The sequence below is a fragment of the Pseudopodoces humilis genome, chromosome 12, assembly GCF_049639895.1.
Source record: "Pseudopodoces humilis isolate 2021_Gansu_Grassland_sample_001 chromosome 12, ASM4963989v1, whole genome shotgun sequence".
NCBI classification, from domain to species: domain Eukaryota; kingdom Metazoa; phylum Chordata; class Aves; order Passeriformes; family Paridae; genus Pseudopodoces; species Pseudopodoces humilis.
This window is the reverse complement of record NC_142211.1, coordinates 5,737,442-5,869,937: the sequence shown is the minus strand read 5'-3', so window position 1 is coordinate 5,869,937 and position 132,496 is coordinate 5,737,442. Positions and strand designations below refer to the sequence as shown.

Below are 132,496 nucleotides of genomic sequence, written 5' to 3'. Positions count from 1 at the left end.
GGTCAAGGGAAAGACCCAAGATTTGATAAAAGAGCAAGTGATAAGAAAAAAGATAAAACCAACACAGAAACCTAAACCTAACTTAACCTCACGTCAGGACCTGTATGCAAGGCTCAAACAGCAATTAAAAGGGGAAATAGATATCTCAAGACTAGGGAAAAACCTGTTTGTGGATTTAGGGGAGAGGATAAGTAAAGAACTTAACATAACGAACTGCTGGGTCTGTGGAGGAGCCTTGATGACGGAGGAATGGCCATGGAAAGGTAGTAGCATAGGCCCGGTGGAACTCCTTAAGTGGAACCGGACCAATATAAGAGGGGGGACTCGACCAGAAGGATGGATTCTAAGTTCAACAGTGATAGGGGAAGAATGTTTATGGCGAACTGGTAAGGAATTTATTAAAGAAATAGGGAAAACTCCCTGTAAAAGGTATAAGGTTAGTAATGGAACTTGTACATGGTGGATCCCAGAGGAGCCAACTCTGTATTGGACTCAAGGAAAAGTAAAAGAAAAGAATTGTGTGTATGATAATCGAACCAGACTCTTCAGATGTAATGGTAAAGGGAAAAATCCTTACTCTGGAATCCCGGAAATATCTAAATTTTGGGAAAATATAAATCAACAGAAAAATGACTATTGGAAGGCACCAGATGGCTTATTTTGGATATGTGAGAAAAGTGCATACCCAAAGCTCCCTTCGCAATGGAAGGGGAGTTGTACTCTGACGAAACAGAAATCAGTTGGGGCTGTTAGTTTTGGAGGTCCTAAAAAGAAATAAAAGAGAATGGTTTTGAGCACCTCAAAAATGGGGAGATGAGAAATGGCCCCTGAACGCATATTGGAAACATTCTTGGGCACAGGATGGAAGTTGGGGATATCGAACCCCAATTTTTGCATTATGAAACTCCAAGCTGTTGTAGAAATCATAACCAATAAAACAGCTGGGGCTATGGAACTAATAGCCAGTCAGAGATGAAAAGCGAGAGCTGCAATATATCAGAGTAAGGTGGCTTTAGACTATTTATTAGCTAAAAGAAGGGGTGTTCTGTGAAAAAATTAATACGTAAGATTGTTGTTTTCAATGACAATAAAAATGCCATTCTAGATATCGCCAAAGATACCAGAAAAATGGCCCATGCGCCGGTTCAAAAATGAAAATCAGTAATGACCACTAATTGATGGGATAATGTATTGGGGATAGAGTAGTAGAAGAAGCTAAGCTTCTTCCCCTTGTAGCAGTGCTACAGCTGGTTTAATAGTTCTTCTTTGTTTAATCCCCTGTTTAATTTGGCTGATCACCAATATAGTTCAAAGCATAGCAAATGCCTATAGACCTGAAATTAGCTACATCTAGAATGGCAAAAACAAAAACAAAAAAAATCATAGTATTAAGAAAACTAAATAATGTGAAAAATCTGTTGGAAGAAGCTAAATTGATTTGTGAATAAATGAACGAGTGCTAGAAGCTAGAAAACAAGAATTATTGCTCAAGCCAAATGATTTATAAAAAAAAGAAGAGGAGGGGTTTGTTATAAATTTGTATTGTGATATTGGCTTTCACAGATAAATATTATATGTTAAATACTTTTTAGCTATGTATGTACTTTTTTCTTGCTAACAAGTCTTAAGCTTAAAAGAATTTCCTAGGTACAAGGCAAGGAAACCCCAGAGGGCAAGGACAGTGGGGCCCAAGCTCTTATCAAGAGAACAATAGAGGCCAAACTGTTATCAGCGGAAGATATGAAACCCAGCTGTCCTCAGGGGAAGGATGACGGCCCCGGACTGTTATCTGCCCTGACCATTTGCAAAATGAAAGGAAACCAAACTCCAGAATAATGCTGACCAGCAAGAATAATGATGACCAGCAAAAAATATATGCTGACCAGCAGAAAATAAAACTGTGAAGAGCATGATCCAAGAAGGCGGAACCAGGGAGGGGACATGCTTGAATATGCATTAACCCCTCACAGCAAGGAGGGGATAAAAAGGGTACCCCTGAGATACCAGGTGTGTTCCTGGCAAGGCGCCAGGGCACCCGGCCGTTTTAACCCTTTGCTTTATTTCTTTTGTCTCCTACTTGTCTTTTTATTTATATTAAATTCTTTTTATAATTTATTAAGTGAATCTCATTTTTAAGACTAACAAGTCTTAAGCTTAAAAGAATTTCCTAGGTACAAGGCAAGGAAACCCCAGGGGGCAAGGACAGTGGGGCCCAAGCTGTTATCAAGGGAAATGGAGAGCAAACTGTTATCAAAAAGCTGGTACCAGGACGTTGGCGGGGGGGGGGAAGATATGAAGCCCATCTGCTCTCAAAGGAAGGAAGGATGAGGGGCCTGGACTCTTATCAACAAGTGACCATCTGCAGAAAAAAGGAAACCAAAAACTCCAAAATAATGCTGACCAACAAGAATAATGATGACCAGCAAAAAATATATGTTGACCAGCAGAAAATAAAACTTTGAAGAGCATGATCCAAGAAGGCGGAACCGGGGAGGGGACATGCTTGAATATGCATTAACCCCTCACAGCAAGGAGGGGATAAAAAGGGTATCCCTGAGATACCAGGTGTGTTCCTGGCAAGGCGCCAGGGCACCTGGCCATTTTAACCCTTTGCTTTATTTATTTTGTTTCCTAATTGTCTTTTGTTTATATTAAATTCTTTTTATAATTTATTAAGTGACTCTCATTTTTAATAGTATAATGTTAAAATGGCTTTGGTGTGTGAAAAATGAGGTTCACATAATTTTTATAGAATTTAAAAGTTTAATAAAAAAACAATTAGGAGAAAAAAATAAAATATACAGATACGGCCGGGTGTCTCTGCATTCACCTAAGAGAGCACACCTTACTAACAAAGGATTGTCCCTTAAAAACAGAATCCTACTACATATCCATAAATTCTCATACATATTCATACATTCTTCTTAGGATCTTTGGTGTTCTTCTGTTTAGTTTTCTCTTGCCCCCTTCCCAATAGATCAATATTCTTGGCGCCATTGAAATTTACATTCTCTGATACCAGGAATGCAATAAATTCCTCCCCCCAGAGTTCTGGTCACTGCTGTCTTCATCTGGATAAGATAGTTTACAAATGCAGGAGTTCTCTAGCTATTTTTTCCTCAGTCTTTGGGTTATACAAACAAAGACAGTTTTTATTTTAATACTATGCCATAACCTAACATATATGTATTATAGTACTATTTCTAAATTTGATCAATAACAGAAATAAAGAAAACTATATTAATACAACAAAATTTCTCATTCTTATACACATAACATTCATTTTAATATTTGCGAAAAGCCAACAATATAAAATGTATCTATAACAAAACCCCCCTTTTTCTTTTCATGAATCATTTGGCTTGAGCAATATTTCTTGTCTTCTAGCCTTTATTATTTGCTCATTTTTTTCCCAAATTAATCTTGCTTCTTCAAGAGGATCTTCTATGTTGTTCTGTTTCTTTAACACTATAATTTTTTGTGCCGTTCTAGACGTAGTCAAGTTTGGATCTATAGGTATTGTTATCACTTGCATACTCTGAACTACTCTGGTGATTAGCTGAATAAAGCAGGGGATTAAACAAGGAAGAAATATCAAGCCAGTTGTAGCACACAAAAGGAAGAAGCCTAACTTTTTCCACCATTCTATTCCCAATATATTATCCCACCAACTGCTTTTTAGTATTGGGTCCCATTTTTGAACTGGTACATGTGCTATTTTTCTGATATCATTGACTATATCCAGAACGGCATCCCCGTTGTCATCTATTTTTAAACAACAATCTGATGTATTAAATTTCCCACAAACAGCTCCTTCTTCAGCTAACAAATAGTCTAAAACCAACCTATTCTGATATATTGCAGCTCTGGCTAGACGTTGCTGAGTGGATATTAATTCTATTACCCGAGCAGTTTTATTTGTTATTACTTCTACAACTGCCTGGACTCTTATGATGCGATTTAGCATATAAATTTGGGTTCGGTATCCCCAACTCCCATCTTGTGCCCAGGTGGCTGGCCCATAGGTTTCCAATATGCGCTCAGGGGGCCATTCTTCATCTCCCCATTTTTGAAATCCTCCAATCTCCTCCCTTTTGCTTCTTTTTAGGTCCTCATATACTGGCACTCCTAGTTTGTCTCCATTTGGTCCTGGCAGAAGAAAAAATCCTGGCTGTATAATTCCCAAAGTACAACTCCCTTTCCATCGTGGGGGTAGTTTTGGGTATGCTCTTTTCCCACATATCCAAAATAAGCCATCTGGTGCTTTCCAAAAATCAATTTTCTGTTGATTTAAGTTCTCCCAGAGTTTGGAGATTTCAGGTATACTAAAGTAAGGATTCTTGCCTGTATCCTTGCATTGAAACAGTTTAGTTTCATTATTATATATGCAATCTCCTTCCTTTGTTTTTCTGGGAGCCCAGTACCAAGTTGATTCATCTGGGATCCACCATGTGGAAATTTCATTACTAACTTTATATCTCTTACAGGGAGTATTTCCTACTTCATTAAGGAAATTCCTCCCCGTGCGCCAGAGACATTCTTCTCCTATCACTGTTGAGCTTAAAATCCACCCTTCAGGACGGTTTTCTCTCTTTGTAATTGTCTGGTTCCATTTTAGGAGTTCAATTGGACCTAAGCTGCTGCCTTTCCATGGCCATTCTTCTGATGTCAAAGCCCCTCCACATACCCAACAGTTAGTGATGTTAAGTTCCTTACTGATTCTCTCTCCCAACTCCACAAACTGTTTTTTTTCCCAGTCTTGAGATATCTATTTCTTTTTCTAATTGTTGTTCCAGTTTTGTATACAAATCTTGAAGTGAAACTGACACAGGATTAGATTGCTGTGCTGGTTTTGCCTTTTTGCTTATCAGTTGTTCTTTTACTAAATCTTGGGTTTTGCTCCCAATAATATATGTAAAACAAATCCATCTCTCCCCTTTTGGACATTCACTTCCTAACCTATTACCACTTGCTCCCAAATTTTCTGTAACCCAATATTTTTTCCCATTATGCATACAGTTACCTAGTTTGGATGGGTTATAACAGTGACTGTTGATACGGGTATGAGTGACAAAAAAGGAATCCCAGTGTCTTTGCATATACAGCTTTCGGTAGCATTTATGGCACTTGTTTGGTGGTATTCCAAAAGAGAAAAGACAAAAAATGAGTGACAAAAAAAGGAGTAACAGAGGTCCGGTATGGCTTGTATTCCCACCTCCCATGCCTATGGGGTTGCTACCCATAGCAGGTATATAGTATCTTCTTGGTGGCGACTACAGTGGCCAACCCGGTCTTGCCCTCTATTTCCTTATCAACTCCTTTTTGTCAGTTTCCAGGCAAATAGCTTTTGGCACTTCCTCTTTTTTAATTTCTCAGCAAATCCTTTCTGACACCTTTTAACAGTAGTTTCCCACCGTTTCTTAGGTATTTCCCACTCAACAGGCACTAGTAATTTCCCATCTACAAAGCAAAAGTTATCATTTAAGTTATTCTTAATAGATTTGGTACACAACACTTTCTGCAATGAGAGGCTTAACTTTGTGAACTACAATACTTATTTTTTCTCTAATTTAAGTACTTATATTTAATCCAGCTAACATGTCTCATATTAGGATGATTTAGACAAGGTATATGATGTGGCACTGATGGAAGTTGTGATTTTCTCTCCTCCTTTATACACATCACAGGCAAAAGCAAAAATATATGAGGATTTCCCGACCAAAACAGCCCCAGTCCTCCTGTTTGGGGTGGGAATTTTCCCCCCCCCAAGGTGGATATCGAAGGTGTCCCAGAACTTGTCCAGGCAGGACTTGAAATTACTGACACAGGCTTGGTCTTACTTCTCAGTTAGGCGTGATTCTTAGCTCATCCCTTGGATCATTTGGATTGTTTCAGTTCATTACTGTCTGATCTCTGCTTAAGAGTCCATTTGGTATCACTCTGTTTGGGTGTTATAGTCCAGTCTTATTGGTGTGAATCCAACTTCACTCTTTGGTCCAGATTGCAGCCTCGCTGCCTTAGTTATCAGTAGTATCTGAAAGGGATTTCTTAGCAACACAGGGAAAGTGAAAATCACATAAACAAAATTTAACAGTAAACATAGGAGCTAATTTCTTTCTGTGAGTTCAAATTAGTTAAACAAGAAAGGCTAGGTTAGTTTTGACTTCAAATCCTTTTAGCTCTTTTTTAAAATCTCTGACTTCTGAGAAAGTCAAAGGGGCATTTACAAATCTCATATTTCCCCCTCCCATTGGGACTTCTCGTAATGGGAATAAACTAGTAGCCTTTCTGTATTGTTTTGGGGAGGAGTCAGGGGAAACCCGCTTTTGAACTAAGCTTGCTGTATTTTGAAATGGTACCTCTCCGTTAAGGGAGAAATTCTTTAGGACCGCTGCGTCCATGGCAGAGGTTGATGGGATGGTGAAGGCAGGGATCCGTCCCGCCGCTGAGTCCTCCAAGGGGGGGCCATAGGCAGGAACTGTTACCGGAACCACCGAGAGAGCCGAGTCTCTCGGCGGAAACCAAACCGGGGCGTGGGCAGTCTGCACGTGTCTCCTGGCGGCAGGAGCAGCGGTGCCCAGCGCAGCCGGCACGGACACAGCCACCGGGGCCGGGACGGCCGGGGCAGCTGCGGGAGAAGTGGCCGGGGATGGGACAGCGGGGGTGCCCAGTGCGGGCAAAGGAGCCGGGGCAGATGGAACCCCCGGCAGGGCCGGCGGGGCGGCCGCGAGCCACGCGGCTGCACCCGGGGCAGGCGGGACCCCCAGCGGGACATCTGCAGCAGGCGGGGGGCCAAGCAGGAGAGGAGGGGGTAACACTTCTAAAGGGTCCCAGCTTTTCTCTTTCCTTTTTTCTTGTTTTGTCTTTGAGATTTCTGATATTTCTAGAATTTTTACTCTCTCAGAGTTTGTGTCCCTCATCCAGCATGCTGCATATTCTTTCTCCTCTGCATTAAACGGTTCTTTTGAATTTACAAATACGTTTAAAGCCTGACAAATCCAAGTTTCAAAAGAACCATATCTAGGCCAACAAACGTGGTCAGATCTTACTTCCTTGTTTGCCCATTCGATCATGCAAAAATTAATCATCTTTATCCTTTTTCCTTGTACTTGGGGTAATATCCCAATTAGCTAACATAACTCCCAAAGGGCTATCTTGGGGTATTTCTTCTAGCAATTTCTTTTTACCTTTGTTTTTCCCCAAACCCGACTTACTGGTTTTCTGCCCCATTTTTATTTTTTTTTTAATCAATTTATTTCTACCAACCTAAGCACTACCTTCTTACCCACCTCTTCCCAGGCACCAAAACCCCTTTTTCTTAACAATACAATATTATACAGTACCATACAACACAATAAACTTTCCCCCCCAAAAAAATAAAATTAAACATAGATTCAACAACATTTTCCTTCCTCCATTTCCACCCGCTCTTTTTATTTCTTTGTCTCTTCTCTGCTCGTCCTGAAATCTTAAACTTTAAACCAGAAAAAAAACCAAAACAGCTCACTATCACAAATGCTTACTCACAATCTCAAAAAAAATTGTCTTGGGGCTTAACAAAACAAAAGCTATAACTACAGGGTGCCCCCCCCATTCCTTCTTAACTGCGACTAACACCAGCACCACTCTGCATTCTACTTGCACATCTGGCTTTAGAAAGAGCTCTCTGATAGTCTCACACCAGTCCTTAACCCCTCACCACAACACAAACAACCTAATACAGTCCACTTCCTTCCAAAGAAACTAAAATCAACTATTTAAAATAACAATTACACATTTATTTACTCACATTCACTCACATCTGTTTTACTCACTCACTCATTTTTACTCAAAGCTAAACAATAAAATACTTTTTATTTTCAAGTTACTGATATCTTCCCATGGGTATTATAAGGCCTTGGATGTTTTAGGTTTCTTTGCTGTACCCCTCAATCCAGCACTGTTAACCCCGGATGCTCTTGGGTGTACCTCTTAATCCAGCAAAGTGTTTGAGATCCCCGCTTTTATCCCGTTTTCCCAGTGGATTGTGCCAGGAAAACCTTGGGCTCCCTTTCCCGAGGGGCTAACCCCTCCCCTGAGACCCAGTCCCAGTAACCCCGGGGTATCTTGCAACCCCCGCTCCCCCAAAGATTACTTACAATCCGTTTTCTTCTCTGGGTCTTCGTGCACAAGAATTATGGAGCAAATGCCGTGGTTTAGGGAGCCTTTTCCCTTTTCTTTGCTTTATTTCTTCTCCTTCTTGTCTTCGGGGTATTTACCTGCAGCCACTACTGACTGACACCAGGGGAAACGGAGCGGGTCTCCTGAACTCAGCAGGGTGCATGCTTTTTCCCACTCAGGATCCCTCGGTGGTCTCCAGAGGCGAGGTATTTATCCCGGCAACGAGCCCCCAATTGTGAAAAATGAGGTTCACATAATTTTTATAGAATTTAAAAGTTTAATAAAAAAACAATTAGGAGAAAAAAATAAAGTCTACAGATACGGCCGGGTGTCTCTGCATTCAGCTAAGAGAGCACCCCTTACTAACAAAGGATTGTCCCTTAAAAACAGAACTCTACTACATATCCATAAATTCTCATACATATTCATAGATTCTTCTTAGGATCTTTGGTGTTCTTCTGTTTAGTTTTCTCTTGCCCCCTTCCCAATAGATCAATCTTCTTGGCGCCATTGAGATTTACATTCTCTGATACCAGGAATGCAATAAATTCCTCCCCCCAGAGCTCTCGTCACTGCTCTCTTCATCTGGATAAGATAGTTTACAAATGCAGGAGTTCTCTAGCTATTTTTTTTTCTTCAGTCTTTGGGTTATACAAACAAAAGCAGTTTTTATTTTAATACTATGCCATAACTTAACATATATGTATTATACTACTATTTCTAAATTTGATCAATAACAGAAATAAAGAAAACTATATTAATACAACAAAATTTCTCATTCTTATACACATAACATTCATTTTAATATTTGCGAAAAGCCAACAATATAAAATGTATCTATAACAGGTGTAATAGTTGATATATGTATGTTTGAACTGTCTGCTTAGTTAGGATTACATTCAATGAAGAGATGATGGGGACCCTGTTGATTATCAACACGCACCGTCTGTGGAGAGATGGAGCCAAGGCCCAAATTAAAAGGTGATAAGAAAAGAATTAAAACCACAAGCCAAGAAATACACATGCTCTAAAAAGGTGGACCCAAGGAGTGGCCATGCTAAAAAGTTCCTGGAAAATGTAAACTAGTTAATAGAAAATTTTGAATATGCATCAAGGTCTATGAATATGTATCAAGTTGATGCAATAGAAATGGTATATAAAGGGTGTTTTCAAAACACTAGGTGTGCTCTTGGCAGAATGCCAAGCACCCGGCCATTTTAACCCTTTGCTTTATTGTCTTTGTCTCCTATCGTCTTTTTTTTATTAAAGCTTTTAAAATTTGCCATAACAGTGGGATATGTGGATAGAAAAACTCTATAACTTGCAGAGTAGTTATACGAGTAGGTATGAATTTATTCAGCGCTGAGGTGCATGGGGGATATCTCCTCCGAAAGCATGCACACTTTTGAGATTTGGCTTTCTCTTTATATCCTTTGCAAACTAGGGTTACACAATACGACTAATACATATTCATTTCCTAACCCCGCCTGTCCTTGCTTCATATTAAAATTAGCTCCACGCTCCTTAGTGGCTGCGTACTGCTCATTTTTGGTCAGTTCGGTGGTCGTCTGGGGAGGGGTCTTTGGGATGAGGTCAGCAATTTTCTCCTTAGCCAATCTTTTCACCTTGTCTTCTCACGCATGCTCCTTTTAGTCTTTTTACCACCTTTTGGACTTTGATACAGTTCCTTCCAGCTCAGGGGTCCAAAGAATCCCCTTATCCTGTGGTGCCTTTGTCCTTGCATCCTGTTTGTGTATTCTAGCTCTTTATCTTATCTTGCAGTCTGGCTCCTTTCCCTGCTCTTGTGGAGCAGTGTATGGTTGTTTTTTTTTTGTCAGCCCCCCCCCCCCCCCCCCCCTTTCTGGTCAAGCATTTCTTTATGCTTAATTCCTAATTCTTAATTTCTCTGTTTCAAGTGAACATTGTTTTTCACCTGGAGGTTGATGTTATTTGTTGGCAGTGCATAGCTAAAGCTACCTAAGAAATCAGAGCAGCAGGGTTACAGCCCCCAGCAGCCTCATGCAGGGCAGGTTTTGTCTTGAGTGGAGATTTCATTAGCACCCTGAGTGTTCCTGCTTATGCTGATACTGCCAATATTGCTTGCACCACTGGTGCTGATGCTCTTGCAAAGGAAGATTTTACATATTTGGTGAGAAGTATCTTGCAAAGTAGTTTTAAAAAAGAATCATGAATTCGTGACTATGTAGCTCTACTTCTACCTTAATCTGTCTCTTATTTCTCCTAATATGATAAATTCTTCTAAGGTAGTATGTGATGTGTGAACAAAGGGGTTCACTTAATAAATTATAAAAAGTTTAATATAAACAAAAAGACAATTAGGAGACAAAGAAAATAAAGCAAAGGGTTAAAACGGTTGGGTGCCCTGGCGAGTTGCCAGGAACACACCTGATATCTTTGGAACATGATCCTTTTTATCCCCTCCTGCTGTGAGGGTTTAATGCATATTCAAACTTTTCTAAGAAGCATTTTGCATGGTTATGCCCTGAACTTGCCTTTTTAGAGCATGCTCTGTACGGTTTTTATTTTTGCTGATCATCATTTTATTTGAGCTTGATTTCGTTTCTCTGCAAGCAGTCAGTGCTGATAACAGTCTGGGCCCCTCATCCTGCCGCTGATGACAGCTGGGCTTCATGTCCTTCCGCTGTCAACGGCCTGCAACGGCCTGGTCCCGGCTGCTGTTAGCAGCCTGGTCTCCATGTCCTGCTGCTGATAACAGTCTGGGCTCCATTGTCTTTCCGCTGATAACAGCCTGGGCCCCACTGTCTTTGCCCTCTGGGGTTTTCTTGCTTTGTACAGAGGGACACCACGAAATTCCTTTACGCCTAAAACTTGCTTTCAAGAGAAAAAGTACAGACATAGCCAAAAAGCATTTAACATATAATATTCATCTTAATACTTGTGAAAGCCAGTATCACAATATGGATTTATAACAGATGTCTGTGTTTTCTAAGTCAATGTATATGATTTGGATGGTGATGCAGGTAGATGTGTGCACATATTTCTATACTACCAACCCTATGACTGCCAGAAGCAGTGGCTGTGGAGGATCAGGATGCTCCAAGGGTGCCTCTGTTGTATGATGCATGTTTAACACTTGGATTTTCCCAGGCATTTGTAGGTCCAGATCAGAAATTAGGAACTATACTGAACTGATTGCTGCCATGTTTTCAAATTGCAGAGCACTATCTGCAATATATTGTGCAGTTGTGCAACATATATACCCCAGGGATGCAAAGCTAAATACCCTGATTAAGAAACATCAGAAAGATGTTTAATGTAGGCATTACAATGTCGCCCTAATGGCACGTCACCTTCCCCAACCCAGTCCCCAGGTCTCTGATCTCAGGGAGTGAAGAGGCAGGATCACCAGGATCAGTGTTGTAGGAAGAAGGAGCGTTGGACAAGAGATCGGGGAGAGCAGGTTCACTGCCTCTCCCGAGCTCAGCCCTCTTCGTCGCCCGGCCCCTGTGCCAGGGAAAGACGTTTCTTTCTTCTTGTTTCCTTCAGCTTCCTCCTCAGCTCTTTTCCTTTGGTGAGTCGCTCCGACTACTGTGCTTACTTTATACACTCAGCCACTGGCGAACCCCCACCCTCCGCTCCCCTTAGGGCTTGAGGGTAGGGGATGGAGAGGACTGGGCCTCAGTCGCTCTGCGCCGCTCTCAGTTGTTCTGGCTGTGGCGGAAAGAGGAAGTGACGCCACATGCAGAGCCCTGCGGCCTCCGGTGACATTCTCTCTGGCGCTGGGGGGCGTGGAGTGGCGTCCGCGCGGCTGAGACCCAGTTCCTTCTGGCTGCCCATGCCCCAGCTCCTACCCCCCAAGTGGAGGCTAGGAGGGGCCTTGCGGTGTCCAGGTGAGTGGGGCCGGTGCGGCTGGGGTTCGCCCAACTCCACGCTCCTGTAGGGCCGGGCCGCCTTGCCTCAGCCGCAGGGGCGTCGGAACCGTTGCCGTTAGCCCGGTTGCGCGTGGGCGGGAGACGGCGAGGCGCCTCGGGAGAGGCGGATACTGGCCTCGCACTCCCCTCACCCTCCCCCGGGGCTGGCAGAGGCGGGAGGGTACACTTCAGGGGCCCGGTCCCATCGGGGTCGGGAAGGCCCGCGTTGTGTATCATCAGCTTCGGCCGTGGGCTTTTCAGGGAAACGTGGGAGTCTGTTGGGAGCTTTCAGTACTGACCGCCTTGGTAATAGTGATCTCCATCACGGCCCGACCCGGCCCAGTACTTCCTTGCCTGGAATCAGAGGATGAAAGCCTCACCACAGCTTCTGGAAGCAACTTTGACCACTTAGTCTTTCCTGGGAAATCTGTAAAGTGCCGTGAGATCATGTTAGCTGTTTGGAGAAAAACCCTTTGAAAAACAAGGGGTGTAAACTGCTTAAATTTTATGCTTCTCTATTTTTTTTTCTTCTTTGTTTACTTTGTGGGAAGCTATATTTTATGAGGAAAAAAGTTCCAAATTGTTCGTTGCTTATCTAGCCTGAATTCTCCTTGAGCTCCTAATATCTAGGTTGCAGTTGTGGCTTTGAGCAATAGAGTCATACGTGGAGAATGTAAAATTTAACTGTGCTACTTTTTTCTTTTTAGAAGGAAAAAGTCTGAGGAGACTTGGAATAATTTAACTATTACCCCAATTCCAATATTAAAACTTTATTTGCCTTTATTTTTAATTGTATTTTTGTATGTTTGTTAATAGCAGAACAAGGCAACTTGTCTTAAAGTTTGTAGGTACCTTTGTGAAACCATAGCTAATAATTTAGTTAAACAAGGTCTTGGTTGTAACTAGTTACACACTTTAAACCAGCACAAAATACCTAACTGTTTCAAAGGCTGGAAAAAAAATCTTATCTATAGAGATTCTATGGCATAAGTCAGTCCTGTTTGGTATTATGGTTTGTTTTTCGGTTTTTTTTTTTTTTCACTGTCAGGTAATTCTAGCTTTTAAAAATGAATGAACCTTTGAGCATATCTTTAAAAATGTAAAATTTCTCTTAATTCCCACTCCCAAAGATTTTATTTGATTTTAAGTCTCTTCTGGTACTTGTCAAGACCATAAGACCAAATAATAGTTTCACTTATAGGTAAGGGCTAGCCTATTTTCAGTTTTCAAGCTAAAGTTTTAAGTCCAAACAGTAATAGCTCTCCCCTTAGAACAGCAAACAAACATTAAGTTTAAAATGTTTCTCTTAAAGTATCCTATGTTGCTTAAGTCTATTAAAAATGTAATGTTTGACCTTGAGATGGAAACTCAGTATGGTACTCTTTTGAGGTCTTCATCTTATGGTTCTCCTGCCTTAGTTAACACCTGTAATGACCATTTCTATGATATAAGACCTGAAAGTCAGGCAGTCACAACAGTGCATCTTCTGTTACCCTGGAAGAGGGTAACATCGTTTTTGCAGAGCAAATAGGTTTGTAACAAGCTCTAAGGAGTCATTAAGTTACTTTATGTGTTTTCTAAGCCCAAATATCTTGCCCCCCCCCCCCCTTTATGTATGATACCAAAACAGTGAGACGAAGTGTGGAAAACTCAGTTGTCTGACAGCAATAATTTTTAAGCATAATTTTCTAAATATTTCTTACCTCTGGTGATCTAGCATAGTTTCATCCTGGTAAAAGAAGCTCCAAAGGGGGTGATTATGTGGCTGCTAAAGGCTAATAAAATAGTGCTTTTTGTGGTTCATACATACCAGTAACACTGGTATTTTGTGTAGGGAATTAGGAGGAGGGACTGGTGGGATAATGGAAGATAGTACGTGAGTTTGGGCAGCTGGTATTTATGCCCAAATATGAGGATAAGAATTCTGACTAATTTTTAAGCACTTTATTTTTTAATTATATTGTGTCAACTATTTCTGTTTGCTCTTTAGCCTAATTGCTGGTTGACATGAAGAGGTGCAATGAGATTCCTGAGAAATCAGGAAGAGGAAAGTGACTGTAGTCTTATGCATTCAAGCGTATGATGTGTACTGCAGTACAGCCTGGGCATTTATGCTTTTTCTTGATAAGTGCATGCAATCTGCCTGCCTGGTAGAAATTAAAGTGCACAAACAACCTGGGAAATGAGTGGATGCATTAAACTGGGTACTGTGAAGGGAGGAGAAAAGGTAAGGAACCTGATGCAAACCACAAGGCAGTTGAGAAAGGTCGATAGAGTGATCACAACACACAGAAACTAAGCCCTGCTCTAACTGATAAAAGAGAAATAGGAAGGATGTTTGTGTGCATTTCATAAATGAGCAGATCACACTGGCAGCTGACAGTGTAGAGGAGGTGGGGATTAATCAGGTAAAATAAGATTGAATTACCAAGAGTAAATAATGGAGAATCATGAGGGGCTTTGAACACTAAATATTAGGGAGATAAGTGGATACAACTTGATCTTGTTATAATGTGAGACCAAGTTATATATACCGAGATCTCATTGATATAAGTTGGTCTTGTGAGTGAACTGGTGACTGGTGGCCATCTTGACCCCAGTGACCACAAAACAATCAAATTTAAAATCTGTTGCCAGAAGGAAAAGTGCCAGCAAAACCTCAACCCTGGATGTGAGGAGAGCAGACTTAAGGTTGCTCAGGGAACTAGTGAGTAAGGTCCCCTGGGAAAACACTTTTGCAAGTGCTGGCGTCCATCAGTGCCGGTCACTTTTTAAACATTACCTCCTATAAGGGCACAGGAGCAGGCAATTCCTAAGTGTCAGAAGTCCAGCAGGCAAGTCAAAAAGCTAGCTTGACTGAACAGGGACCTTCTTCTGGAGCTAAGGCAAAAGAAAAAATACTTGTATTTTGTAACATGCAGGTCGTGGGTGGGGAGATGAAAACTCCACAACTCGTGATCCAGATGCTCACGAGACAAACAGCCTCCTTTATTGTTCAGAACCCAAATACTCAATTCAAAAACTCCCAGGCTTGATATCTATTGGCTGAGATCTCTCTCCCCACCCAGCTTCCTGGCCAGTGGTGTGCTTACTTCTCAGCTTGGATGGGTCTGGCTGAGGGTCCCCTGTAACTTATCCAGGGACATGTTCAGGCATGAACTAGGCTAGCTGAATTGGATTTGTGTTATGGTCAGATTTACTTTGTCCAGTCCAGGCCAGCTGTACTGTGACAATACTGTGACAGTATTTGAACACTCAGGCTAGCATTTTTGTTTCAATGTATATAGATTGTGGATTTGATGTTACAGTGAGAATTATGCAGCATCCTGCACAATGCTCTTCTGCTTTGATGCTTAAAAATTTAATGTAAATGAGCAGAAAAAGCCAGACTTCAATTGGATAAGTGGTTTTTCTGGCTATGTTTCTGCTCTACTGTCTTGTTTCATGGTGCTTGGTCATTAGCATTTCAAGACTTATTTAAGAGAAGGCAGATTTCACTTCCATTCATCCAAAATGGGTAGAGGCCAAAAGACTCTCAGTAGCAGAGCTGGAAATAACTGCCAGACTTTATAATATGAGCTGTCTGCATGATGAAGCAATTACCATTTCAATAATTTGTTTTCCATTGGAAATAATTGCATTTTCATTATATCAGTTTGAGGTTGGTGCTCTTTGTACTGTTACTGTGTAATAGTACTGTCAAACTTTCTGAAATAAAAAGAAGCAACTTGACATGATAGCCAGGTGAGGTTAAGACAGTGCTGTTCTCTTGTATTGAGGCTTTCTTATCAGCTGGTAATTCTTCTGACTCTTAAGCACACTCTCCCAATTCTTGCTGTCTTGGAATGCCAGATCTGGCCAGAGGCAGTTCTAAGTAAACTGGCAAAAAAAAAAAAAAAATTAGGGGAAAAATGTTGGTAAAGAGTAGGTCCGGAAGCTGTTTATGAATTCCGTGTACTTGTGGCTGGAAATAAATGTAAGATAAGGGGAGTTTAGAGGCTGTCTCCTAATGAAGTTGAATAAAATGCTGGTAGCCTGAGGCCTCCTCATGTTTAATAAGATGTCTTTTAGAAATGAAGTTGTCATTGTGGGAAATAATGGGCTTATGGGTAGCAGTGCCCATGAGCTGAATTACTGATAAATACAATTTGAGTTGTCAATAGCTGTGGTTCCTCCAGAGCTGGTAACACCTTGTCCTAGGGTGACTTTATGATGCTTGTATCCCCAATTGTCTGTTCTGTTTATGCTAGATATTAAGTTCTGCACCTTTAAGACCAGTTCTGAGAGTGAAGGGGGGGAAAAAGAAGTGTGCAGTTTGTTTGCAGAAACTGCAGTCACTCCATTCCTTCTCCTGGACTGTGTTGTCTGCAGCATGGACAGACAGCGGGAGAGAGCTCTCCTTTTCTTTTTAGTTAGTTTTTAGCTAGCTGAGGCAGAGAAGTTCCCCGTACTGTGGCTTTTCTTTTTCTTGGAACTGTTCACACCTGCTCTGGACTGAAAACCCAGAAAAACACTGTGAGCTTATGCCTGTGGCCCACCAGGGCCTGGGATGCTGCATTCCACCGCTGGAGGGACTGATAAGAGACTGAGCAAGCCAAGCTACACCTCACAGAAAGGACTTTCTGAATTTGCCATCTCTTCAGAACAGCCGGAGGTTTTATTGTTTAATATTATTCAGTTTTTATGCTTGTGAGTACTTTGCTTGCTAAATAAACAGTTTTATTCCACTTTTCTCCAAGGAAATCTTTTCCCAAACCAATTGGGGGAGGGTCTGCTTAAATCTGCTTTCTAGAGGGACCCCATTTGGAGATTTCCTCCCAAATTTGCCCTAAACCAGGACATACCTTTTGATCAGCACTATGCAGAATCTGTGAGGAGTTATAAAAAAATATTTGAGTATTGTTTTTAGAAAGCCTTAAAGGTGAAATTTTATTTTCCATGTTTCAAATTACTGTTATTAATAAGTTATCTTAAAGGCAGTTCACAAGCTTTGGATCTGCTCACTGTGATAAAGAAAATCCAGAAACTGTTGACTAGCATAAAACTAAAGTAGAGAAATACATTGAGTATCTTTCCAGAGTTAATTTCAGAAGACCTCAATAATTAACTGTTGACCTCACCTCAGTTTAAAGTTGGATTGATAACAGACACCTGATTTCCTTCTTTTTTGTTTTACAAGATGTAAATGATTTTTTCTGCTTTTTTAACACATGTAGTGGATTGCACTGTTTGTATGAAACTCATCAAGCTACAGCAATAATAATACTGTTGAATGAATGGAATGGGGTTGAATCAATACTCCAGACTTAATGTTCTTTTTTCTTTTATCTCCCCTTTTTCTGGGGAAGTTGTATATATTGTTTATGTCTCCTGTTGCTAATTATTACTTTTATTCTTAATAAAGCTCTGACAGCTGAGACACTTTTTCCTAAATCAAGACCAATAATGCAAAAAGAATTTTTGGGGTAATTGGTGCTTTTATTTAAGGATAAGTAAGGGGTTTTTTGGTTGGGTTTTTTTTTTTCCCCCCTTTGTTTGTTTGGGGCTTTTTCCTCCTATCAGTACTTGCATGGTACTGCTGAAAACTACCTTTTAATTTTCTTTTGCTCTTCTTGTAGCTGGTAGCTTGGTATGTTCTTACATACTATGATTTAATTTCTGTAGTCAAATATATGCAAAGTCTTCTGTATGTCATGGGAAAGAAATGTCTGTTTCCTGGTCTGTTATCTTCTTGAAGTAGAGGTTGAATTTTTTCACCTCTGCCAACTGGGATTAAATACTGTAGAAAGTATGTGATAGTAAAGGCATTATAAATAATGCATATGCAACTGGCTTTTGGCCTAGTCAATTCTGTTTTTTTTTAAATACAAAAAGTAGCTTTTAATTATTTGTTGAACCAACTTGTGTTTGCTTCATACTATTTTTTCACCTGTTTGTCAAAAGCTTATTCTAAATTAACCCTCTTCTGAATTGTCCTTTTTCTTTACCAGGCTTCCTTCTTCTTCCATTACAGACTATACCACAGTTCCTGTTATTCTTCCAGTGCTCACAGACATTTGTCTATGGCTGTGGTATCATACAAGAATTTTCTCTTTTTAGTTTGTGCTGGTTTCAGCTGGGGTAGAGTTAATTTTCTTCACAGTGGCTGGTATGGGGCTGTGTTTTGTATTTGTGCTGAACACAGGGTTGATAATATAGAGATATTTTTGTTATTGCTGAGCAGGGCTTACACAGAGCCAAAGCCTTTTCTACTTATCGTACTGCCATGCTGGCAAGGGGGCTTGGGGGTGCATGGGAGGCTGGGAGGAGACACAGCTGGGACAGGTGACCCCAACTGACCAAAGGGATATTCCAGACCATATGACATCATGCTCAGTATATAAAATGGGGGGAAGAAGGAGGAAGGGGGGGGAACATTTGGAGTGATGGTGTTTATCTTCCCAAGTGACTTACACGTGATGGGGCCCTGCTTTCCTGTAGATGGCTGAACACCTGCCTGCTCATGGGAAGCAGTGAATTAATTGCTTGTTTTGCTTTGCTTGTGTGCATGGCTTTTGGTTTCCCTATTAAACTGTCTTTATCTCAACCCAGGAGTTTTCTAGCTTTTACCCTTGTGATCTTCTCCCCAGTCCCATGACTGAGAGAGCAACTGTGTGGGACTTGGTTGATATGGCTGACGTGAAACCATGATATTGTTGCATTAGTTTCTTAGGAAAGCTCTACTAAGGAGGAGAATGTTAGGATTTGGTAAAGATATAGACTCAAAGGTTAGGTATCTTGAGCTAGCTGTGCTCTTTGAGTATGGTTCAGGGGTACAGGTGAGCTTTCTTGGTGAGAAGGTAGCATGTTGCTCCCAGTGAAGCTATACTTCTTGTTTACTGAGTCCTGAGACCACTGTCACAAGTGCTTTCTTCTTTAGGAGCACTTTAGGCATGTAAAGATTATGGTATTGATTGTTAGCAATATGGTGGATGCTGAAATCAATTGGTACCTCTTATTACCGGTCAGAAAAGATCAAGGGTTTGGTGGCAAGAGCAGCCCAACAGCAGTTGGTATCTTACTATCAAATTTTCATAAATTGAATGCAACATGACTTTGCCTTTAGTGCATTGATGCCATTTATTTTTCAGTAGTATACCTACTGCAAATCCATGTTGCAATATTTAGATTTTATTCTATGAGCTTAATAATTAAAGAAACAAATAAATAATATTAGCGGCTTGTGAAAAAAGATTAGAAAATGACTTGAGGTGAGGGTTTGGTTGGCTTACAGCTTCTTTCCAGCCTTTCTGTAGAATTTGGGCATGTCACCTGTTCTCTCAGTTGGCCAGACCATATGTCCTGGTTTCAGCAGTGATAAAGTTAATTTCTTCTCAGTAGCTGTTACAATGCCATGTTTTGGATTCAGTATGAGAATGATGTTGATAACACACTGATGTTCTGGTTGTTGCTGAGTAGTGCTTACCCAGGTCAAGGACTTTTCAGTGTCTCGTGCCCTGCCAGTGAGGAGATGCACAAAAAGCTGGTAGGGAACATAGCTGGGACAGGTGGCTCGAACTGGCCAAAGAGAGATTCCACACCATAGAATGTCATGTCCAGTACATAAACTGGGACAGTTACCTGGAAGGGGGGCTAATCGCAGTTTGTGGATGGGGTTTGGCATCAGTCGGTGGTAACTGTACTGTGCATCACTTGTTTTTCATGGGTTTTCTCTTTTTTATTTACCATTATTATTCTTATATTTAACTTTGTTTCAATTACAAAACTTTTCTTATCTCAACCCACAAGTTTTGCTTTGGATTCTCCTCCCAGTTCTACTGGGGTGGGGGGGGGGGATGGTGAGCAACTGGATGCATGGTGCTTAGTTGCCAGCCTGACTTAAACTGCTGCCTTTTTCCCAACTTGGAAATGAAACTCGAGATAATTTTAGTAAGGTAATATAAAAGTGGATCTTTATTTGAAGGCCTTCAGGGGCACTTATGGAAAGATGTCCACAAAAGCCCACCTCCACAGCGGTGAGTACATTTTTATAGGTTTTAGGAAATTAACATAACTGATAAAAAGCACCAATTAGGAGGACAAGTGGTGGTGCAATTCCCCCCCAGGTCAAGCCCCTTCTCTGGAGCCCCCTTCAGCACTAGTTGTACTTTGTCCATGAAAATGTATCTCGAATAGTTGTCCTCAACCTTGGTAGCCAGGAAGAACTAAGCATAGGGGTCTTGTAGCCCCAGGTCTTGGAGCTCTGGAATTTATTTTGTCTTTTTGCTTAGGGAAAGGCCATGGAAAAGTACTGGGAAAACTAGTCACTGATACAATAGGCTACAGAGCTACAAATACATGTGCAAAGAATACAGAGAACATAGAAAAAAACGGCAAAAACCAAAATGGCATCAAAACCACACACCATAAAATGAGCAAGTTACTGCTCCATGCCAGGAAGATAATGATTTAAAGCTAAGACATTAATTGGAATTGAATCAAAGTATTTTAAGCTTTAAAATACCTGAGAGTTGGCTTTGTTTATTTCCTGCGTTTACATGCGTAAAAAGGTCTGATCATAAAAAATTTACAAACTGTAGTGGCTTAATATCTTGTAAGTCATCTTGACCAAATGGCTGTCATAAGTCCATACCACTTCTAGTTCAGTGCCTTGAGCTCTTAGATAGCTGTAAGAGATGGAGAGATGCTGGTGAGTTGCTGTGTGAGCTACAGGAGTGCCCATAAGATAGCCAGGATGGTTGTAGTGTCAGTTAAGTAGGCAACACTGTTACTGGAAAGGAACATTGCAGAGAACCTGACAAAACAGCTGTCTTATCTGCTGAGAGTCAGATGTCAAGGGCTATGCAGTTTTGGTGCTCTGTTTTGCAAGATCAGATGAATCTCCAATGCTCTCCCTTGCTCCAGGCCTGTGGCTGCTGTCTGTTGGGCAAAATGCTCACCTTGCTGTCCTGGACCCTGACTGATCTCATTCAGTCAACTAGCCAAGGTGCACAGCTTTCTTCTGTGAAGTCGAATAACAAAAGGAGTTGATGGGGGCTCACTGCCCCAGCACATTGGCAGTTCTGTCTCTTTACAGTGTCAGTGAACTTTGAGATGAACTTAAGGGCTTCTGTAACTGCAGCCTGTGCCTCATGGCACTCATTTCTGCTTCAATATTTCCAAATAGCAGCAATAACAAGGTACATTTATGCCTGTCCGTGCTGGACTAGCTTTGATATTTTTGAGAGATATTGAGAGACTGCCAGCTATTCACAACCCTTCACAGAAGTAAAAGTGAATGCCATTTATTTCTATCTTTAGTACACCTTTTATAGGGTTCTACAGGGTCTGTGGGCTAAGCAAGTTACTATTGGCTAATACACACAGGTTTACATTTTTTCTCCTGTACACAAGGATATTGTTTTGCTTTACTCTCTCTTCTGCAGGAAAGTTTCAAGGACTTTAGCCTTTAATATCACGACTTATTCCAAAGGCTGGTTTGTGCAGACAGGCCTTTACTAATATATAAAATATTCTCTACAGAGAGACAGCAAAAGACCTTCTCTAATGAATATTGCAGTACTGAGATAGCTTTACTACTTTGATGTTACATTGCAGTTGTCTTGATCTGCTAACTAGAGTTATTAGTGAATTATTAAATGTTTGATTACTTTCAGGATATTTCAGATAAATGTTCTTAATCTGACAAGTATGATTAATTTATTACCATTATGCTCAAGCAATTTAAAATGTGGCTTTTACATGAGCATTACTTTATTGACCACAGTAGAACAATAGATAAACATTTCTTGAAAGAGGAGGTTTATTTATATAGAACAGCATGAACCAGCAGAGGAAGCACAGAATACATTTCCTTTGAGTAACAGAAATGGAAAGGTAAAGTGAGAAAATTTGTTAAAATCTTAGAAAAACCTGGCATATCCTTATGATGATCCTCTGTAGTGTGATCTTCTGCAAACTAATATATAGCAGAAAAAGAAACAAATTATGGCTCTCCTAGCATTGGTTTCTGCCACTGGTTTTGTCGATAGAATAATGAAAAATCTAAGTGAGTCACTTAAATTTTTAGGAGCAGATAGTAATAAAGAGCTGTCCCCTCTAATTTTTAGAGTAGAGAGGCTTGTAGTCTTTAAATTGCTGCGCACTTGAGAAATATGATTTCACTGGGAAAAAGAAATGAGATTTTTAGAAAGCTAAGTGCAGCCAACCTTATATGCTTTTATCTGTGTACTGATGGATTTATTTTTACTAGGACTGTGATTTTTTTTTTTTTTTTTTCCATTATGAGATTCCAGCGCAGCTGGTGAATGAGTAAATGTTTCTGGAAGCCTGTGTGCAGACTTATGAACTAACCTATAGCTGGTAGTTATTTTTCATTTGAACAGAATACATGCATTAAGCATTGCAATGCAAAAACCTGTATTTAAATGTAAAGTATTGCTTCTTATTTACAATGAAAAATGTTGCTTTTCAGGGTTGTAAAGCATGCTCTGCAAAGCTTTGTTTTAACACATATACTTGTAATTTTTATTCAGTCTTGGATAATTTGTATATGCAGCCTATTTTTAACCTTTGTTTAAATAAACAAAACCAGTTGAAACAGCATTAGTTTAATCTTTTATTATTTTATTTTACTTTGCAATTATTTTACTTTTTTGTTCCAAAGGGTCTAATTCTTTAGGATTGCTAGCAGGCCTGATTTATGAATCATCTGATAAAGAACCAGCTCCACTCCCAGAGATATGCCTTAGGTAGAATCATATGCCAGTGAGTCAGCTTTAGGGCAAAATTTTCAAAGGAGCACTATATAAATTACACAGTATCCCTGTGGGGATGCCTTAGTGTTATGAAAAATCTGCTCTAGAACATTGTGTACACACATTCACACAGAGCTGAGTCAGCTGTCTTGAGTTCAGTTAGACAAGTGCTGGTCACACTTCTGTTGTTTTAAGTGCATGGGGATATGTGACACTTATGAGAAAATAAAAAAGAATGTATGCTGTCTTGGGGAGGATGTGAACAAGTCCAAAAGACAGCATTTGAGAGGTCCAGAGACTTTGTATTTCTACATTTGTTTGGATGCCAATTAGTTTTTTCTGATAGAGGTCTAATTATTTGGTTTGATTAGTTTTTAGTTATTTAGACATTTTGCTGTTTGGCATAGGGTGATGGCTTTAAACTGAAAGAGGAGAAGTTTAGATTAGTTATTAGGAAGAAATTCCTTATTGTGATGGTGGTGAGGCACTGGAAGAGGTTTCCCAGAAAAGTTGTGGCTGCCCTATCCATGGAAGCGTTCAATGCCAGGTTGGATGGGGCTTGGAGCAACCTGGTCTAGTGGAAGGTGTACCTGCACATAGCAAAGGGGTTGGAATAAGATGAGCTTTAAGGTCCCTTCCAATCAAAACCATTCTGTGATTCTACGATATCTGTATGGGTTATTTGTACAAGAATGTCACTGGTGAATTCATTGAATTACGTGTGTTGGCTTTTAATGGTAAGGAAGGCGATTTGAGAAGATTCTATGAAGTGGACTTGTGTGTTACAGTCAATTCTTTATTACCCAGATTGTGTGTTTTTTTTCATTTAAACAGTTGCTAGAACTGGCATAAGAAGGTGATACAGTTGTAAGCAGGGAAAATAAGTGGTCTGTTGGACTCTGGTTATGAGGAAATATGTTGGTAATAAGCTTCTGAGAAAAAGAGCTGGTTTGCATCATATAAGCTAGGCATTCTTTATTATTAATCAGTTCTGTAACACCTAAAATGACAATGTACAATTAAATTTAGGCTGCTTTGGTTTTTATTAAGTATTTCAGGCTGTTGAGAGATATTAGTTGTCTAGCTTAAATGAGTAGGTTTTAAGTAGAATGACTTACATAGAGCTATAATACTGTGTGATTTAGCATGTTTGCTTAGCTTTACTTGTTTAGCATGAATAGCTGTATGTGCTGAAGCCTTCAGCTGCAAGCTGTGAACTTATACCTAGACATGTTTTCAGCTGGAATGGAGTTAATTTTCTTAGTAATTTTCCTAATAGCTGGTACAGTGCTGTGTTTTGTCTTTAGTATGAGAAGAATATTGATAACACACTGATGTTTTAGTCATTGCTAAGTAATGTTTATCCTTAGTCTAGGGCTTTTTTTAGTTTCCTATGCTCTACAGGTGAGCAGATGCACCAGAAGATAAGGAGACTAACAGTCAGAAAAAGCTGCAACTCCACAAGATTTGAACAGTTAATGGCCTGTCTGCATGGACAGAGAAAAAGAACCCAATAAAGTGTTAGAAGATCCCAGACCAAAAATTACCATTGGACCAAGAGGTGTGTCAAGAACATGAGGGGCAGGTACAAGTCATAAGGGTATAATTGCTCCAGGATTCTCTTTATTCTGCATCCCTCTCCGGAGACACACAGTTCAAGCTGGCCTGCTGCTGTGCCACTGTATTAAGTTATTTTTTATAAATCAAATGCCTGACACTCTTCTACAGGAAGCCTAAGGTTGAGCCCAAAGAAGGAGGAAGCATGCCCAAGAGTGAGTGCGTGTGAGCAAGGAGTCAAAAGGGGCCCCTGTTGGCCCACTGAAGCCGCCCACTGCGAAGGGACTCTCAGCCCAGCAGTCTCAGGTGGTGTGTGTGTGTGACTCCTTGAATAGTGTGAGAACGATCAGTTAGCATCTTGTCCTTTAACACGGGCCTTATAATTTGTTTGGATTAAACTAATTTCCTTCTGACATTGTAGGAAATAGAATTATAAAGAACATTTATTGAGAGCAAACCAAACAAAAATGTTATGACGTATGTATGAGTGGCCAATTATTGATAGATGAAGGGCACGCATTCCATTTTCTATATAACTCTCTGTGCAGTAGTATATATTACATATAGTTGTACTTTAAGAAGCTACTGACATCTCTGTTTGAATTTTTTTTTTTTTTGTTTTCTAATAATTTTTATCTTCAAAAGTCTCAGAGCAAACAGTGCTGTGAAAGAAACACTCAGTGTCGTTCTAATTGGGAACGGCGGGAAAGAACGACACGGACTCTCAAGGGAGTCAGAACAGGAGAAATCTTCTAGTTTATTGCTCTAGGCTTGTTATATAGATTAGTTCGTGGAAAGTACAGAAAGGAAACTCTTATTGGTCAGTAAATCACCATATCACCATCATTGGTCAGTGGGGTTCACCACCCCCTGACTTTCTCCTGCAAGGAAAACAAGGAATAGAAAACAACACCTGCAAGGCTGTTTTGTGTCCCTGAGGATTGTTTTGATTCCTCCTTAAAACTTCCCAGGCTGGACTTGAGAAAGCTATGCGGCCTGTAATTTGTACAGGCACTGTGGTTCAGATTTAGCATCCATACACTCAGTACTCTCTTCTGTGTCCAGTCAGAACTTGTGAGTTTAAGGTGTGATGAGACCAAACAGCAGGTACTTTATCAGATTTGGATTTTTTTTTCTAAAGGGATGGTTTGTTCTTGCCCTCCTTTCCCTGCTTCCTGCCAGCTCTGGCAGAAAATTGCACTTATTTTCTTTTATTTTCTGTTGACTTACTGAAATTAATCTACCCACGAAAGGATAAGCCAGTTCTGGTGCAAAGGAGGGACTATGACTGTGCAGTGACAATTAGGGTAGTAAAAGACTAGGGAATAAAGCCCATCGCTGTTAGTGGCAATGAGAGAGGCTGGACTGTCTCTGCTAATCTGACCTTCAAAATCCTTCTGTATTTCTTCAGTGAAGTGGAGGTTTTATAGTGTACAAATCATATGACTTTACAAATGAGTCCATGATTTAAAAATTCCCAGATAGGGATACAGTTAGATGTTTAATGGCTTCTGCATACTGGTGTGTTCCAGATGTGGCTGGAAAATAAATAATTTCTGTTGGAAAAATCTAGCACAGAAGTTCTTACGGAATTGCCTTTTCAAATAAGTGCAGTATGTGTGCATCAATGAAAGGAGAATGACATTTCTAAGCAATGTCTGATTAAGTATCCATCTGTGTCGGTAAGCATCACAACATTTTTCAGTGCTGTGTTCTCATTTAAGTAAAAAACTGGTCTTTCTCAAGAAACACCTCAAGATTACTTTTTCTAGTACTGTTACTAGAAAAGTGAGTGACAAGAAAGGAATGTGAATTTTTCAGTATGACCTCTTCCTCTCTCTGATCTATAAATTTGTCAAGTAGAACTAAATAAGGACATTAGTTTTTCTTTCTTTGAGACAAGTCTTTTCTTTGCATAGATATTTTTCCCTGAACTGTGTTCTTCCCTGTATCAAACTCTGAGTCACAGTAGACTTCTTTCCCACTGAGATAAAGACAAAGTTCTATTTTATTTACATACTAATACTAAAATTTTTGATGTCTAAATAGCCAGCTCAAGGGACCTGGAGAGTACAAAACACACCAGAGCAAGTATTTTTTCCATGCACACAGAAACACAGGTTGATGTTGACCAGATATAGTGTTGTGAAATTACTAGTCCCTGTGCTGCCATCTCACTGAAAATATAATTCACTGATCACTGTATGAGGGATCAAACCAGCATGGTTTGAGTAGTTAAAGTTCCTACTTAATAATGAAAAAAATCTTATAAAAACATTATAATTTGACTGTTAACAAGGTGGCAATATGTAGATGAAACATTTTTTTCTGGCTGATAGGCCAGAGAAATGAAAAAGCAAGTAGAGGTGTTCTTATAGTCCCTTTGGAAGCTGCTATGTAGATGATATTTCCAAGTAGGATATTTCTGAAAAGTCTCTAGTTCACTTTGGCTGCCCTTTAGCTTCTTGTCAAGCTCTGTTCTTTGTTCTCTGAGCTAAAAGACTGAATAGTGCAGAAGCTGTTCTGCAGTTATTAGTATGAATATTTAAATATATTTCTTTTGGTCAGACTAGTACTCTTTTCATATGTGTTTGAGCAACCAAATTTTTCCTTCCATGTACATTTTAAAATTCTTAGACAAGCTGGGAGTTGCTCTAGCAGGTCCAATACAAATCTCACTCTTGGTTAATCATTCAGTCATCAGATCTGTTTTACTTACCTATGTAATAGAAGAATTATTTGATAATGAAGATTTGTGGGTGAAATACATAGAAATAGTGATTTTATTACAGTATAGGGATGCATTTATGTCTCAGAACATGTGTACTCATTTGGGTTTGTTGATGCTGTGCTGTGGCCTTGGAAATAAATTGGTTCCTACATTAAATTACTATCTGTGAAAATTCTTCTTTTAGGTTGCTTTCAAGAGAGTTTTACTCAGTATTCACAACATTTTTTTCTTTATATGTATGTTCCTGTATTTTACAGTATGTATTTTAGTCCTTTTGTTTTTTTTTTTTTGTAAATTGCTTTGCTGTGTGTTTGAGGAGTTTTTTTTCCTTATTTAGCAGACCTGAACTTATCTTTCTTGTGTTGTCTGAGATTAACTAACCTTTCTTTCCTTAACACTGGTGTTTCCCTTAAGTATTTTCATCATTCCCTTGCACCATACAGCATTTCATTCATTAGCCCAAAGGAAGCATGAACTCTGTTTTAATATTCATTTAAAATGAAGTTTCAAAGTGGGTTAGGGTGGGCAGGAAAACACTGAGCTTTTTCACAGCACCTTTTAGAATCAGAGCCTCATATTGTGCTGCAGATGGAGGGGGGGGGGACAGCATGCAGTTACATACATATGTTTACAGGAAGCTTGGGATGGATCAGGAAACTGATGAAGGATTCTCAGGTTACTGAAAAATCTTTCTGAGACATCCATGCTTTCCTGAGCTCTTCAAGTACTAATTGCCCTTGTCTGCATAAATACATTTTTTAAAAACAGTAGATTAAATATTACTACTGCTTTTTCTCATCTGCAATTTTTTTAAGTGCTGTAAATTTATAATTTCTGTACTTCTAAACCCATAATTTATTTGTTCCATACCATTCATCTGTAAGCAAATGTGTTGAATGAAAGATCTTTATTATATGTTGAATTACAAGTGAAAATTTAGGTCTGTCCTAGTTTAGGGCAAATTTGGGAGAGAACCTCCAAATGGGGTTCCCCCAGCAAAGCAAAATTCAAATGGCCCCTCCCCCCAACTGGTTCGGGAAAAAGAGATTTCCTTGGAGAGAAGTGGAAAAAACTGTTTATTTAACAGAAATTGAATAATATTAAACAATAAAACATCTCACTGTTCGATGAGACAGCAAATCCAGGAAGAAAAGTCCTTTTCATGTGGTGTAGTTCGGCCTGCTCAGGTTCTTATCAGTCCCTCTGGCTGCGGAAAGTGCTGAGGCCCAGGCCCCAGTGGGCCACAGGCATGAGCTCCCAGGGTTTGTCTGGGTGTTTTTCAGTCCAGAGCAGGTTTGAACAGATCAAAGAAAAAAGGAAAAAAAGTCCAGGGAACTCCTCTGCCTCAGCTAGCTAAAACTAACTAACCGTAAAAGAGAAGCTCTGTCCCGCTGTCTGTCTGTGCTGCAGACACCACAGTCCAGGAGCAGGATGCGGGGCAGTGATGTTTTTCTTCAACACAAACTGCACACTTCTTCCCTCCCTTCAATCTCAGGGCCAGTCTTAAAGGTGCAGAACTTAATATGTAACATAAACCATGTGATTGGGGATACCAGTATCATAAAGTCACCCCAGGACATTCCACCCCTTATCCCCATATTGTCAACCTATTACCAAAATTAATATATATTCTAACTCTACAACACATACATTATATACAGACAAGGGCATTCATTCATGGTTCTCACCCAACAATCAGATCTTCCTGAGGTACACATCATGTAGTTCCATCTTTATGCATTATCCACCATGTGCAACCTGGTCCCTGAGCAAAGACAACCCCACAAATGGGTTTGTCTGTACTCAAAGTAGAATTGATCCAAACTGTCTTTCCTAACAAACCTCTGACATGTACTACTGGGACGCTGTATCCATCTACTGTATGCAGGGGCTCAGATTGGGCAGGGCCTGCTCAGTTGGTGGAACCTCGGGTGTTAACTATCCATGTGGCCTTTGCTAGATGTTGCTCCCAGTTTTTGAAAGATCCTCCACCCAATGCTTTCAAGGTGGTTTTTAACAGTCCATTGTACCTCTCCACTTTCCCAGCAGCGGGTGCATGGTAGGGGATATGGTACACCCACTCAATGCAGTGTTCCCTAGCCCAGGTGTTTATAAGGTTATTCTTGAAATGAGTCCCATTGTCTGACTCAATCCTCTCAGGAGTACCATGCCTCCAATGGACCTGCTTTTCAAGTCTCAGGATGGTGTTACGGGCTGTAGCATGAGGCACAGGGTATGTTTCCAACCATCCAGTGGTGGCTTCTACCATTGTGAGCATGTAGCGCTTGCCTTGGCGGGTTAGGGGCAGTGTGATGTAGTCAATCTGCCAGGCCTCCCCATACCTGTATTTGGACCACTGCCCACCATACCATAGTGGCTTTAGCCGCTTGGCCTGCTTGATGGTGGCACACGTCTCACAGTCATGAATAACCTGAGAAATACTGTCCATGGTTAGGTCCACCCCTCGATCTCGTGCCCACTTATAGGTGGCATCTCTGCCCTGATGGCCTGAGGCATCATGAGCCCATCGAGCTAAGAACTTGCCTTTGTGTTACCAATCTAAGTCTATCTTTGACACCTCTATCTTTGCAGCCTGATCCACCTGCTCATTGTTTCGGTGCTCTTCATTGCTGCAGTCTGCACCCACAGGATCATGTCCAGAGAAGCTATACTTACTAGGAACCAGCATGGAACACCAACAAGACGGTCTTCTGTTCATGAAACCATTTATTCAGCATGGGAACAAACTCAGATTAAGAGACAGAGAGGCCCGAACAAAGGCAGGGAGATGGGTTTTGAGGGACAGAACCAGGGTGGAGTTCAGGGTCAGGGACCAGTAGGAACACAACAAGGGAGAAACTCCAGGGGATCAAACCCAATCAGAACTCCTGGGCCACTGCTCACAAGGGGTCTGGGGTGGGGCAACTTCATCCAGGCTTCACATGGTCCATCCCCCAAAGCAGGAGGTCAAAATTCACACTAGCCGGGCTTACAGCCATGCGTCTCACTTTAACAATGCTTATCTAAAACTAAATCTTTGCCTCCCTGAGGCACCTCACAACACTTCATTAGCCCTACTCTTGGGGACATGGGCATCTACATGACGGACCCTCACAGACAGTTTCTCTACCCTGATAGCAATGTTTTTCCATTCATCAGCAGCCCAAATTTGTTTTTCTCTGTGCTGCCAATTAGCCTTTTTCCACTTCTCCAGCCATCCCCACAGAGCATTGACTACTATCCATGAATCAGTGCAGAGGTAGAGCTTTGGCCACTTCTCTTTTTCAGCAATGTCCAGGGCCAGTTGAACAGCTTTGAGTTCAGCAAGTTGGCTTGGTCCACGTTCAGCAGCTTCTGCAACCGATCATGTGGGGCTCCATACGGCTGCTTTCCACTTCTGGTTCATCCCTAAGATGTGACAGGAACTATCAGTGAAAAGAGCATAACGTGTTTCTTCTGCTGGCAGTTGGTTGTACGGTGGAGCTTCTTCAGCCCGTGTCACTTGTTCCTGCTCCTCTTCATCAGTGAGACCAAAGTTTTCACCTTCCAACCTCTTTGTAATTATCTCCAAAATTCCAGGGTGATTCAATTTTCCAATACGGGCGCGCTGTGTGATGAGGGCAATCCACTTACTCCATGTGGCACTGGTGGCATGGTGGATAGAGGGAACCTTTGTTTTGAACATCCACCCCAGCACTGGCAGTCGGGGTGCCAGGAGGAGTTGTGCTTCTGTGCCAGTCACCTCTGAGGCAGCTTGAACTCCTTCATAGGCTGCTAAAATTTCCTTCTTTGTGGGAGTGTAGTTGGCTTCGGACCCTCTGTAGCTCCAACTTCAGAATCCCAGTGGTTGTCCTTGAGTCTCACCAGGCACCTTCTGACAAAGGCTCCAGGACAGACCATGGCTCCTGGCTGCAGAGTAGAGCACGTTCTTCATATCTGGTCCTGTCCTAACTGGGCCAAGGGCTACTGCATGAGTGATCTCCTGCTTGATCTGGCCAAAGGCTTGTTGCTGTTCAGGGCCCCACTGGAAAGTAGTTTTTTTGCGGGTGATCCAGTAGAGAGGGCTCACGATCTGGCTGTATTCAGGAATATGCATTCTCCAAAAGCCTATGGCACCTAGGAAAGCTTGTGTTTCCTTCTTGCTGGTCAGTGGAGACATTACTATGATCTTCTTGATGACATTGGTGGGAATCTGACGCCGTCCATCTTGCCACTTTACTCCCAGGAACTGGATCTCTCAAGCATGTTGAGAGCTCCGCCAGCTATTCAGCACTCTTCACAGAAGTAATCGTGAATGCCGTTTATTTCTATCTTTAGCACACCTTTTATAGGGTTTTACAGGGTCCGCGGGCAGAGCAAGCTACTATTGGCTAACACACACAGGTTTACATTTTTTCTCCTACACACAAGGATATTGTTTTGCTTTACTCTCTCTTCTGCATGAAGGTTTCAAGGACTTTAGCCTTTAATATCACGACTTATTTCAAAGGCTGGTTTGTGCATACAGGCCTTTACTAATATATAAAATATATCAACACAAGCAGGTCCCTTAACTTTGCTCTTCCTGATGGCAAAACCAGCTTTCAGGAGAATCTGGATGATCTTTTTTCTCAAATACTTCCACTGCTGTGTTCCCCCACATGATGATGTCATCGATGTACTGCAGATGTTCTTGAGCCTCACCTTTTCCAGTGCAGCTTGGATCAGTCCATGGCAGATGGTGGGGCTGTGCTTCCACCCCTGCGGCAGTTGGTTCCAAGTGTACTGCACGCCCCTCCAGGTGACAGCAAACTGAGCCCTGCATTCTGCTGCCAGGGGAATGGAGAAAAATGCATTGGCAATGTCAATAGTGGTGTACCACTTCGCTGCCTTGGACTCCAGTTTGTACTGGAGCTCTAACATGTCCAGCACGGCAGCGCTCAGTGGTGGAGTCACTTCATTCAATGCACGATAGTCTACAGTCAATCTCCATTCTCCTTCAGATTTATGCACAGGCCAAATGGGACTGTTGAAGGGCGAGTGGGTTTTGCTGACTACCCCTTGGTTCTCCAGCTCACGGATCATCTTGTGGATGGGGATCACAGCGTCTCGATTCGTCTGATACTGCCAGCAGTGCACCGTCAAGGTGGTAATTGGTACTCGCTGTTCTTCCACCTTCAGGAGTCCTACTGCAGATGGGTTCTCTGATAGTCCAGGCCAGGTGTTCAATTGCTTGATGCCCTCTGTCTCTACAGTTGCTATCCCAAATGCCCACCTGAGTCCCTTTGGGTCCTTAAAATATTTGCTTCGGAGGAAGTCTATGCCCAGAATACACTAGGCCTCTGGGCCAGTCACAATAGGGTGTTTCTTCCACTCATTTCCAGTCAGGCTCACATCAGCTTCCACTAAAGTCCTGTGATCCCCCTGTCCTACCAGCAATAGAAACAGATTCTGCCCCTACATGTCTTCAGGGGATTAATATGCACTGTGCACCAGTGTCAACCAAGGCCTCATATTTTTGTGGTTCTGATCTGCCAGGCCAATGAATCCACAGTCCAAAAGACACGGTTTTCCCTAGCCTCTACCTGGCTAGAGGCAGGGCCCCACTAAGCCTGGTTATCCTTCTTTCCTTGGGTATATGTCTTGGAGGTTCCTTCAAGGGGATCAGGCATGTTGTCATCATCATCATGCCTGGGAGTTTGGCTACGAGCTACTGGAGCGGCTTTCTTTTTGTAGAACTTCCCCTCTGAGTCTTGCCGTCTTCCAGTTCAAACATCCGTTTTGCCAGAGCAGCAGTAGATTTTCCATCCCATCTCTTCATGTTTTCTCCACAGTCACGCAGGAAGAGCCACAGCTCAGCTCGTAGCTTTCTCTCCCTATCTGGAGAACTTCTGTGTTGAGTACCAGGGCTCCTGCTCTGTACTGCTGAGACTAGAAGAAGGTCCTCCATGAGTTTCTTGAGATTCTCCTCTATCTTGTCTTCGAATTTCTGCAGATATGTTTCCACAGCTGCGATTCTTGCATGTATCGGGCCATGCACTGCATCTGCATATGCTCGAAGCTTCTTCACCATATCCAGCACGGTCTCCTCCCTTTCATCCCGCTTCATCATTACTAAAGCAGAAGCGTATTCTTGTGGCCTGAGTTGAACAAGTTTTCGCTATATCACGGATGTACATGGTACCAAGTCTGGATTTCTAGTGTTTAGGTCATCCACGAAGACAATCTCTACTACTGCCATTTCTCTAAAGTGTTGAATCCCTTGTTCTATGGTCTTCCAATGAGTTTGTTGTATATAGAGATCATCTGCACACAGATATCTTTGTGCCACACTTCCCAGGACCCGTTCCCAGAGACTATAAGGGTCAGCCCCTGCATCATTCCTTGGTTGATAACCGGATCATGCAACAGGGATCCCAGATGTCTCGTTTCAGTACCGTCCAGAACTGTATCCTAACCTGCAGCATCCCACAGACAGACTAACCAACTAATTATAGATTCATCAGGTCATCGAGTATAATCCTTTATTAAGCCACGAAGGTCCTTCAGGGAGAAGGGCTCACTAGTGCCTTCTGAGTTTGGGTCAGTTGCTGGTCTTGAGCGTCCTTCCCTCACATCACCATTATCATCATCCACTGGCCAATTGTTTTTGGTTCTGAATTTCATGCCTCTCGTGGTAGGAGCAACAGACATTGGCTTAGGCTCACTGTCTGGTTTAGCTGCTGGCTTGGCTGCAGCCTGAGTTATTGGGGTAGTTGCTGATTTATCTCCCTGCCCTACTGTATCTAGCACTGTGCAATAAGCATACGCTAGGGCCCAGCTTATTCCAATGAGATTTTTCTCCTTAGAATCATCATAGTAATTCTCTTCCAGATATTTCCCTACTTCTGGGTTCTGAATTTGTTCATGTGAAAATTCCCAGGCTGGGGGATCAGAAAATTTCTTCAGAGGCCATCCCATTCTCTACACCACTCAGGATTTCATACACCTGGGTCTACTTCTGGGGCAGGGGTCTCATTGGCTCCTCTGGATATCTCAGCCCTCATTCTAGAGAAGTTGCAGACCATATAGAGGAAGCTTAACAGCTGAACTTCCAGGAAAGTGGTATCCTTAACACTCAGGGGAAACAGAATATTCTTAAAAAGGGACATAACAGATTCAAAGGAGAAGAAGGAAAGGCTGAAAAGCCTCTTCCTCTGGCAAACTGTGTGCAATTACCAATAAACCCCCAAAATGTGCTACTGGGACTGGGAGACAGGGTCAGACGAAGAAACCATAAGCCAAACATACCTGGCAGAAACTTCAGTACTTTTATGATCTTCCTATAAATCATTATCACTGAGCCCAGCACAATAACTATTCTAATCCATGCTGTTGCTGTGAAGGCAAAGTATGACTAATGAAGGTAAAATGATAACTATGATCTTTAAAAATTTTCCTGAAGATGCTTCAGGTACTCTTGTGTTGGTAACATACTGTCGAGATGAAGAATGAGGCATGGGACCACCTTGCTTTGAGATGATTTATTATTCAAGTAGCCAGATAAGATGTCAGTCTCATCGCGTGAGATTTAGAGGAGCAACAAGTCTGCCATAGCTTAAGGTAGCCACGAGTTTCTTCTTTGCACAGCAATATATAACATTTTAGCCCAATAGACAGTTGACACAAAACTTGTTTTCACTTATTAACCTATCACCTTTACTCTATTTTGCCACACTGTGTCTGTCTCTTAGCCACTAAGCTGACAGGTCACGCACTCATATACACCTCTATTACAGTTTCTAGATCTCTAACCTACTCTATAACTCAGATTATTACAGTTCAAACCTCAAACTATTCTACCTAATATAATTTCTTACCTACTCTAGCCATATTCTTACTTATAATTATAGAAACATAAGTTTATAATTTTTCTACCCAGTGTCTGTGTACCTTCATCACTACATCAATCCAAGCTCTTTGAAAGGCTGCAGATCAAACCCTTCAGCATCTGTGGAATTTTCCATTTTTCCGTTTCCCACAACATACAAGTTATCAATCAGATAAACAGCTTGTTTTTTGTATTTGCAGTGAAGCAATGAAATTTATTATAACTTGATGTAAAATGTAGGATACAGGTGTTGGTGGATACTGTTTCTTGCTTGCAACTCATACTATTTAATGCTGTTTTCCTGGCAGATTTGAGAAAAGCTAGGTCAGCCTGTAGGTTCTCATATAACCAGGACTTGGTATGGGAAGCACTCAAGGAGCACTTGAATGGTGTATTGGTGTGATAGATTGGCATTTAAGAAAAAAGTAGGAAACATCTAAGGAAGTTAAGGCTACTGGAGGCTGCTGGGAGTTTTTTCTCCAGGCCAATAACTGGCTGTTTCTGAGAATTGACAGTAGTTTTGATCATTGAAAAGTGAGATCAACCTGTGAACACTACTCTTTAAAACGTAAGCCTGGGAATTTTTCTTTCTCTTTGGTTTCAGGTTTTAAAAGGTAACAGCTCCAGCTGGCTCTTGTCTCTTCCCCAGGCCATGCAGCCCAGGCAGGGGCTGGAGCTTGCTGAGATTCCCCTCCGGCCCCAGGCCAGGGCTGGGCTCTGCTGCAGCTTCCGGGGGAGCCTCTGTGATGGCTAAAGTGGAGGGGGGGGGGGGGGGGGGGGGGGAAGCCTGGCTCTAAGGGCCGCTGAGCTGAAACCTGGCACTATGAATACCAGCTGCGGCTTGAGACAGAGTTTAACCTTTTCACTATCTAGATAAGACTTACAGATTTAATTTTTTCCAGAGAAAGGAGAAGAAAGAGAAAGTAATCAACATGTAAAAAGACAATATAAATTATCAAAACTAGTGAAGAAAGGAATTAAGCTTCAGATGGGAAGAGAATAAGATGCGCTAATAAGCTGAAATATTCTTTTGTTAAAACTATAGAGATGAACAATAATGTTCTGAAAAAACTCCTTGAATTCATGAAAGAGTATTTTGAGGGGATGAAGTATTTCAAAGTGTAGATCAAAGCAAAAATAATTCATTAATAGAGCTGAGCAAATAGTAAAGTATTTGTGATCCTATGAGATGCTGGAACAGAAAGAGAGAAGTGAGAGTTGTTGAAAATTTGTGGCCCTTAAAAAAAAAAAGATAAAACTTATGTTTTCAGAGATGATCACAGAGACAGATGAAGAGAACTTTTGCCTTTAAATAACGCATCCTTAAAATGACACCCCTTGAATCATGGCCCACGAACACACCTCAGAGTAGTGTAAAATGGGAAGACTGATGGCAGAGTTTTCCAGGAGGCTGGCATCAGAGAAATAAAAAGTCATGAAAAAATGGTTTTCTTGTAAAAAACTCTCCATAAATTGACAAAAGAAAACTTCTTTTTCTCTACAAAGACTGATGAAAAGACTAAAGCAAAGTTAAGACTGTTTTAACCACCAGGTTTTGTCTCTATGTTGTCAATTAAACAAGAGAATGGTTAGGTAGTAGAGAAAAAGGGTTTCTGGAGGTTTTATTCTAGTTTCTTATTCTTGTAGTTTTGTTAATAAACTTTCTTTATTCCTTTTAAGTTTTAAGCCTGTTTTACCCTTCTCCTAATCCATATCTCACAACAAGAAATGAGTAAGTTTTCTAGTAATTTTTTAGCTAATGCTTTAAAACCACAACAATTGGGCACTCCTAAAAAGTCTTTACATGACTCACTGGCATCCGCAGTTGTCCTCTGCTGAGAGGAAATCTGTGTTATACATAGCTAATGCTTCTAAGGGCAATGACTATAGATATTGTAAACTCTGTGTCTCTGACGATTGAGTAGCACTTCATGGCACTTCTTATGAATAAGTATTTGGTACATAAAGTCTACTGGCAGAGTGGTTCCACTGGAAAAGGAAGGTGTTTGTAGTCTTGCTCTGTAATGTTCAGCAACTGCTCAGTTTCTCTGCAAAGTGACAGGATTTCTCCTGTCTTACATTGGTACTGTAAGTTTTCAAATTGCCATTAAAACTTTGTAATATAATTTATAAGGTTGAGGTCACGTTCATCTAAAAGTAGATTTCTTCATAGATATGGAAACAACTATATTCTGGTCTGTCCAGGTGGAGGACTACCAAATCTAGTGTTGCTAAAGGACACTAAATGATTCACACGAGCACTCTCAGTGTCAGAACAAAAACCCGTGACTTTATTTTCTGACTCCAATATTTATAGATTTTTGACAATGACCAGGGATTGGATAATCAAGTTACCACCTTCCCAAGCACACTGGTCATGCGAAACGTCCATCAAAAGATGTTTCTTAGAAGGAATGTAATAAACAACTTATGTTTACAGGACTTTCATGAGAAAGTAACTAAAACTATGAAAACATTATCAGAAGGCTTAATTTTCAGGGCGACATCTAGGAATTTTAGGCTGATATTGTTCATAAGGACTAAAATTCCACATTAAAGTATATTTCCAGTTCTAGGTAAAGAAGTTTAGCATATGTTGCTTAGGATATATTAAATTTTATAAAGTAAGACTTTGGAAATATTTTTATTTTCTGATCTGTAGTGATTCACCTCACTAGAATAATCAAATTTAATGTGACTCCAGTACCATCTTTCATGGGTGTGTAAAAGGAAGAATAGTTTGGTGTAACACAATGAGTTCACTAGGAAAAAGTAAATTAAAAAAACAATAATACTTTCCTATGAAGACAGGCTGAGAGAGTTAGGGTTGTTCAGCCTGGAGAAGAGATGGCTCTGGGGAGACCTTAGAGCACCTTCCGGTAGATAAAGGAGCTACAAGAAAGCTGGAGAGGGACTTTGGCAAGGTGGAATGGCTTCAAACTGACAGAGGGCAGGTTTAGGTTAGATATTGGGAAGAAAGTTTTGACTGAGGGTGGTGAAGCACTTGGAACAGGTTGCCCAAGGCAGTCATGGATGTCCCATCTCTAGAAGTATTCAAGGCCAGGATGGAACTTTGAGCAACTTGGTCTAGTGGAAGGTGTCCCTGTCCATGGCAGGGGGTTTGGAATGAGATGACCTTGAAGGTCCCTTCCAACCCAACCCATTCTAGGATTCTATTAACATACTGTCTGAAACTGAAAGTAATGTGTTGTTTAGATAATAGTGTGAAGAGCAGGACTGAGTTATTTGGGTAAATTATTCTTCCTCTTCTGTTCTTGTTTAGGCTGCTGTATTGCCAAAGACCTTATCTAGTTCACCCAGTCTTCCAGACCATGTGCTCCATGCTTTGAGACCAGGACAACCTTGATGTTCTGAAATGAAGATGGAGACAGAGGGAAAAGCAGAACTTGTTGATTCAGAAGTTCCACCAAAGACTTCTGAAAAGCAAGAAATTGCTCCTGATGAAGATGGACCTATAGAACTCGAGACACAAACTCAGAAAAACAACATGCACGCTGCATCAGACTCAGCGGTACTTTCTTCAATGCCTTGCTTACTAATGGAACTGAGGCGAGACTCTTCAGAGTCTCAGTTGGCATCTACAGAGAGCGATAGGCCAATGGGTGGTCGAGTTTATGAGAGTGACTCTTCTAATCACTGCATGCTTTCCCCTTCCTCCAGCGGGCATTTGGCTGACTCAGACACGTTGTCTTCTGCAGAAGAGAATAACACCTGTCAAGCTGAAGCTACTGCAGAGGGAGACCCTTCTGCGGTGTCTGGGGCTGCGGTTGGGAGGAAATCCAGGAGATCCAGGTCCGAAAGTGAGACTTCAACAATGGCTGCCAAGAAAAACCGACAGTCTAGTGATAAGCAGAATGGTCGAGCTACCAAGGTAAAAGGTCATCGAAGTCAAAAGCACAAAGAAAGAATCCGGCTCTTGAGACAGAAGCGGGAGGCAGCTGCTCGCAAGAAGTACAACCTGCTGCAGGACAGCAGTACCAGCGACAGTGACCTGACATGTGACTCAAGCACGAGCTCATCAGATGATGATGATGAAGAGGTTTCAGGGAGCAGCAAGACAATCACTGCAGAGATACCAGGTAGAGGATGTTTTTTAAACTGAACTGTAACACATCTGACATAATTTTTCAGCTGGCGTGCTAAATTAGATGAGTGACACTTGAGAAAAACCAGAACTGCAGCTCTGTGTAAATTTGAAGACTGCAGTGTATTAAGACATGGGCAAATTTTAAAATCTGTCCTGAGGTTTCAGATCACTTTTGCTCACCAACAAAGTATAGAAATGGTAAATTGGAGGAAGGACTATCTTTGAATTCTGTAATTTTCAGATTGTTTCATTTGTAAGCCTAGATAAGCTCTTGTCAGTGCTGTCAAATCCCATTAGGTGGTGATAATCTAATAAATACATTCTGAAGATAAATAACCAGCTTTGCTTTAATATCTTAAGACCACAGATTGGCAGCTGTGTTAGAAATAATACAGCATACCTCTTGCCTGTGTTACAGTAAAGCCCTGTTCATTACTGCACTGTGCTTTCAGCTCTGTGTTTCAGTGCACGACAAACCTGCTTAGCCTTATTGTAAGTTCTTGCAGATTGCAGCTGGTCACCTATTTTAGGATATAAATATGAATTTGTTTACGTGGGTGCCCAAGTTTATCCACACCTACATTTTCAGCATCCTAGACAAAGCTGTTACCATTTTCCTATGTCACAAGGATCTATAATTTCTATATTTTTAATTTTCTGACACATCTGTGTTAAGATTATAGGCAGCAAATTATAGGGGCCTTCTCATTTTATTAGCAAAAGAAACATTAATTCTTCAAGTTTTTTGTCTGCTGAGTCTTTGTTATTTTATTAGCTCAAGTGCTGTAGACAGGATTTTGTGTGAAAAATTATTTCAGCATATTATACCACAGAACTATCATCATATAGCAATCAAAAATAAAATCACATAAAAATAAACTTTTTGGTTTGCCAATTTTTACTAGATTACATGCTTTTTTGCCTCTTGTGTTAGAAGTTGGGGTGTTGGGTTTTATTTGGAGATAAATATCAGCTTACATAGGGCAAGAAGATTTAAAGGAAAACTGCAATAATTAGTCTTAAGTTGCTGAACTAATGTTTGCTAGATGAATTAAAATATTTGCAGCAGATTTTACAAGTAAGTGTTTTAACTGACTTGGTTATGGTGAATGATTCTGTCATCATGAGAACTTGGATTTTTCCCACATATTGCTAGGAAGCAGGTGCACAAAGTAAATGTTTATTATTAGAAAGTCTGGAAAAGACATAGTCTATAATTTTTGTGTAGTAAACATTTAATAGAGATCTAAAAATATTTACCAATTTAATAGTTATCCAGACTTCTAGCTTTTATGCCTTTTTCTTTGCTATATTTATACTTTGCTGAGCAATTAAAGCCTCATTTAAAGCCTGTTGAAGAAGACTATTTCATTGAGTTTTGGGACAGGTTTCTCCCCACCTCACAAACCCCACCAAACTTACACAATAAGTTCCCCAGGTTGTATTTTTTTTCTTACAGTCATAAAAGGATCTTGTGACCCAGGAAGGCACCACAGGGTATTTTCACATCTACTTAGATTTCTGACTTGCATTGCAGAGACCTGAAACCACTCTAGGGTACTTTGTGTCACTAGGCTTTTCTGTATTTAAGTTCTTGGTCTTAACCATGAGATGCTTGCAGTGAAGAGGTCCCATTGTAGTACACAGAAGAACTTGATTATTTAGTGACAATTATACTAAGGCCCAGTTTTGCCTGTGACACAAGATATGGGAGTGCACAAACCATTCTGAGAAACAATGATGCTTATTCATAGCACATATCATTTCCTTTATGCTAAATTCCACTTATGACATTCAAATGTTTGAGCTGTCATTTTGCTGCAATTAGGTGCAATGTGTACCTGCCACATTGTAGTTTTCCTTTAAATAGAAATTACTTTGGTTTGTGGGAAATGTTTTCCAAGTGCAAGAGAAAAACATTCTCTATAGACATAAGAACAAGGTTGGCCAAAACACATCCTATGCTACTTGTGGTTAATGAAATATTGTGGTCTTAACAGATGCAGTGGAGTTGTGAGTGTGAGTAGGACTCCCAGCTCTCCATCGCAGTGGTAGGTTCATATGCCATTTGCAACCCCTCTTATTTGAACTGTCAAAGTACTTAAATTCTTTTTTCTTGACTAGAAAGCTACTTTAGTGCACTTGGCATTACACTGTGAATATCTTCAAAATTTAGGGAATGAACACATAGAAATTATTACAAGGTATCAAAAAATATTACTGGAAATTCAGTGCATGAATGTCCTCTGCATACAGTCAAAAGAGGTTTAACTTGATGCTTGAACTTGAGTATCAGGACATAAGCATGAAAAAACTTCAGCAGTGAGTTTTGAAAAAGTCGGTATGCATTGATGCAGAAGAGTCTTACAGGTAGTCTGTGCTCCCCCTCAGTCTTAGTGTATTTGGACACTTCAGCTGTAGTGCTGGTTACTGTCTCAACATTGCTTATTATTGGGACTGATTTTCAACTAGTCTGAAAAATAGCTTTGTCGGCAGACATGCTCTAAAATTTTTAGTGACAGTTAATGTGGCCTTCATGTATGAAGGTTATGCATACTCTGGCTCTTAACCTTCTCTCAGTGTATGTATTGTAACAGCCAACACTTTGTGTGTTGTAGCAGCGTGGCAAATGGATATCGTTGTTGCTACCAGTCCAAAGCATCTCTTGAGAAAGCCGCTCGGGTTGGCACAGACAGTCACTGTATCCAAAACTCACACACACACCATCGATAGGTCAGCAAAGAAAGATGGAAAGGGTCTCCTGTATGGTATTCCAGAGAGGTTTACTGCAACCCCACCGAAGGGATCCAGTGACAGAAAAAGACTTCCTGCAGTGTCTCAGGTTAAGTATAGGGTCAGGAGCCAATAGTCTAAGGGCACAGGGGTGGCACAGGGGCAAGGCAAAGGTTGCTGACCTATAGGGGATGAGGTAAATTTACTTAGTGTTGCATAGAACCATGGGGGAAGCATTTTGTCTCATCACAAGCAGTCAGGCTTTCTTGAAGCCTGTGGCAGACTCTTCTAGGGCATATGCCCAGAGACTCCCCTAGTAGGCTTGTAGTGGTTTAGATTCTCTAATTTGAGTTTTTCAGCTAACACACTAAATAATGTGGTGGGTTTTAGCGCTGGCTAAAATCACCAGGACACTTACTCATTTTTTGCTGTGAGATGGATTAGGAGAAGGGTAAAACAGGCTTAAAAATTAAAAGGAATAAAGAAACTTTATTAACAGGATTACAAGAATAAGAAACCAGAATATAAATTCCAGAAACCTTTTTCTCCCCCTGCCCAACTTTATCCTTTCCCAACTGATCACGCAGAGACAAAACTTGGAATGGTAAAGCAGTACTAACTATACAATAGTCTTTCATCAGTCTTTGTAGGGAGAGGAGTTTTCTCATGTTATGGAGACTTTTCTACAAGAAACAGTTTTCTCAAGGCTTTTAATTTCTACGAATAGCAACCACCTGGGAAAAAATTCTGCTATCATGACATTCTTCTCATTTTTACAGCCCTCCTAGAGGTGTGTCTATGGGCCATGAACTCATGGGGTATTATTTTAAGGATGAGTTGTTTAAAGGCAAAGGGTTTTTTTATCTGTTTCTGTGATCATCTCTGGGAACAGAGGTTTTCTTCTCTCCCTGGGGGCAAAGGGTCTTTATCACTCTCATCTCTCTGTTCAAGCTTCTCATGGGATTACAGTTGCTCTAACATCTGCTTGGCTTCATCAATGGATGCCTCTGCTCACATCTACAGTTTGAATGCTTCATCTCCCCCTACTCTCTCTCATGAATTAAAGGGGATATTTTGGTATATCATTGTCCATCTCCATAGCCTTACCAAAATATTTCAGCCCTATTTAGCATCTCTTCATCCCTCTTCTACTTGAGGTTTGACTCTGATGTTTTCATGTTGTTATTTACGTGTCATCACTCTGTCCTTTTCTCTCCCTGGAGAGAAGAACAAGGTCTGCAAGTCTCATCTGTGTATTGAAAAAGTTAAATCTCTTGCTCAGTGGCTGCGACAGTCACGGTGTTGGACTTCAGGCCATGCTGGGCCCTTCCCTCCATCCAGCAGCCGCTGGGAGCGGGGGAGAGTCTCGGCTTGGAGCCATCGGGTGCCAGGGAGGGCTTAGTGTCGGCAAAATGTCAGCAGCTGTGGCCTGGCCCAGCCTGGGGCCGGGGTCCCCCAGCCTCCATCCCTCTCCTGGGAGCTGCTGGGGTCTGGCCCAGGCCCCCCTCCAGGCCACACAGGCCATGGGGGAGCAGGGCCAGCCTCATCAAAGCTCCGCTACCTTTCAAAGCCAGAAGCAAAATGGAGAGTTCCCAGACTTGTAGTTTTTAAAATGTTGTATTCACAGGGGTGGATCTAATTTCTCAACAGTACAAAATGTTGTCAGTTCTCAGAAGTAACCAACTATTAACCTATCCTAAGCACAGAGGAAGCTCCCAACGCTTTCTCTCTAAGAAATCACTTCCATGGATGTTTCTTACTTCTTTGCCTAAATATCAATGTCAAACTACCACAAGGCTCAAGGGCTTCCTCAGTGTGTGGTCTGAAAATTGAAGTACCACATTTGAGAATACAGTAGTCTTTCATGTTGTGTAACTAAGCTTCATCCATTTAAATAGCATGGATTTGGCTAAACTAGTAAGGTAAGGAAAATGTTTAGTGAATACATAATGCCATGAAGTTACAAACAGAGCAGTTATGCTGTAGAGAGTCAGTTCTCTCTGCTGAACTCAAATGTCATGTGCATTAAAATACTGTCAGCCTTGGTTTTCTTTTCAAGAAAGATTGAAGAGTAAAGAGTTGAGATCTTACTGGTGATACTTCAACACAAGTATTGTGAGCTCCACAGGACCTGAGCACAATATGTTATTCTGAATGCATTCTGTGGTGTTAATTTACACCTAAAAATACACATTCAATCTAAACTTCAAGGGTGCTACTGAGAATCTTCTCACTGACCTGAGCAGTCATAATCTGACTCTTTAATTCAAGGGAATGCCAGGATTTTTGAGTTGCTGCAGGTGAATAGCAATTTCTTATCTTATAAATGACTAAGCCTCTCTATTGGCATTTAAGATTTTGCCATTCTTAAACACTAGATAGCATTCACAGCCCAAGAGGATGATCTTTGAATCATTGAATAGGTTCTGCTAGATCTGCTGCTGTTGAAAGTTTTTCCTTTAAACAATTTCAAATTTGACCATGCAAATTAACTCTGAATGAAATTGGCATGAGAGCAAGTCAGGGAATCAATATTTATTTCTCTGTAAACACATTTTTTGAAAGAAGGGTTTTTATAAATTCAAATATAATAGAAAAAAATTGGCATTTCACCATTATTATGCTTTTTACAACTCAGATAATTCTAAATTAAAAGGGTGACTCATGTTTTAGGTTTTCAGAAGAATCTGCTGAAAACTTTGAGTGTTGATGTTGAAAATGTGTTGCAGCTCACTTTGTCAAAAAAAAGGGAATTTTTTTTTTTTTTAATATGAAGAAATTCAAAGTGTGTATGTATGAGGTACTCTCAACCAGGTTACTTCCTCTCAAGAATTGTACATAGACCTTGGAAAATGCATCTTGCAAAGGATAAATTTGGTTCAAGTAACTCAGGATGACGCTTATGTAAGAACAGGGGAAAAAAATCTGTTAGGAAGGATTTGCTGTAAGATATTGTCCTAGATTGACTTTATAATGCTTGCATCCCCAATCGCCTTATTTATGTTACATATTAAGTTCTACATCTTTAAGACTGATTCTGAAAGCAAAAGGGGAAGAAAAAAGAAGCGCACAGTTTGTGTTCAGAAACTGCACTCACTCTCCCGAAGGCTTCTCCTAGACTATGTTGTCTACAACACGAACAAACAGCTAAACAAAACTCTCCTTTGCTTTTAGTTAATTTTTAGCTAACTGAAGCAAAGAAATTCCCAGACTGTTTTTTTCCTTAAATCTATTCTAACCTATTCTAAATTAAAAACCCAAAAAACCCCTGAGAGCTCATGCCTGTGACCCACCAGGGCCTGAGCCTCAGCACTTTCCAGTGCTGGAGGGACTAATAAAAAACTAAGCAAGCTGAGCTACACCCCATAAAAAAACTATAAATTTGCCATCTCTTCAAACAACAAAATTTTTTATTGTTCAATATTATTCATTTTTTATGCTTATAAATAATTTGCTTATTAAATAAACAGTTTTTTACACTTTTCTCCAAAAAAATCTTTTCCCAAACCAGTTATGGAAGGTGCCATCTAAATTTGCTTTCTAAAAAAACCTCATTCAATACTTTTCTCCCAAATTTACCCTAAACCAAGACAGATACTCATTTGGAAATGTCAGTAAACATAACAGCATGGAGGAATACACCATTGCTAGTTAGAATGAAGATGCAACATATCTCCTTAAATTGTTATCTTGTCAGACTTACTAAATTAAATAACTGTAGATTTGGTTATTGTCACTGCTGAAGATGAATAGATCACGCGGACACAGGTCGAGGTGTGATGAAAAGAAGAGCAGAGTTTATTTTTCCTCCCAGGATTTATAGGCTTTTGACCACGGCCAGGGATTGGATGGTCAGGATAACACTTTCTCACTGCACTGGCCATGAGAGATGCCCATCACAAGACGTGTAACAGAAAGAATGCACACATATCTATGTTTACAGTTACTGTCCTGGGAAAGTCTTTAGAAAACTATGTTAGCAAGCTCAGAAGCTGAGTTTTCAGGGTGACAGGTTATTATTTAGATAATACTTAATAGATCACATAAAGAGACAGTGTTGGGGCATTTCCAAGTGCTGTTTTGCAGGACATAGTTTTAAAAATAATATATGAATCTTGGCTTCTGACCCCTTTTGTAATTGCAAATTTCTTCGTGTTTTAACTTGGCATAACTTCAAAAAAACTAGAGTTGTAAGTTTACAGATAGCAAAGAGACCAGTTAGATAAATGCTAATATTTTTAATATAAAAATGCTTTTTTATTAGGCTTGACTTTTTTTTTTTAACCCTGAAAGCCACAAATAAAGAAACGATTGAATAAGGCTTGTTATAAGAACTGCAAGGGAAGCATTTGAAACACTGATTTGCTGCTACTATAAATTGTAGATGGACTATGAATGATGCCTTTTAAAAATAGTATTGCAGGGTACTATATACTTCAATACCTAGTTTCTTCAGTTTGCAAAGCAATTTTATCAACTTTGACCATGCTAGTTCATTCTTAACTTTAAAAACCTGGCTAGATTATCTCACATACCATCATAAATAGTTTTTATTTAAATTGCAATTAAAACTTAGTGTTACTTAGAGGTGTCTGTTCATAAGCCTGTGGAAATTGGAAAGAGTGTCATTTAGTTGCTTGGTTTTAGGATAAGATCCCTGACTAAAGATGAACAGTATCATATAAGATGTTCAATACTAGGAGTATATGAATAGAAGGAATATTTTTTTTCAGGGTGGAAAAAGACATTGAATATATAAAAGGAACCACATTTTAGGAAAAAGGTACCATTTTACGTAATTATTTTAGTTAAAAATGTAGTCAGAGGGATGTTAATTCGTTACTATAAAGTATATATTTATTTTTGAGTAGAAGACATGAATGCTGAATTCCCAGCCTGTCTGATAGGTAAACAGATAGGGGTTTAATAGAATATTTTTGGCCCCTGATGGATAGTATTGCAGCTACTCGGAAAAAAGATGATAATCCTGGGCTTTGTTTAGCTATTACTGAAGGCCTTATATATACCTCATTTATATAGATCCAAAAAAAGAATGTGTTGTTTAAGCAATACTGTAATTTAATGTACATAGTGAAATCCTAAAAAAGATTTAGCGCTTTATATTTTTATTAGTAAATATTTGGTTAGGTTGTTCAATGATTTCTCTCATTCTTAGGATATTTTCTATTATTCTTAAACTAGAGAATCCCACAAGTTTCATATTCACATATTAAATTGTCAGGTTCTGTAGCTGCTTTGTGTAGTTTAATGTGATGCTTGTCTTGTTCCAGAATTACCTTAGGTAACGTTTGTGTGTTTGGATGGCATGCACATATTGTTTATTATTCCTCAAACAGGTACAAAGCCTCTGGTGTTTTTTGGTTTTATTGCTTCCTAGATGATTCCTGAGTGAACTCAAAACATAAAAATATAGATACTGCTGCCTTTTGTTATTGATATGTAGAGTAAGGTAATGAGGATGGCCTTCTTGCTGCTGAAGTTTTTTCTGATAATCCCAAAGCCAGTCATTTTAACCATCATTTTGATGGATAGAAGGAAGGAGAAAAACTTCCTTCCAACGGTGCCCTGTTTTCTCCTTTGCCTAGGATTAATGCTAGAAATGCTGCACAGCTGGTGGCTCGCGTGAGGAAGGACACATTTCTAGTTGGTGTGAGGTTGATCACTCCTATATGTCGTGTATTAACCCTGTGATGGAGCTGTGTCCATCAGACCTAATGTTACGTGCAGGTCATGGGTTGGGAGACAGAAACCTCGCAAAACTGGGAATGCTTCAATTGTTTCCCCTCCCTGCTGCCAGCCCTATAGTGATGGTAAAGACACAGGTGCAGAAATCATTTCAGCCCCCTCTATATGCCCCGCTTTCAATCGCTTTTTGTTTTACCTCCATCCAAAAGATTACCAGGTCTCGAGTGGGGATGATTTCTGCTCGGAACATCAACGAGGTTGGAGCTGCTGTCGGCAGGATTGGAGGGGCTTGTTCTCTGGGGCTGGTGGTAGGGTGAAGACTTTGGTTCCCTCTGTGGGGATCTCGTGTTTCCATCAGTGATGTGGTTCCTTGGGGCTGTTGGAGTCTTGGCTGCAGATGCGTTGAGGCTGTGGCAGTGGTGGGTGCAGGACCAGGACCAGGACCAGGGTCCGGCACCAGGATGTTGTTACTTCTTGCTTCCAACGAATTTCTGGGTATGATGTAGGGACAAAATCTGGGCACTCAAAGTGACGTCATCTTGGGCCCCACCCCTGTGCTGCAGCGGCAAGCAGGCGTGGCCAGCAGAGGCGGGACTATGGGCACGGTTTCTGGACTGAGCCAATCTGCTCTGGGCAGGGGCAGTCCGGTGGTGGGGAGGCGGTCCTGGGAGCCGCATAGAGCTGCATCATGGCCACGGGTTGCGGCATCGAAATGGCAGCGTTCTCTGACCTGAGACAGCAGCTTTACACGGCACAACAGGTTGGGGCAGGTGCTGGGCGTTATGGCACCACACTGCAGCTCCTTGGTGCGGCTGCGCCTTCGCTGCTTGTCGCGGTTCCCCAGCTGCAGTGGTGTCGGCACAGCTTGGGGCTCCGCCCCCCCCACCCCCGCCACCTGGCGGGGTCCAGCCACGTGGTGGGATTGCACAATTTGGCTCATTACCACATGCCACATTTTGTCTGCCTGCCAAGGGCACCGCTAGCCAGCCACCTGTGCACCGCAGCGTGGCGGGGTTGCGGGAAATGCCTCACTAAAAAGCAGTTCCAGGACAAGGGGTACATTCAGGGTGGCACGGCCACGTGTGGCAGCCATTTCTTCCCGCCACCCCCTCCGTGGGCTTGGAAGGGTGCCCAGTCCTCCCTCTATCTCCTCCGGTGCCCGTTTCTTGCCCTGTAGTCCATTATTTAAGTCTCGTTAAGTCCAAAATAAATTTCCAGTGCTTTATAACTTTTATCGCACTTTCATCGCCTCTGGAAGCTGCTCGAGTTATAAATCAACCAGTTTGTTCCCATATATTTGTATCAAGGGCAGCCTCTTTGTTTGTGTCCAATCCGTGGTTCTTAGCCCACGTTATTAAAGCTAACAATGCTTCTTTATCATATTCTACCTCCTATTCTTGTAAAAGAAGCGACCATACCTTCAAAACTGGATGTTGTTGTACTGAGATCCATCCTCTCATGGCGCTGGTGACTGTTTTCTTCTATTTTTAAGAGTAAGTCCAAAAAAAAATTCTGGATTTGAGTGGTTTTTTCACCGCAAGCAGCTCTCCTCGCTGTAAATTTTAGACGGCTTTTTCCGCACGCCTCTTATTTCTAGCTTTTCACTGTAGATCAGACTCTACTTGCCTCTGTTATTTCCTGCTTTTTCTGTTTTCGACAGGCTCTGAGCACTATCCTCTGTCTCCCCTTTTCTCTGCAGAGATGGCTGTGTCCTCACACGGGGTCACCACGTGTTACATGTGGGTCGTGGGTTGGGAGACAGAAGCCACAACTTGAGTTCTCTTGTTCATCAGACAAAACAGCTGCCTGTTTTATTGTTCAGAACTTACTTATATAGTCGATTCAAAACTCCCGGGCTTAGATAGCTCATTGGCTGGAATCTCTCTGCCCAGATCTCTGGCCATTGATGTGCTTGCAACTAAGCTCCAATGGGGTTGGCTGAGGGTCCCCTGTAACTTATCCAGGGACTTGTTCTGGCATGAACTAGGCTAGCAGAATTGGATTTGTGTTACGGCCGGTTTTATCTTGTCCAATACAGCCCAGCTGTACTGTGACAATATTGTGACAACCTAACGGATTGCTTTTACTTCATATATTAGCATAGCATTCACATATCTTTTCATTCTTGTGTGTTTATGTCATTTATTTTATTCATTGGTGTTTATTGTGTTTTCCAAAATTAGACCAAGAGCTTTGGGCTTAGCTACTTTGGATGCTGCAGTCACTATATCAGCCTTTATCTCTATCTCATGTAGAATTTTGTCCATGTTTAACAGTCTGTTATAAAAGGGTTCAAGTATGTAAGTAAAATATGCATAATTATTCAGATTTACAGTTAATAGTATTTTGGATAGCAGCTTAACAGAACTAAACATGTTATTGTATGATGTTTCTTGACACCTTCAGTTAAATTAAAAACAAAACTTGCAAGGGAATTGGACTAATTTAGTTTATTTATAAAATAAAACATTTGACAGAATTGTCTTAGAATTCTAGAATAAAAATAATTTTGAAGCCAAAATGTCTATTATAACCTCAGTGAGTGTAAATTGTTTTTTTTTTTTTACAGTAATACTGTTGACTGATATTTGCTAATTCCTCCCCAGTTGTCATATCTTAAGGGACAGCATTGGAAAAGTTGTTTTCTTGAGTTAGTATGCCTTAATAAGCAATAATAGGTTCTTACTTAATGATATCTTATCAAATGGCCTCAATGTCTTTAAAGCTGGCTTTAGTCGTGCTAGGGGATCTGGAGGCGTGACCAGGGAAATTCCAGGATTGCTTGACAGGGGCACCATGTGGGATAGGAACTGCATAGGCAATGTCCTGGAAGAGGCCATGAACTGCATTGCTGAGATGCAGAGGCAGAGAGGATAAATTTCACATGTGGATAGAAAAGCAGTTGTTTAATTTTTACATGTGTAGTTTAGATTTGCCAATTTGCGTTTCCTGGCCAATGCACCAAATAATGTGGTGGGTTTTAGCACTAGCTAAAATCACCAGAGTACTTACTCATTTCTTGCTGTGAGATATGGATTAGGAGAAGGGCAAAACAGGCTTAAAACTTAAAAGGGATAAAGAAATTTTATTAACAGGATTACAAGAATAAGAAACCAGAATAAAACCTCCAGAAACCTTTCCTCCCCTTACCCAACTTTTCCTTTCCCAACTGACACCGTAGAGACAAAACCTGGGATGTTAAAGTAGTACCAACTATACAATAGTCTTTTCATCAGTCTTTGTAGGGAGAGGAGTTTTCTCTTGTCATTCCATGGAGAGTTCTCCACAAGAAATAGTTTTCTTGTGGCTTTTTATTTGTATGAATGGCAGCCGCCCAGGCACAAATTCTACCATCTCCTCCCATTTTCACAGCCCTTCTAAAGGTGTGTCCATGGGCCATGAACTCATGGGGTATTATTTTAAGGATGAGTTATTCAAAGGCAAAGGTTCTTTCAATCTGTCTCTGTGATCATCTCTGGGAACAGAGGTTTTCTTCTCTCCCTGGGGCAAAGGATTTTCATTAACTCTCACCTCTCTCTCTCTCTAAGTGTCTCATGGGATCACAGCTACTCCAACATCTGCTTGGCTTCATCAATGGATGCCTCTGCTCAAATCTACAGTTTGAATACTTCCTTTCCCCCAATACTCTCATGAATTAAAGGAATTATTTTCAGTATATTATTGTCCATCTCCAGGGCCCTACCAAAAGAATATTTCAGCCCCATTCAGCATCTCCTCATCCTTTTTTCATCTGAGGCTTGACTCTTTCTTTTACTGACCTGGATGTTTCATGTTGCCTCTCTATGTGTCGATCGCTCAGTCTTTTTCTCTCCCTGGAGAGAGGATTAAAGTTTGCAGATCTCATCTGTGTAGTGAAAGGATGAAATCTTTCAGGGATTTCAGGCCACGCTGTTGCTTCCCTCAGCTCGGCAGCCGCTGGGAGAGGTGAACGGTCCTCGGCCTGGAGCCGTCTGGGGGGGGGAGGGGGGGGGGTTGGGTGTCAGCGAGATGTCAGCAGCCATGGCCCAGCCTCGCCTAGACCCCGGACCTCCCCTCCCCACGACTTCCATCCCTCACTTCGGAGCCGCTGGGGCCTGGCCCCCCCCACCTCCCGCCCCCCCCCCCCCCCCCCCCCCCCCCCCCGGCCTCACAGGCCACAAGGGAGCAGGGCCAGCCTCACCAAAGCTCCACCAACTTTCAAGGCTGGAAACAAAAAGAGAGAAGTTCCCGGCCTTGGGTTTTTAAAAGGTGGTATTCACAGAGGTGGACCTAATTTTCAATGGTGTGAAATGCTGGCAGGTCTCAGAACTGGCCAGGCATTGGCCTGTCTCAGACACAGAGGAAGCTCCCAGCAGCTTCTCTCAAAGAAATCACTTCCGTAGGTGTTTCCCACTTATTTCCCTAAATGCCAAACCACCACACCCTCCAAGATGTTTGTTGAATTCATTTAGCCCATGACTGTGAGTTCTATCCATCCTAGATGTCTTCCAGGGAAAAAAGGCTTGTGAGTTGTTGGCTGGTTGCTGCATTACAAGCTCATGACTGGTGTATCTGGAGCAGTCCCTCTTCATTGTCCATGGTAGTTATGGCATACAGCGGCAGTGTCATTCCTCAACCAATATTATACAATTCAACATTGCTGACTGTTCTCACCCAAAAATCAAATCCCCTTGAAGTATACATCGTGTTTCCCTGTCCCTCTGCATTACCCACCCAGGTCCTTGAGCAGAAACAATCCCACTGATGGGTTTGCCTTTGCTTGAGGCAGGACTAATCCTAATGGTCTTCCCTAACACATTCCTCATATATACCATGGGGACTTTATCCCCTCCTATGGTAAATGGCAGTTTTGATTGGGCAGGGACAGCTCAATTGGTAGAGCCTCTAGTGTTAAGTAACCAGGTGGCCTTTCCTATATATAGATCCCAATGTTTGAAGGTTCCCTCACCCATTGCTTTCAGTGTGGTTTTTAACAGTCCAGTGTACTATTCAATTTTCCCAGAGGCTGGTGCATGATAGGGAATATGATACACCCACTCAATTCTCTGGTCTCTGGTCCAGGTGTCTATGCAGCTATTTTTGAAATGAGTCCCACTGTCCGACTCAATTCTTTCTGGGGTGCCATATCACCACAGAACTAGCATTTCGAGGGCCAAGATGGTGTTTTGGGCAGTTGTGTGAGTCACAGGATGTGTCTCCAGCCATCCAGTGATTGTTTCCAGCACTGTAAGCATGTAACGCTTGCCTTTGCAGGTTTGCGGGAGTGTGATATAATCAATCTGACAGGCCTTCCCATATTTATATTTTGACTGTTGTTCCCCCCATACCACAGAGGCTTTACCTGCTTGGCCTGCTTGATTGCAGTGCATGTTTCACAGTTATGGATAATCTGGGACATAGTCTCCATGATTAAGTCCACCCCTTGATCAAAAGCCCATCTGTATGTTACATCGCTTCCCTGATGACCTGAGGCGTCATGAGCCCACTGAGCCATAAATAAGTCACCCTTATGTTGCCAGTCCAGGGCTACCTGAGACACTTTAATCTTGGCAGCTTGATCTACCTGTCGTTGCGATGCAACTTATTAGCCCAACTCTTAGGTACATGTGCATCTACATGATGGACTTTCACACCCAACTTCTCTACGAAGGCAGTGACCTCGTGCCAGAATTCAGCAGCCCAGATGGGTTTTCTTTTGCACTGCAAATTGGTCTTTGCGAACAGGAGCAGGCAAACAGGGGCATGGCATGTCTCTGAGGGCGTTGCAAGGCAGTTTGCGCTGCAGTTCGAGCAGGCAGGGCAAGCAGGCAGGGCTGCAGGTTTTTCTTGCTGGTAAGGTTTTTGTCTGTTTTTGGTTTTGCTTGGTTGGTTTTTGGGGTCTCTGTTAGCAATGGTTCTTACATGATCAAAAACTGGAGTTAGTACAAGTGTATGTAACCAAATGGAACCCTCCAAAAAGGATGCATCTGTACAGACCCATTCCTGTCCAGAGTGTTTGAGTTTATCACTGGCGTCAGGGGATGTTTTGGAGGAAACCTGCTTGTGGTGTGAACAGGTGAACGATCTCCTTTCGCTGATGGCCGAGCTGAGAGAGGAAGTTGAAAGGCTAAGGAGTATTAGGGAAAGTGAAAGGGAAATAGACTGGTGGAGTTCAGCTCTTTCATCCTTGAGAGAGGTCCACCAAGAGTCAGAGGACTCCCATGCCTCCCCCTGTAAGGCAATAGAAGAACACCTGGTAGATGAAGGGGATTTGGAATGGGTCCCTGCTCACGGAGATAATAATAAAAATTCCTCCCAACCCCCATCCCCTAGACAGGTACCACTTCAGAATAGGTATGAACCCCTGGATCTAGAGAGTCAGCCAAATGACTTAGAAGAAAATCATATGCCCAGTAAGCCTCCCAACCACGATTCATCCCAAAGACAGATCATCACCTCTAACATTAAAAAGAAAAGAAGGGTAATTGTAGTAGGTGACTCCCTTCTGAGGGGAACAGAGGGCCCCATATGTCAACTAGACCTATCCCATAGGGAGGTCTGTTGCCTCCCTGGGGCCCGAGTACGGAATATCACTGAGAGACTTCCTGGGCTGATTTGGCCCTTTGATCATTACCCGCTGCTGATACTCCAGGTTGGCAGTGATGAGATTGAAGAGGAGTGTCAGGGCAATTAAAAGGGACTTTAGGGCACTAGGTCAAGTGGTTGATAGGGCAGGGGCACAGGTAGTCTTTTCCTCAGTCCCTTTAGTGGCTGAGTAAAATGGTGAAAGGAATAGGAAAACTCACATCATCAACAAATGGCTCAAGAGTTGATGTAATCGGCAAAATTTTGGATTCTTTGATCATGGGGCAACTTTTACGGCACCTGCCCTGCTAGAACCAGATGGGCTCCATCTCTCTGTTAAGGGCAGAAAGTTTTTAGCTCATGAACTGGCAGACCTCGTTGAGAGGGCTTTAAACTAGGTTTGAAGAGGGAAGGGGATGCACCTGAGCTGTCTGGAAGCAGGCCCAAGGGTGGTAAGCCTGAGTTAGGGGTGAAATCAATAGCCCAGCTGAGGTGCATGTGCGATAATGCACACAGAATGAGTAACAATCAAGAGGAGCTGGAGGCCAGGGTGCAGCAGCAGAACTACGATGCAGTTGCCATCATGGAAACGTAGTGAGGCAACTCACATAGCTGGAGCACTGCACTGGATGGCTACAAGCTCTTCAGAAGAGACAGGAAAGGGGAAGAGGTGGAGGGGTGACCCTTTATATTAGGGAGGCTTTTGATGCCATGGGTATTTAAACTAGTGATGACGAAGTTGAATATCTATGGGTGAGAATTTAGGGGAAGGCCCACAAGGCTGACATCCTACTGGGAGTCTGTTATCGTCCACCCAACCAGGAAGAAGTGGACAACTTATTCTATAAGCAGCTGGAGAATGTCTCAGGATCACCAGCCCTTGTTTTTGTAGGTGACTTCAACCTGCCAGACATCTGCTGGTAACTTAATACAGCAGAAAAGAGGCAGTCCAGGAAATTTTTAGAGTGCATGGAGGACAACTTTTTGTTTCAGTTGGTGGGTGAGCCCACCAGGGGAGGGGCTATGTTCGATCTGTTGTTCGCAAATAGAGATGGGCTGGTGGGCGATGTGGTGGAGGCCACTTGGGGCACAGTGATCATGAAATTATAGAATTCTCGATACTTAGTGAAATCAGGAGGAACAAAAGTGAGACTTTTACATTGGACTTCCGGAGGGCAGGCTTTGGCCTATTTAGGAGACTTATTCAGAGAGTTCCTTGGGAAGCAGCCCTTAAAAATAAAGGAGTCTAGGAAAGGTGATTCACAAAAAGGGTGGAAAGGAGGATCCTAGTAATTATAGGCCAGTCAGCCTGACCTCAGTACCCAGTAAGGTTATGGAACAGTTTATACTGAGTGTCATCATGCAGCACTTACTGGATGGCCAGGGTATCAGACCCAGCCAGCATGGGTTTAGGAGGGGTAGGTCATGTTTGACCAACCTGCTCTCCTTTTATGACCAGGTGACCCGCCTGGTGGATGCTGGAAAGGCTGTGGATGTTGTCCATTTGGACTTCAGCAAGGTCTTTGACACTGTCTCCTACAGCAAACTCCTGGAGAAGCTGGCAGCCCATGGCTTGGACAGGAGCACTCTTTGCTGGGTTAAGAGTTGGCTGGATTGCCAGGCCCAGAGAGTGGTGGTGAATGGTGCTGCATCCAGCTGGCAGCCAGTTGTCACCCTAAAAACTAAGCCTTCTTATCTTGTTTTCATAGTTTTAGTTACTTTCCCAGGAAAGTAACTATAAACATAAGTTGTTTACACATTCCTTCTAAGAAACGTCCTTTGATGGATGTTTCACATGACCAATGTGATTGGGAAGGTGGTAACTTAGTTATCCAATCCCTGGTCATTGTTGAGAATCTATGAATACTAGAGTCAGAAAATAGTTACTTCTTTTCCTGTTATACCACTGAGACGTGTCCTTTAGCGACAGCCAGCCACCAGTGGTGTCCCTCAGGGGTCTGTACTGGGTCCAGTCCTGTTCAATATTTTTATTGACGACATGGATGAGGGTATTGAGTCCTTCATTAGTAAATTTGCAGATGACACTAAGCTGGGAGTGTGTGTCAATCTGTTGGAAGGTGGGAGGGCTCTGCAGAGAGACTTGAAACGTTTAGATGAATGGGCAAAGTCCAATGGGATGAAATTTAATAAGTCCAAGTGTTGAGTCCTGCATTTTGGCTACAATAACCCCCTGCAACACTACAGGCTGGGGATGGTGTGGCTGTACAGTGCTCAGGCAGAAAGGGACCTGGGGGTGCTGGTTGACACCCAGCTGAACATGAGCCAGCAGTGCGCCCAGGTGGCCAAGAAGGCCAATGGCATCCTGGCCTGTATCAGGAATAGTGTGGCCTGAAGGACCAGGGAGGTCATTCTTCCCCTGTACTCGGCACTGGTGAGGCTGCGCCTTGAGTTCTGTACTCAGTTCCGGGCCCCTCAGTTCAGGAAGAACGTCGAGACACTTGAGCGTGTCCAGAGGAGGGCAACCAGGCTGGTGAGGGGCTTGGAACACAAGCCCTATGAGGAACGGCTAAGAGAGCTTGGGTTGTTTAGCCTGGAGAAAAGGAGACTCAGAGGTGACCTTATCACTCTCTACAACCTCCTGAAAGGAGGTTGTAGTCGGGTGGGGGTTGGTCTCTTTCACCAGAAAGCAACTGACAGAACGAGAGGACACAGTCTCAAGTTGCGCCAAGGGAAATTTAGGTTGGATGTTAGGAGAAAGTTGTTCACAGAAAGAGTAATAAAATACTGGAATGGTCTGCCTGGGGAGGTGGTAGAGTCACCATCCCTGGATGTGTTTAAAAAAAGACTGGATATGGCACTCAGTGCCATGGTTTAGTTGAGGTATTAGAGCATTGGTTGGACTTGATGATCTTGAAGGTCTCTTCCAACCTAGTCATTATGTGATTCTGTGATTTTTCCATTGGTCCACCCACCCCTACGGAGCATTTGATACCATCAACAAATCAGTGTAGAGATGTAGTGTTGGCTTTTTCTCTCATTCCGCAATATCTGAAGCCATCTGGATGTCTTTCAGCTCTGCAACCTTACTTGATCTGCCTTTGGGACAGTTTGTGATGATGTCCAAGATCGCTGTCCCTTTTGTCCACCTGGCCAGAGGCAGGGCCCCTCTTGTTCTGGTCATAGTACTCATTGCTCACTTAATGTAAATACACACTGGAGGTCCCTTCAAGAGGATCTGAAGTAACATCAGCCCTTTATCCTGAGGACTTGCCCACTGGAAACTGGAGTGGCATTTATCCCTGAAGCATTTCCTGTGGTGATAGTTCTTCCTCTCATTTCACATCCCCATGCTGCTAGGCCAGAGGTGGATTTCCATCCCACTTCCTCATGTCCTCTCCATGGTCATGCAGGTAAAACCACAGGTTACCTGGTGTGTAGCAGCATGGCAAATGGATATTGTTGTTGCTACCAGTCCAAAGCATCTCTTGAGAAAGCCGCTCGGGTTGACACAGACAGTCACTGTATCCAAAACTCACACACACACCATCGATAGGTCAGCGAAGAAAGATGGAAAGGGTCTCCTGTATGGTATTCCAGAGAGGTTTACTGCAACCCCACTGAAGGGATCCAGTGACAGAAAAAGACTTCCTGCAGTGTCTCAGGTTAAGTATAGGGTCAGGAGCCAATAGTCTAAGGGCACAGGGGTGGCACAGGGGCAAGGCAAAGGTTGCTGACCTATAGGGGATGAGGTAAATTTACCTAGTGTTGCATAGAACCATGGGGGAAGCATTTTGTCTCATCACAAGCAGTCAGGCTTTCTTGAAGCCTGTGGCAGACTCTTCTAGGGCATATGCCCAGAAATTCCCCTAATAGGCTCAAGGGCTTCCTCACTGGTGGTGTGTTCCCTTTCTAGCAGGGAAACGCCCCCAATAGCAGAGACTCTGGTCTGTCCTGGCAGGGCATGGGACATTTCCTCTCTAACTTGCTTGAGTCTTTTGAGTCTGTCCGCAGTCTTGGACAGTTGTTACAGAGCTGAGGTGCAGGTCAGTAGGGAGGAAAAACTATATTGCCAGAGTCAAGTAGTCAGCTAAAGCACTGATTGTTCTCCTTCTTTGATTGACATCAATGCCAGTGAGTTTGTATAAGATGATGACACACTCCATACAAACTTCCACCACATGGATTGTGTACACTAGACCTCATCTGGATCTAGAGGGAACTGCTCATTGCTTGAATCCCTATACATTACCTCCAGCATAGCTAATTCTCTTAGGTACTGGATACCTTGTTCCATGGCATTCCACCTGCTTGGGTGCACTACTACATCATCCTTGAGAGAATACCTTTCCCTCACACTTGACAGGTGTCACCTCCAGAGGCTGAGCATTTCAGTTTTCTTCCCAAAACCATTGTCAATGCACACATCCCATGACATGGATGCCAGTTGCTTGGCTTTACTACCATCTAATTTAATGTTATGGGCTGTGATATCACATCATGGGAGCAGCCAGGTCACCAGGGGCTCACCTGACTGGCAGCTGAAATATTTTTCTATGTCTTGCAGCTCATTCAGGGATAGGGATTGGATTATTATCTCTGACTCTGCCTCTTCCTCCTGTTGTGAGGGCCCTACTTCCTCTTCATCCCTCACTAAGCAAACTGATCTGGTCTTGGATTTCTTCTTCTGTATAGGAGCGACTGCTACTGGCACAGGTTGTTCCTCTGGTTCAGCTGCAGTTTGAGTTACCATGGTGACTGTTGGTCTGCTTTCCTTCTCCTCCCTCTGAGGGTTCTGTCTAGTATTGATCTGTGTCCAATAAATAGTAGCCAGCACCCAGTACATTGCATAACTTCGTGCCACCCTGGAATTTGCACAGCATTTTCCTTTCACATATTTTTTTGCTTTAAGAAGGTCCTGTAGATGCTCAGGGGTGAATTTCCAGACTGTCAGAGAACTCCTCCAAATACTGGCCCATGTCCTCCCACATTCCATGCCACCTATGACTGTCCACCTTTGAGGCACATTTTTGAATGATCTCCCTAGAAATCTCTTTTGTGACTCTAAATGGGGTATGCACCTCACTGAGGAGACCTGTCAGACTTAGCATCAAAAACATGCTTTCCTTAACATTCAAAAGAAATTCAAAATTCTCAGAACCTGTTTTACCAGGCCTGAAGGAGGAAAAGGGGATGAAAGGCTGGGGAAAATAATGCTCCCTTGTTCTCTCCACAGACTGGGTATGATTATTAATGCACTCCCAAAGGTAGTGCCTGAGGTAAGAGATGGAGAGCAGCACTGAATACACATCCCAAATGACCCTCATTGCCCTTGATGTTACCATGTTGATTTACCAAAATATGGATATGATCTAGTATCAATATCCAACTGAGACAGACAAAGACTCTTTAACCACTTTAGGGTTACAGAGTGTATGTTTATTAGCAGTGCTGGGCCAGTGCTGGGTCTCCCCTTAATACGCACAGCCCCAAATGCAGGTGTATACAGGCTTTTTATTTACAGAAGTATTGAATACAAATACATATTCATAACCCACTTACTGCCCACTCTCCACTTCCTATGATAATTAAGAAAAAGCAATTAAGCATGCGTAGTTTGTTCTTTGAAATGGGCTGGTGGTCTTCTTATGAGGAGGGGTCACAAAAGGGAGGAAGGAATATATCTCTTCCTTGTCCTGACCTTTCTACCTTTTCAATGCAAAGTGACAAATGGACCCTTAGCTGGGCTTCTAGTTTCCTGTCTTCAATAAGTTTCTGATTTGCAATTGTCTTATGTTCTTGAAGTTCCTTACCAGATTCTTTGTTTCTCATTACAAGCCCATCTGAACAAGCATCAAGTTGACAGACAATTAGTTATTAACCAATGATTAACCTCTAATTTTAACAAGGCCTCTATATCTACCTTTAATTTCAGAAAGACACATCTATTTATTTCAATTAGCTTTAGCAAGGCTTATTTTTAATTAAGGCCTTAGCTTCTCTAAAATCTTGAATTCCTCAAAGTTTGTGTTTCAATATCATAAACTGATATCCCTCAGTACAGCAACAAAGCAATCCTGGTCCCTTCTCCCTGCTCTGAAAAAGACCACTGTGATGGGTTCATTGCATATACAAGGGATATATACAGGATTAGGTTCCACAATCAAGTGAACAGACCAAGCAACATTGTAACAAGTGGTGCATTGCCTAATACAACAGATGCTTAGATCAAATTTGTTTCCAACCATCTCTAGGCAGACCTGTTGCTATCTCAACCCTTTGTGCCTCACATTGGGCACTAAATAAGGCTGTCATGGTTTAAGAATGGTATTCTCCAATTTAGTGCTCCCACTGAAACCACTCCAAATCACTTGCCACTTGTTCACTCTCCTGTTCCTCTCCTCTACTGCAGTCTGGAGAATTGGAGAAACAAAAGGTAAAGATTACAGGTTGAGATAAGAACAATTTCCTGGAAACAGCAATGAGATAAGAAAAGGAACAGTAACAGCTACAGTATTAATGACAAAAGTGTTCAAGAGAGGCTAGTGATTCACATGCAAATGCTCACCACTGTACCACCAAGGGAGCCTGACAATACCACCTTGATCCGGAAGGGACCCCCTTCCCTAGTTCCCAGAAAATGACCCTGAGGTGGTATAGAGTAACTTCCTCGTAGTAGCCATGCCCCATCCTGGCTACTGCAAAAATTAACTCTGTCCTGGCTGGAACTAGGATAGCCACTTAACTCAGTATGTGTATAAGCATGCCTTTAACCTTTTTTATAAAATAGTATATATGGAGCAATTAGGTATTTTTAAACAAATTGTGTAAGGAGATCAGTTTAACTTTTTATCTCTCAGACTGAAACACCTTTATATATGGATCTCATAAATGGATAATAGCTTTGTTTGGAATGTAGCCAGTGAAATTTCTGCCAAGCTTCAATGTCTCAGTCAGGTAGTCTATAAAAAAAGAAAAAAAAATAAAAATATTGTAATAATTCTGTGTATTAATAGATAAAATTTGGATTTGGTTAGTAAGAGTCAAAATTTAAAACCTTTTAATTTTATCAGTTTCTGTTAATTTTTTATTTCAGTGCAAGTAACTGTGAATGTGAAAGAACAATCAGAGGATGACAGCAGTTGAGCATAGATTTTAAAGTTGTGCTCCTTCTAGGATAAAATTATCCCAAGGTACCCAGAAGACTGAGGGAATAGTTCATATTAGATATAATTTTAATTTAATTTCCCTATAAAACCTATCTAGTCTTAAGAACACCTGTGCAAGATCAATGGTTGTAAATGGTAAATATTAATTTCTTTGGTCAGTCTGTTCACTTACCTCAAAACTGGAGCCAGGTCTTCACCCGTCATAAATCAGCTCCTCTGAAATGAAAAGTGTGTGTTGAATTAGGCAGTTGAATATCCGGTCCATGAGTTTGTTTTCCATGTGCAGCAGTATATTTCTCCCTCTGAGAACTGAGAGGGGAATCCCACCTTTCTGTTGTTCAAGTGTAGTATAATCTACCTGATGAAGGATTTGGCAAGCTGTGCCATTAAACAGGAACATCTCTTTTCTTGCTTTGTATTGTGAATTTGAGAGATTCAGAGCCCTGAAGAAACCAACCTTCAGATACAAATAGTAGTGATGAGTCTTTATTTTCAATGTGTGACAGACTTGAGCATCTCTTTGAGAAAAGATTCTCAATACATATTTTCAGATTATGGTTTTTTTTTCTTCTGGGAATTCTTTTTCTATATTAAATGCAACCATATGTTTGTAATGATTTCCATTCGTCTCGGTTTTGGAAGACAGATGTCTGCTAGGGAGGGCAGGAGTCTCTCCTGGAATGAAAATGTAAACCCCCTGTCGCTCTATTGGGAACGGCGAAAAGAACGACATAGACTCTCTCGTGGAGTCGAACTGGAGGAGTTTCTCCCTGGTTTATTACCTCAGCTCTTTTTTATGGACTGATACGTGAAAAGTACAGAAAAGAAAACACTTATTGGTTAGTAAACTAACACATCATCATCATTGGTCAGTGGGGTTCACCACCCCTCGACTTTCTCTTGCAAGAAAACAAGTGTCAGGAAAATTAATACACAAACACCAGAGGTTTATGTCCAAAAAGGAGACAGAGGAGTCCTTTTTTTCTTTATTCGAATAAAGGGAGAGGCCATGGGGCATTCCCCTGGGGTCTCCAATTTTTGGAGGGTGCAGCCTCCTTTTTATCCTAATTCCCGGCCGCTTGTCCCTTCTCTCTTTCCCCATAGGCTGAGGTACTTGAGAGGTACAGGCTTCCCCCCCCCCCCAATGCATAATCATTTCTTAATTCTTAACTCTTGTGGAATTCATGGTGCTCTTTCAGTGCCTCTTTGATCTTTTAGTGGAATCCATCCCATTGTTTCTGTTGTCTCTCACTGATAGCTGCATCTTATCAGCAGACCCACAGCTTGTTTGTAAAGACAAACCCATCATTCCTCTCACAAGGAACAGACAAACAGCACCTGCAAGGCTGCTTTCTATCTCTGAGGATTGTTTTAATTCCTCCCCATGATTTCTCAGGCCACTTTCTCAGGCAAGACTGAGAAAGTTATGTGGCTTGCAATTACACAGGCACTATGCTGCCTGCTTTAGAATTAGCATCTATAATTCCACCTTTTTGTTTTAAAATAAAAAAGCAGTGTTTGTAATTTCTTGCTGGGCCCTTGCAGGAAAGAGAACAAACACAGCACAAGAGGTTTCTTTCAACAGAACTTGGAATGGACACTGATTTAGGATGATTTTCTCTAAGGATTGTTTTCTTTGCAAGGACTTGATTGTTGACTAATACAACTATTTCAGTGAGCTAACACACAGCAAATAAAACATCGTTAGTCTGCTCAAACTGACAGTCTAACTTGTCAACAGGGAAGTTTAAAAAAATACCAAAGTGACAAAACTCAAGAACACACAGATCCAAACTCAGGAAAACTCTACTCAATTCTACCCATGCAAAATCTATAAGCTTTTTACAGATCAGTCAACAATGCAATTCACAATGCTTTGATCTCCTTTTTTTTTTTTTTTTTTTTGTTGACCATTGGATTTTCCCCTCAAATATGATTGAAGGACTTGTAGAGTTCACATGGTTGTGGTCAAAAGCTTCCCGACTCTCTGCAATTAGTGAAGTAACCAGGGAAGCTATCTGCGGTGTAGAGATGGTTGTTTCGTCAGGTTCAGGCTGCTGTTGTTGTTCGTCGGGTTCTGCAGCTGTGTTGCTGAGCGGTTTGAAGTTTGCAAGGTTGGAGTAAAGCTGACTCCATTGTAAAGTTGTAGTTGTTGTTCGCTGAAGCTCTTGCTCAGCTGCAGTTGTTTCCAGAGGTGGTTGCCCTGGCAACAGCATTGCAGTAGCCGGCACGGGCAGCAGCTTCGCTTGTGGCCCTGTCTGTCCCCCTGCGCCGGGCTGGGCACGGAGGGAAGAGTCCACGCCCTCCTCCCCTGTGGTGGGCGGTCCTGCTGCCGTCAGGGGGTTGTGCAGAGGCAGTGCGGAGGCCGGAGGGAACACCCCTGATGAGGGCTGCTGCGATGGGTGTCCCGGCGAGGTTCGCACATGCGCCGGCCCCGCCGATGGACGCGGGGCGGCTGAAAGCTGATCCCGCCCCGCCGCGCCGGCAGGTCGCAGCGGGGGCATCTGTGCTGTCCCTTGCGGCACAGGAGAAAGGAACGCAGAGGGCACGGGGGGGCTGAAGAACACTATCAACAGCGAAGGGCCCTCCACGGCCGCTCGTGGCAGTGCTCGGGGCGCCGGTGAAGGCGCCGCGGAGGGCGCAGGCGGGGACGGGCGGTGTCCGTTCCCCTGCCGCTTCTCGGTTGGCGAAGCTTGCGTGCCCAGCTCCGCAGGTGACGGGTGCTTGAACTCTCCTGGAGAGGGAGATTTCTGGCGCACAGACTGCTTCCGCTCGCGGCTAAAGTCCTCCGAGGGTACAAAAAAGGCACTCTCGGCATCAGAATCCTCCATCCCGGTATCATTGTCCCCAGACTGGCACTGCTCCAACGCTTTAAAGAGCACGCCCCAGGTGGCTGCCAGGCTGCACACGCTGATATCTCTTGCAGCTAACTCAGACCATAGGCGGTCTCCCACTGACAACCAAAGTCTGAGATCTAAGGCACTATTGACAGTCACCGTAAAACCTTGCGCTTCTACCCACTGGAACAAAGCGCGCATAGCATTTTCAGAAATACTGAGTCCCATGCGTGGCAAGGAGTTCTGCCACGCAGAGAAGACAAGCTGATCATTAGTTGAATTGCAGTTCTTCATTGTGAGAACCGTCTATCTTGATGGCCCGCGAATGCAAGTACGCAGACGCAGTGGCTTAACCTGGGACTTTAAGCTCTAGCTTCGTCAAGATAAGCCGTTCCAAGCCCACTCACTGGCAGGGCTCTACTGTCCCGTTGGTCTAAAAAACCAGCTCGCTCCAGGGGAGCCCAGGAGATTCTCATTTACCCCTCTGTGGGGGAAGCGGCTGGCTCGTCGACCGCTGCCTGCACTGACCCTCGGGGGTCACCAGATGCACACCACGTTAGAGGTCACCAGATGTCGCTCTATTGGGAATGGCGAAAAGAACGACACAGACTCTCTCGTGGAGTCGAACTGGAGAAGTTTCTCCCTGGTTTATTACCTCAGCTCTTTTTTATAGACTGATACGTGAAAAGTACAGAAAAGAAAACTCTTACTGGTTAGTAAACTAACACATCACCATCATTGTTCAGTGGGGTTCACCACCCCTCGACTTTCTCTTGCAAGAAAACAAGGAACAAACAGCACCTGCGAGGCTGCTTTCTATATCTGAGGATTGTTTTAATTCCTCCCTGTGAAAAATGAAGTTCACTCCTGTAAATTTTAAAAAGTTTAATAAAGACAATAAGAGACATAAAATAAAGCAAAGAGTTAAAACGGCCGGGTGCCTTGGCGCGCTGCCAAGAGCACACCTGGTATCTCATGGATACCCCTTTTATCCCATTCTTGCTGTGAGGGGTTAATGCATATTCAAGCATGTCCCCTCCCTGGTTCCGCCTTCTTAGATCATGCTTTTGCACAGTCTCAGTTTCTGCTGGTCATCATAATTTTTTTGCTGGTCATCATTATTCTTGCTGGTCAGCATTCTTTTGGAGTCTGGTTTCCTTTTTTCTGCAGATGGTCAGTTGTTGATAAGGGTCTGGGCTCCTCATCCTTCTTCTGAGGGCAGCTGAGCTTATCTTTCCCCCCTGCCCATGTCCTGGTACCGGTTTTTTTGATAACAGTTTGCTCTCCATTTCCTGCTGCTGATAACAGCCTGTTTTCCACAGCTTGATCCTCCCATTGTCTTGCCTTGTCCGGATGAAACACATCCTTACCATTCAGAATTCCTATCTAAGCCTATAACTTACTAAGAGAGAAAAGAATATAGTGAAAGCATATAATATATATATTTATCAGAATAATTGTGAAAAGCCAATATTTACAACATGAATTCACATCAACCCCTCCTTTTATTTTTTTTATAAATCATTTGGCTTGAGCAATAATTCTTGTTTCCTAGCTTCTAGCACTCGTTCATTTTTCTCACAAATCAATTTAGCTTCTTCTAGCGGATCTTTCACATTATTTTGTTTTCTTAATATCATGATTTTTTGTGCAGTTCCAGATGTAGCCAATTTTGGGTCTGTAGGCATTTCTACTATTTGCATGCCCTGCACCACTTTGGTGATTAGTTGGATGAAACAGGGGATTAGACAAGGAAGGAATATTAAACCAGCTGTAGCGCATAGGAGGAAGAAACCTAGCTTCTTCCACCATTCTGTCCCCAACAGGTTATTCCACCAATTGGTGGTCATCATTGACTCCCATTTTTGGACTGGCACATGGGCTATTTTTCTGATGTTCTTGGCAATATCTTGAATGGCATTTCCATTGTCATCAATTTGCAAACAACAATCTGATGTATTAAATTTCCCGCAAACACCCCCCTCTTCAGCCAATAGATAGTCCAAAGCCATTCTATTCTGATATATTGCAGCTCTGGCTTGGCGTTGCTGACTGACTATTAATTCCATAGCCCCAGCTGTTTCATTGGTTATGATTTCTACTACAGCTTGGAGTCTTATAATGCGATTTAGCATGTAAATTGGGGTTCGATATCCCCAACTTCCATCTTGTGCCCAAGTAGCTGGCCCATATGTTTCTAGTATGCGTTCAGGGGGCCATTCCTCATCTCCCCATTTTTGAGGTCCTCCAAACAATTCCCTTTTATTTCTTTTTAGGTCCTCATAAACCGGCACTCCCAATTGATCTCCATCTGGTCCTGGCAAAAGGAAGAATCCTGGTTGAATGATTCCCAGAGTACAACTCCCTTTCCATTGTGAAGGGAGCTTTGGGTATGCCCTTTTCCCACATATCCAAAATAAGCCATCTGGTGCCTTCCAATAGTCATTTTTCTGTTGATTTATATTTTCCCAAAATTTAGATATTTCTGGGATTCCAGAGTAAGGATTTTTCCCTTTACCATTACATCTGAAGAGTCTGGTTCGATTATCATACACACAATTCTTTTCTTTTACTTTTCCTTGAGTCCAATACAGAGTTGGTTCCTCTGGGATCCACCATGTAGAAGTTCCATTGCTAACCTTATACCTTTTACAGGGAGTTTTCCCTATTTCTTTAATAAATTCCTTACCAGTTCGCCATAAACATTCTTCCCCTATCACTGTTGAACTTAGAATCCATCCTTCTGGTCGAGTCCCCCCTCTTATATTGGTCCGGTTCCACTTAAGGAGTTCCACCGGGCCTATGCTACTACCTTTCCATGGCCATTCCTCCGTCATCAAGGCTCCTCCACAGACCCAGCAGTTCGTTATGTTAAGTTCTTTACTTATCCTCTCCCCTAAATCCACAAACAGGTTTTTCCCTAGTCTTGAGATATCTATTTCCCCTTTTAATTGCTGTTTGAGCCTTGCATACAGGTCCTGACGTGAGGTTAAGTTAGGTTTAGGTTTCTGTGTTGGTTTTATCTTTTTTCTTATCACTTGCTCTTTTATCAAATCTTGGGTCTTTCCCTTGACCGCCCCCGTGAAGCAAATCCATTTTCCCCCTTTTGGGCAAGTGCTTCCCAATCTAGTACCACTGACTCCTAAGTTTTCTGTGATCCAATATTTTTCTCCTTTATGTATACATGTACTTAACTTGGATGGGTTATAGCAGTGACTATTGATATTGGTGTGGGTAATAAGAAAGAAACCCCGGCATTTTTCCATGTAAAGTTTTCGATAGCATTTGTAACATGGCTTTGCTGGTGTCCCAAAAGGGAAAAGGATAAGTGACAGAAGAAGGAATAATAGGGGTCCAGTATGGCTTACACCCCCACCCATCCTGCCTATGAGGTTGCAGCTCACAGCAGGTGTTTTATATTCTTCTTGGTGGCGAGTTATAGAGGCCAATCTGGTCTTGCCCCCTATTTCCTTGTCACTTCCTCTTTTGTAATTTCCAAGCAAATCTCTTCTGACACCTTTTAACAGTAGTATCCCACCGTTCTTCAGGTATTTCCCACTCAACAGGCACCAGTAATTCCCATCCACAGAACAGAGTTATTATTTCAGTTGCCTGCAATTCTGTTTGGATAGAGGATCTATTATGTGCTTGACACTCCCTACAACAAGAACGCCGATTGTGTGAGCTGCAATACCAATTTTTCCCACAACTTAAACACTTATATTTAACCCAGCTAGCATGTCCCGTATTGGGATGATTTATACAAGGTATATGGTGTGGCACTAATGGAAGTTGTGATTCTCCCCCTTCTTTATACAGATCACAGGCCAAAGCAAAAATATGAGGATTTCCTGACCGAAACAGCCCCGATCCTCCTGTTTGGAGAGGGAGTATTCCTCCCCAAGGTGGATACCGAAGGTGTCTCAGAACTTGTCCAGGCAGGACTTGAAACCACTGATACAGGCTTGGTCTCACTTCCCAATTAGGCGTGATTCTTTGCTCATCCCTTGGATCCTGTGGATTGTCCCAGTTCATTACCACCCAGCCCCCGCTTTAGAGTCAATTTGGTATCACCCGGTTCAGAAGTTATAATCCACTCCTCAGGTCTTTTCACAGGTCCCTTGATTCTACTGGCGTGGATCCAACCTCGCTCCCTGGTCCGGATTGCAGCCTCCGTTGTCAGCAGTACCTGAAAAGGACCTTCCCATTGAGGAGTTAAAGATTGTTCCTTCCATGTCTTTACCAGTACCCATTCTCCTGGATGAATATTATGAATTTTGAACTCCAAAGGGGTGGTTTGAGGGATCATTCCTTTTAGCCTTAGGTTTTCAAGTGTTTTAGCAATTGTGGTGACATATTTTCTGACACTTATTTCCCCTACTTCATAAGTGGCAGTTTCATGTCGGGTGGTAAGGAAGGGTAGTCCAAACATCATTTCATAGGGTGACACTCCCAGGTCTGACCTGGGTTGTGTTCGAACCCTTAATAGAGCCAGAGGTAAACATTTTACCCAGGACATCTGGGTTTCAATCATTAATTTTGTTAAGGTCTTCTTTAAAGTTTGATTCATTCTTTCCACCCGGCCTGAACTTTGTGGGTGCCAGGGGGTATGCAATTCCCATTTTATTCCCAAGGTTTGGGTTATTTGCTGTAAGACTTTAGATGTAAAATGTGTTCCTCTATCTGAGCCTATTTTATTAATCATTCCATACCTGGGAATAATCTGTTCCAAAAGAGTTTTACACACCACATTAGCTGTGGCCCTGGCAGCGGGAATAGCTTCCACCCAGTGAGTTAAGTGGTCTACTATTACCAATAGGAACTTCCATTTTTGGACTTGGGGAAGTTCAGTGAAATCCATTTGAATACTTTGGAATGGCCGTAAGGCTAATTCACGGCCACCTAATGGTGTTTTTCTCATTATTTTTCTATTTACCTTTTGGCAAGTTATGCAGTTTTCAGTTATTTGTTTTGCTACCCCAAAAATTCCAATGCATCCAAAATCCCTTAGAAAGTGATCACACAAAGCCTGAGTACCCCAATGAGTTTTCTGATGCATATCTTCTAATATTTTTCTGGTGAGTGGCTTATTAAGTAACTGTCTCCCATCAGGGAGTTTCCACTTTCCAGACTGATCCCGTTCTCCCCCTATCTTAAGCAATTCTTTTTCTTCTTTCTCACTAAATTTAGGGATTGCCAATTCTTTCCCTGTCTGGGGTTAAAATTAACATTACTCGTTTGTCCCCATTTTCTGCCGCTTCTTTAGCCTCCTGATCCGCCAAGTTATTCCCTCTTATTTCAGGTGTCATTCCCTTTTGGTGTCCTTTGATATGTACTACAGCTATCTCCTCAGGCAGTTTTAACGCTTCTAAAACTTCTAAAATAAGTCCCTCATGTACTAGTCCCTTCCCTTTTGAGTTTAGTAACCCCCTTTCCTCCCAAATTTTCCCAAAGGTATGTATTACTCCAAAGGCATACTTTGAGTCAGTATAGATGGTCCCCTTTTTATGTGCTAAATGCTCCAGTGCTCTTTTTAGAGCATATAATTCACAAGATTGAGCAGACCAGTTTGAAGGTAAACTTCCTTTTTCGATGGTCTGCATATTTTCTCCATCAACTACAGCATATCCCGACATTCTTTTTCCTTGCAAGCATCTGGATGAACCATCAACATATATTTTTTTCCCTCCAAAAGGGCTTGTTCTGCTAAATCTTCCCGAACTTTAGTTTGGCATTGTATGATTTCCAGACAATTATGTGCCAAATCATCTTTTGGTTTCCCCATACAGAAATTGGGCCGGATTGAGACTCCTGCTTGTTTCTATTGTCAAATCATTATTGTCAATTAAGATTGCTTCATATTTTAACATCCTGGAGTCTGTTAACCATTTTTCAGCTTTTTGATTTAGCACATTTCGGACAGCATGGGGTGTGCATACAATTAATTTACTTCCAAAGGTGAGCTTACGGCTTTCCTCCACCAAAATAGCAGTAGCTGCTATTGCCTGAATACATACTGGCCAGCCATGGCTCACTGGATCCAATAATTTGGATAAAAAGGCTATTGGTTTCTTCACCCCCCCCCATTCTTGAACTAAAACCCCGTGAGCTACTCCGTTTTCCACATTAACGTATAAATGAAAGGGTTTTTCTAAGGAGGGTAGGCTTAGGGCTGGTACTGAGGCTAGTTTCAATTTCAATTGTTCTAATTTATCATCATCATCTTTAGTCCATCTTATATTGTCTCCCCCTGTCAATTTCTCATACAAAAATTTTACTGCTTGTGTGTATCCTTCAATCCACAATCTACAATATCCTAACAGTCCTAGCAGTTTCCTAACCTCTTTCTTTGAAGAGGGAGGAGGAAGGGATAGGATCCCTGCAATTCTTTCAGGATTTAATTTCCTGCTACCTTTGCTTATCAGGTGACCAAGATATTTTACCTCTGATTCCACAAACTGTAACTTTCCTTTTGATACTCTGAGTCCCTTTTCCCCAAGAAAATTCAGAAGTTTTATAGTAGCTTCTCTAACTTCAGCTTCTATTTCTCCTGATATTAGGAGATCATCCACATATTGGATAATTTGTATTCCTACAGGAGTGGGGAAAGTTTGTAGTATCTCTTCTAAGGCTTGCCTGAATAGATTTGGGGACTCTGTGAATCCTTGTGGTAATTTTGTCCATCTTAATTGTTGCTTTCTCCCGGTATTTGGATCTTCCCATTCAAAGGCAAAAATATCTCGGCTTTCTTCTGCCAGTGGGCAGGCCCAGAAAGCATCTTTAAGATCCACCACACTGAACCACTGATGTTGAGGTGGGACTTTACTTAAAAGAGTATAAGGATTAGGAACCACAGGGTAACGGGCTCGTGTTCTTTTATTTACCTCCCTTAAATCTTGCACTAATCTGTAATTTCCATCAGGTTTCTTTACTGGGAGTATAGGGGTGTTATGAGGAGATTTACAAGGTTCCAATGTCCCATCCTTTATCAATTCTTCTATTACTGGCTTTAAGCCTTCTCTCCCCTCCAAAGAAATAGGATACTGACGTACACGTATGGGACGTTCTTCCCTTTCAATAGTGACCCTTATGGGGTCAATATTCAATCCACCCCTATTTCCTTTTCCAGCCCAAACTTCTTTGTTAATTTTCTCTTCATCTTTTTGGCCAAGTTTTAACACTTTGGCTGTCATTTTCCCTTCTACTGGGATAACCCCAATTCCTAATTGTATCTGTAAATCCCTTCCCAATAAGTTGCTGCCAGCCCCAGGAACTAGTAAAACATCTCCTATTCCTATTTTTGTTTCTCCTTCTATGACCACATTTTTAATGACAGGAACTTTAAACCCTTCCCCTTTTGCCCCTGTTACTTTTACAGTATCATTACTTATATCACATCCCTTTGGAATATTAACAACACAAGTCCTTTCTGCCCCAGTATCAACTATAAATTCTAATGTCTCCTCTTGGGGGCCCACTTTTAAAGTTATCAAAGGCTCCAGATGGTATTTGTCCCCCAAAAAATAGAGCCAGTGACTCCCCTATTCTTCCTCTGGGGGTGTCTCTTGAAATATCTTTAGATCCCTCCTTAAGTGAGGGCATTCTCGTTTAAAATGCCCTTCCTTTTTGCAATAAAAACAGGTATTCCTGGGTTGTCCTGGGAATTTTGATTGTGCTGGATTTTTATTTCTTCCCTTCTCCCCACTTCTAGCCCCTGAGTGTTTAGGAGGAATTCCTGAGGGTTTTTGATTCAGATTTTTCTGGAAAGTGTTTTCCCTCATAGTGGCTATCATGATTTTTGCTTCCACTTTAGCTTTTTCTTCATCTCTCCATACATAAACCCTTTGAGCTTCTCTTAATAAGTCATTTAAGGGTTTGTCGTGCCAGTCTTCCAATTTTTCTAGTTTTTTTCTAATATCTGGCCATGCCCGGGTGACAAAATTGACCCTTAGCAGGGCTTGTCCTGCTAGGGACTCAGGGTCTATTCCAGAGTATTGTTTCATATTTTTTCGGAGCCTTTCCAGCCATTCAGTTGGGGTTTCCTCTTTTCCCTGTTGTCCCTCAAAGGCTTTTCTAACATTTTGCCCTCGGGGCGCCCCCTCCTTTATCCCTTTGATTATCAAATTACGATAATCATTCATACTTCCCCTCCCAACTTCATCATTCTGGTTCCAATTAGGAGGTGCAGTTGGCAATTTCTGTTCTCCCGGTGGGCCTTGTTGGTTTTCTCTTTCCCATATTTTTATCCCAGCAGTTCTAATCATATCTCTTTCCTCTTGGGAAAATATTATTTTCATTATTGATTGCATTTCTTCCCAAGTGAAAATATTGGGCCCTAGGAATTGATCTAATTGTTCAGCCGTACCTATAGGGTCTTCTAATAGCCCTTTAATCTCCTTTTTGAAATTCCTAACTTCTGTAGAAGTTAAAGGAGCATTCACAAATCCCATTTCCCCCCTGGACTCCTCCCATAGGTACTTCTCGTAATGGGAATAAATTGATTTCTTGGTTCCACTCTCCCTGTTTATCTGTTTTTTACACCCCCCTTCCCTTGTTTTGTATTAGTGTTGGTAACACAGAGGTTATCAGGCTGCTTTTGAGCTTTAATTGCTCCCCTTGTGTTCTGATATGGTGCCCCTTCGTTAAGAAGAGATGTTATCTGGGCGGCAGACGCTGAACTCTCCAAAGGAAAAGAGGCAGAAACAGAGTCCGGCAGGGAAGCTGGGATCCCTAGTGCAGAAGGAGTGAGAGCGGGGCCTGGCAGTGAAGCCAGGGCCGCCTGTGCAGAGCTGCTGGGGTCCGGCATTGAAGCCGGAGCTGCTGCAGCCGGAGTGCTGGTGTCCGGCAGTGAAGCCGGGGCCGGCAGGGCGGGTGGAGCAGAAGCCAGAGTCGGGACACCCAGCGCTCTCCCCGGTTCGAGGGGGGGGGCAGGAGTTCCCGGGACGGGTGGAATTCCCAGCATCAGCGGGGGTGGGAGGATTCCCAGCGCCATTGGAGGCGGAGGAATTCCCGGAGGCTGGGGAACCCCTGCGGCTGGCTGCAGCGGGAGGGCTCCCTGTGCTAGTGGTGGAGGTAAGACATCAAGGGGGTCCCATTTTTTTTTATTTTCTGTTTGCTCAACCTCTGGAGTTTTAGATACTTTAAAAACTCTGGCTCCCAAAGGTTCTGTGTTTCCTAACCAGCAAGAGGCATATTCTCTTTCTTCTGGATTGTATGGCTCTTTTGAATTCACAAATATATTTAGAGCCTGGCAGATCCAAGCCTCCGAGGACCCGTATTTTGGCCAGTAAACATGATCAGGTCTAATTTCCTTTTTTACCCACTCCTTCATGCAGAATTGGATCATTTTTACTTTGTCTTTCCCCTTTGTATCGGGATCTGTATCCCAATTTGCTAGTTTGACCCCGAGGGGACTATCTTGAGGTATATCCTCTGGTATTTTATTAATTCTTTTTTCTCTTAAGGACAGCTTACTGGTTCTCTGTCCCATTTTTCCGAGTGTTCTCTGTTTCACCCTACTCCTTTTAAGTACCACTATTTAGAACACCAATTGTACTATTTTAGAATACCAATTCCACTCCTTTAAAACACCAGTTCACTTCTTTAAAATACCTATGTTAACTCCCTTAAAAAAAAAACAAAAAAAACGCGAGTTCACTTCTTTAAAGCACTAATCACCCTTCACAGCACCACCAACAAAACCAACAAACCCCAAATCCCTCTCTCAGTGTTCTTGTTAGAGTCCACCTTCCCCCCCTCAAGATACAGTTATACACGATCTCTCATTCACACATGCATTCTCATTTCTTTAATAGACTTTCCACACTCACTTTCACTCACACCAAGACAATACAATAATAAGGTACCTTCAATGTTGTTGGCCAACCCCCCAGATTTTCTTGGGTACTGTATCCCACACTTCCCGTGGTTTGCACCCTCAACCTGGCAATATTCCCGGGGATTTATTAATTTTTATCCCCTTTTTGTCCCGTCTCCTAGTACACTGAACTTAGGAGAACTCCCGACTCCTTCCTTTCCAGGGGTCCAACCCCTCCCTGAGACCCCAGTCCCAGTAACCCCGGGGGGATTCTTTCACTCCTTTTTCATTCGCTTCGTCCAATTCCCGGCCTATTTTCTCGCGAAAGGTAGGAACCTCGGTAGTATGGACTCCGCTCTCGCTCCGCAGGTCTGGGGTAACCAGCTTGCGTCTCATTCACACACATTCATCCCCCCGTTTCCACCCCACTGATCAGTACTTACCAATTCCTGTTCAGGTCCTGAAAGATTATGGGGTTTTGAAGGAGCGCTTTATTACTTTGATTTTTTTTTTATTTTTCTTTGCTTTACTTGTCTCTCTCTTGTCCTTCGGGTGTTGCCCTGCTACCACCGATGACACCAGAAGAGCCAAAGCGGATTACCAAAGCTGGCAGGGAGGCGCCTTCCCCCGCCTGGAATCTCCTGGTTTCCCCGGGGCGAGGTGCTTCATCCGAGACGAGCCCCCAATTTCTGTGAAAAACAAAGTTCACTCCTGTAAATTTTAAAAAGTTTAATAAAGACAATAAGAGACATAAAATAAAGCAAAGAGTTAAAACGGCCGGGTGCCTTGGCGCACTGCCAAGAGCACACCTGGTATCCCATGGATACCCCTTTTATCCCATCCTTGCTGTGAGGGGTTAATGCATATTCAAGCATGTCCCCTCCCTGGTTCCGCCTTCTTGGATCATGCTCCTGCACAGTCTCAGTTTCTGCTGGTCATCATAATTTTTTTGCTGGTCATCATTATTCTTGCTGGTCAGCATTCTTTTGGAGTCTGGTTTCCTTTTTTCTGCAGATGGTCAGTTGTTGATAAGGGTCTGGGCCCCTCATCCTTCTTCTGAGGGCAGCTGAGCTTATCTTTCCCCCCTGCCCACGTCCTGGTACCGGTTTTTTTGATAACAGTTTGCTCTCCATTTCCTGCTGCTGATAACAGCCTGTTTTCCACAGCTTGATCCTCCCATTGTCTTGCCTTGTCCGGATGAAACATATCTTTATTATTCAGAATTCCTATCTAAGCCTATAACTTACTAAGAGAGAAAAGAATATAGTGAAAGCATATAATATATATATTTATCAGAATAATTGTGAAAAGCCAATATTTACAACATGAATTCACAACACTCCCCATGATTTCTCAGGCCTCTTTCTCAGGCAAGACTGAGAAAGTTATGTGGCCTGCTCTTTCACAGGCACTATGCTGCCTGCTTTAGAATTAGCATCTATAACCCCCTCTCTGAATTATTATAATTCTGAAATCAAGGGGCCCTCAGGCAGAGATCTGGGGATAGGAATAACAGTTCTTTACTAATATTTATAACAAGGCAAACAAACAACAATAACTACAGCATTATCAAGAAAACAGAACTAGGGACCCCATGACAGCCTTCTCAGCTGAGACGGGAAGGGATGGAGGAGAGGCTCTGCTTCACAAACCCCCTCGGGCGGGCAGTCCCGGTGCTCCTGCAGGGCTCTGAGGAACACTCAGCTGGAACAGCAGGGATGAGCTGAGATCCTGGGCCTGTGGCTGAGGTGTATCAGCAGCTCCGCGGCAGTGCCTGGCACCGCCGCACGTCTCGGCAGGACAGGGGATGCGAGGCCCACCAACGAAGAGGGGAGAAGAAGAAGAAGCAGCTGTTCTGTCTGGGTGATGGCGAAATTCCCTTCTCCCCACTGCAACAGCTCTGCGCCCAAAGTGTTCTTTTCCGAAGCTGAAGGAGCCCGCCAAACTGTCCCCACCCTCCCCTTTTCCTGCCCCCTTCCCCCCCTGGACCCAGTTGAACTCTTTGTCTTTTGTCAAGCACCCGCCAAGTACCCGCAGTTAGGTTTTCCCCTGCAACTAATGGGTAAAAATTTCACAGGCAAGCCAGAACTAAAAGTAGGACACCTAACCCCTAACACCATTATAAGGTCTTATTTTTAAAGGACTTTTACTATGAATTTTTGGGAAGTTAAAAGTGCTTCAGCTGAAATTTTAATATAAGTTTTAACCTCGCCCATTCTGTATTTCATTAATTCGATCTGACTTATTTTAAGATTATCAGAAGGAAACTCTCCTACTTTCCAACTCAGTTACATTTTGAATCTATGTTTATGCTCACATCTCAAGAAATTACTTGAAAACCACCAAAAGTAACAAGTAGAGGAGAAATAAGTAGTTTTTCACAGATGTGGAGAATCACAGATGATAATTTAAAGTTTCTCTAATTTCCCTAGGTTTTATACTTCAGGATGGAGTAAGGAAACACTTTATTTTCTTTAAAGAATTTTACTTATGGTTTCAAAGATTAAATACATTGAGTCAGATTGATATGCAGATAGAAAAACTCTATAACTCGCAGAGTAGTTATAAGAGTAGGTATGAATTTACTCAGCGCTGAGGTGCATGGGGAATATCTCCTCCGAAAGCATGCACACTTCTGAGATTTGGCTTTCTCTTTTTATCCTTTACAAACTAGGGTTACACAATAAACCTAATACATATTCATTTCTTAACCCCGCCTGTCCTTCCTTCATATTAAAATTAGCTCCATGCCCCTTTGCGGCTGCGCACTGGTCGTTTTTGGTCAGTTCGGTGATCGTCTGTGGGTCTTTGGGATGAGGTCAGCAATTTTCTCCTTGGCTAAACTTTCACCTTGTCTTCTCACGCATGCTCCTTTTAGTCCTTTGACCACCTTTTGGACTTTGATACCGTTCTTTCTGGCTTAGGGGTCCAAAGAATCCCCTTATCCTGTGGTGCCTTTGTCTTTGCATCTTGTTTGTGTATTCTAGTTCTTTGCTCCTTTCTTGCTCTTGTCAGCTCCCCCTCTCTTCTGGTCAGGCATTTCTTTATGCTTAATTCCTAATTCTTAATTACTCTGTTTCAAGATCACTTGGTGTAAACTGGTGTAATTCCAGGAAGATGGTGCCAGTTTAAACTCAACTGGCCTATTCATAGAGGTCAGAGAATCATAGAATGGTTTGGGTTGGAAGGGACCTTAAAGACCATCTAGTTCCAAGCCCGCTACCATGGACAGGGACACTTTCCACTAGACCAGGTGGCTCCAAGCCCCATCCAACCTGGTCTTGAACACTTCCTGGGATGTGGATTCACAACTTCTCTGGGCAACCTGTTACTATGTTGTAATTTTTAATATTGAATTACATGTTTTCTAATGTGGCAGCTGTTTCAGCATAGGAGTAATGGAACACCCATACTACTGTGGAGTTGGGATTTAGCAGCAGGTGAAACACAACTTCCTGTGCAAAAGAAAAAAGCCTTTATATAAAGGCTTTATTTAAATGTCTCTAAATGTCAAACTGACAGCTCAGTAAATTAAACATTATAGGATTTTCTCCTATAATTTGACTCTTTTTAGGAATCTTTGGAAGTCCACGGGCTTTAATGTGCAGTGGTTTTGCAGGCTTGGCTGCATGTTCTTTCTCAGGCATTTGTGCTGCTTCCCTCCCTCAAGTGGGGTTTGGCAAGCAAGGTCTTTAGGAAGTTGCACTCTTCACACTTTTTTAAAATTTGGATATTTGGGATTTTGCTTCAAACATCTGAATTCTCAGGTTTTATTGAGAAAATATTGAAGTAAAAGCAATGAAACTTTTTTCAGTTTTTCCATTGCAAAAAATAACTGAGCAAGGAAAAAAAAAAAAAATCTTAAACCTTTCATATATACTACGCTTCAGTATTATGATAAAATAATTCAGGCAGAAATACACATCTCTATTTTTTTAAGTTGACAGTGTCTTTTGGTGTTTTTGCAGGATAGTTAGATTATTTTATCTGAGCTGCCAGAGTTAAGAATGGAGGACCAATTTTAACTTCAATGAAACAGGATTATATTTGGTAGTTATTTTAGAAATTGAAATGTGCTTACTTTCACTGATTTCTCCTGTTAGTATATTTTGTTTCTTCCTGTATTCACATACTGTAAATCTCTTTTTTTAAAAAATTATATTCCTAGTGTGTTAAGAAATTAAATTCTAGCCCTATTGATATTAGTAGTTTTCTATTGGTTTTAATGGGGCTAGCATTTCATCTCATTAGAAATTAAACTTATTCTGTAGTTTTTGGTCAGATCCTTCAGATGAATTTCAGGGGAGTCTTTGCCTGATGAGGGTGTGTAAATCAGACCAGTTGAGTAGATGTTTCTAAAATAATTGGAGTCTGCACTGTGACCACTGCAGTTACATTTGGAAGCCATAGAACAAATGCACTGTGTAATTTGTACTGTAAAAACATTTGGGCTGACTGATAGAGATGGACAGTACCTTGAAAACATGAAACTAGAAACCAGTCTCTCACAAATTTTGTTAGTCTCATAGTGTTAGATCATCAAAATGGAAGCACATGGAAAATTGGCTTATTAAGTTAGAAGCTATTTCAAGCACTCTGTTAAATCTCACAGACTGATGGGAGCAATGGATTAGTCTGGAACATCAAAAGCTTTGCATCACGGCTGTATCAGTCTTTCCATGGGAAAGTTCAGTTTGTATTTGCAAAAATGCAATGATTTCTGAAGGGGTGTGTATGGGGTGTGTGCTTTCTGCCTTCTCCTAATGTAAGTTGTATTTACACTGAATTTTTCTTTTAACTGCCATGGCTATGTAAGAGTGTATGGTGTGATGGTTTCCAAAAGCCTCCTGATAGACTTTTGCAAGTAAAACTGGGGAAGAGATCTGTCTAATATATCTGTTTCCATAATTAATGAATCATTAAATGGCATCAGGGTAAATAAATGAGAATATAATGAGAATGTAATGAGAAATAGAGGCCACTTCCCGATAATTTTAATGCACAGCCATATTCCATGTGCCTTTCCTTAAGACACAATGAAAAAGACTTTATTATATCTTTCTATATAATTTGATAAAACAAAACCAAGATATTTTCCATCTAGTCATCGCCTGAAAGAATTAATGTTGATCAGCAAGACTTGATTTTTTGAGATGTCTTTTGATGTGATATATTAAAAATGATCCAGTCTGAGAACAGATACTCATTTGATAATGTTTTGATTTTATTATTTTACTATGATTAAAAAAAGAAACACAAAACCTTTACTGTGTAAAATTAAGGAAAATGGGAGGAAAGTTGGTTCACCAATAAAGTTCACTTAATGATTGTGGAGGGAATGCTGTTACACTATTTTTTAATGTATTTACAATGTATTCTTTGCCTAACTCCAAAATTTTGAAATGTAACTACTGTAACCTCAAATAAATAAATAAATAAACATAATAATAAAGTGTTTCATATTGCTAAACAACATTAAAAAAGCACAGATCCTGCCCCTCATCCCTTCATGGGAACTCTTTTAGGGTTCAGATGGTTTATGCCATTTGAACTGAACATACTTTATGAAAGAGCAGCTCTAGGTCATGTTTTAAATAATAACAGGGTTGTATTGCTTATCTAAACAAAAAGGCTGTTAGCCTGTAGTCTTGTATATGAAGGTTTTCTGTTTAGATCAAAGTTACTGATGTGTCTACTGTAAAAATAGTTTGGCAAGTCATTTAAGATGAATCTTCTAGGTTTTGGCACACAAAATATTTCAATTACTGTAATGATCATCTGATCTTAAAATTTATATAGGCCTTAGATGCCATTACATGTTTTGTGTAATCTTGAAGTAAATGGAGTTTTCTCTTAAATGTAAATGTCAAGTGTAATTGAGGGCAATCTTAACCCCTATTATTTTAAAATGTTTCAGTATTTCCTTTTGTTATATAAAAATACATCCAATTTAGTTTGAGAGATTGAGACAAAGCAGTACCTATATTCACAGTAAAGATGTAGAGGTGAGACTGGAAGAAGCTGTGTCTTCTTGGGCTTTCAATTACTTAGGTGCCTCTGTGTGTCACCTTTTTAGCTTTTGCACATTTCATTAAAACATTCCTAAGCACTATTTTTAAACTCCTCAGTAATTTGAGGGGAGTATTGTTTTCACCAAAGCTGAGCTCTTCTGCTTGTTAGCCTTGAGCAAGCTGTGAATCTCTTCTTGCCTCAGTTTCCCCCATAGGCAAAAGAAGGTTAATAAGCACCTCAGAGATCTTTGAGGTCCTCTAATGGAAAGCTTTCTGTGAGAGTAAAGTGCTGTAATTATTATTGCTAATATTGTTGTACCTGTTATGTGTGTTTTAAAGCTTAGTGTGATATTTACACCTAAAAAGGCTCCGCGTCTCCTTCATTATAAACACATTGACAACTCCAAAGGGCAATTCAGACCACCAAAATTAGACTCCTAATTTTGAAATTATTTTAATCAGAATACTCTTCTGGAGGTATCAGTCTTTTTTCTCTATATGTAGTGAAAACAGTGAAGTTTAAATCCCATCCCTAAAGCTGGAATTAATCTTGCTGAACTTGAGAGATGTAAAAGTTAGGTGCCATGGCTAAGATGGCTGCCTAAGGTCTTTGTGTTTACTGGGGAAGGAGGGGAGATGGTGATGCTCCAGGCTGCAATTTCCAGACTGGGATTACTTTACTCTGAACAATTTATCTCTGGCTACAGTGGGAGGGAGTTTAGGTGATGATGAGCTTGGCAGAACTTGCTTAAATTTAAGAAAGCTAAAGTAATGAATTAGAGTCAGTCTCATGGAATGGTTTGTGTTGTAAGGGACCTTAAAGATCATCTAGTTCCAACCCCTCTGCCATGGGCAGGGACACCTTTCACTAGAACAGGTTGTTTGAAGCCCCATCCAACCTGGCCTTGAACACTGCCAGGGATGGGGAATCCACAGCTTCCCCACAGCACACCTGTGCAAGTGCCTCACCACCCTCAAAGTCAATTTATGTCCAATATCTAATCTAACCCTGCCCTCTGTCATTTTGAAGCCATTCCCCCTTTTCCTATCCCTCCATGCCCTTGTCCAAAGTCCCTCTCCAGCTCTCTTGTAGTACTCCTTTAGGTAGTGGAAGGTGCTCCAAGGTCTACCCTGGAGCCTTCTCCAGGCTGAACAACCCCAACTCTCAGCCTGTCTACATAGATTTAAAGGTGCAAACTCCCCGTTCAAGTTCTGCTAGCTAATATTTTTTTGTTTCCTGTGCATTGATACACAGCTGTTGCAGTGTAAAAGTATAGTGCTTATAGAATCACTGCTTTTAACCTATAGATGAGATTTTACTGTTGATTCTCCCTTTTTCCTTGTGCTGCCATTATAATGAAATAAGGGATAATAAGAGCGTGGATCTTACAACACAGTTTACCACTGAATGTTGAGATGTGGCTCTATGAAAAACATGGGAGCAGATAGCAGATAAGAGATTATTGACTTTTCTATGTTGCAAGCTTAAAATGAAGGTTGATATGCGTAGACATGGATTTTTGTGCATGTGACTTCTGATTTACTTGTCCTGAGTGGAGTTAGTTTTGATGTTTAAATTAAGGGAGAATTGGACACTTGGAAACATTGACCCCATGCTGACAACTGCCTCCGAATTTTTTAAAAATAAAAAATGCAGTCTTTCCCTCCCCCTATTAACATTAAACGTCAACAGCTGTATTTTGTTGCTGGTATTTACTAACTTTCATCTTTGCCTTTTTTAAGCATTTATTGTTTTAGAAGTCAATTATAGCTTATCACCAGGGATATGTACATCTTCCAGCTACCTTTGTTGCCTTTTTCCCAACCTGGAAATGAAACTTGAGATCATTTTAATAAGGAGGTAATATAACACCAGATCTTTATTTGAAGGTCTTCAGGGGCAGTTATGGAAAGATGTCCACAAACCCCCACCCCCCCCAGGGATGAGTACGTATTTATAGGTTTTAGGAAATTAGCATAATTGATAAAAAGCACCAATTAGGAGGACAAGTGGTGATGCAATTCTCCCCCAGGTCAGGCCCTTTCTCTGGAGTCCCCTCCTTGGCACTGGTTGTACTTTGTCCATGAAAATCTATCTAAAAGAGTTGTTCTCAGCCTTGGTTCCCAGGAAGAACCAAGATAGCACGGGGCCTTGTACTCTTGGAGCTCTGGAATTTGTTTTGTCTTTCTGCTTAAGGAAAGGCCATGGAAAAGTACTGGGAAAACTAGTCACTAATACAGTAGACTACAGAGCTACAAATATAAGTGCGAAGAATATAGAAAACATATAAAAGAGAAAAAGGCAAACCCCAAAGCAGCATCACCATGCCTTCTCAAAAGACAATTTTTCTTAAATAGATTGTTTCAATTACTGATCAGGGAACCTCCTAATTGTGCTACATTAAGTTTTGATTCTGGCATGGTTTGTTTTGGTGTGTTTTTCTATCTGTTGAAATCCCATTACAGTAATTAATTGCAAGGAGTGGCTCTATTGCAAAGAAAAGATTATGAAGTTCCATTTTGCTTTTAGTTAATCCTTTTACCTTTTCAACCTGAAAGCATTTTTTCACTTTATTTCCTAGCTGAAGCCAATTGTCCTTATTTCTTGGTACCACACATAAACTTTGCATCACATCACCATGTGATCACGTAGTTGGCTAGGGAAGTATTATTTATTTACAAATTTAACTGCTCCTGTCCCATCCTTATAGCACTGAAAAGGAAACAGACTTTTGGGAACAGAGGGTTTTTTTATATGCCTTTGCTACGACTTGTATCTAGTTGTAGTTCACTACAACTTATTGTTTAGGCATTTTTAGACACACATAGGCATTTATTACTTATTTCTTCTTTTATACATGCTGAGAATCTAGGGATTTCTTGCAACATTGTGGCTATTATCTCGTCTTTGTTGGTCGTTTACTGGTGATAGATATGATTAAAACTGGTGTTGGGCCCTTTTGTTTTCAAATATGATTCCGTAAGGCAAGGTTGAGAAAAAAATAGATCTCTGCTGTGATTGCTTTGTAAATAAGCAGCTTGTTTTTTTCCAGATTGTTAAATTGGTGGCTTTTACACTGACAAATGTAATTACAGTATGTAAATGATATTGAAAATATTTTTGTCTGTTTGATGTATACTAAATTGAAGCAAAGTTATACGGTGTTCTGTTTGGAAGTGTGGAAGATACAAGAGTGGAGCTTCAGATAACAAGTTTATGCTTGTATTTCCTACTGATGAAGACTTTCACACAAGTTATTTCTATGGGTATGTGATGAGAATATCACTCTGCATGTATATACATTTTTTATACATTTTTGCATGATTATACATGTAGGAGTGGTACAATTTTGACTTGAGACTATTGGTGCCTTTTGTCCCAATGCAATTTTGTGTAGATGTCTATCTAAAATTCAAAGTTCACTTCTGCTTTTGGAGATCTGAATAAGTGAGAAAAACGAACAAAGAACAGTATATAGCTCCTGAAATTTTAGATAACCTATTGAAAAAATAGGCAAATAGTCAATATTGTACTTGACCCTAGTATCCTCTCCACTCGACTGTTTATTTTTATAGCTCACGTTATATATGTTCACGGTGAACTCTAATGATAATACTGAAGGACAACATGACTCTCTATGATTCAGTCCAGTTGTGGCTTATGCATGTAATTTGATCATCGGCTGTCACAAATAATTAACTGAACATCAGCCAGCTTAATTTTGAACTTGGTCTTCTGTTATTTTTTAATTGTCTTTAAAAGACAAAGATTTCCTTTCAGTTAATTATCATGACTTCCAGTCATAATAATCAGCTTTTTGTGTTGCAAACAGTTTGATCTTTAATACATTGGCAATTAACTACCCATTTATTTTAGTCAGGTCTGTTTTAAGTTTCTAATATAACACCATTTTATGAAATTGTTGTTTTGGAGGCAGGTCTGATTAGAAATATTTTGTGAATTTCTTCATACCTTGTTGCAATACTGATCTTTAGTATGACTTAAACAATATGGTCACTCTTCCATGAAGTGTGTTGCTGATCACAAAATAGGCACTTCTGAAAATAGTGAGTTGAATTATGTCTCAGGCACTGAGTTACAAAAAACCCAAACTAAACAAAACCAAAACAGGAAAAAAAAAATCCCAAAAAACCCCCACCAAAAAACACCTAAACAAAACAAAAAAAAACCAACACCCTAAAAACCTCAGGAAAAACAGCTTTTAAGAGAATTAAAATTGAAACTTTTTTCTATTTCGTCCTTGATTTTGTTGATGAAGTCTTGGCCCAAAGAGAGTTTTGATTCTCTCATTTGGGGAGTGGGAACTCCAACCACTTTCATCCACTATGAGTCAATAAGCTGTAGCTGGCATGAACAATTTGAGTTAAACTGGACATCCTTTTAGGATTATTTTTCCATTCTCTCTGCTTCCACATTAATCTTTGTCTTGAATTTGACTTTTTTTCTGAGCCTCTTTTGTTTCTACCATGCTTTTTAATTATATGTGATTTTAATTCATCACAAAGAATATAGTTGATCCTAACAAAATAGACCAAAAATAGCTTTTTGTTATTCCTCAAGAACAGATTTCAGAATCATGTAATCTATTTTCTCTCTCCCTTTCCTTCTTCACTTTGGTAGCCAAAAATGCATATGGTAATCATATTGAATTAAAAACATTTATCACTGCACATGATAGTTTTGTTTTTTATTATCCTCAGTTTTAAAAAAACAACACCAAAAAACACTGCCACTTTGAAAAATTTCCCTGCCCTTGACAGGTAAATGTTATGAAAGGAAAGTTGCCTAATGTTAAATTTATTGTCACTGGATCAGTTATATCAAAAAGTTAGTTTTATTCAATCAACCATAATGTAATGTAAGCTCTCACTTGACTTATGTAAAATTCTCTAGATAACTATTTTGTCTTGCCAAATTTAATGTCCTGTATATTATTTTTTATTTTAAACTGAAGTTTATCCTTTTAAAATTGTAAATATAATGCCATCATATATGGAGGTGTTGATGCGTTAATGTAAAAGATAATATACAAATAAGTGATAATTTCATAAATGTGTTTTTCTTACATTTGTGTTTTCTGTGTATGTAAAGGTTAAAATGTCTGTAATTTCAGACTGTGTTCATTAACTGAAGTTTAATGATTCATATAATGTATCACTATAAACTATAAGCTTCATGTAGGAGATTGTATTAACCCTTAAATAATTGTACTTTGTACTTTTAGAGGAAGTTTTCACAGTATGCAGATTTCTAATCTGTGTTGCTTTTCTCTCCTTCTGCAGATGGACCTCCAGTTATAGCTCACTATGATATATCAGACACAAACTCAGACCCAGAAGTGGTGAATGTGGACAATCTGTTGGCAGCTGCAGTAGTTCAAGAGCACAATAAATCTTTAGGAAATCAAGACTCAGGATCTACCTGGAGAACCAGAGGGCTGCTAGATGAATTGAATGCTGATACAGGTTTGGTTAAATTCTCTTCCTCTGACATTTGTTCCAACATCTCAGTAGGTGTCGCTCCCTTTTTTGCTTTCAGTATTTTTATAGTTTATACAGCTTTAAAAGCTCCCCAAGTGGATTTTGCAAAAAAAACTAGTACTGGTGCTTATTAAAAAGGTCTGACATTTCTTCCAAAATATAACTAATAAAAATTGATAACGATTCTTGTAATGTATTTTTGACACTAATTTTCTTATTTATTTTTTCTTTTTTGTTTTCTTTTAATTACTACTTGGAACATAGGTCTGGGGTTTTGTTGTTGATTTTTGGGTTTTTTTAATGAAAATTAGCTAAGCTTGTTACTGAATGATTGATTATGACAACCCATGCCACCAGCTAGTAAACTGGTCTGCTAAAGAAGACGTTGGAGCCTGGGTTCTAAGGCAGAGTTAGTTTATTTCAGCTCGAGTTGAGTGCCTCCAGAGAAGGACCCTGAACAAAGAAATTCCTGGATCTTTATACCCTTACAGTCTGTGCACCTGATTGTCACGCACCCTGCACGCATCTCTTGGTCCAATGGCAATTTATGGTCTGGGGTCTTCTAACACATCACTGGATTCTTTCCCCATGTCCACATGGGCAGGCCGTTACCTGCTCTTATCTTCCAGCTTGGGCCAGCCGTGGGGGCCTCCAGGGTCTCAACCCTTATCCGAATGCATGCAGCCTTTGTTTCCTCCCCTGTTTAGCCATCAATGCTAACAGTGTTCATTTAAAATTCACTGATCCTAAGCTTTGAGAAGGGTGCACTCATGCCAAGCTGTAAGCAAGTTACAATTAAACTTAAACCTATACAATTAATTTCTGATATTTCATATTTAAATGTAAACTTAATTTGATCACAAACAGGTCATAATCTAAGTATTGGAATTGTCTGTGTGTATCTTTTTTTCTTTCTCACTTTATTTCTTTAAAATACAAGCAGTAATTCCTATATTCCATCTGCATATTAGAAAATTGGACAGACCAGCATCAGATAAACATGATGGGTTGTCTTAGTTTAGGGCAAATTAGGAAGGAAAACTCCAAATGGGGATTTCCCCAGGGAAATGCCCCTCCCCACTAACTGGTCCGGGAAAAGAAAAAAAATTCCTTAGAGAGAAGTGGAAAAAGCTGTTTATTTAACAGAAATTGAGTAATATTAAATAATAAAACCTCTTGCTGTTCGATGGGATGGCAAGTCTAGGAAGAAAAGTCCTTTTCATGTGGTGTAGCTCGGCTCGCTCAGGTTCTTATCAGTCCCTCCGGCGCTGGAAAGTGCCGAGGCCCAGGCCCCGGTGGGCCACAGGCGTGAGCTCCCGGGGTTTGGCTGGGTGTTCAGTCCAGAGCAGGCTTGCACAGATCCAAGAAAATTGGGAAAAAAAACAAACAAAGGTCCAGGGAACTCCTCTGCCTCAGCTAGCTAAAACTAACTAAAAGCCAGAGAGAAGCTCTGTCCCGCTGTCTGTCCGTGCTGCAGACACCACAGTCCAGGAGCGGGATGTGTGGGAGTGATGTTTTTCCTTAACACAAACTGCGCGCTTCTTCTTCCCCCTCTCTTGCTCTCAAAGCCAGTCTTAAAGGTGCAGAACTTAATATATAACATAAACCAGACGATTGGGGATACCAGTATCATAAAGTCACCCCAGGACATGGGTAAAAAGGTGCTGGTAAGTGAACTTAGCATTTTATTTGGTTTGTATGGCCTGGTTTTGGTAGCTGCGGGGCTACAGGGGTGACTTTTGTGAGAAGCTGCTAGAAGCTTCCTCCATGTCTGGCAGAGTCAATCCCTGGCAGCTCCAAGGACGGATGTGCCTCTGGTCAAGGCTGGGCCAATTAGCAATGGTGGTAACACCTCTGTGATAACATATTTAAGAAGAAAGAAAAAAGTTATTGTGCAGTTGTAATTGTGGCCAAAGAGCAGAGTGAGGCTACGTGAGAGGAGCAACTATGGAGACATCAGGGTCAGCAGAAAAGGAGGGGGAAGAGCTGCTCCAAGTGCCAGAGCTGAGATTGCCCTGCAGCCTGTGGTGAAGACCATGGTAAAGCAGCTGTCCCCCTGCAGCCCATGGAGGAGACCCACGCCAGAGCAGGTGGATGCCTGAGAGGAGGCTGTGACCCCATGGGAGGCCCGTGGAGAGAGGAGACCTCTCTGGAGCAGTCTGTTCTTGATGGACTGCACCCTGAGGAAGAGTGATCCATGTTGCAGCAGTTTGAGGGATACTGTTGCCCGTGGGATGGACGTATGTTGCAGCAGTTCTCAAAGAGCTGTTGCTTGTGAGATGGAGCCATGTCAGAGAAGTTTACAGAGAGCTATCTCCTGCGGGAGGGACCCCACAGTGGAGCAGGGGAATGATTCCTCTCCCTGAGCAGCAGGAGAAGCCATGAGTGATGAACTGACCCTAACCCCCATTCCCTGTCTCTCTGTGCCACTGGGGTAAGAAGTAGAGCTGGGAAGGAGGGAGATGTGGGGGTAAGGTGTTTTTAAGGTTTTATTTTACTTCTTATCCTGCTCTGATTTTGTTAGTAATAAATTCAATTAATATCTCCAATTCTAGGCTGTTTTGCCTGTGACATTATTTGGTGAGGTATCTCTCCAGGTCCTTATCTCAACATATGAACCCGTTGTTATATTTTTTCTCCCATCCAGCTGCAGCAGGGGAGTGATAGAGAGCAGCTTTGGTGGGTGCCTGGAATCCAGCCATCATCAACCCACTCTTCCATGGGGTGCAGTCCTTCAAGGACAGGCTGCTCCATCGGGGGCTCCTCTCTCCATGGGCCTCCCACAGAGTCACAGCCTCCTCTCAGGCATCCACCTGCTCCAGCATGGGTCTCTTCCATGGGCTGCAGGTGGATCTCTGCATCCCCATGGATCTCCATGGGATGCAGGGGGAAGCTGCTTCACCATGGTCTTCACCACAGGCTGCAAAGCAATCTCAGCTCTGGTGTCTGGAGCACCTCCTCTCCCTCATTCTTCACTGACCTTGGTGTGTGCATAGTTGTTCCTCTTGCATATTCACATATTCTCACTCTGTTCTTCTCTGGCTGCAATTACAACTGCGCAATAACTTTTTTTTCTTTCTTCTTAAATATGCATCACCACCATTGTTAATTGGCCCAGCAATGATCAGAGGCACATCTGTCTTTGAAGCCCCCAGGGACTGGCTCTGCCAGACATGGAGGAAGCTTCTAGCACCTCCTCACAGAAGCCACCCCTGTAGCCCCCCAGCTACCAAAGCTTGGCCACGCAAACCCAATATATTCCACCCTTCACCTCTGTGAATCACATATTTAAGAATTATCATTAAAATTTGGCTGGCTAGCTCAATCGGAAGATGTGAAAAACGAAGTTCACTCCTGTAAATTTTAAAAAGTTTAATAAAGACAATAAGAGACATAAAATAAAGCAGAGTTAAAACGGCCGGGTGCCTTGGCGCGCTGCCAAGAGCACACCTGGTATCTCATGGATACCCCTTTTATCCCATTCTTGCTGTGAGGGGTTAATGCATATTCAAGCATGTCCCCTCCCTGGTTCCGCCTTCTTAGATCATGCTTTTGCACAGTCTCAGTTTCTGCTGGTCATCATAATTTTTTTGCTGGTCATCATTATTCTTGCTGGTCAGCATTCTTTTGGAGTCTGGTTTCCTTTTTTCTGCAGATGGTCAGTTGTTGATAAGGGTCTGGGCTCCTCATCCTTCTTCTGAGGGCAGCTGAGATTATCTTTCCCCCTTGCCCACGTCCTGGTACCGGTTTTTTTGATAACAGTTTGCTCTCCATTTCCTGCTGCTGATAACAGCCTGTTTTCCACAGCTTGATCCTCCCATTGTCTTGCCTTGTCCGGATGAAACATATCTTTATTATTCAGAATTCCTATCTAAGCCTATAACTTACTAAGAGAGAAAAGAATATAGTGAAAGCATATAATATATATATTTATCAGAATAATTGTGAAAAGCCAATATTTACAACATGAATTCACATCAACCCCTCCTTTTATTTTTTTTATAAATCATTTGGCTTGAGCAATAATTCTTGTTTCCTAGCTTCTAGCACTCGTTCATTTTTCTCACAAATCAATTTAGCTTCTTCTAGCGGATCTTTCACATTATTTTGTTTTCTTAATATCATGATTTTTTGTGCAGTTCCAGATGTAGCCAATTTTGGGTCTGTAGGCATTTCTACTATTTGCATGCCCTGCACCACTTTGGTGATTAGTTGGATGAAACAGGGGATTAGACAAGGAAGGAATATTAAACCAGCTGTAGCGCATAGGAGGAAGAAACCTAGCTTCTTCCACCATTCTGTCCCCAACAGGTTATTCCACCAATTGGTGGTCATCATTGACTCCCATTTTTGGACTGGCACATGGGCTATTTTTCTGATGTTCTTGGCAATATCTTGAATGGCATTTCCATTGTCATCAATTTGCAAACAACAATCTGATGTATTAAATTTCCCGCAAACACCCCCCTCTTCAGCCAATAGATAGTCCAAAGCCATTCTATTCTGATATATTGCAGCTCTGGCTTGGCGTTGCTGACTGACTATTAATTCCATAGCCCCAGCTGTTTCATTGGTTATGATTTCTACTACAGCTTGGAGTCTTATAATGCGATTTAGCATGTAAATTGGGGTTCGATATCCCCAACTTCCATCTTGTGCCCAAGTAGCTGGCCCATATGTTTCTAGTATGCGTTCAGGGGGCCATTCCTCATCTCCCCATTTTTGAGGTCCTCCAAACAATTCCCTTTTATTTCTTTTTAGGTCCTCATAAACCGGCACTCCCAATTGATCTCCATCTGGTCCTGGCAAAAGGAAGAATCCTGGTTGAATGATTCCCAGAGTACAACTCCCTTTCCATTGTGAAGGGAGCTTTGGGTATGCCCTTTTCCCACATATCCAAAATAAGCCATCTGGTGCCTTCCAATAGTCATTTTTCTGTTGATTTATATTTTCCCAAAATTTAGATATTTCTGGGATTCCAGAGTAAGGATTTTTCCCTTTACCATTACATCTGAAGAGTCTGGTTCGATTATCATACACACAATTCTTTTCTTTTACTTTTCCTTGAGTCCAATACAGAGTTGGTTCCTCTGGGATCCACCATGTAGAAGTTCCATTGCTAACCTTATACCTTTTACAGGGAGTTTTCCCTATTTCTTTAATAAATTCCTTACCAGTTCGCCAAAAACATTCTTCCCCTATCACTGTTGAACTTAGAATCCATCCTTCTGGTCGAGTCCCCCCTCTTATATTGGTCCGGTTCCACTTAAGGAGTTCCACCGGGCCTATGCTACTACCTTTCCATGGCCATTCCTCCGTCATCAAGGCTCCTCCACAGACCCAGCAGTTCGTTATGTTAAGTTCTTTACTTATCCTCTCCCCTAAATCCACAAACAGGTTTTTCCCTAGTCTTGAGATATCTATTTCCCCTTTTAATTGCTGTTTGAGCCTTGCATACAGGTCCTGACGTGAGGTTAAGTTAGGTTTAGGTTTCTGTGTTGGTTTTATCTTTTTTCTTATCACTTGCTCTTTTATCAAATCTTGGGTCTTTCCCTTGACCGCCCCCGTGAAGCAAATCCATTTTCCCCCTTTTGGGCAAGTGCTTCCCAATCTAGTACCACTGACTCCTAAGTTTTCTGTGATCCAATATTTTTCTCCTTTATGTATACATGTACTTAACTTGGATGGGTTATAGCAGTGACTATTGATATTGGTGTGGGTAATAAGAAAGAAACCCCGGCGTTTTTCCATGTAAAGTTTTCGATAGCATTTGTAACATGGCTTTGCTGGTGTCCCAAAAGGGAAAAGGATAAGTGACAGAAGAAGGAATAATAGGGGTCCAGTATGGCTTACACCCCCACCCATCCTGCCTATGAGGTTGCAGCTCACAGCAGGTGTTTTATATTCTTCTTGGTGGCGAGTTATAGAGGCCAATCTGGTCTTGCCCCCTATTTCCTTGTCACTTCCTCTTTTGTAATTTCCAAGCAAATCTCTTCTGACACCTTTTAACAGTAGTATCCCACCGTTCTTCAGGTATTTTCCCCTCCACAGGCACCAGTAATTCCCATCCACAGAACAGAGTTATTATTTCAGTTGCCTGCAATTCTGTTTGGATAGAGGATCTATTATGTGCTTGACACTCCCTACAACAAGAACGCCGATTGTGTGAGCTGCAATACCAATTTTTCCCACAACTTAAACACTTATATTTAACCCAGCTAGCATGTCCCGTATTGGGATGATTTATACAAGGTATATGGTGTGGCACTAATGGAAGTTGTGATTCTCCCCCTTCTTTATACAGATCACAGGCCAAAGCAAAAATATGAGGATTTCCTGACCGAAACAGCCCCGATCCTCCTGTTTGGAGAGGGAGTATTCCTCCCCAAGGTGGATATCGAAGGTGTCTCAGAACTTGTCCAGGCAGGACTTGAAACCACTGATACAGGCTTGGTCTCACTTCCCAATTAGGCGTGATTCTTTGCTCATCCCTTGGATCCTGTGGATTGTCCCAGTTCATTACCACCCAGCCCCCGCTTTAGAGTCAATTTGGTATCACCCGGTTCAGAAGTTATAATCCACTCCTCAGGTCTTTTCACAGGTCCCTTGATTCTACTGGCGTGGATCCAACCTCGCTCCCTGGTCCGGATTGCAGCCTCCGTTGTCAGCAGTACCTGAAAAGGACCTTCCCATTGAGGAGTTAAAGATTGTTCCTTCCATGTCTTTACCAGTACCCATTCTCCTGGATGAATATTATGAATTTTGAACTCCAAAGGGGTGGTTTGAGGGATCATTCCTTTTAGCCTTAGGTTTTCAAGTGTTTTAGCAATTGTGGTGACATATTTTCTGACACTTATTTCCCCTACTTCATAAGTGGCAGTTTCATGTCGGGTGGTAAGGAAGGGTAGTCCAAACATCATTTCATAGGGTGACACTCCCAGGTCTGACCTGGGTTGTGTTCGAACCCTTAATAGAGCCAGAGGTAAACATTTTACCCAGGACATCTGGGTTTCAATCATTAATTTTGTTAAGGTCTTCTTTAAAGTTTGATTCATTCTTTCCACCCGGCCTGAACTTTGTGGGTGCCAGGGGGTATGCAATTCCCATTTTATTCCCAAGGTTTGGGTTATTTGCTGTAAGACTTTAGATGTAAAATGTGTTCCTCTATCTGAGCCTATTTTATTAATCATTCCATACCTGGGAATAATCTGTTCCAAAAGAGTTTTACACACCACATTAGCTGTGGCCCTGGCAGCGGGAATAGCTTCCACCCAGTGAGTTAAGTGGTCTACTATTACCAATAGGAACTTCCATTTTTGGACTTGGGGAAGTTCAGTGAAATCCATTTGAATACTTTGGAATGGCCGTAAGGCTAATTCACGGCCACCTAATGGTGTTTTTCTCATTATTTTTCTATTTACCTTTTGGCAAGTTATGCAGTTTTCAGTTATTTGTTTTGCTACCCCAAAAATTCCAATGCATCCAAAATCCCTTAGAAAGTGATCACACAAAGCCTGAGTACCCCAATGAGTTTTCTGATGCATATCTTCTAATATTTTTCTGGTGAGTGGCTTATTAAGTAACTGTCTCCCATCAGGGAGTTTCCACTTTCCAGACTGATCCCGTTCTCCCCCTATCTTAAGCAATTCTTTTTCTTCTTTCTCACTAAATTTAGGGATTTCCAATTCTTCCCTGTCTGGGGTTAAAATTAACATTACTCGTTTGTCCCCATTTTCTGCCGCTTCTTTAGCCTCCTGATCCGCCAAGTTATTCCCTCTTATTTCAGGTGTCATTCCCTTTTGGTGTCCTTTGATATGTACTACAGCTATCTCCTCAGGCAGTTTTAACGCTTCTAAAACTTCTAAAATAAGTCCCTCATGTACTAGTCCCTTCCCTTTTGAGTTTAGTAACCCCCTTTCCTCCCAAATTTTCCCAAAGGTATGTATTACTCCAAAGGCATACTTTGAGTCAGTATAGATGGTCCCCTTTTTATGTGCTAAATGCTCCAGTGCTCTTTTTAGAGCATATAATTCACAAGATTGAGCAGACCAGTTTGAAGGTAAACTTCCTTTTTCGATGGTCTGCATATTTTCTCCATCAACTACAGCATATCCCGACATTCTTTTTCCTTGCAAGCATCTGGATGAACCATCAACATATATTTTTTTCCCTCCAAAAGGGCTTGTTCTGCTAAATCTTCCCGAACTTTAGTTTGGCATTGTATGATTTCCAGACAATTATGTGCCAAATCATCTTTTGGTTCCCCATACAGAAATTGGGCCGGATTGAGACTCCTGCTTGTTTCTATTGTCAAATCATTATTGTCAATTAAGATTGCTTCATATTTTAACATCCTGGAGTCTGTTAACCATTTTTCAGCTTTTTGATTTAGCACATTTCGGACAGCATGGGGTGTGCATACAATTAATTTACTTCCAAAGGTGAGCTTACGGCTTTCCTCCACCAAAATAGCAGTAGCTGCTATTGCCTGAATACATACTGGCCAGCCATGGCTCACTGGATCCAATAATTTGGATAAAAAGGCTATTGGTTTCTTCACCCCCCCCCCATTCTTGAACTAAAACCCCGTGAGCTACTCCGTTTTCCACATTAACGTATAAATGAAAGGGTTTTTCTAAGGAGGGTAGGCTTAGGGCTGGGACTGAGGCTAGTTTCAATTTCAATTGTTTCTAATTTATCATCATCATCTTTAGTCCATCTTATATTGTCTCCCCCTGTCAATTTCTCATACAAAAATTTTACTGCTTGTGTGTATCCTTCAATCCACAATCTACAATATCCTAACAGTCCTAGCAGTTTCCTAACCTCTTTCTTTGAAGAGGGAGGAGGAAGGGATAGGATCCCTGCAATTCTTTCAGGATTTAATTTCCTGCTACCTTTGCTTATCAGGTGACCAAGATATTTTACCTCTGATTCCACAAACTGTAACTTTCCTTTTGATACTCTGAGTCCCTTTTCCCCAAGAAAATTCAGAAGTTTTATAGTAGCTTCTCTAACTTCAGCTTCTATTTCTCCTGATATTAGGAGATCATCCACATATTGGATAATTTGTATTCCTACAGGAGTGGGGAAAGTTTGTAGTATCTCTTCTAAGGCTTGCCCGAATAGATTTGGGGACTCTGTGAATCCTTGTGGTAATTTTGTCCATCTTAATTGTTGCTTTCTCCCGGTATTTGGATCTTCCCATTCAAAGGCAAAAATATCTCGGCTTTCTTCTGCCAGTGGGCAGGCCCAGAAAGCATCTTTAAGATCCACCACACTGAACCACTGATGTTGAGGTGGGACTTTACTTAAAAGAGTATAAGGATTAGGAACCACAGGGTAACGGGCTCATGTTCTTTTATTTACCTCCCTTAAATCTTGCACTAATCTGTAATTTCCATCAGGTTTCTTTACTGGGAGTATAGGGGTGTTATGAGGAGATTTACAAGGTTCCAATGTCCCATCCTTTATCAATTCTTCTATTACTGGCTTTAAGCCTTCTCTCCCCTCCAAAGAAATAGGATACTGACGTACACGTATGGGACGTTCTTCCCTTTCAATAGTGACCCTTATGGGGTCAATATTCAATCCACCCCTATTTCCTTTTCCAGCCCAAACTTCTTTGTTAATTTTCTCTTCATCTTTTTGGCCAAGTTTTAAACACTTTGGCTGTCATTTTCCCTTCTACTGGGATAACCCCAATTCCTAATTGTATCTGTAAATCCCTTCCCAATAAGTTGCTGCCAGCCCCAGGAACTAGTAAAACATCTCCTATTCCTATTTTTGTTTCTCCTTCTATGACCACATTTTTAATGACAGGAACTTTAAACCCTTCCCCTTTTGCCCCTGTTACTTTTACAGTATCATTACTTATATCACATCCCTTTGGAATATTAACAACACAAGTCCTTTCTGCCCCAGTATCAACTATAAATTCTAATGTCTCCTCTTGGGGGCCCACTTTTAAAGTTATCAAAGGCTCCAGATGGTATTTGTCCCCCAAAAAATAGAGCCAGTGACTCCCCTATTCTTCCTCTGGGGGTGTCTCTTGAAATATCTTTAGATCCCTCCTTAAGTGAGGGCATTCTCGTTTAAAATGCCCTTCCTTTTTGCAATAAAAACAGGTATTCCTGGGTTGTCCTGGGAATTTTGATTGTGCTGGATTTTTATTTCTTCCCTTCTCCCCACTTCTAGCCCCTGAGTGTTTAGGAGGAATTCCTGAGGGTTTTTGATTCAGATTTTTCTGGAAAGTGTTTTCCCTCATAGTGGCTATCATGATTTTTGCTTCCACTTTAGCTTTTTCTTCATCTCTCCATACATAAACCCTTTGAGCTTCTCTTAATAAGTCATTTAAGGGTTTGTCGTGCCAGTCTTCCAATTTTTCTAGTTTTTTTCTAATATCTGGCCATGCCCGGGTGACAAAATTGACCCTTAGCAGGGCTTGTCCTGCTAGGGACTCAGGGTCTATTCCAGAGTATTGTTTCATATTTTTTCGGAGCCTTTCCAGCCATTCAGTTGGGGTTTCCTCTTTTCCCTGTTGTCCCTCAAAGGCTTTTCTAACATTTTGCCCTCGGGGCGCCCCCTCCTTTATCCCTTTGATTATCAAATTACGATAATCATTCATACTTCCCCTCCCAACTTCATCATTCTGGTTCCAATTAGGAGGTGCAGTTGGCAATTTCTGTTCTCCCGGTGGGCCTTGTTGGTTTTCTCTTTCCCATATTTTTATCCCAGCAGTTCTAATCATATCTCTTTCCTCTTGGGAAAATATTATTTTCATTATTGATTGCATTTCTTCCCAAGTGAAAATATTGGGCCCTAGGAATTGATCTAATTGTTCAGCCGTACCTATAGGGTCTTCTAATAGCCCTTTAATCTCCTTTTTGAAATTCCTAACTTCTGTAGAAGTTAAAGGAGCATTCACAAATCCCATTCCCCCCTGGACTCCTCCCATAGGTACTTCTCGTAATGGGAATAAATTGATTTCTTGGTTCCACTCTCCCTGTTTATCTGTTTTTACACCCCCCTTCCCTTGTTTTGTATTAGTGTTGGTAACACAGAGGTTATCAGGCTGCTTTTGAGCTTTAATTGCTCCCCTTGTGTTCTGATATGGTGCCCCTTCGTTAAGAAGAGATGTTATCTGGGCGGCAGACGCTGAACTCTCCAAAGGAAAAGAGGCAGAAACAGAGTCCGGCAGGGAAGCTGGGATCCCTAGTGCAGAAGGAGTGAGAGCGGGGCCTGGCAGTGAAGCCAGGGCCGCCTGTGCAGAGCTGCTGGGGTCCGGCATTGAAGCCGGAGCTGCTGCAGCCGGAGTGCTGGTGTCCGGCAGTGAAGCCGGGGCCGGCAGGGCGGGTGGAGCAGAAGCCAGAGTCGGGACACCCAGCGCTCTCCCCGGTTCGAAGGGGGGGGCAGGAGTTCCCGGGACGGGTGGAATTCCCAGCATCTGCGGGGGTGGGAGGATTCCCAGCGCCATTGGAGGCGGAGGAATTCCCGGAGGCTGGGGAACCCCTGCGGCTGGCTGCAGCGGGAGGGCTCCCTGTGCTAGTGGTGGAGGTAAGACATCAAGGGGGTCCCATTTTTTTTTATTTTCTGTTTGCTCAACCTCTGGAGTTTTAGATACTTTAAAAACTCTGGCTCCCAAAGGTTCTGTGTTTCCTAACCAGCAAGAGGCATATTCTCTTTCTTCTGGATTGTATGGCTCTTTTGAATTCACAAATATATTTAGAGCCTGGCAGATCCAAGCCTCCGAGGACCCGTATTTTGGCCAGTAAACATGATCAGGTCTAATTTCCTTTTTTACCCACTCCTTCATGCAGAATTGGATCATTTTTACTTTGTCTTTCCCCTTTGTATCGGGATCTGTATCCCAATTTGCTAGTTTGACCCCGAGGGGACTATCTTGAGGTATATCCTCTGGTATTTTATTAATTCTTTTTTCTCTTAAGGACAGCTTACTGGTTCTCTGTCCCATTTTTCCGAGTGTTCTCTGTTTCACCCTACTCCTTTTAAGTACCACTATTTAGAACACCAATTGTACTATTTTAGAATACCAATTCCACTCCTTTAAAACACCAGTTCACTTCTTTAAAATACCTATGTTAACTCCCTTAAAAAAAAAACAAAAAAAAACGCGAGTTCACTTCTTTAAAGCACTAATCACCCTTCACAGCACCACCAACAAAACCAACAAACCCCAAATCCCTCTCTCAGTGTTCTTGTTAGAGTCCACCTTCCCCCCCTCAAGATACAGTTATACACGATCTCTCATTCACACATGCATTCTCATTTCTTTAATAGACTTTCCACACTCACTTTCACTCACACCAAGACAATACAATAATAAGGTACCTTCAATGTTGTTGGCCAACCCCCCAGATTTTCTTGGGTACTGTATCCCACACTTCCCGTGGTTTGCACCCTCAACCTGGCAATATTCCCGGGGATTTATTAATTTTTATCCCCTTTTTGTCCCGTCTCCTAGTACACTGAACTTAGGAGAACTCCCGACTCCTTCCTTTCCAGGGGTCCAACCCCTCCCTGAGACCCCAGTCCCAGTAACCCCGGGGGGATTCTTTCACTCCTTTTTCATTCGCTTCGTCCAATTCCCAGCCTATTTTCTCGCGAAAGGTAGGAACCTCGGTAGTATGGACTCCGCTCTCGCTCTGCAGGTCTGGGGTAACCAGCTTGCGTCTCATTCACACACATTCATCCCCCCGTTTCCACCCCACTGATCAGTACTTACCAATTCCTGTTCAGGTCCTGAAAGATTATGGGGTTTTGAAGGAGCGCTTTATTACTTTGATTTTTTTTTTATTTTTCTTTGCTTTACTTGTCTCTCTCTTGTCCTTCGGGTGTTGCCCTGCTACCACCGATGACACCAGAAGAGCCAAAGCGGATTACCAAAGCTGGCAGGGAGGCGCCTTCCCCCGCCTGGAATCTCCTGGTTTCCCCGGGGCGAGGTGCTTCATCCGAGACGAGCCCCCAATTTCTGTGAAAAACGAAGTTCACTCCTGTAAATTTTAAAAAGTTTAATAAAGACAATAAGAGACATAAAATAAAGCAAAGAGTTAAAACGGCCGGGTGCCTTGGCGCGCTGCCAAATGCACACCTGGTATCCCATGGATACCCCTTTTATCCCATCCTTGCTGTGAGGGGTTAATGCATATTCAAGCATGTCCTCTCCCTGGTTCCGCCTTCTTAGATCATGCTTTTGCACAGTCTCAGTTTCTGCTGGTCATCATAATTTTTTTGCTGGTCATCATTATTCTTGCTGGTCAGCATTCTTTTGGAGTCTGGTTTCCTTTTTTCTGCAGATGGTCAGTTGTTGATAAGGGTCTGGGCTCCTCATCCTTCTTCTGAGGGCAGCTGAGCTTATCTTTCCCCCCTGCCCACGTCCTGGTACCGGTTTTTTTTGTTTTTTTTTTAACAGTTTGCTCTCCCTTTCCTGCTGCTGATAACAGCCTGTTTTCCACAGCTTGATCCTCCCATTGTCTTGCCTTGTCCGGATGAAACATATCTTTATTGTTCAGGATTCCTATCTAAGCCTGTAACTTACTAAGAGAGAAAAGAATATAGTGAAAGCATATAATATATTTATCAGAATAATTGTGAAAAGCCAATATTTACAACATGAATTCACAACAGTAGATCATAAGACTCTTAAGGTCATGGATTCAGGCTCCACATTGAGTGCCATAAAGGACTGTACTGGGCTGATCTTGACTGGACACCAGGTGCCCACCAAGCCACTCTATCGATCCCCTTCCCAGTGAGACAGGGGACAGAAAATAAGATGGAAAATAGCTAGTAGATTGAGGTAGGGCAGTTTAATAAAGAAAAAAAAAATTGCCCACGCATAAGCAAAGGGGAAAATAAATTATTCTTCACTTCGCATTGGCAAGCGCTCTTCAGCCACTTCCCAGGAAGCAGGGCTTCAGCATGCATAGCAGTGGCTCAGGAAGGAAAACACTGTAAATAACAAATGCCCCCCCCATCCTTCCTCCCTCCCTTAGCTTTTATATCTGAGCTGATATCATATGGTATGGAATACCTCTTTAGTCATTTTAGGTCAGCTGGCCTAGTCATGTCCCCTCCGAGGATCTTGCTCACTCTGGACCTCTTGATGGGGGGCGGGGGGGGGGGGGGGGGGGGGCGGGGGGTGTAGGTAATGTTGAGAGACAGCACTGATGCTGTGACAGCGCTGCTCAGCAGTAACCAAAACACTGGTGTGTTATCAACACCTTTCCAGCTGCCAATAGAAAGCACAGCACTGTGAGGCCTGCTATGGGAAAATGAACTACCACAACCAGACCCAATACATCTTGGAATACTTCTGAGTATGTTTGTCAGTACTGGCCTTTTCTTACAGTCTCTAGGATTGCAGATTTGGAAAATAAAATTTTCAAATCTTTCATCTTGTTCACAAATTTAATTTTCAGCAGGTATTTAGTTTAACAGACATTAAAGGATGTGTACTCATGGGAGAATAACAACATGAACTTTATCTAAGTGAAAAATCTTATTATGCTATCGCATCTTCGTACATAGGTGCCTTAGGGTGACTGTATGGTCTGGTATCCCCATTGTCTGTCTTTTTGGTCCAGATATGTGTTATAAATGCAATGGCAAATTAGGGTTAATATAAAAAGCGATTTATTATAAATCAATTTCAATCACAAGCAACGGGAGAAAAACCACAATAAATAAATCAGCGCAGTGCCGGGTGGACAGGGGTCTGTACCCAGAGGTACAGATTTCCCAAATCCACGAGGAAGGGACTGCGGTCCGGGGTTTTTATAAGGATTTTTGTATCCTGAGGCAAAACCCGGGATGGGCACAGTCTAACAAAGAGTCTAGATGCGTCCAGCTGAGTCAATGGTCGACAGGGCAGAGTCCTTTCACATGCGAATGGCTCTGAGTGTCTTCTGATTGCATCTCCCGGGGTGGAGTGGCCAGTTTGGGTGCGGAGCAGATGGATATCTCGACCGGGCTACTCTTATTGTCCGGTTTGATTGCCTGTGTCCTGCTCTTTATTTCGTGCTGATAAGCGTCGATCGTTACTGTCCGACTCGGGAAGGAATCTCTGGATTATTTTATATTTTGTATCTTTACAGTATTACAAATATAACATATAATTCTTTATTCTCCTTCACGAATTTTTATCCAATGCTATATTTATCACATATGTGTCTTGTGCCTGATGCTTAAAGAGGCTACCTGGAACAGAGCCTGGACAGAGTTAAAGGAATAAAGTAGGTATTTATTAAAAGGCCTTTACAGGATACACCTTGGGCAGTACAAGAGCCCGGCTAGCTCTACCCAAGATGGACCCAAGATGGATGCAAGATGCATGACCAGTCACGAGTTTTCACACTTTTATAAGTTTTGGTCCATTTACATATTGGGGTTAATTTTCCAATTACAGCTTCAGGTCATGAGGTCCCATCCTCCCAGATTGCTCTCCTCAATTTGCCATTGTTTATACTTTTTTAGCCTGAAGCTGCAACGGTGTCCTTGGTTCTTGGGCTGGAAAAGGATTGTTTTGTCTAACTACCCTGTGAAGAGAACTTGCTAACACTTTATATGAAGTTCAGTCACATACCAATGCAGTACAGAATCTGAAAAATATGAAAGTTAAAACTTAAGGCATCATGCCTTTAAGAGTGAAAGGTGGAGGGAAGTGGTAGAATGCTTTTTCAACGTGCAGTTTTGTGTGCAGAAGCTTCACTTCCTCCCCCGGATTCCTTTGTCTCGGCATGTCTTTCTCATGGGCTTGAGAAAGTGGACCCGGCTAGCTCAGTCGGTAAAGCATGAGACTTAATCTTGAGAAAGTGGAAAGGAGCAGGTCAAAGCTCCAGTGGTGATCAGTAGGGGGATTGTGCATTTTAGCCACTGCAGCGTAGCCTGGGCAACACAGAGACATGTGGGCTCTCCTTTTTTTAATTCATGAAGCGGTTGGGGGAGGGGCTGCTGGAATCTGCCTTTTCAGAGGAGACACCTTTTGGATGTTTCCTCCCAAATTTATCTCCAACCAGGACAATAGGCAAATATTTTAGACTGTTTTGCAAGCCCTGATGTTGTAGGGCAGACAAAACATATTTGGCATCATCCTAATGTTCATGCAAAGAAATTAACAGCATAGGCATGTTACTAGGCATTAAAGTAATATGGCCAGAAGCTGTAAATCTATCTCTATGTTATAATCTTGATTGATACTCATCTACGCTTACAGTATTTACTCTACTAATCATGGTTTCTCTACTGCTATTTATTTTTTATGTCTGAACTTAAAGCTATGGTAAGATATGGAAGCTCTTTTAGAGCTTCCCTTTATACATCTGAGGATTAATTTGGGGGCTATTGAAGAGCCAGCTTGCTTTGCTCCTCTGCCAGGCATTACACTGTCAAGAAAAGGCTACAGAATGGTGATATGTCATCAATACATTAATACAACATAATAAAGTGGGTTGATATCCACACCAGTTTATGTGCATCAATGGCCAAGGATTATGTTGCTCTTCTGCTTCCTGTATTACCAAAAATTCGGGAAAACCCCCCCAACTCCTTAATACCAATGTTATAAATGCAAAGGCAAATTTAGGTTAAATAAAAGAACAGTTTATTATAAAACAATTTTTATAATAAAAATAAACAACGAGGAAAAACCACAATAAAATAAACAGCGCAGCGCTGGGTGGACAGGGGTCTATACCCAAAGGTATAGGTGTTCCCAAATCCACGCTCGAGGGTTCTCTGGCCTGGGTTTTTATAGGGATTTTGTGTCCTGAGGCCAAATTCCAGGCAGGCACCATTCACCAAGGGTCCTTGATTGTTGGATGAATTGATTTCCTGGCATTGGAGAATAGAGTCAAATAGACGTCCGGGCAGAGTCTCCTCATATGTAAAGAAGTTCTGAGTGTTCCTTGATTTCATTTTGGTTCGGGCCATCTGGATGGGATGGTTGGATCCGGGTTGGAGCTGATGGATATCTCGGCTGGACTTTTTCCTTTGTCAGCCTGATTGCTTCCCCAACAGTGGCCTGCAAGGCGGGGTGTTCAGGTCCGGTGATGAGTATCTCGTCGGAGCTCGTTCCTTTGTCAGCCTGATGGCCCGTGTCCTGCTCATTCTTTTCCGTTGATGGGCGCCGGCTAGGATTGTTATCTCTCGAATGGGAATTAGCGACTAGATCTGGGGAAGGACTTGTTGGCCACACTGTATTTTATATTTTATATTATTATAGCTACAAATATATTTATTTAGATCTCTACGAATTTTTATTCATAAGTTCATTTATCACACCAATGTAGCATTAAGAAGCGAGCATTCTTTATTTGGCTGGCTGCACAAGGGGATATCGCCTCCAAAAATCGTTCATGCTCAATACAGGAAAGCTTCTGTATTTTACATACATATTCATTGATTGTCTCAGAATAAACATACATATGATAATCATTTCCCCAAAATTCTTAACATATTTTCTCTCCCTTTTATGCATGCATTCTTAGTGGTCAGGGACCCCAATGTTATAGTTGACCTGGTAAAGTTGGCAGAACACTGGGTCTGGTGAACTTCCAGTTCTCCTTCTTACACAATGGGCATTGTGCAGTTCCATAGGCCAGTGGTTTTTGAAGAATAAGCATTGTGTTATCTCACCAGATGTAGACAATTTATCATCTGGTAACATCCCTCCCCTTTGAGACTTGTGAAGCTTTGTCTTCCCTTCAAGCCTTCATAAGCCTGACTTTGCTTTTTTACTAACATCATATAAGTTCCTCACGTTGCATTAGCAATCATATTTTTTATGCAGCTTGTTGAATTTTGTTAAAGCAAGTAACATAATCACAATTATTACTATGATCACAATTATACTTTGCAAATGTGAGGCCAACCAACCACTCGGAGAAAATCCAAATCCTTTAAATATTTTATTTAACCAGTTGTTTTTTAATCCTGCCCTTAATTCTCTGCTAAATGCAGAAACCTATTTTATCCTTTCTACCTGATCATCCAATTTAACAGTCACATTCATAATGTGCACACAAGTATTGTTTCAATTCAAGTATCCACATATTCCATGTTTATGCAACAGCAATAGGTCTGAAGCCAATCTGTTTTGTAAGGTCATTTTAGTCATGGCTTGCAATTGTTCATTTATTTCAGTAAACCCCAAATGAGTTGCATTTGCTAAAATTTCCATTTGCAGAGTTAAATTGTGTATAGCTAGTCTGTTCCTAAAGGTAGATATTTGAGGAATAAAGATGGATTCTTATATCCATCCCATTACCGTTCCCTTTATCTTTACCACGTATTACCAGATTTTTGTCAAATTGCTGACTAAAGTTCTGCACAGAACTGGTGTTAGCAAACAAGCTGTTATAGAAGTTAAATTTTGTAATCTGCCAAAATCTTGCACTAATTTGAAGACCACATTCCCCTTCCCAGAGGATAAGAATATAGTTTCTATTATTATTATTATAAATATGCAATTATTTATCATCCTCATCTAGATCAAATAAATAGTATCCTCTTAGAAAATCATATTCTTTACCTAAAACAATAGGATTGATACATAAAAAAACCTACACGGTGTTAGTCAGTCTTGTTTCTGCTGTGTTTGATGTGTGTTTGATGGTTTTACCTGCATGTAATGAACCCAGTGCTTGATTCTTTCTACCTTGAGTGCAGTGTAGGTTACCAGGAAGACTTGATATGGTCCCCTCCACTTCTGTTGGATTGGTCCAAAGTTCCAGGTTCTGATGCACACCGTATCTTCTGGTTGGAAAAGATGTACATGCGAGTGTAACTCCAGTTATCTGTTGATAACAATGTACCTTTTAAGATTTGATAGAGTTAGTCCCAATGCTATTAAATATTAATTTTAGCAAAACTTTTGACACTTCCCTTGCCTTGTTGGTGTGACATGGAAGTTTCTGGCCATCTAGAAAAAATACCAAAATACTAAAATGTACTAGTCCCCATTCTTCCTGAGCAGTTCTGCAAAATTAATTTGCCAATAATCACCTGGTGAATTCCCCTGTATTACTATCTCTGGAGGTGGCTGCCTTCCTTCCTTGAGATTATTATGCAAAACAAATCACATATTTTGCAACAACTGATCTATGAATTTCTGTCATCTTTCTGCTTACTACATTCCTTTGTAAACTAGTCACCATATTGTCTATTTCTTAATGTGTTTCCTGATGTTTTAGTTTCATTATCTTATACATTAATTGTGGAGGTACAATTATCTGCAGGCATGAGGTTACCAATCATCTTCTAATGATGGGACTAACTGCCTGTCCTGACTACTATAATTTGGTTTTTGTTCCAGAACATTTAACTTTTGCTAGGTATTAGTGCAAGGATACCTTTTTCAGCAATGTCTTTAGCATTTTTGTCAGTTACTTGATTCCCTGTATTAACTGAGGAGTCTCCAAACTGATGGGCTTTACAAGGGCACCACGGCCACTTCTTTTGACTTTTACTTTTGCACACTCTGTAGTAGTTGACTAATTTCTTCTTTGTACTTAATAGGAAACCTCTGTGCCAAAAACAATCCCCTTTTCTTCCATATGGTTTCATGGGAATGTATGATTTCAAAAATATATTTTAAATTAGTCCATATGTTTACTCTTTTCCTTCAGTGATTTCTAGCACTCACTGTAAAGTCATTAATTCTGGTTTTTTGTGCTGATGTGTTGAAAGGTAAAGCCTGGGCTTCTATTACCTGGGTCAAGGTTCCCACTGTATACCCAGCTTCCCATTTTCCATTTTGTACAATGCTGTTCCTACTGGTGTGCACATCCAGTTCTGGCTCCTAGATGGAAGCACTCTTGAGATCCAGTTTGCCAGAGCACACTTGTTCAATAGTTACCATGAAGTCATGGCACAAAGGTATCTAGGCTTCTTCTGAAGCTTGGAGAAACATGTCTGGGTTCAAAGCAGTGGTTACCTTAAGTTCAACATTGTCCTGCTCCAGTAGGGCAACTTGGTATTTCAGCATTCTGCTGGCAATATCCAATGTCCTCCTTTTTGTTCCAAATCAGCTATTACCATGTGGGGTACATATGAGCTTTTGTGCCTCTCTGCAGCTACCACTGCTCTCAAGCATCTGGGTCATGCTTTACTCACATTGTCCAATTGTTTGGACAGGCTTCTTCCATGACCCCAAATGCTGTGCCAGTACCCCTAGTGCGAGGTGCATCCTTTCATGCACAAATAAACAGCTCAAGTGATTTGGTTGTATGAGAATCCCAATGCAAGGGTTGGCATTAAGGCTCTTTTAGGGCTTTAAAGGCCTTCTGACTCTCAGGAGTCCATACCAAGTAATTTTTTGGTGGAGGATCATAGAAGGGTTTTGCCAGTACCCCATAACTGACAGTCCATAACCAACACCATCTATCCACACCTAAGAAGGCTTGTAGTCCTTGGCTCTGGAGTCTGGCAAAAGGCTCTTTTTCAGCTGCTTCCCAAGCTTCTTTCTTCCTGCAAGATCTCAAAACCAAGATATATTACTGCTTTTCTGCTTATTTGTGCCATTTTCTTTGACACCCTGTATCCAGATTGTCCTAAGAAATTTAACAGATTTACAGTATCATCGAGGCACTTCCTTTCAGTCTTGGCAGAATATCATCTACACATTGTAGTAAAGTTCTGTCCAGATTTTCTTTTTCCAGGTTTCTTTTTTTTTTTTTTTTTGCTAACTGATTGTCAAATATAGTGGGGCTCTTTTGAAGCCCTGGGGTAGCACAGTCCATGTTATCTACGCTTTCCACCCAGTGTTTGTATTCTCCCACTCAAAAGCAAACAATTTCTATCTGGGTCAAGAGGTATTACAGAAAAAGGCATCCTTAAGATCGAGCACTGTGAACCATTTGTATTCCCCTTTCAGTGCTGTCAAGAGTGTGTACGGTTTCGCTACTACTAGATAAATATCACATACTTTTTATTAATGGCCCTTAAATCTTGTATCAATCTATGTTCCCCATTTTGCTTTTTAATGTGTAATATCGGGGTGTTATATTCTGACTCATACCCTTTCAATAGCCCATATTCTAAAAGTTTTTCTATAAGCTTTTCAAACCCCTTCCTTGCCTCCCACTTAATAAGATAATGTTTTTGCTTAACCAGTCTAGCTTCAGGTTTAAGAGTAATTCTCACTGGTTTGGCCACCTTTGATCATCCAAGCATCTCAGTTTCCCATACCAACATGGTTACAGAATTATCTACCTCCTCTGGGATTTCTTCCAACTGTTTTGATTACTGTGACATAAAATCTTTGCCTCAACAGCTTTTTATTTGGGTATTTGAATTTGTATTTTCCCATCCTGGAAAGTTATTTGAATAACCAATTTTCCCAATAAATGTCTCCCCAACAAGAGGATTTGTCATTCAGGCATATACAAATTGATGTGTCCCCTCCACTGTTTTCTTAATTTAAATAGTAATAGTTATAAAAAAAAGGCCTGTCTCTTTCCTCCCTGTCACACCCACAGTGCTTACAGGTTTCAAGCTAAGTTTTCCTCTGCACGTATTCAGTACTGAATAAGTTGCTCCTGTATCAATTAAAAAGATTACCTTTTCATTCCCCAGCAATAATGTAACCAGGGGCTCAGCTAAAGATGATTCCCCTGGTTCCCTTTCAGGGTAATTCTTCATCTTCACTTAAGGTCTTGAGCTTGATGACTTGAAGAGTCAGGTTTAGTTTTAATGTCTTAATTCCCCTGCCTTGGGAAAGCTCCCTTTTCCAATGTCCCCTTTCTTTACAAATTTCCAAAATAAATTTCAGCTACCAACTATTAAAATATTCAACCAATTGTTTTCAAGTGAGAGGGTCCTGAGTCCTAATTATGGTTTCAAATACTTTAGTAACTAACTGAATCTTCCCTATAAACTCCTGCCACTTTTCTCCATGACATTAAATCCACTGCAGGAGCTCGGAACTTCTGAACAATGAATCAGTATGATTTCACAGAAAGCCTTTATTGTTTACATTATGCACTTACTTATAGATTCTAAAACTACTGTTCACGCGATCATGCATTGCTTTATTGGTGCCTCTATACTGTCCACGTGCTGAGCATGCACTCCTCAGTCTTTGTGATTGATTACAGTCCAGGTGTTCAACAGCCTTCTGTTATCTGGTTCTTGTGGTCTTGTTTTTCTGTTTCTCAGCCTCTTCTTTCTTATTTTAGAACAATTTATATTTCAGAAACCTTGAGGAATTCCAGAGGGTCTGATAAGAAATTCTATAGACAGTTTGGCTGGGGCACACTATGGCCTAAGTTCTTCAGATACATTGCTACTACAATCCACTATTAAAAATGGGTTTTTTACTGTTACTGGACCATGATTCCTGACCACCTGCTGGAAGGGAGCCATCAGAACTTCCTCAGCATCTCCCCCAACATCTCCTTTCTGCCTTCTAGTGCATCCCACAATCAGACTAAAATCCTCCAATCCCCTAAAATGTTCCCTCCATTCCAGTCCACTTTCCTACAACCTCCTCATACATCTAAATGTATTCCTGGGTGATTGATCATTCCACCCCCACCACCCCCCCCCTTTCTTTGCTGAGGAGCAACCATCAGCTCTAAATCTTCCTCCTCTTCTCACCTGCACTTTAAACACCTCTGTCCTATTCTGCACACAGAACAACATCTCTTCAACCCTTTGCCTTTTTTTTCCTTTTCAAGGGCTAAAATTAATGGATCTTATGGGGTTCTCCTGCATTCCTTTTGCCATTCTGGATTATTTCTTAGGGTGAAAAAACAAGTCAACATAAAGAACTTCATCCCACTTATTCTCCCTTCTACAAAACAGCATTAATTACAATATGGGATTATACTGTAAGGTTCCATCCTTAGGCCACTTCTCTTGATCTTCCAGTATGTAAAGTGGCCACCACTGATTACAAACTTTTATACATTTTTCTTGCATAAGGGGATCACCCCAAATTTGTTTCCAGTGTTTCAAGATACATTGCAGTGGTGACACCTGTGAAACCCCTTTTTAGTTTTTGTTTCCCATTACAATCAATTATCATTTAGGAGCTCCTAGAAGGGACTCTAACCCTTCCCTGTTCCCACCTTAGGTACCTTTAAACCCAACCCTGCAAAGGTTTTGCTGGGACTAACGGGCAGGTTAACAGTTAACACCTTTAAAGTAAATAATGCCTTTATCTTACCAGGGGTCTTGCTTCGATTTTCTTTGGGCTGGGGCTTGAAGGTTCTCCCTGAGAATCCCTTGATGCTGGCTGGTGGTCCTGTGATCCCTTGGATCTGTTGAAATTCAGGAATATGTTCCACCTGGGTTGCCAAAACTGTTACCAAAAATTTGGTAAAATAAAAAACAAAAACTCTTTAACACCAATGTAGCATTAAAAAGCAGGTATTCTTTACTTGTCTGGATACACAAGGCGATATCTCCTCCAAAAATCATGCTTTAGCAGCAGTGACATTCAGAAGAGAGGCAATGAGAATCTCTGAGATGGTGATCATAAACTCATCAAATGGTTTAGGCTGAAAGGGACATTAAAGATCATCTCATTCCAATCCTCCTGCCATGGGCAAGGGCCCCTTCCCCTAGACCAGGATGCCCAAAGCTCCATCCACCCTGGCCTTAAACACTCCCAGGGATGGGGGCAGCCACAGCTTCTTTGGGCAACCTGTCCCAGTGCCTCACCACCTTCACAGGAAACAATTTCTTCCTAATATCTAATCTAAACCTGCCCTCTGTCAGTTTGAAGCCACCAGCACATTGTTGAGGCTGGGTTCTGGGGGCCTGTCCACCCCCCAGATTCTGCCAGCAACAAGCCCAGATAGTCAGGCTTTCCCAGGGGTAACCCTTGGAGCATGGGCAGAGGCTTTAGGGTGATCATCTCTTTTAGCAGCGATTTCTGCTCTGTGATCAGCTCTGTTCAGCCTAGCCAGCTCCGTTCAGGGGTTACCCCAGCCAACGCAGACAAGAGACTGGAAGACCATATAGCGTTCCGCAGAGAGTCTTTTAATGCAGGCTTCAGCAAAGGGGGCCAGTGATGGTCTAACCACTGATCTGGGCAAAAGCTGGGGTTTTTATAGGGAAGGGGGGAATTGGGAAGGGGAATGGTCTGAGAGGGGATAAGGTGACCAATAGTTAACAGGGAGATAACATGGGGTCCTGAGGCAGGAAGGAGTCCACAGCTTAGTCACAGTGACTAGGCAGTTTTATCTTATCTTAGGGGGTTGATCTCCAGGGAAGATGCCTGTCGGAGGACTGGGCCTCCTCCACAGCACATGAATCAAAGCCTCTGAGCACTTCCACTTCATGTTTCTCTGTGTGCCTATCTACTTTATTAAATAAAGAAATATCTGTTACCCATTTGGGGGCTTTCTGGCAGTCAGTGATATTTGCCAAGAAATGTTCAACTGAACTGTCATGTTAGGAAAAGTCTTCCTGGGCTATTAATTTAAGTTCAGCTGACAAATCTTATTTTGCCTTGTGAGGTGGAAACTCCTCCTTTGGGTACCTGGCAGCACATGGGTTTCCTTCCCTTGCAAACCCTGATCAGATGTTGCCCCAAGGGTCTTGGCTTTTAGAAAAACTGAACATATGGTCTCTGCCCCTCTATTTGCTTGCATCTTTTCCAAGTACTGTAAGCAGCCAGTAGAAGGTTTTCTGGGACTTATTTTAATTTCCTCTCTCTGTGGTCTCTTCATCTATCTGGGGGTATAATCAGATCTGTATGTTTGCACACCTTTGAAATTGGGTGTTACTGCTTTCTCCTCCTCTGCCCTGCATACTTAGAGAAGGGGATGGAGCTTTCAGCACTGTTTATTCAATACCATTTTAAATCATAGTCATGAGCATGCTTTTGGTGGGGAAAATGCAGTGGCTGGAAATGGAAGCGGGCCCATTTTTGTTTGGCTCACTCCAGCTAAAGGACCTGCAGACCCCAGCACCCCATGCCCCGCCATTTTCCCCCATTTCCCATCCTTCCAGGATGTTTTTACAGGACAAGAGGCTGAGGAGAGACATCAGCGCTGCTCCTGGGGGATGGTGCTGAACTGACAGCTCTGTGATGCAGCTGAGACCAGTGGAGCCAGGGCTGGGCAGCTTTCGGTTCACCATGGGACCAGTTCTTCCCCCACTTCAGGGTGGCAAAGTGACCTGGAGCAATGGCACTGATTTCAACTGAGTCTGGCCAAGCCAAGAGGGAGTCCAGCTGAGCCAAAAAGGAGCCCAGTGAGGTGGTAGGAAGAGGCAGTGAGGTGGCAGAACCAACCCCCACACATACCCCCAGCGTGGCAGACTGGTGGTAGTGGCAGTGCAGGAACTTGCTGACAAACTGAACTCAGCAGGGAGAGACACTCACTGCCATCGCCACTGCCACTGCCACTGCCGCAGAGACAGAGCAGGAAAACCTCCACTGTAGGTCTGGAGCTGCTTCAGGCAGCACCAGCACACCTCATCTGCCATTGCAATCGCTTCATAAGCCCCCATCATCTTGTCTTTGTTTCAGAGGCCACATGGGCTGCCTGGGAATGGCAGACATATTTTCTTTGTTTCAAGGGGGCCACATGACACCTTGCTTTTGTTGGTTAAACCATTCCCTCTTTTGCACAGTTTTCTTTTCTATTGTTGTGTTTGTTACTATTTTATTTTAGCAAAATTGTGGCTCTACCCTTTTTTAACCTCTCATAGTTTAGGTTTTAGGTTTTTTCTTCCCTCCACTCTTGTGAGGGAGGGAAGGGGCTTATGCAGTCTTAACCTTTTCCTCACTGTAAAACCCCTAAATTTTTGCTGTCCAGTGTGGGGTATGAGAGAGAAGTTAGTCACAATTTAAATCGAGGCATTCGTGTGTTGGAATATAGAACCCCCTGGTCATTGTGTCACTTGGTCTATTCAAGTGGGTATGGCACCTAGACATGTATATATTCCTGTATCTGCTCCTCATGACAAGATTTGTCAAAGTAGGGAGGAGGATCAGGGTTGCTCTGGTAGTGTGTACAGTGTGACATTCTTTCATGACATTATAAAATCAAAGGAAACGAGGATCATTTCGTATGTGTATTTGATGTTGTTTGCTTGTCCTGGTCTGGCCTGCTACTTCTGTAAGTTTATTAATAATCATACCCAGCCTGTGGGGGGAACAGGAGAGGATGATTTTCCCCAGCCTTTCACCTCTTTCTTCCCCTTCAGGTCTGCCACAACAGTTTTTTAGAACATTGAATTCCCTCTGGATGCTAAGGAAAGCATCATTTTGTCGCTAACTCTGCTATGTCTCCTCTGTTACAGTCTGCATTGTGTTTAGAGACAATCCAAAGATTTCTAGGGAAACTGTCCAGAGACCTGCCCCAGGGGTGGATAGCCATGAGTGTGGGAGGATATGAGCAAGTATTTGGAGGGCTTGTCTGCTCCAGTGGTTTGGAAGTTTACCCCTGAACAACTACAGGACCCTGTTAAACACATTAAATGTATGAAGGGAAAATGATGTGGCAGCTCCAGAGAGGGGCAGCTTACTGCAGCATTCTGGGCACTGGCCACTGTCTACTAGATACTGCTCGTAATGGTACAGCACCTTCCAGGGGAAGGGAAGGAAAAGAAATCAACAGGCACCATGGCCACACAAACGGTCAACCCAACCAGACAGACAGCCCAAGCCAGTAGCAGTCACTTCTGTTCAGAAGAGGAAATTCAAAACCAAATCAGTTTGCTTAGTGAGTGATGAAGGGGAGGCATGACCATCTGTCCTGGGGTGACTTTATGATGCTTGTATCCCCAACTGCCTTGTTTATGTTATATATTAAGTTCTGCACCTTTAGGACTGGATCTGAGAGCGAAGGGGGAGTGTCACACTATATTAGGAATGTCAAGAACCACGACACAACTCTCTTGTGAGTTAAACGGGAGAGCAAGGTTTATTACCTCAGATTTTCTTTTATAGACCGATATGCGAAAGTACAGAAAGGTAAAACTCTTATTGGTCAGTGAAATAACACATCACCATCATTGGTCAGTGGTGTACACCACCCCTGACCTTCTCTTGCAAGAAAACAAGAAACTGACAAACAACACCTGCAAGGCTGTCTTCTATTTCTGAGGATTGTTTTGATTCTTCTTTATGATTTCCCAGGCTGCTTTCTCAGGCGAGTCTGAGAAAATTATGTGGCCTGCTTTTCCACAGGCACTGTGCTCCTTGCTTGTTGCTCACATTTAGCATCAATAGGGGGGGAAGAAGAAGTGCGCAGTTTGTGTTCAGAAAGAGCCTTCACTGCCCCGCATCCTGCTCCTGGACTGTGGTGTCTGCAGCACAGACAGGCAACGGGACAGAGCTTCTTTTTTGCTTTTAGTTAGTTTTTAGCTAGCTGAGGGAGAGAAGTTCCCTGGACTTTTTTCCTTTTTCTTGGATCTGTTCAAACCTGCTCTGGACTGAAAAAAACCAGCCAAACCCCGGGAGCTCACGCCTGTGGCCCACCAGGGCCTGGGCCTCTGCACTTTCCAGCGCCGGAGGGACTGATAAGAACCTGAGCAAGCCGAGCTACACTATATGAAAAGTACATTTTCTAGATTTGCTATCTCATCGAACAGCAAGAGGTTTTATTGTTTAATATTGTTCAATTTCTGTTAAATAAACAGTTTTTTCCACTTTTCTCTAAGGAAATCTTTTTCCCAAACCAGTTGGGGGAGGGGCCTCTTGAATTTGCTTTTCTGGGGAGACCCCCATTTGGGTTTCTCTCCCAAATTTGCCCTAAACCAGGACACCATCACAACCAGCAAAAGAGACAAAGCCAGATATAATCATGCAATCCATCTCACTGGGTGAGCTGCATGAGCTGCAGAAAGAGTTTACCCACCAGACAGATGAGTCCATACTGACCTGGCTGCTCCACCTCTGTAATGTCACAGCTGAAGACATGAACCTAGATGATAGTGAAGCCAGGCAATTAGGATGCCTGTCCTGGGATGTGTTTATTGACAAGGGGATCTGTCTTGGTTTGAAAAGACAGGTGTCTGCTAAGGAAGGCAGGAGTCTCCCTTGAAATGGAAAATGTAAACCCCTTCCCTCCAAATTATTATAATTTTGAAATTAAGGGGCTCTCAGGCAAAGATATAGGAATAGGAATAACCGTTCTTTACTAGGAAAATTAATATAAAAATGCAGTAGTACAAAAAAACACTGACAGAGTCAGAATACAACCTGACACCTTGTTGGTCAGGGTATTGGTAGCAGCCTGATTAAAGGGTGGTTGCAGTCCTCCTGGAGTGACAGTTGTGGTTCTGTTGAAGCAATGATCCTGTAGAAGGGTGTAGTTTTCCTCTGAAGATCTAGTGGTGGTGTAGATGGGTCTGGTCTTCCTCTGGGAATCCAGCCAAAAAAGGATGTCATGGTTTTCCAAATCTCAGATTTTTATCCAGGTAGGAATGCTTGGCTCCTCCCCCTGGGTGGAGCATCTCACAAGGGGATGATGTAATTTTATCAGTCATGCAGTGAGACTCAATGGCCCATTAACAGAAGATATCTCCCTGGATGGAGGATGGAAGAGAGAAAGAACACTGCCACACCTGGTTTTAACAGCTGGCTTCTTAACAGAGGGTATTCCCCCCCCCCCCCCCCCCCGAGTTATGGGGGAGGGGTCTTGGAAAAGATAAAGAACACTGCTCCACCTGGTTCTAACAGATGGTGATAGAATACATACTTCTGGTCTTGCACTACAACCTAAGACGGGATCGGGAAAAAAAACAAGAAAATCTCAGCCTCTGGGGGTGACTCGTATTGAGCGTCAGGGAAAGATACTTTTGCAGGTATATTGGGTTTCATTGGCCTGGTTTTTGGTAGCTGGGGGACTACAGGGGTGACTCCTGTGAGAAGCTGCTAGAAGCATCCTCAGTGTCCAGCAGACCCAGTCCCTGGTGGCTTCAAAGATGGATGTGCCTCTGGTCAAGGCTGGGCCAATTAGAAATGGTGGTAACGCCTCTGTGATAACATATTTAAGAAGAAATCAAAACAAAAATTGGTGACACAGTTTTAATTTCAGCCAAAGAAAAGAAGAGTGAGAATATGTGAGAAGAAAAGCTATGCAGACACCAAAGTCAGTGAAGAAGGAGAGGGAGGAGATGCTCCAGGTGCCAGAGCTGAGATTCCTCTGCAGACCATGGTGAAACAGGCTGTCCCCCTGCAGCCTGTGGAGGTCCACAGGAATGCAGAGATCCACCTGCAGCCCATGGAGGAGACCCATGCTGTCGCCCTGAAAATTAAAACTTCTGATCTTGTTTTCATAGTTTCTAGCCACTTTCCCAGGAAAGTAACTATAAACAGATGTTTATACATTCCTTCTAAGAAACATCTTTTGATGAACGTTTTGCACGACCAGTGTGATTGGGAAGGTGGTAACCTAACTATCCAATCCCTGGTCGTTGTCAAGAATCTATAAATACTGGAGTCAGAAAAATAAAAGTCTCTTTTTTCCCTATCATACATTGAACTGTGTCCATGTGAATCATTCCGTGTCCTATAGCGATACCACGCCAGACCAGGTGGATGCCTGGGAGGAGGCTGTGACACCATGGGAGACCTATGGAAGGAGAGGCCCTGTTCCCAGCTTGTCCTTGAATGACTTCACCCTGTGGAAGTGATCCATGTTGCAGCAGTTTGAGGGATACTGTTGCCTGTAGGATGGACTCATGTTGCAGCAGTTTGCAGAGAGCTGCTGCTTATAAGATGGACTCATATTGGAGAAGTTCATGGAGAACTGTCTCTCATGGGAGGGACCCCATGGTGCAGCAGGGGAATGACTCCTCTCCCTGATCAGCAGGAGAAACCACGAGTGATGAACTGACCATAACCCCCATTCCCTGTCTCCCTGCGCTGCTGGGGTAGGAGGTAGAGATGGGAAGGAGGGAGACATGGGGGTAAGGGGTTTTTAAGGTTTCATTTTACTTCTTATTATCCTGCTTTGATTTTGTTAGCAATAAATTCACTTACTATCTATACGTTGAGCCTGTTCTGCCCATGATGATGTTTGGTGAGGGATATTTCCAGGTCCTTATCACAACCCATGAACCCTTTCTTAAATTTTCTCTCCTCTGTCCATCTGTGGAGGGGAGTAAGTGAGTGGCTTTGGTGGATGCCTGGCATCCAGCCAGCATCAACCCATGACAGCAGGGAAGACCAAGACCTCTATGAGCAGCAAGGCCAGTGGACCACCATGGAGGAAGGTATCCGGTGCCTGAGAGAAATAGCTGAGATGGAGATAACTTTTTCAGATGATGAGTAATTCCCTAAAAGTCCAGATTGTTTCCAGTGTGCATCACATATGTGGATGAAATTCGTATGACTTGTGCCGAGCATATATTCCTGCTACTTAGCACCCCTGCAATGGAAGGGGGGAGAAGACACCTTGGGTTCTTTGGCCACCAAACTCTGAAGATACTATCGCCCTGTTAAAGGCCCATGTCATGGCAATCGAAACAGAACTGGACAAGCATATCCAGAAATTGGAAGAGAAAATTGAAGAGGGCCATCAGAAACTCAGAGAGTAGCTTAGGGAGGGAATGTTCCATGTCTCACCAGTACAGACCAGAGCCCCTGCTATTAGGAGCAGGCATCCCCCAGATGGGAAGAAAGAAGGTACACACCACGAGGTAATCTGTGGTTTTACATGCATGACCATGGAGAAGATATGAAGAGATGAGATGGAAAACCCACCTCTGCCACACCAGCACAGTTACTGGAGTTGAGAGGAAGAACAACTGCCACAAGAAACTCGTCAAGGATAAATGCTGCTCTGGTCTCTCATGGGCAAACCCCTAGGTAGAATAGAAGAGATGATGCTGTGTCCAATCCACTGGAAGGGGCCTCCAGGTCATTCATACAGGGAGGAAGCAACAGGCACTGTGAACAGAACTAGAGGGGCCCTGCCTCTGGCCAGGTAGAGGCAAGGGATAATCAGATCTATTGGACTGTGTGGATCTGATGGCCTGTCACATCAGACCCACAGGAGTATAAGGCTTCAGTTGACACTAGTGCACAGTGTGCCCTAATGTTCTATCAAGATATGTAGGGACAGAATCTATCTCCATTTCTGGGGTGACAGGGGGATCCCACCAGCTGACTGTACTGGAAGCTAAAGTGAGCCTGACTGGGAAAGAGTGGCAAAAACATCCCATTGTGACTGGCCCAGAATCCCCATGCATCTTTGGCATAGATTACCTCAGGAGGGTGTATTTCAAAGACCCGAAAGGGTACTGCTGGGATTTGGGGATCGCTGCTCTGGAGACAGAAGAAACAAGACAGCTGAATACTTTGCCTGGTCTCTCAGAGGACCCTTCTGCTGTGGGACTGCTTAGGGTCAAAGAAGAACAGGTATTGATTGCCACTGTAACAGTGCACCGTTGCCAATACCACACAAACTGAGACTCCATGATTTCCATCCATAAGATGATCTGTAAACTGGAGAGCCAGGGAGTGGTCAGCAAGACTTGTTCACCCTTTAATAGTCCTATATGGCCAGTGCGTAAATCCAGTGAAGAGTGGAGGCAAACAGTGGGTTATCATGGCCTGAATGATGTCACACCACTGAGTGCTGCTGTGCCAGACATGCTGGAACTTCAGTACGAACTAGAGTCCAAGGCAGCAAAGTGGTGCTACCATCAACATTGTTAATGCATTTTTTTCCATTTTTTTTAGCAGCAGAGTGCAGGCCACAGTTTGCTTTCACCTGGAGGGCCATCCAGTACACCTGGAACTGACTGTCCCAGGGGTGGAAACACAACCCAACCATCTGCCATGGAAAAGGGTAAGGCTCCAGAACACTTGCAGTCCATTGATGACATCACCATATGGGAAAACAGAGCAGAGGAAGTTTTTGAGAAAGAAGATAATCCAAATCCTCCCGGCAGCTGGTTTTGCCGTAAAGCAAAGTAAGGTCAAAGGACCTGCCCAAGAAATTCAGTTCTTAGGAGTAAAATTGGAAAGATAAACGTTGTCAGATTCCAGTGGATGTGATTAACAAAATAGCAGCTATGTCCCCATTGACCAGCAAGAAGGAAACAGACTTTCCTAGGTGCTGTGGGTTTTTGGAAGATGCACATCCCAGAGTAAAGTAATATTTTTAAGCCTTCTCTATCTTGTGACCCGGAAAAAAAAAATATTTTAAACATGGCCATGAACAGCAACAAGGTTTTGAACAGATTGAACAGCAGATTGCTCATGTACTAGCCCTTGGGCCAGTCAGGACAAGACAGGATATGAGGAACATGCTTTACACTGCAGCCGGGAAGAATGGTCCTTCCTGGAGCCTCTGGCAAAAAGTACCTGGGGAGACTCGAGTATGACCCCTGGGATTCTGGAGTTGGGGGTAAAAAGGATCTGAGGCCAGCTACACCCCAACTGAGAAAGAGATCCTAGCAGCTGATGAAGGGATTCAAGCTGCTTTAAAAGTGATTGGCACTGAAGCACAGTTCCTCCTGGCACTCTGACTGCCAATGCTGGGCTGGATGTTCAAAGGGAAGGTTCCTTCCATGCATCATGCCACTGGTGCTTCATGGGTTAAGTGGATGGCTCTGATGACACAGCAAGCTCAGATAGGAAATCCTGATTGCCCTGGGATCTTGAAGATCATCGTGAACTGGCCTAAAGGTGAAAATTTTGGACTATATTTAGAAGAGGAGGAAGAGAAGGTGAGAGGTGCTAAGGAGGCCCCAGCATATAATCAACTACCAGAAGATGAAAAGAGACACTCTTCACTACAGCTCCTGACGTATTGGAGGGATACATTGAAAATTAAAAGCTGCTCTACATAGTCCCACACGACAAGTCACAGAAGCTATTGAGGGACAAGGTGGATTAAGTCAGGTTACAGAGCTGAAAGACATCCATCTGGCTTTATATATGGCTGAAAGAGAGAGATGGCCAACAGTCTACTTCTACACTGACTCCTGGATAATAGCAAGCACCTTGTGGGGATGGGTGGACCAATGGAAGAAGGCCAATTGGCAGCACAGAGGAAAACCCATCTTGGCTTCTGAAATGTGGCAAGAGATCGCTGCCTGGGTGTATCGTGCCAGTTGTGGGTGGGGAGACAAACATCCATGACTCTTGCTCCAGGTGCTCATGAGACAAAACAGCCTCGTTTATTATTCAGAACTCACTTAAATACCCAATTCAAATATCCCAGGCTAGACAGCCATTGGCTGATATCTCTCTCCCTGCCCAGCTTCCTGGACAGTGGTGTGCTTACTTCTCAGCTTGGATGGGTCTGTCTGAGGGTCCCCTGTAACTTATCCGGGGACATGTTCAGGCATGAACTAGGCTAGCCGAATTGGATTTGTGTTATGGTCAGATTTACTTTGTCCAGTCCAGGCCAGCTGTACTGTGACAATGCTGTGACACCTGGGTAAAGAAGATGACTGCAAAAGTACATCATGTATGTGCTCACATACCTAAGATTTGGGCTAACAAAGAGCATCACAACAACAGACAGATCAAGCTGCCAAGATTAAAGTGTCTCAGGTAGCCCTGGACTGGCAATATAAGGATGAGTTATTTCTGTCTCAGTGGGCTCATGACGCCTCAGGTCATCAGGGAAGAGATGTAACATACAGATGGGCTCATGACCAAGGGGTGGACTTAACCATGGAACCTATCTCCCAGTTTATTCATAACTGTGAAATGTGCTGCAATCAAGCAGGCCAAGCGGGTAAAGCCTCTGTGGTGTGGGGGGGACAATAGTCAAAATATAAATATGGGGAGGCCTGTCAGATTGGTTACATCACACTCCTGCAAACCTGCCAAGGCAAATGTTACGTGCTTACGATATTGGAAGCCATCACTGGATGGCTGGAGACACACCCTGTGCCTCACACCACTGCCCAGAACACCATCTTGGGTCTTGAAAAGCAAGTCCTGTGGCTTCACAGCACCCCAGATAGAATTGAATTGAACAATTGGACTAATTTCAAAAACAACCTCATAGACACCTGGGCCTGAAAGCGTGGTATTGAATAGGTATATCATATTCCCTGTCATGCACCAGCCTCTAGGAAAGTTAAACAGCAGAATGGACTGTTAAAAACCACATTGAAAGCAATGGGTGGAAGAACCTTAAAATATTGGGATGTGCATTTAGCCAAGGCCACCTGGTTAGTTAACACCTGAGGTTCTACCAATTGAGCTGTCCCTGCTCATTCAGGACCCTTATGTACCACAGAGAAAAAGTCCCTGTGGTGCAAATGAGAAATAGGAAAAACAGTTTGGATTAGTCCTGCCTCAGGCAAAGACAAACTTATCTGTGGGATTGTTTTTGCTCAAGGACCTGGTTGCACTTGGTGGGTAATGCAGGGATATGGGGAAACACAATGTGTACCTCAAGGGGATTTGATTTTTGGGTGAGAACTGTCTGTAATGTTGAATTGTATATGTAATACTGGTTGTTGAATGACACTCCCACTGTATATCGTAAATACCCTGGCAAATGAATTTGGACTACTCAAGTTACACTAGTCACAGACTAAAATGAACTCAAGAAATATCTTGGGGGAACTGTCATTGATCACTTAATAACTGTGTTTGTATAGTTATTTGTATGCATATGTGTATGCTTTTGAAAGCTATAAAATCTGGGCATGAGTTGCATGGTATAGAATAAGGGGTGTCAGTGTCCTGGGTACAGAGATGAGGGGGTGGAGCTTTCAGTGGTGTTTATTCAATACCATTTTACATCATAGCCATGGGCATGTGTCAGGGTTTGACACTGGCTAGAAGCCAAGCACCCACGAAAAACCATTCACTCATTCTCTTCTTCTATAGTTGAGAAGAGGAGGGGGAAAGAACAACCAAAAGGGCTCATGAGTTAAGGATTGGGAAGAAGCACTCTAAGGGCAAAACAGGCTCAAAACTTAAAAGGTATAGAGAAAAAAATATTAACAGAATTAAAAGAGGATAATGAGAACTAAAATAAACCTTTAGAATACCTCTCCCCCTCTCCAGCCCTTCTTTCCTTTCTACCAACAACAAAAGGAGACAAAACACGGGGGTTTTAGTCAGTTTGTCACTTCTAATAAATCTTTTTTTCAGTTTGCTTAGGGAGAAGAGTCTCTTTTGCTATGCCATGGGGTCTTTCCCACTGGAGATGGTTCTCTGTGAACTTTTCCAGCATGGTTCTAATTTTCACAAGTAGCAGTCCCACCTGACCTGCTGCAACGTAAGTCCCTTCTATGGGCAAACAGTCTTCCCACAACTGTTTTCATGGGTCATTAGTTTGTGGGGTGTAGTCTTTTAAAGATGAGTTATTCTACTCTAAAAGCTAAGGTCCTCTTTATCTCAGCAAGGGTCTTCTCTTTCTGTTCAAGTTTCTCACTGTATTGCAGCTTTTAAGCATCCATGCACTCCAGCGTGAATACTCTTTTTCACAGGCTGCAGGTGAACTCTGCATCCCCCTCATGCACTTCATTGTCAGGCCGTAAATAACAAGGGATGGGACCACCAAAGCTATTAAGATGATTTATTGCTCAAATATATCACATAAGGCATGAGTCTCAAAGGCATGAGGTTTTGAGGAGCAACAAGTCAGCCATAGCTCAAAGGTAGTCACAAGTTTCCTTGTTACACAGCAATATATAACATTTTGGTCCAATGGACAGTTGACATGGAGTTTGTTTCTACTTAATCACCTATTGTAGGAAAACATTCTAACAGAGCAAAAGCATGATATTTTAGTAAAAGCCTGTCTGCACAACCCAGCTTTCAATCCAGGCAACAATTCTAAGGGCAGTGTCCTTGAAGCTCTCCTGGAACACCAAGAATAAAGAAAAACAATGGCATTGTGTATAAGGAAAAGAATGTTAAACAACATGTATTAACCAATAGTAACTTGTTAAGCCAGGCAAACCCTGTAGGACACTATAAAAGTGTGCTAAAAATAGAAATAAACAACGCTCGCTATACCTCTATGAGGACTCAGTGAATAGTCTGAGTGATTTCCATTAACCTATCACCTTTGCTAAGTTCTGCTGCACTGTGTCTGCTTTTCACCCTGTAGACTATTAGGTCACATATGCACATGCTTCTTATTATAACCTCTAGATTCTTAACTTACTCTATAAAATCACACTATTACAGTTAAAAACCCTTCACCATCTTACTCAATACAATTTCTTACTTTCTTCAGGCATATTCTTACTTGCAACTACAGGAACATAAGTTTATAATTTCTCTGCTTAATATCTGTGTACCTTTATCATTACATTAACCCAAGCTTCTTCCAAGGCTATAAATCAAACAGTTCAGTATCTGTAGAAGTTTCTATTTTTCCATTTCCCACACATCATGAATTACAGAGAAACAGTTTGTTGTGTTATAGTCCTCACCATGGCTTTCAGAAGGATTTAATGGACTGGTGATAGTGGCAGTGCAGGAACCTGGTATTGAACTGAACTCAGCAGAGAAAGACACTCACTGCCACCTCCACCACCGCAGTTGCAGAGAGAGCAGGAAAACCTCCACTGCAGATCTGGAGCTGCTCCAAGCAGCACCAGCACCCCCAATCCCCCACTGGAATTGCTCCATAAGCCCCCGACATCTTTTTTTTGTTCCAGGAGGGCCACATGACACTGTTGCCTTTTTCCAAATCTGGAAATGAAACTCGAGATAATTTCAGTAAGGAGCTAATATAAGAGTGGATCTTTATTTGAAGGCCTTCAGGGGCAGTTATAGAAAGATATCCACTAAAGCCCACCTCCACAGGGGTGAGTACACTTCTATGTTTTAGGAAATTAACATAACTGATAAAAAGCACCAATTAGGAGGACAAGTGGTGATGCAATTCCCCCCCAGGTCAAGCCCCTTCTCTGGACTGCCCCCCTTGGCACTAGCTATACTTTGTCCATGAAAATGTATCTCGAAGAGTTGTCTTTGGCCTTGGTTCCCAGGAAGAACCAAGATAGTATAGGGGCTTTTTACCCTCCAGGGCTTGGAGCTCTGGAATTTGTTTTGTCTTTCTGACTAGGGAAAGGCCATGGAAAAGTACTGGGAAAACTAGCCACTAATACAATAGGCTACAAAGCTACAAATAAATGTGCAAAGAATACAGAGAACATAGAAAAAAAGGCAAACCCCAAAACGGCATTAACACCTTGCTTTTGTTGGTTAAGCCACTCCCTCTTTTATACAGTTTTCTTTTTTTTATTGTTGTGCTTATTAATATTTTATTTTAGTAAAATTGTATCTCTAACCTTTTTTAACCTCTTGTAGTTTAATTTTTGTTTTTTTTCTTCTCTCCACTGTCATGAGGGAGGGAAGATGTAAGGGTTCATTCAGTCTTATATTTTGCTCACTGTAAAACTCTTACATCCTCTCATCTTTCAAGAGATATCTACTCAAACTAGATATACATAATATATTCACCTCCTCTCAAATTTCCTGCTTGACTACCAATTCTTCCCTTGTGCAATACAGATGAGTGAGTGGTTCCCAAAGAGCAGGTAGTGTCATCTGCTTCAGGGCTGCCCAGCATCCCCCAGGTTACTGCTAAAGAGACAGTAGAGGTAATTGTCTTTTTTTGTTCCCTAAAAAAACATTTTAAAAAATAGAAGTTATCTTTTTCAATTGAAATCTTATTTTTAATTGATTTTTTAAATAATTTATTTACTGTAAAATAAATTATTTGGTCTGGTTTGTGTTTTTCATGCAAGTATTATTTAATATGTCCCAACACAGCTTCACTATTTGGGGTTAAGAACCTTCTTAGTATTTAGAGAGGACAGACTGAGGAACTGGATATCACTGAGGGACTGTAATAAAAAAAACACTGCTGTATATGGGACTTGAGAAAAACAGAGGGTTTTTTTTACAAGTCTTTGTCATAATGTTAGAGTAGATGTGTGAAGCAGCACGGCCAGAAACTGGTGGGTTTATTGTTTTTTATTTCATTGACTGGTTTCCCCTATGAAAAATATTAAAATTTTCCTTGGTGTGTGATATTTATGTCCAGCCTATAGGCTTCATTTGTCACAGTATCATTGAGTTTGATTTATTTGCATTAGATGGTCTTGTTTCTTTGTTTCAAAGGGGTTTAGGCACAGTCTAACTCAGCACTGTTGTAAAATAACAGCTGGAAATCCTAATTACATTGAATGTTCTTGATTCAACAATCAGACTTGGTTCACATCTGTGTGATAACATCATCACTGTAGCTATTGAGACTGGATAAATCTGGTAGTCAACCTGTATCAGGTGATAAACAGAAAGTTGGATAACTTAATCTAAAAAGATTTTTCATTTTCAGTGTTTCAGTCCTTTTTTTTTGTTCACTTAGGAAATTCTTTTTTCAGTTGATTTTTGAGTTATGTACATTGTTAAACATTGGGTATATTTTCATTTTCCCCATCTATAGGTCATTTGGATCCAGGCTTCCTTGCAGGTGACAAAATATCTTTAAGCAGTGCCCAGATCAATGAAGAAATTAATATTGCTTCTTCTGATAGTGAAGTGGAAATTGTTGGAGTTCAAGAACATGCCAGGTATGAATTCCTTTTTCTTGTTCTAATGATGCATGGAAAGACTCCACAACTTGCAAAAGTTGTAAAGTAGATATGTATTTATTCAGCGCTGGGCACATGTGGGATAGCTCCTCAAAGACATGCACATCTTCCACAACATTTATCCCTCTATTTATTCCCTGAAATGTTACATATGTATTAAGTTTCACAATATGCCTATACATATTCATTTCCCAGCCCCGCTTAGTCTTGCTTCATATTATAATGAACAATGTCCTTCTTCACTTGCGCAATGCCTTCTGGTGGTCATACAGTGGTCATAAAAAGAGTCTTCCTCAGAGCTGAACTTTTCACCTTGCCTCCTTGTGCATGCTCCCCGGTCTCTTGGTCACAGTTCAAACTGCAAGACTGGTTTTGGCTGGTTTAGGGGTCCTCCTTATTACAATAGCTTTGCAAACCTTGCATCCTCTCATCCTGCTTTTGCAAGCAGCTTCTTCCTTATCAGAATAGCCTTGCATTCTCTCATCCTGCTTTTGCAAGCACAGTAAATATTAAGCAATATACATTGTCTAGTCAGCTACTCCTAATTAACTCCTAACCCCCTTGCCTCACTAATATTTATTTCATTTTATCAGAATATTGCCAAAATTAATAAAGAAAAAAAATGCTGACTTTCACTGCTGTAGTTATCCATCCATGACTGATGCCCAAAAGGTAGCAGATGTTGCACTCATTTTTTCTATTCCACTGGTCACAGTGATATCAGAATGTATTTTTCTTTAGAGCACTACCAACTTGATAAGTATTCTTATTAAGCTTGTGATTCGATATCAAACATTAACAGGCTAAAGATATGAAGTATTAAAGTACCAAATATTGAGATACCAAATGTATAGATATCAGGAATTCATATTTTAAAGGCATAGTGTGAATATGCAAATAATAAAACTAAAATATTTATATAGGTTCTTGTTTCTTTTCAAAATATTAGCTTTAAGCATTTAATCAGCTTCCACTTTGATTAATCAGTAGTTGTAAAAATGCTATTAACTTTTCAATAGCTTATATCTTAACCCCTTTAGATTGAAAATCATGTCTTTATGAATCTTGGTTTTATTTCAAGACACAAGAGAGTTCAAATCCCCAAAGTAGAGGAGGGTAAGGAAACCAGAGGTTTCTCTGAAGCTCAGATAGAAAGCTGTCCAGCTGTGCTTCAGGTGTTATTCTTACTAGGCATTTTTTTTATGTTACTCTTAATCTTTAGTCTATGATCTTTCCTTATCTTAAGATATTACAAAGCAATTGAACAAGATTGACATTTGCATATATTATGGAGTGTTAATCTGGTAGAATAAAAAGAAGTTAAAACAGTATACAGACAAGCTCCCTCTAAAACCAGTCTGCTGCCTGGTGGATGTGGTGGATGCTTGGAGTCAGAAAAGGCGAGGCATAAAGCAGAGCTGTTCCTTGTTGTCCCTTCACTACATCTTTCTTGGTGAAAGGAAGAGGGAAGGTGTGTAGGACCCAGTTTCCCAGGAAGGAAATTGTACAGATAGTGTGGGCACAGTCCAGTGTTGTTGAATATGAAAAAAGGAAATTTTACGGTCCCGAAGGAAGAGATTTAGTCTTTGCTTTTACAGTAATGAAAGTCTTTGCATGGCTAACTGTTGCAGCTGGGGTGGTGGTCAAGTGCCATGACTTTCCCAGAAAAGCGTCTCTAGATGGACGTCCTGGAGGCACAGGCATGTCTACAGCCACTTCTGCTGTTTCAGCTCTGAGCCCTGAAAAGGCTGAGTGAATGCAGCTCTTCAGGTAACATGGAAGGAAAGAGACATAGCCTTCATATAGAATTCCTCAGGGGGCTTTATTCAGCTCTCTTAAAAACGAGATTCACTTAATAAATTATAAAAAGAATTTAATATAAATAAAAGACAATTAGGAGACATAAGAAATAAAGCAAAGGGTTAAAACGGCCGGGTGCCCTGGCGCCTTGCCAGGAACACACCTGGTATCTTAGGGATACCCCTTTTATCCCATCCTTGCTATGAGGGGTTAATGCATATTCAAGCATGTCCCCTCCCTGGTTCTGCCTTCTTGGATCATGCTCTTCACAGTTTTATTTTCTGCTGGTCAACATATATTTTTTGCTGGTCATCATTATTCTTGCTGGTCAGCATTATTCTGGAGTTTGGTTTCCTTTCTTTTTGCAAATGGTCAGGGCAGATAACAGTCCGGGGCCGTCATCCTTCCCCTGAGGACAGCTGGGTTTCATATCTTCCGCTGATAACAGTTTGGCCTCTATTGTTCTCTTGATAAGAGCTTGGGCCCCACTGTCCTTGCCCTCTGGGGTTTCCTTGCCTTGTACCTAGGAAATTCTTTTAAGCTTAAGACTTGTTAGCAAGAAAAAAGTACATACATAGCTAAAAAGTATTTAACATATAATATTCATCTGCGAAAGCCAATATCACAATACAAATTTATAACAAGCTCCTTCCTCAGAGGGGTCCAGTGACAAAAGCTGGGAAGTCAGAACAAACAGGGGTTTATATCAACTGGGGTTTCCAGGGCAGAACAAAGGGGAAGAACCAATGGGATACATAGAATTTGCATGGGGTACAGAAAACTTGTAACTCGGGTTTCTCCATCGGGGGCGTGTGGCAAGCCGGAGACTAAAGGCTTTCTCTCCAGGGAAGATTGGTTACACTGGTGGCTGAATCCCTGGCCACTACAGCTAACTCTTTTGGAAGATACTAATTCCTTAGGAAGTACCTCTCCTGACTGTTTATCCAGCAGACTCAGGACTTGGAGCATCTTTGCGCCAATAATAAGCAGTGTGGACTTGTCTTCCAGTACTATTTTGTGTAAATCTGTCTAGCACTATGTATGCACAACCCTTCTGTTTGAGGTTCCCTATTCAAAAACTTTCCATGCTGCTTGCCTCAATAATATTTACTGTGTACAAGAATGGAAATGTGAAGTAAATGCAGAATTGCCATTTAAAATCAGTTTTAGTAGATGTGGACTAAAATAATTTCAGCAAAGGCAGACTTAAAGCACACTTTTTCATGTAACCATCTATCATCTCCCACAGACTAGTTTTTAGTGGCTCTGTTGAATACTCATGTGTTTCAGTTGTTCAAATCCTATTTAGAATTGTATTTCTCTTGCAGGTCTAGGCTTGCAGTTATGAAGTATTGATGGGCTTCTTTCAGGGTTCTCTTTTGGAAAAGGTTTAGGTTTTTGATCAGTATTTTTACATGCTTAGTTAGTATGGTGTTTGGATTCTATTTTCTTGCTCACACTGTTTTTTATCATGCTCCATATTCCATTTCATTATTGGACTGGTGTGAGTCATGACACCCTCGAGTTTGTCCATCATTTGTAGTTTTTCAGATTATTAATGTATTGGTGCAGTTTTTCATAATTAGAATATTACTTGGCATCTACTTAAGACAGCAAGATTTTTTTTTAGTTTGTGTAATTTTTCTAGTTATGTTTAAAAATATTTCTTAAAAGAAAAAAATCAGATACATTTGTAAGAGTTCCAGTCTCTTACTGCTAATTCTTTGTAGATACATACTTTAAGTATGTATTTTTAAGACTGAAGAAGTAATGAAAAAGTCATTCTAAACATCAAAACATCACATCCAAAACTAAATAGTATATCTGAGAAGGCAATGAGACATTTATATTCAGAGAAGTTAAAGCTCAGAGAATGAAATTTTTCACTCTATTTCATGAAAATCTAATGAGAACCAGGAGAGATGAGCATAACCTAAGTAGTTCTGGAGAAAATAAATTGCATGATCTCAAATTAAAATAAATAAAAAAATAAATAAAATGTAAACGTCAGGGATATTTGAGCAACACATAAAATTTGGGTTCCTGAAATACAGTACATGCACATTCACAAAGAAATGGGAAAAGCTTACCCCAGCAGCCAAAACATCTATTTATGTGTGCAGCCACCATCAGTGCTTATAAGAGGCAAACCAATTTTTGGAGAACTAGGTATCAAGTTTTCCTAGTGTTTGTTTAAGACTTAGAGGTGGAAATGATCATCTTAAAGACTCCAGTAAATTCTTGTCATCACTTCATCATATAACAAAATGGGTCTTTCATTGTCTTGGGTTTTTTTACTAATTATTATTAGCTTGTACTTCAATCATAGCATATCTACTATGAATGTAATAGGCAAAAATACTGTGCAAATAAGTAGATATGTACCTTGCTTCAACAAGGCACTTGAGTGTGTGTTTATCTTTAAATCTATGATTTAGTCTCATTGACTACCATCACTGAAAGATTCATTGATGTGCTGAAGTCAGGCTGTACTGTTATCAGTGAGCATTTCTCAGCATGATTGTAATTTTTAGTTAAGAAGACCAAAAGAAATATCAAATGTAATGGCTGTAATAATGTAATTGACAAGCTTTCTTTTTTAATTATTGTAATGAAAAAATCATTATCTCCTTATTTTAACATGGATTTGATTTCATACAGAAAGATAGCTTTTCTTTGTCTCATCCAGCCTCACATAAAATTTTCTCTTTTTAAGTCCAGTGGGTAAAAGTGCTAGCAGGAAACTATAGTTCTCAATAATGTGTGGTATTACACATGATGGGGCAGACTTCTTCAAGATCTTTGGGATCCATGCACATATTTTGTAAGGAATATCACTTTATACTCACTGGCAGAATTAATTTCTTAAAAATAATTTAATAACCACCAAGTTTAAATTAGTCTCATCTTTGTTTACTGGGTATTTAAGATGTCATGGACTCTACACATGGAAAATCCATGAGGACATTTTAGAGACGGGCATGTTAATAAGATGCCTAAGTGATAAAACACTGCAGCTAAGAATGTTGCTCCTGAATTCAATAGTAGCTTTAATCCTTTGTGGTTTTTGCCTTGCTACAGGTATGTGATTCCCAGGGGAGGTGTGATTCAGAGTGTGTCTTCTTGGAAGCATGGCTCAGGCTCACAATGCATTAACACTCAGCAAACACAATCATGGACAGCAGTGACTCCCCAGCAGAGCTGGTCTTCACCCCCAGAAGTAGTAGACCTCACTTTGGATGAGGATCCAAGACGCAAATATCTACTGTAATGCAGTGTCCCTTTGTTTCTGTCCCCACTCCTTCTCCCCTGTGTGGCACAGAAGTTCATTGTTAAAGCTTCCGCTTCAGAAGCTCCTTTTTTGTCATTACAAAATTCAAACTCATGATCTTTGTAATTTCCATAAGAATGTAGTATGATTTCAATATAATTTAAAATGGTTTTGCCTTCTCAAAGAAGGATTCCTCTCAGAATTAAAACCTAATAGCACCAAATTTAAAACACATCTACAGTTACTAACGTGTGTGTAATCTGAAAAAATAACTGTGTGCACTTATGTCCACCCATCCTTTCTCACCTCCAACTTCAGAACATTTTTAATTTATCAGTATATTGAGTTTGTTAGTAGAAGTTAATGTTTTGCTGTGTGAGCATCAGTGATTTTGAGAAATGCTGTGTCCTCACTGATTTCAGTGGAACTGAGGGTATTTAATACTTCTGAAAATTGGGCCAAGAGTATTTTTACCCAAGCTGATTTGGTTATTTTACCAGCAGGAGGGACTGTCTTTAATGCAAATGGCCCATAACATATGCACTGAACAGCTTTTATTTTAAGCATCTTTATTTTCAATATAATTTATAGCTTACACTTCATTTCTGAGTATTCTATCTATTTGACTACTGTTTCACTGATCATTTCCCATGTCTTGTTATGGTTTAAAATAGTAATATTAGTGACTTAGTAGCAGATGATTATGGCAAAAGCACAGGAAAAAGAAAAGTAATAAAAAGGCCCAGCATCCCTCTCTTTTTTAAATAGAGCTGAATTTTTTGGCCTAAATCTGAGTCTGCCTGGAGTAGGAGAGAAACAAAACATTTTGCTCACAGTGCTCATTTCTACTGTTATTTATTTGCTTCATTCACCATCTCAAAAAAAAACCCAACCCCAAACAAATTCCAAAATCCTAGCCTGGCAAAGCACTTTAGCAGCTGTGTAGCATTCAGCAGGGACAGTTTGCTGAAACTGGATGGATCATTCAAGTGCTTAAAACTCTGTCCCAAAAGGTGTTGCAGGATCAGAACTTAAGGTTGTGACTTTTTAAATTATTGTTATTTTAAATAGATCTGTACTATTTTCCTGGCTTTAGGTCATGTTTCTTATACTAGTTTTGGAATTGTTTTTTTAGGTATGCTTCAGGAAACATTTTCTACCAGAATATTTACTGAAATCAGCGGAACTACTTACTTTAGCAGGCTGTAGTTTCTGTAGTGTATATGGAAATTCCTGCCACTCACCTGTCATTTTGAGCCTTTCTCAAGGCAAAACCCAAAGATTAGATATTACAAGATTATATTCACTTTAAATGTCTATTGTGCAATTAAAACATTCCTTTGTATTCCAGATGTTTCTAGTGGGAATTTTGTACAGCTCTATCATCAGATTTTCTGCTATTTGAGGCTAAACAGGTAGTAATGAGGACATGGGAAGTTCTGTTTTCTTTTTGTGTTGACTGGTTTCTAAATTTTATTTGGCTGCCAATAATTTTATCTTCAGGCAAAAAAAAAATCAAACAGTACAGACTGCACTTTAAAGAACAATTAGGTAAGGGATTGATATTCCAATTTCAAGCTTTCTAAAACATTGAATATAAGTATATTACATGGCCAGAAAAATGCATGTGGCGTTTCTAATGACCGATTTCTTTCTCTGGGGGAAGGAAACAGAGAGGGAGGGGAGTGTGGATGGAGCCTATTCACACTGCAGTAGGGAAAAGCCCTGTGCTATTTGGGCACTATAATCAGTAGTGGCTGTTGATCTTTTCTCCTTGTATTTTAATCATGCAACTCAGCCATTGTTTTAGTGGGCTAGCACACATTTTGTAACAGTAACTTTGAAACAGTGACATACTGTGGCTGCTTTTTCCTGTTTTACAAAGTCTTTTGAACATCAGTTGTGAAGAAAGTTGCAGAGACCCATTTGTAGTTCTTCTATGAAAAATGCAGACTAATTCTCTTGTTTTTCAGTTTGTATATGATATGACTTCCATGTATATATATAAACAACTGCATCCTAACCAAGCTTACTCCAATTGTGCACTGTGTTTGTTTAAAAAAATTAATGTATTGCAGTCTGATGCAGGTTTTCTTTTATTTAAAACACTGCATATTTTTTCTTAACGAATTTGAAAGGGTGATGAGTAATCTGAAAACTGCAATCAGTAGATAGCTAGGAAGTGGTTTGGTTTAAATTTTTAAATTTTTTTTTTAATAAGAGCAAAAGGTGCCTGTGTGATTTTGCTCTTCTCAGCAGGAAAGAAATGATAGCTATTGTATGGCTAAGAACCAATACACTTGGGCCTGATCCAGAACCTATTGTAGTTGATGCGGGGCTTTCCATGAAATTTAGTATGCATTGGCTGAAGCTCTTCAGGGTTTAGCAGTTCCTGAATTACTGGACTGTGAACTTGGAATCTTCTATAGTGAAAACAAATAATTGCTTAGAATATAAATGCTTAAAATGTGCAACTCTAGTTAAAAATTCTAGATTGTTCTCAACAGTCATTATTTAGTTCCCATTTTCCATCTAGTATTTAATGGTCTTTGAAGAAAAAATAATAATAAAACAGAGTGATATATATATATATATATATATATTTTTTTTTTTTTTTTGGTGCAAGATAAGACCTGTTTTTTGAAACAAGTTTGTAGCATAAAGTTAAACTATTTTAAGACAAAATAAAATAGTGTATTATTTAAATAATATAAATTTGTTTGGGATTTCTTTCCACTTTCATCAATCTGCTTTGTCACATCTCCAAATTAAAGCCCTAAGGTCTGGGTTACAGCTGTCCAAATTCAGCACTGTTACCCACTGTAATGTGTTTAATGTTGCGCATTCAGAATGCAAAAGTGATTTCCTGACTGCAAAAGCTTGCTTTTATCTGTCAAACAAGGGCAGGACCATCACTTCTCCCTGTAACACTGGTGGGGGATGCCTGGGGATGTGCAGGTACCAGTAACAAGCAGCTGCTGCCCATCACAGAACCATACAATGGTTTGGGTTGAAAGGGGCCTTAAAGACAGTTGGCAGGGACACCTTCCACTAGACTGGGTGGCTTCAAGGCCCATCCAACCTGGCCTTCAACACTGCCAGGGATGAGGCAGCCACAGCTTCTCTGGGCAACCTGTGCCAGTGCCTCACCACCCTCACAGTAAAAATTTCTGTCTAAGATCTAATAAAAACCTGCCCTCTGTCAGTTTGATGTCATTCCCCCTTGTCCTATCCCTCCATGCTCTTGTCCAAAGTCTCTCTCCAGCTCTCTTGTATCCCCTTTAGGTACTGGAAAGTGCCCTAAGGTCTTCCCAGATCCACCTTATCCAGGCTGAACAACCACAACTCTCTCAGCCTGTCTCCATAGCAGAGGTGCTCCAGCCCTCTGAGAGTCTTTGTGACCTCCTCTGGACTTGCACCAACAGATCCACATCCTCCTTATGTTGGGAGACCATTGTGCTCTGCAGGATCCCTTCTAGGCATGTGGTTTCTGCACAGCCTCCATCTCCCCACACACGGCAGACCTTCAGGCATCTGAGCAACCTTCATACCA

At 41.6% G+C, this 132,496-nt stretch overlaps 1 protein-coding gene across 1 annotated transcript; it reads left to right on the top strand.

Moving 5' to 3' along the window:
• The first annotated feature begins 11,893 nt into the window (after positions 1–11,893).
• On the top strand, positions 11,894–131,510 carry LOC148183306 (protein ARK2N-like). Its single transcript, XM_088061530.1, has 5 exons — positions 11,894–12,032; positions 38,231–39,047; positions 85,155–85,337; positions 123,725–123,851; positions 128,754–131,510. Exons 2-5 carry the CDS (start codon positions 38,324–38,326, stop codon positions 128,941–128,943), a joined length of 1,224 nt encoding a protein of 407 aa, XP_087917656.1. The 5' UTR covers positions 11,894–12,032; positions 38,231–38,323; the 3' UTR covers positions 128,944–131,510.
• Positions 131,511–132,496: the final 986 nt, after the last annotated feature.

Coding starts and splice junctions, on each gene's coding strand:
- LOC148183306 (XM_088061530.1), top strand. CDS start 38,324: ATGAAGATGGAGACAGAGGGAAAAGCAGAACTTGTTGATTCAGAAGTT. Junction 85,338..123,724: donor TGAATTGAATGCTGATACAG/GTTTGGTTAAAT, acceptor CCCCATCTATAG/GTCATTTGGATCCAGGCTTC. Junction 123,852..128,753: donor GGAGTTCAAGAACATGCCAG/GTATGAATTCCT, acceptor GCCTTGCTACAG/GTATGTGATTCCCAGGGGAG.